At 37.3% G+C, this 144,179-nt stretch overlaps 4 protein-coding genes across 4 annotated transcripts; 2 read left to right on the top strand and 2 right to left on the bottom strand.

Annotated features, from left to right (window-relative positions):
- Positions 1 to 9,887: 9,887 nt before the first annotated feature.
- On the bottom strand, positions 9,888 to 11,486 carry LOC115619935 (serine/threonine-protein phosphatase PP-Y). The gene is made up of 2 exons (XM_030516889.1): positions 11,033 to 11,486; positions 9,888 to 10,449 (listed from the first exon to the last, which is right to left on the bottom strand). The coding sequence occupies exons 1-2, from the start codon at positions 11,416 to 11,418 to the stop codon at positions 9,903 to 9,905; spliced, it is 933 nt and encodes a 310-aa protein (XP_030372749.1). The 5' UTR covers positions 11,419 to 11,486; the 3' UTR covers positions 9,888 to 9,902.
- Positions 11,487 to 52,360: 40,874 nt separating this feature from the next.
- LOC115632412 lies at positions 52,361 to 102,462 on the bottom strand. The gene is made up of 7 exons (XM_030529587.1): positions 102,307 to 102,462; positions 71,466 to 72,097; positions 56,411 to 56,512; positions 55,335 to 55,443; positions 53,618 to 53,794; positions 53,443 to 53,556; positions 52,361 to 52,738 (listed from the first exon to the last, which is right to left on the bottom strand). Exons 1-7 carry the CDS (start codon positions 102,407 to 102,409, stop codon positions 52,599 to 52,601), a joined length of 1,377 nt encoding a protein of 458 aa, XP_030385447.1. The 5' UTR covers positions 102,410 to 102,462; the 3' UTR covers positions 52,361 to 52,598.
- Positions 102,463 to 132,634: 30,172 nt separating this feature from the next.
- Positions 132,635 to 133,591, top strand: LOC115633938. Its single transcript, XM_030531456.1, has 3 exons — positions 132,635 to 132,718; positions 132,777 to 133,124; positions 133,184 to 133,591. The coding sequence occupies exons 1-3, from the start codon at positions 132,671 to 132,673 to the stop codon at positions 133,472 to 133,474; spliced, it is 687 nt and encodes a 228-aa protein (XP_030387316.1). The 5' UTR covers positions 132,635 to 132,670; the 3' UTR covers positions 133,475 to 133,591.
- A 2,645-nt stretch (positions 133,592 to 136,236) lies between these two features.
- On the top strand, positions 136,237 to 138,114 carry LOC115633067 (mucin-5AC). The gene is made up of 3 exons (XM_030530438.1): positions 136,237 to 136,302; positions 136,361 to 136,696; positions 136,778 to 138,114. Exons 1-3 carry the CDS (start codon positions 136,249 to 136,251, stop codon positions 138,047 to 138,049), a joined length of 1,662 nt encoding a protein of 553 aa, XP_030386298.1. The 5' UTR covers positions 136,237 to 136,248; the 3' UTR covers positions 138,050 to 138,114.
- Positions 138,115 to 144,179: the final 6,065 nt, after the last annotated feature.

The following is a 144,179-nucleotide window of genomic DNA, read 5'->3' as shown; positions in this document are numbered from 1 at the left end:
TGCATACGCACTCCTACGTAGGATTACATTCACACGCAAGTATAGTATACGGAGATAATTGAATCGAACGCCGACAGCATCCATTTGGGGGGCAATTAGTCATCATCATGTTGCAAGGCCGTAAACTAATTCATGCTCAGACACCAATCTTCGGCACAGACACATTGTTTGATGTCTGCACTTTGAGAAAAACGAGGAATTCAACATTTAATCGGCCTAAATTATTGTTTGGTTGAAATAATGTCGTTTTTATGTATTTTTAAACCTCTTTTCTTAATATCCGCTGCATAGAGAAGGAAAATACAATTCTCAAATTCGTCCAAAAATTAAATCTTTCTCCAAAATATTCTAATAATATATTTTTCAAAGGAACTACTACTAGCCCTCTAGCTGATTTTGCGAATCAAGAAGACCTTGTACCTTAAAGATTCAATATAGTTATTGCTTTTCTTTTTTAAATTTAATCTTTTGAACAATACATAGATGCATTTGAATGAATATAAATTGCATTGGAACAAATAATAAAAATAAATGGAATAAAAACCACATATTAAGACAATAAAGCAAATAAATTCAAATTATGGACTTAGAACCTTTTATAAACTTATTAGTATCTTTGAGGTACTTACGAGTGAATTTAATATTTGAAATTTAACTTGAAAATTGTGCACGGTTAAGTTTTTGTACAGGTTTTCAATTTCGGCTGACTATAACTGATTGCCAATCCACAGACAACCCAAACATTAGAAAGCGGTTTTATTTTAAAATGCAAGTAAATTCGGTCCGCAATAGTTGGATAGAAATGGCCAAAGTTTGTATTGAAGATAAGTTGCTTTCGATTGTCATTAAATTTGGGGTGCACTGTTCTTGAACATTTTCTTCTATTTTTATCGAACGAGAAGTTTGTGAAATGCATTTCATCCGACTAACTTTCAATAAGGGGTAAATATTCACCTGAATACTTGTATAAACTAAAACATGACGTCTGCCCCTGAGGGCAACATGGGGGAAAAACAAAATCGAACATAAAGAAGTTTGGGCGTATGCTTAGGGGCGTCACAACTTATACACCTTTGCAAGTTTATTGGAATTTTTTCAAATCAATATAATATTGAATAGTATTGAATATTTCCATTCCCAAATAATTTAATAATACTTAAATCTTATAAATATGAATGCAATTGAATGTATTTTCTTTTATATCACTATACCAGCTAGGAGGCCACGTAGCTTTGTCATATAATTAATTCGATTTGATTTCAAATTTCAAGCTTTTGACGCAAAACTCTTTGGTTGTTAGTCGCTTCTTATTTGTAATTATTTATTTATTTTAACATTTGTAACTTAGAATTAATATACAATCACAAAATTTGATACATATAAAAGTACATGTATAGGCAGAGCAACAATTTGTAATTATTTATTCTCTGAGTGTAATTGAAACTCTAAGGTTGCATTCGAAATCCGTTGTGCAAACATTTGCTAGCCCCTGGCCCTTAACCTGTGCGTTAAAATTACAATTAAGCAATTTCCCACCTGTTAATTCATTAAGCGAGTGGCCGCTCACACACTTAGCATATCGCTGTTAGCTAGCTTTGGTTTACTTAACCAGCGGAAAACACCAATGGCGTCAAAGCACAGCCGTAGACGCAGCAATAACAAGCTCAATGCCTAATGACTTAATGAACATAAGCGGCATTGTGAGGTGTCGGTCAAATGACCGACTTCAAATCTCGCATGCACATGGTCTAAACCAGGTGGGCGTTAAGCTGCTCTACGCCTACTAGCACACAAGTGCCAGGGATTTCTCCATATGCGTCCGTTTCGCATTAACTTAATGGCTGGCCAAAGACATGTAGGCAGCAGCAGTTCGGGGCAGTCTTTGGGTGTGCAAACGGCAACTACTAAAAGCACTTTTGTGGCCAACACAGAAACCAAACGCAGCTCAACTTCAGAGTCGCATTGTATAATAGGGCAGAAAGTAATCACAACAACAGCAGTGGCATGAGCTGTGGCAGAACGGGGATCAACAACACGCACAATGGCTTTTAGTGGAAAACACAGAAACCAAAGGGCATAAAAAGTCAATGACAGCGACGGCAATGGCGGTAGTGACTGTGGCAAAGGCCATAAAGAAGAAATATCCAAACTGTGACTGATGCCGATGCTGGGATCAAAATGCTAATGTTGCCTGTTGGCTCGAGTTTGGGTTGGCGTTGAAGGCTGGCGTTGCGTTTCCGTTGATTATGGCCGAGTACAATGAGTTGCAGTTCACGTTGCGTATAATGAATATGTCCTTGAAACACAATATGCCTGAATAAATTACCGTAACATAACAGAAAAGGTGCGTGGCATAAAGCCAACAACTGTTGGCCAACAAGTTGCTCTACTTGCGGGCTGTTGTCTGGTTATGTGGCTTCATACAGGTGCGAGACCGAGGCGAGAGCGTGAACTCGAGTGAGAAAGAAGACCATCAATTGAAGTCCGCAAGGAAAGTTTTGTTGCTACGCCCTGTTGTTCTCTGGCTATGACGTGCAACAATAAAGGCGAACACTCGAATCGGAGATTGTAGACGAATTGAAGGTCAATCACGGAAATTGTAGCAAAGGGGATTTAAGTTCAAGGTCGACCAGTACAGGTTACAGTGGAGCGGGCCAGACTGGGCTGAATTGAAATACTAATCCAATAAAGTTAGGGCGTTACAGAACGGCGCAATGGGAGCGTGCTTTAAGATAATTATTTATATATATAGCTACTCGTTTAATGCAGTTATTTTGATAATAAGCATGAATATGTTTTTTTTCTAAAGAGATAAATAACCTTTAATTAAAGGGCAACACATACAAATGAAAATAAAATTATTACCTTTCTGATAGATAATTTTAAGGAATTATTATATGGTGGAAATTTCGGACTAATGGCTGTTGTTGTATGTTAATTATTTAATTCCTGGTTTTTTCAAAATTATCTTTTTATGAGCAATTAGTATTCTCCAACTACACGATGTAAATTCTTCTTATGAGTTAATTGAATTTATAAAATTGATTTGATTTCTGAATATGCATTTTAAAACTATATACATATGTTGGACTTACTGAATATTCAAAGCGTTCCAGTGGAGCTAAAGCATCTTAAACCAGCGTATTGTGGATGTAACTGTGGCTATACTACTTTTTGTACCCTGAACCCGAAGGGGTTATCAAAAGGAAGCAAGTCGACTCAGGAGCCGTGAGTTTTCCTCTGCCCACTATATTGACTAAATATTGAGATGTTAGCAACTAAACTATTTACTATTTACATACAAGTACTTATATATAACTATATGTAATGCCTTCTGCTCAGCTGTAACTCGATTCTTGAAGCTAGCATTTAATTTTCCGATTTCGAGCAAAACTCGTAATTAATAGTCATTTGTTAGCTGACAATTCCCATAGGGCTGTGAAGCATGCTACTAATTTAAAAGCGTTGTGGCAAGCTGAAAGATTAAGCTTTAATTAAATTGCTCTTTGATAGTCGTGACACAGAAATGCGAATACACCGTAGCGTTTTCCAGGTATGTGCTATCGAGACAGGTAAATGACATCTTCAACAACAACCACAACATCAACGATTACAACACAACTATGGCGGAGAGCCAACGTTAAGTGTCAAATGGTTGGGGAGGGGATACACGCCTCTGTTTTATTGCGTTAACTTTTTTCGTGCTCGCAAAATACTTTGAAAGTTGAAGTTGTCGGAGTTAAGAAGAAGAATTTTAATTGATAAATTGCCACTTGGACCATTATGTCTATCTGTTGATGTTGCCACTGCTTGCTGATGATGTTGATGTTGCTGTTGCTGTTGTTTTTGTGCATTGCGGCCAACGTTGGCTGGCAACAATGGTTTGAATTATTTGCCCAAGTTGCCAGGACGGTGCTGTGAGAACGTGCTTTGAGAAATGTTTGCATCATCAAATAAAATAAAACGCTTGGACTCATTTAAAAAGCAATTAAATATGAAAAACACTTGTACAATTGTCACTGAGTTGGGGCGCCTTCCTTCATTTTGGAATTGTGATTGTTACTTTATGTTTAATTTACAAGTTTTGCCCTTGGCGTCTTGGCGCTGGTTTTTAATAAAACATTTGAGTGCTGCCAAGTCGCTGTGGTTTCCTTTTGAGTGATTATTCAATTAATTAAAATGCCTGGCGAAATGTGAGTGGAGCTGAGGAGTTGCAGCCATATTGAAATTTAAATACACATCACGTGCTATCGGCAATGGCAAAAATTATTAATAATAATAATAAATAAAGAAGGAAACTAAAGGCAAATCCTCCAAGCGATCAACAATATCTGCAATCAGAATGCGTTATGAAGGCTTAATGTTCTGGGTTGAGCATTACCGGCAGTTAACCGAATCATTTCCTAAGCGGTAGTCAGTTTATTAAATGTACCACACAGATATAAAAAAACACACACAAAGGCGATGAACAAAAACAAAGCACAAGACAAAACAAAAAGAAAACAAAAAACAAAAAAAAATGTATATACAACTGACTTGGCAAACACAATAACAAAGTCGATGTATGGGCAAGGGTGAGTAAAAAGAATAAGAAAAAAAATAAAGAAGAGGCTTGGAAAAAATGGCAGAACAAAAAGAAGAGAGTGGAGTAAACGCCAAAATATTCCATTAATTTGATTAGACTTTGTGCGGAAGGATGAGCAGGCAAGCCGAGTTGATTCCTCAGCCGCCTTCGGCAATTTTTGCAAGCGGAGCAAATTAAATGCAAAGCGCTTTTTACTTAACTGCTACAAAGGAACAACGCGCAACAACAACAACAACAACAGAAAAAGGGCAACAAATAAACTGTGCATGTGTTTGCCACACCTTCAGCAACAGCACTTACAACAACAATACTGATGGCCTGGATGAAAAAAGGAAGCGGAAAACAAGGACTAATATAAGGTGCCACAATGAAGTGCCGTTATTAAATATGGGCGGCAACTTTTCGAACATTTCGCCTCGTAAGAATTTAACGCACAAATGCTCAAATTGTCAATAAGAAACTTGGCACGCCCCCAGTCAGCCGTATGGCTAAGCAAACTTATTTACTTTTTATACCTCAGCGTCGTTTCCTCTATCGACACCGACATCGACGCCGCCATCTTCACCATCACCAGCCATCTTTCTCGTCATCAGCGTCGCCAGCTGCACACATTAAACGCTAAGCCAAATGTCCACTCTTCTTCATTAAGCGTCGCGGTGGCACGAGCGCGTAACAATCATTTTTTATGAAGGCATTTTGTGTAGCAGGGGCACGCGAGCGCGAGAGCATCAAAAACCCATTTGGCTGCCATTAACTTGATTGAGTCGAGTCGAGTCGAGTCCTGTCGAGTCCTGTCGAGTCGAGCCGAGTCGACTTCAGTTCAGGCCTTCGTGCAACATTGTTGGCTTTGTTTTCTGGCATTTAACTTTAAGGCCAGGAGCACCAGGACACAACAACACTTAAATGAAAATTGATCATGGGCCTCAGAGCCTGTTAGACGGCGTACATGTATTCGATAGTTATGTGTATGTAAGTGTGTGTGGGCTGTGTGTGTATGTTGTGTGTATCATGTTTACAACTAATAATATTTTTGCCTTCAAGTTAATATGCTTTTACTCTTACTGTTAACTTTTGGCACCAATGCGCCCATTTGTTGTCATTAGCGCGCACATTTGGCTAATTAAAGTTTTACCAAAAATGACGCTACTCCAAGACATTAGCGCCCTTCTAAGTTAAGCACTACCGTCAATGCGTCTGCCTTAACTTTATCGGGGAGTCATTATCAGGAGGGGTCGAGTCATTCGGTCATTTGTCAAAGTGTGTGGCATGCTTTAGATACCTTAGCTGAAGATATCAGATACACTCGAAGGAAAATCATGGTACCATGGATATTTTTGAAATATCAACTAAGCCGCCTTGATTCCAAATTTCTTAGTCAAAAATTTGAATTTCCTTGCATTTCTGTAATTCGAATAGTGCCGTACACAGATTGCTTTTCAAATTGTAGCCAGATGGCCATCATTTATAGTGCTGTTATTATTAAAGCAGTAAGGCGGAGCATAAGGAAACAACAATGTATTACTAATAACTAAATTTTCTTCACTGGAATTTATGAATGAGGCACTAATTATCCTAAGCCTAGGGCCGATTTAATTTCCATAAGCACAATCACAAATAGCTCAATAGATCACTAGCATGCATATGGAAATGTTTTATTTTTCCTATGTAATAAAATACTTTTGAATTCGTATACTCAAAGGTTTAGTCTACATGTTATTTACCAAAAAATTAAAAAAATTTAAGTAAACTTTGCAAACTTAAACCATAAAAGGGTAATTGTGGGAAGAACTTAAGAAGAAGGAAACAAATTTTAAAATTGTATAGTATTTTGTGTAGTAGCAGAAGTAGTAGTAGTATTAGAAGTAGTAATTGTATTTCGTTATTATATTGTGAAGCTAAAAATAAAGCTATATTTGAACTACATTGGATTGGCTTAAACCGTCGGTCGATTATCAACATTTACCCTGAACTAGACAGGTTATTACACATGGCTGCACGGGTATTCCCCAAATACCATATCGTTGGCCGTGAAGTTCGGCTAAGTAACTGATTTTACAGCCTTTCTTAATTATGCAATAAGATCTACCGTACAAATGTTTACGAAATGTATTTAACAAATATTGTTGAAATTAAAAAATCATATTATTACATTGAATCATCATTATTATTATAGTATAGTTAAGTGCTTAGGATTTGTTTTTAGAATCTCAGAGGAGCATATTGGAGACCAAAATAATTTATGAAACACGAAAATGAATTGGTTTTTGGTTTTTGGGACTGTTTGCAGAAAGTATCAGAACTACACAGCACTTTAGATGATATGTATTTACAGTGTATTCTAAGCTGGTTTTACAATGTCTGTACACACGCTAATAGGAATGCCGCTAATTAAATGCATGGGAATTATCGGCTTCTCCTTTTACTTGAAGCAGCAGTACAGTGTGCGCATTGGCAGGTGAAAAGACAAGTATGTTAGCACCTTCTGGTTGCATCTTCCATAACTGAGACTGACCCAGTTTGGCAGTTATGCCACCAGCAGTTTAACAAAGTAAACAGCCAGCAGCATGTTGCATCAGCAATCAGCTTTGTGTTAAAACTTTTAAGGCGCTTATGGGGCCGTGCTGTTGAATTTCTTAAAGATTAGTGCCTTATACTACGACGTCAAAGCTCGTGCGGATCGGCGGCCAGTTTTTAAAGATGTGCTTCGCAATATGCTACACAACTTCTAAGAGTGGATAAGTCTATAACTCAGATGTCAGTAGTATTGCTGGGAAACGTGCAGTTACCAAGCAACTGTGGTGCATTTAAGTCAAGGCAGGCAGCCAGCAGCTTGCATTTTCAGTTTATGGTAAGACATTTTGCAGTGGCATTGTAAATAACACAAAAATAAATAAATGTGATTTGTCATTTTGCAAACACAAAGTAGCAGCAGCAGTAGCAGAAAAGGAAGCAACAAGAGGAATTCTTTGAGCACGAAATAAATTGCAGTCAAATGGCACGTTCTATGCATGCCAAATGCGGTAACAGTAGCAAATAGACACACACACACACAGCATACGAGCAGGAGTATACTCGTATATCCAGCGATATTTGGCCAATGAATACGCTTTGCTAGTGGCTTGTCTGCCGGAACTTGGCTCAGTTGGCCTTAGTTGCAGCAGCAGCAGCAGCAGCCTCGCTACTGCCTCGCCACCGCGTCGCCGTTGCTGCAACATCACACAAGCTCATGTGTATTAAATTATTCGAGCGTGCGGCGCAAGCAACAGACTCAAATACTTTTGTATGCAACACTGCACACAAAATGTGCTGCACTCGCCCTGAAAGTTGACAACTGGCATGAGCATCGGAATGGGTACGGATACGGGTACGGACATGGGCATGGGCTTGAGTACGATTTTATTTAGTTGACTTTTGTACAAATTTCTAGCTGAACTTGAGTAGCGTAACATTCAAATGTGTTGGTTCATCAAACGAGTGTCTACGAAAGTAAATGTTATACCACTTTGCTCTTGCAAGTAGGAGCAGCGCACGGCGTTCTTTTATATATTTGTACATTCTGTATAATAATGTGTGTCTGTAAGTGTTATGTCAGGAAATCAGCAGCAACTCAGAGTTCAAGTCAAACCCAGTCATGTCAAGTTGGGAGCTCTGCAAAATTAATTTGGCTAAAAAGATTTATACACACCTAGACAAATTCAAGAAAACTAATTTCAGTGTACATCGAACTACATACACTCTTTAATTCATTAATACTCACTGAGCAGGCAAACCAATTAATTGTGATAGTCTCCTTACAGATGGTAGCAACTAAAGAGGGGGCCAAAAAAATTAAATTTTGATTAAATTATGCCCGATGCATTTAAAAAATAACTTATACTTATGATCAATGAAAAAACTTCAACAAATCCAACTCAGATCCATTTTAAGGCCAAATAGTGCGTGATAATAATGAACGTGTGCTCGACTTTATATGGCAACATTTTTTGTGGCAGAACTGCCCCCCTTGCCTACGCCCTCGGATGGTAGACTGACCCTTGTTTATCCTTGTCTTCACAAAACGTCAGCAAAGTTTTAACTTGTCTGTACTATCTTTATATTAAGAATAAAATCAATTTATTGTCTCTGAAATAAAGTGAATACTTTGAAGCGCACGGTTCAATAAATTTGTGGTCAAACAATTTGCAAAATGTACTTGAACAATTTTATATTCATCTACAATTTATTGTGCAATCATTTTATGGATTTGGCTGAGGTTTTTCTCTAGCTTAACAGCTTGTCTTACCACTTTTCGTATTTACATTGCTTAGAGACATCTGCTCAAGCAAATATTTTTTATTGGTTTCAAATAAATTGCAATTCCTTTTTCATTTTCAAAACATTTGAAAACTGTTAAATAATGCAATGATGTGATGATTGTCCTATAAATTGCAACCCTATAGTGGTGTCTGTTTAAAAATCCTATTAAGAAGGGTTTGGTTAGTTCGAGTTTCAAGCTTCATAGTAATTTTGACACACTCCTAGCTGTTTTAAGTGAACTTACTGGCAAATCAAAGGAAAGGTCAAAGTACATAAGCTCCAGCATGAAAGTTGTAAATGAAATACCAAAAGATGCGTGCTTTGCTTGTCAGCTTTGATGAGGCATGCCAGAAGCCAGCCAGCCAGCCAGGCAGTCAGTCAGTCAACCTGTCGTGCTTCGTTTGCCTGGATTTGTCTGGCTGCTGGTGCACACACACACACACACACACACACACACACACACACACACACACACACACACACACACACACACACACACACACACACACACACACACACACACACACACACACACACACACACACACACACATATTAATATATACTATGTATATGTGTAAAAATATTATGTGTGTAAGTGTCGGGGTTCCATATGCTCGAAAGGTTGCCCTGCTATTGACCTTTCAACAAGAGTGGTAGAGCAGTCGGTATCAGACCCTGAGTCAGAGTCGGAGTCCCAGTCAGACATAATCGACAGTGTCACGGGCATGCCGAATCGTTTGAAGCCTTAAGCAGCGCTTTGATTTCATGCACTCGCCCTGTCGACTTTTACAGCTGCCTGAGTACGAATGGTGACGGCCAGCACTCAGGCATGCGGTGTATGTACTTATGTGATTGTGCAAGTATGTGTGGAATCCAAGTGTTTTTGACTCACTACTTGTATACTATACAGCCATGGCGTATTATAGTAATATGACAATGCGCCTGGTACTTGGTATTTAATACTTTGGCATTTCTGCACGCGCAAGTTGAATGAAAGAAATGAGTTCAACATTTGAAATTTAGTTTTTATTGTACAGCTCTATAGCTGTTTTTGAACAACTTCCATATATTACTGTCGGTTGCAGAATGGTGAAGGAGCAGGTCAGGTCGTAGCTTATGTTCATTACGGCGGCCGCGTTATTCATTTGTCCACAGTAGTTGGGAGCAGAAAATAATGTTATGAGGTGACGACTGGCAAAGAATTCGTAGCCATCCTCTACTACCTCATGGGCACGAATCATCAAATCGAATTTGTGACGCTTCAGAAAGCTGCGCACAAGAGCCTCGTCGAAGGTGAAACTGACCCCGCGAACATTACGACCCCAGCCAATACCATTGTGATTCAGGTCGGCCCAAAGTAAATCGCACATCAGGCCCTGATCGGGGACATCGGTAGGTCGTTCCAGACACTTGATTTGATCCATGGTATGCAGATTGGGACTGAGGCCGCCATGGCAGCAGAAGATTCGATCGGCCACAACTGCCGCAACAGGAAAGAAGTTGAAGCAATCGGTGAAGCAACGCCATAGCTTCACATTATATCGACGCTTAACCTCATCATAGAACCTGGGCAAGGAGTAAAGGTAGAAAAAAAGGTAAAACAAAGTAAAAATGGGGTACTTTTTATTTTGTTTTCATAAAATTGATTGGCTTAAGTTTAAAATGCTGGTTAATTTTTTACACAATTTATTCGTTTGCCAATCTTTGGAGTCAAATTTGTATAGATAATCAGCAGGTTATAATTGAATTTTATTAATATATAAGCTGGGTGTTTTAAAGAAATATAATAATGTTTCTATAATGACCATTCAAAGACTATTTTTAAATTTAATTAATTCAAACCTAATTTTCCCAAAATGGTCGCGAATATTCTCACTAACTAAATGCTCATTTTAACCTACTCAAAACATATGGAAATTTACCTAAAAGCTGTGTAAGCAAATATACAAGTATACTCTATTTTAAGGCATTTAATATACAATTTGATAAGTAAATGTGTATCTCGCAAATATATTTTTAGCAAAAATTCTCGATTTTACAAAGGTTTGATGAGGTCAATGAACTTTTTTTATTATTTGAAATTGAACAAGGCCGATTTACCAAGAATGCTTAATGGAAACATTGTTGATTAAGCAATAAAGCTACTTACCCGTAGATACGATTAACACTGGCGCATTCATGGTTTCCACGGAGTAGAAAAAAATTCTCCGGATATCGTATTTTGAAGGCCAGCAGCAGGCAAATGGTTTCAAGCGACTGCTGACCACGGTCGACATAGTCACCGAGAAATAAATAATTTGATTTCGGTGGCCAGCCACAGCTCTCGAAAATGCGCAATAAATCTGAGAACTGGCCATGTATGTCGCCGCATACTTTAAGCGGCGCTTCCAGCTCCAACAGCATGGGCTGTCGTATCATTACCTCGCGTGCCTTTAGACACAACGAGCGAAGGATTTGCTCATCAAGTGTGCAATATGCACCGTTGAGTGTAATCAGAGTTTCAATTAATCCATCAATATCGCCTAGAGTCAGCATGGTGTGAATGCAGCGGATTAAAACTTTATTCAAAAAAGACAGAATCCGTTTCAGAATTGTTAAAGGCGTTACAAGAATTTTGTTAATATTTGTAATGAAACATGAATGTGCTATAGAATTTGAATTATGACAGAATATCCATAGAGTAAGTAGTTGGGCCCTTATATATATATACATATATACTTGTAGTTGACGTGTATGTACATATGTATAGTAACTGTATTATTGTTGATAATTTGCAAGGATTTACTTCAGACCATATATTTACTTTAAGCCTTAAAAGGCTTACGCCTAATTGACAATTCATTTATGTGAGTTTGTCCCTTGGTGTTTGCCGGATCCTTTTCGTAGCTGTGTGGCTGTTCTTGTTTGCACAAGTAGACTGACCAAAAGCCATGTGGCAGGCAAACAAAATGCCGCCCAAGGCCATTGGCGTACAAACACACACATACACACACACACACACACACACACATACGTGTATCATATCAAGAGTAAGCAGACAGGCAAGCAGGTCAACATTCCATTTATATTTGTGTGGATGTGTGTGTGTGTGTGTGTGTGTGTGTGCATGTGGCAATCGTCGCAAGTTAAAGCAGAAGCGTTAAAGTGCAAAAGATTTATGAAATTTATTTATGTGCCAGTAAAAATGCCAGCGCCAAGGGGGCATCATCACATCACAATTTTCTTCTCATGGCGCGGACATAAGCGGATTTGGGACAAAACTTTACTCCCACTCCATGGCTACCGACACGCTCAATGGCACCAGCCGAGGCCGGCATACGCTTGACGGACATGGACATGGACATGGGCATGGGCATGGGTATGGGTATGGGTATGGGCATGACCACGACCACCCTCAAGTCATCATTCCCGCCCTCTTTCTGACTGTCCTCATTGTCGTCATCGTTGTCGTTGTAGCCGACATTGTCGCCGTCACTTGTTAGCAATGACAGCATAGAGCATTGAGTCTAAATCCTGTTAAAATTTAGTGAAAAATAAGATAGAATGTTGCCGCTTGTCCGTTTTCCGTTTTCCTTGCTGCAGAAGAGGCAAAAAGGCAAAGTAAATTATTTCTTTTACATTTTCATTCATTCATTCATTCAGTTTCTCAGCAGTTTTTGTTGTTGTTGTTATTATTATTTTTGTGGTTCTCATTGTTGTTGTAATGTTGCTATTTCTCTTCCTGCACTTTCACTGCCTGCACAGGCAATTTTCTCATTCAAAATAAAAAGTAAAAAAAATTGTCGAAAAGATTGGCGTGGCGGGGTGCGGCTGTCTACCACTGTCCATATATATTCCGCTGGTCATAAATTGTCGCCAAAAGCTCCGAAAACAATAAAAATAAATGAACTTGAGTTTGCTTTTGGTTTGTTTTTTGCGTCCAGCGTTGTCGTTAGTGCCCCTTTCGCCAAGAACTAAAGCAATTTTATTATTATTACTTTTTGCGCGCCAACTTTTGTCGGCTATTGTTTATTTGACCCAAGCTATTAATATTTATGGTTGCCAGCAGCATAGGAACGACAGCATAGGAAAAAATACGAACAAAATAAATAAATAAGATGCGAAACGCATGCTAAATGATATAAAATACTTAAGCACTATCTCTATAAAGTCACGTACGCAGCTCAGAAACAACAACAACAACAACAAAGCTGCCCTTAAAACTCGTTGTCGTTCATCAGCAGTAATAGCTCCAGCAACATCATATGTTGCCTACTTTGCGGCGCAGCCAATGTATGTGCGTGCACAGTAAAATCTGTAAAAAAAAAAGGAACTACATACAAATACTAAGTGTTGTGTACTAACCTGGCTAGTTCTGCAAAAAATGTGAGTCAAGGCAACCAGAAGTCGGGTAAACATGCAGCGGACACCAATACAACATACGGACACGGACACGGGCACGGGCACGCATCCGTTAGTCAGAGTCCGGAGTCAGAGTCGGTGGCATGGATACATGGCATTCCTTTCAGTCCGCTAAGTCCCTACACGTGCGTTTCCTTTTTCGCACTCCGTTCTCAATGCTAAGGTACTTGTTGTTGCTATTTATGTGGGTCGAGTTTCTCTGTGTGTGTGTGTGTTTGTTTTGTTGCCCTACATGTGTCCTGCTTTCATTTTTTGTTACCTATAATATTTGATTTTTTTTTCATTGCTGGCAGTAAAAAGCGAAAACTAATACAGATAGTTAGTACTTTGTAGTAGTAGTTTTTTTCGTATTTCACTTTTCATTAATTCCATGATGTGTTCTGTGTACATGTCATAGCTGCTGTATTGGCAAGTGCTTTTACCTGTTACAAATCATAGATTTTAAGCGTATTAGAAAGACAGAATTTGTTATATTTTTATGTTGACTGTTAAGCTGCTACGTTTATGTTGAGTTGCTGCAGATTCGATAAGATCAACAGTTGTGAAACATTGAATTGAAATACTGAACTTAGCTGTAATAAATAATAAGGAGCAAGTAAGTTAAATTTAACGTATCACATTAATTAAATGTTTCTTCAATCAAACGCCATAACATTTTATTATAAAAAGATTTAAAAATAAAAATCAAAACTTGTCATTTAAATTTGTATTGGTTAACAAGTAAAACTATCATGTCATGGCACTTTTTATATTAAAACGCCAAATATTTTACAATCAATTTGATAATTTGTCGACATTGGAAATATTATGTATGTTGAAATTTATTGTCAACTTTGAATATGCAATTTGAATTAATTACGTTCTGAGCATAAATACTGTAAGATTTCAATACAAATTTGTTAATTTAAGTGATGTGCTCATTTAGTATTTGATTTAGGTTAACAAATATTTATAAAAAGATTAATGCGCACTATCACAAACAACAACTGAACTTTCCGTGGCTTTGACGAAAATCTCTTTCACACCGACTCTTAAGGCTCTATTCTTTGTCGATAATCTAAAATGGCATCACTTCTGCCATAGCAAGGTGCCTGTTATCGCCATAATCTGCACGTACTTGTATGATGTGGCTTATATATTTTAAATATGCGTCTATAAATACAAAAAACTGTATAAGAATATGTAGAAAATGTAAGCTGAGACGTGATTAAATACTGTGCTTCCAATGTACAATTTTCTTTCTCAGTTTGAAAAAATCAAAGTATTTTGGCAAAGGCATAAATGACTTCTTTGGTAAATCTAACCAGTTGACAGCTTGACAGTTGAGGTTACAAATACATATCGAAACAGCTTTTGTCGTTAGTCCATGTAATCTTCAATATTATTAACTATAAGCTGAAGTAGCGGCTGACCAAAGTAATTTATTTCAGCCATAGCAGCGGCAGGAGTGTCTTACGAATAGAATCATTCATGCTTTTTAGAGCATGAATCAAATGCAAATGGGCTTATACATACAACAGGCTATGCTTACGTCCAATGTATATAGATGCATAAATCAGTATGAAAATATTATTTGATTTCCGTTTTGCAAAATGGCTTCACAGCAGAAAGAAGGATGGTCCGAAGTCCAAGGCGAGTCGACTAATTGGAGCGTAAAGTAGTGCTTAGAAACAGTTAGAGCAGCAGGCAATGTGTTTTTTGTTTCATAACGCCTCTCTTTCTGAGCTGTAAAGCGGAAGCAAAAATGTTGACAGCTTGTCATGTGGCATGTAAATTATGAGTGGCTTTCGTGAGTTTAGGCATTGACAGCAGCAGTGCAAATAACAATGAGGACTTCCGCATAGGCAGCAGTGAGTTTTTAACTTTAGGGGTTAGCATTTCCATGGTCTGGAGATGCCTGGGGATCCGAGAGCAGCTGCATAGTTGGTTTGCAGATGGCATTTTTGCAATCAACTCGTGCGTACAAAAGAATGCAACAGAAAGATGCGTGTATGTGCATTTCATGCATAAAAGTTAGGCCAAGGCAAACTTCAGACAACATACACATACGAGGGTAGCCCCAGAAGTATTCGACCTAACAAGAAACATTTAAGCCATCCATGAAGATTTTATTGGCTGTGGGAATGATTTTTCTTGCTTTGTTTAAGAAAAAATCTGCACACCATTTTGTGTTTTATATCAAATATTTTTAAACCATTCCACAATTATTTATACAAGTAATTTCAATAGCTTATATTGAGAGTAACAGATTTTGTCACAGATTGAATTTCTCCATTTTCGAAGCAAATCTGGCAAATAGGAAGCTATTCAAATTTGAATTGTCCATTGTTTTGATGAAACAGAACTGTTGTCACGAGTCAAAGCATTGCAATAAAACTTCATCAAACACTTTATTTAATATTATTCAATATTGGTATTAGATGTACGAAACATCATTTCTGGGGTGGTCATACTATTTGACCAACAACTGCGGTGGTTGTAGGCTCTGCCAGAGAAGAATATAGCTTCACTGCTACTTGTCTTTGCATGACTATAATAGGACTAAACTCCTAGTTTAAGTTGTATTTGTATTTAACTATAAGTTTATTTAAAGTATAAATATAACAGTATAATTTTAAAAAATATGAAAGTACTTTCCAATAAATTATTGCTTTATTTTCTTTCCTTTTGACAAACCAAGAGTTTTTTGAAAATGATCGTCTAGAAGAACAATTGACTGCGCATTTCAGAATCATGTTGAACATACTCTCATCAAGTTTTACCAACATTTTCTTTGAATTTAATAAAAAATTGTGTATTTGTGTGAATGAGAGGTCTACAAAAAGATGTTGTTAGATACATTCACTTTTAAAATATTTATCTGTGTCTTAACTAAGTAGAGATTAAAAACTACCCATTTCAGCTATAGATTCCAATAGCAGTAGTAATTTAATGTTAAATGTTCTTTAAAAAAAAAGTGCCAACTCATTTTACTTAAAAGGACGTTTTTTCAGATAGTAAAAAAGCTGATTTTAATTGTCCAAAGAATTAATTTTATTTAAGGTTTGTTGCCTCAATTCGAATTTGTTACGGAGCTCAGCTTTAGTATTTTTTTTGGGGACTTACAAACACTTCAATTCACGCATTATTTGTTCAATCCGAGTTTTGTTAAAATTCGTTACATATAAAGTATTTGATGATTTTTCCTTTATATTTACTAAAGTAATTTTATAAAAACAATAACAATATTACCCTCGCATGTCGACGTACAGACAGAATGACATTCGAAATGAGTTTTTTTTTTGAATCGTTTTCGTATTGCTGTTGTTGCACTTGCCGGGGTACTGTTTAATATTTCCGCCTGCGCGCTTGCTTATTTATTTTGCTTCCGCTTTTGTTGTGAGTTGCCAACTGACGGCATGGGGTGTGCAACATAAAGCGTGAAACGGCAACCAAAGCGTAATGTTAGTCAAAGCATAAACAGTTGCTCAGCGCTATTATCCTTTGGCTGCCACATGTGTCCTGTTGTGTGTGTGTGTGTGTATGTGTGTACATTGCTGTCGTGCAGTTGTTATTTCTGCTTTCTCTTTCTTTAATGCCTTCTCTAATGTTTTTTCACTTGACTTCTTGTGTCTGCTGTTTTCAGTCCCCACAGTTGTTTCTGCTGCACTCTCTTGTCTTGTCGTGTCATGTCTTGTCTTGGCTGGTTAAGTGCCTACACAGGATAATCTGCACAACTCAAGTCAACGTAATTGTAGTCCCCAGTGCTGTGTCTGAGCAGTTGACTGAGCGCTGCCCTAAGTTTGACTTGTACACTCGTTTTGTATATTTTCACTGCACTTTACTTTGCTTGCATTTATCTTTGAAGAATATTTTTTTAGCTCACGCTTTAAGTTATTAGTACAGAGCATAAAATCTACAGCATGCCTTCTGCCGTTGGTAGCCAATTTTGGCGAACATTTTCGTATTTTAAAGCTATTGAGTGCGAGTGACATTTGGGCACAAGTGCCTTCTTTATGATGCTTGATGTGCACACAGCATGTTGCTGTCGCCTTAAATGCGATTGTCTCCATGCTTAGTATTTTTTGTTGATCTATGGTGAGCCATCAGCCAAAAAGATGAGCAACCAAAACATATTTTTTGCTATAGCTCTTGCGGACGAGGCCACATGAAGCACAGTTTATTAAATAAAACTGCACGCTGTGAAATGCAGCCGCTGCAGTGGCAAGTAAGGCCAATAACTTGACTCCTGGGGTGCTATAGACTCTGGTTCTTTTTGTCATTTACTATGTGGATGTAAACAATTATATTCATGCTTGCGCAATGCACTTAATGTTCGCTTTATAAATGTAAGTGTATAATGATTATGTGTATCCTGTATGAGAAGGATAAAAATTAAAAATAAGTATGAAATTGACACAGCCAGTCCGTTTATCTGTCCGTTAGTCAGCCCGTAATATATAATTCTCTACATATTGTTGTTTCAAATTTCATTTCAGATTTTTCAAATTCGGGTAGTTTTAATAAAAGTTATTAGCGAATAAATTTCCCTTCATTTTTTGATTCTGCTTTATAACTCTGCATCGAAAGTTTGTTTGGATATTTCACTGACAGGCTTGCTCGACTTCTTTCTTATTATTATACAATATTAATTATGTATACAAAGTTTAGTTGGACAGTAGCGGAAAAAGGAGGGTTAAATAAAATAAACTCGTGGTGCCTGATAAAGAATATATACACTTTATGGGATCGGAGATGCTTCCTTCTTCTTTGTACTTGCTTTATATGTATACCCTTTTTTGGGTGAAATGTATCAAAATAAAGTTTGAGAACTCCTTCTTGAGGGACAAATTTTAAAAAATACTATATTTTATATTTATACAGTACAATTGAAACAATTGAAACAATTTAAAAGAGCATAATAATCCATCCGTTATATGTCTGATAAGAATCGTCTGCTTGCCTTAATGCCAAGGACGTACGCAGGGGGGGGGGGGGGGGGGGGGGGGCTACAAAAAAATTTGCCATATAAAGTCGACTACACTATTATGATGCACTATTTCGCCTTAAAATGGTACTGAGTTGGATTTGTTGAAGTTTTTCATTGATCATATGCATAAATTATTTTTGAAATGCATCGTGCATTATTTAATCAAAATTTTAATTTGGTAAAAGCTGTCTAGCTGAGCGTGTACTGCGCTTTCATCATACAGGTGTTGAAAATGTTTACAATAAACGTAGATATCGTCAGGTGACCTGTTGGTCAAGTTAAACAGTAGCCCTTAATAGATGCAAGGTGAAAGTGAAATAGCAGCAGCAAACGTCGATAGAAGGAAGAAATTGGCGCCTTTCACTGACGCTATGTTCAAAGCTTTCGTTGGCGCCAGCGGTAATACGTTCGGTCTGTTTTATACCGAACGTCAACCAAGCCGGAATGTAAAGATCAACTATTCGAAGAAAAAAAAACACTTTTTCTTGTGCTGGCAAGGAAGGAAATCCTTGTGCGTTTTGTGAAAGAAAAGTAAAGTACCTATACTAAGTTAAATTAAATACTAATTGTTTTGTTTAAAGCGTTTAAATGGAATAAACCATTATAGCCACTAAAAGATTTGTGGAAGAAAGGTAAAGGTAAGGGTAAGTAATATTATGCAGATTGCGTGTTTTTTTTTGCAACTAGTGTTTCGGCAAGGCAGTCGAATAGGCATTAATTTCATTTGCAGGGGCCTGTATCAGCTGTCTACAACAACAAACCTTCCACTCGATCGGCCGCAGTGCTGAGAGGAAGAAAAAGGGAAACAAAAGAAGAGAGCAACTTACTTCCAAGCTAGCTTTGCCGTCCACTCGACACCAGCCAGATTTCGCTTTCATTTGTAAAAACGGCGACTACAGCGACCTAACGTCGGCGGGGGTCGCGTCCCTTCTTAAATTGGCGCAGAAAACTCTAAAATAAGTCTAGGAACTCGCCCAAAGGTGTAAATCATTTTTTTTGCATATTTTTTTTTGTGTTGTGCCTAGTGGGAAAAAAAAGAAAAAACGAATAAATTCGGGTCATAGTTAAGAGACCTGCAAGCGCGCAAGAAATCGGATGGCGGAGTGACAAGTATTCTTAAGGTTAGGTTTTAATTATTTTTGCTAAAGTGTAAATTTAACCTAATTGGTGGCAAAATTGTATTTAATGTATAATTTTACTTCGTTCTAATTGTCAAGCCGCCTTTACTTTTTGCATCTTTTTCTTTGGTTATTTTTTTCGTTGCCTTATTCCGTAATTCGGAAGGCACACGTTTTTTTTTTTTTTTGAGAGAGCGCGAGAGCGATCATTGTTGCTCTCTCGCGCTTGTGCGCTCCAGTTTTGTTTCCCGCTGTTTTTTGCTCGCTCTTTTTCCAGCATTGCAGCTACGCTCATTTCTAGACGGAAAGCGCTTTCTGCGTGGGATCAGCAGCACAGCCGTAAGTAGACAGCTGATTATTTTTATTTATTATTTTATTGATGAATTTTTCGAGAAGTAGGGCATTGGAAGCGCAATTTAATATTCACTAAAGAAAATAGTATTTACTTCATTTTCTTACGCTATTTGATATGTTTTTCGTAGGGCAATATTTATTTATATTTCAAAAGTTATAGTTGTTAAGTTTTGTAATTGTTCTTATTTTATTCTTCGATTTCTTCATTTTGTAATAGTGTTATGCTACTCATTTTTTTTTTTTTTTTTGGTTTAAATAAATTGCTTATAATTTATTGCTAATTAACGATTTATTTTTAATTTCACACCGAACCCCAATAAATAAATTGTTTATAATGTATTGCTAATTAACGATTTATTTTTAATTTCACACCGAACCCAATGCCTTGTGAGTCTTTGTTTCCAGCGTAATACACCTTTTTTTTGTTGTGTTCGTGGCTTTTAGTAATGACCAAGGTAGGGAGGGCGTAATCAGACTCACCAACATCTGAGTTCTGATCATGTGAGCGCAATATAGTGAAGGTACAAGTCCGTCCGAAGTCAGTTTAAGTGTTTCCCGGTCGGTTTTGTTTTCTCGTCATATGCACGCTTTTTTTAAAATACATAATAAGCAAAGGAACAATCATCATCGACTACCTAGTCTCCATATCATTCTGTAACCGTTACATGACGAATGAAATTGACACAGCCAGGTGCGTCTGTCCGTTTATCTGTCCGTCAGTCTGTCCGTTAATCTGTCCGTTAGTCTGTCCGTAATATATAACTCTCTCTTTTTGTTTCAAATTTCATTTTCTATTTTTGAAAATCGGGCAGTTTTAACAAAAGTTATAGGCGTATCAATTTCACTTCAGTATAACGTCCACAACTGGAGGGTTTGCTTTTATTTATTTATTTTTTTTTTTGATTCTGCTATATAACTCTTCGGCCGAAGTTTGTTTAGATTGTTATTTCACTATCAGGCTTGCCAGACCGTAGCATTTTTTCTGGTTATATATTTATTATGTGTACAAAGTTTAGTTGGACAGTATTAAACAGATTCTGTAGCGGAAAAATAGTAATAAAATAGAATAAACTCGTGGTGCCTGGTAAAGAATATACTCGTATACACTTTATGGGATCGGAGATGCTTCCTTCTGCTTTGTACTTGGTTTATATGCAAATTGCAAACCCTTTCTTGACGGATAAATTTTAAAAAAATACTATATTTTGTATTTATCCAGTTCAATTGAAACAATTAAAAAAAGCATAATAATCCATCCGTTATACGGATGATAAGAATCGTCTGCCATTTAAATGTCTTGTGTAAATTTGTTTTGAACGCCTTCGCTAATGTCAATGCTGTCGACGCCGACATAAAATCGAGAGGCGATGTTTCTATCAATAAATCGGATACGTTTGATGTTACTTGCTTTTCGGTCGATGTAGCTGAGAGTGTTCTGCGTTTTCATCACACAGGTGTGGAAATTGTTTACAATACTTGTACACACAGACATCGTCAGGCCCACAAACACATTTCACATGCATCGTGTCAGTAGACGCGTTGTGGCAGTTTTTCTGTCTGTGCGCTATACTCGTATATATACTTAAATGCAGCACAAGAGGGGAAAATCAAACTTAATGCATTAAAAGAATAAAAAAAAAATTTGGAGCAGATAGGGATCTTTACATTTTAAGTCTTTGTGTAAGTACCAAGATTTTTATACTCTGTACATGAAATGTACAAGAGTATATTAGGTTTGCGCGAGCTGAAAAATGTAACAGGCAGAAGGAAGCGTGGCAGACCCCACAAAGTATATATATTCTTGATCAGCATGACGAGATGAGTCGATCTAGCCCTGTCTGTCTGTCTGTCCGTCCGTCCGTCCGTATAATCACCTAGATCTCAGAGACTATAAGAGATAGAGACACCAAATTTTGCACAAAGATGCCTTATGTATGTACGCTATACGAGTTTGTTTTATTTTTTTAATTTTCCCCCCTATGGGGGTTTTCCCGATTTTCCATTCGTATAATCGCCTATATCTCGGAGACTATAAGACCTAGGAACACCAAATTTTAGTCCAAGATGCCTTGTGTGAATACGCAGAAAATGTATATTTTGGAATTTCCCTCCCTCCTTCCTCTCTTCCGCAATTTTCTCTAACTCTCGTAATTCTTGGAATTTCGAACTAAAATTTTGGAAATACCCCCAGTTAGTTATTATGTGTCCGTATGCCAAGTTTCACTATGATAGACCGATTTAACAAGAAGTTATATCCATTAATATATTTGCTGTTGCAGCGCTGCCCGCGGCTGTTGTTGATGTTGCTGTTTAGTTGACTGCGAAAATGCTTACACAGACACAAATAGACGCGCATAAACATACATACACTCACACATAGTAAACATATGTTCAGAGTATTTCAAAGTCGGGACACCCGACTTTAGCTTTTTTACTTGTTTCGATTACAAACATAATATATGTAAAAACTCAAAATCGCAGATGGCAGACCACACAAAGTACATATATAGTATATTCTTGATCAGCACGACAAGACGAGTCGATATAGAAACAAGGATCTCAGAATGTATAAGAGCTAAAATAACTAAACTTGGTAGCCAGATTCCCCGCTATAAGTTATTTTCAATAGCTCAGTATTTTAATCTTTAAATATCACAATTACAACTAACTGGATGTACTGGATGCTTATATGCCGTCATTATAAATATACTTGTACAAATATGCACTTTGGTTACGCTATTAATATTTCAATCACTTAAATTAAACTTATAGCAAAATACAAATACAACTTAAGCTAAGAGTTTCGTCTTATTATAGTCATGCAAATACATGCAGTTTCTACCACGTGTTTTAAATTTTATATATTTCTTTAATGTATTTATTTTAAAAATTAATATAAAAACAAAATATTTTTTTATTCTTTTTGTTGGAGTTTAAGAGAGTAGTCGACCATAACATTCTTTTTTTTCACGTAAAAAATTGCAGCAGAATATTTTGGTGGATTGTTACAGAAAAAAGATAGATAGATAGGTGCAAACATTATTTCGCCAAACATTAATTTTTCACATTCAACTTTATTATAAAAGGAATTCGGAAGCGATGCAGTAGTGGAAACAATTTATCGGTTTCATTCGATCAACTGAAATTCGCAATCAAATTACAGTCAAAAAAATTCGCTTGTAATAACATTTTGTCCAGAATGAATATGGACGGGTCTATGAGTTGACACCAATCTGAAAAATGAATTGAACAGCTGAACAGCTTAGCATTATTAAAAGATTCCACAAAAGTTGTTAAAGTTGGTGTGTGGAAGTGTAATGGCATTTCCATATCAGGCAATATAAAAGCAATTCACTTATGAGACCAAACGTCTTGCCATGCGATGTCTAATGTGCCTTTGGCTCAACGTACTAGTGACTCGAGCGCACAAGCGAACCAACTATATTACGACAGATATTACAAACACACACATGCGCACACCCTCACTTTTGCGTATCTCTGTACGTATGTATACATGTATGATGTGTAGAAATGAACGCGTGTGTACGTGAGGCGAAGTAAGTAGAGCCACGAGCGAGTGCGTCTCAATTGCATGCGAATTTGCATAAGTTGCCAGCTGTTGTTTGTCTGCCAAAGCGCCCGTCCTTCTACTTGTCCTGGCTCTTTCCAGGCTCCCATGCTCACGATTTTGTGCATCCCAAATGCACTTTGCAATTTAATGAGTGAGTGTTGCAGAAACGTTTAAGTTACAGTTAAGTCTAAGCGCTGATTTAAGGAATGCAAGCATGGGAAGAAGTATAGTATGGGATTCACCTTAAATGTGGAATAAGTGCTCATGTATATGTGTAGGTGGAGTCAAGGAGGAGAATGAAAACAACAGAGAGAATTTAAATGAATGCACATACTAACATATATATCTACATATATACACGCTTAAATATTTGCATGAAGGATGCCAGAGAGAACTTAGTTGCCATGCACATGCACCCGTAACATTCCTGTTTCCACTGAAGCGAATGCTTTTCACTAAAAATCTCAACTGTGCCTAACCTCAAAGGAGGCAATGCAACAGAACAAATACAGCAACAGCAACAACAACAACACAAACAAGTGCCACTAAACAGAATGCAATTTGCTTGTTTGACCCAAATTGTTGTGAGATTTGCTTTTCACTGCTTTTGCGCTCCCCCCAGATTCGCATTTCCGCCATCGCCCCCACCATTTGGTAGATAGTACAACGAAGTTTATCTTTCAGCAATTGTGGCACGCCCACCCGGGGCGGGATAACAATGAAGCGTTACTTTCACTTTCGCTTTTGTTTGGAAGCAGCAATGCAGCAGACGCAGCAAAAGAATAGAAGCAGCTGCATTGCATATTTTCCTTGCACTTAGTTGTCCGCTGTAGTTGCCTGTTGTTGCAGTACCAGTTGGTGGTGTTGTTGTTGCTTTTGCTATAAACATTTTCTTTTATATGCACAGTTTCTATTTGTTGTTTTCGTTGGTTTTGCTTTTTTCATTTATTCTTTTTTTGTTGCACCCTGACACACCCTGAAGCATCCTGCGCGCATTCCTTCCTGTGCCGCAAAGAGCGTTTTCTTGTTCTCCCTGCAACTGCAAGTGAATAACAGCCAACAAACGCAACAGGCAAAAAAAAAACAACAATAACAATTGCACGACCAGCCACAGGTACCCAGAACATTTTGCATTTTCAATTTTTCCATTGCTCTTCTTTTTTACTGCCACTTTCAAGTGAGCAAAGGTGTTAGTCTCGGTTCAACAGATATTTAATTCAATGCAAATAATTTCTCAAAATGCCCGAAACAAAGAAATTCAACTGCAGTGACAAATATGCAACACAGAGAGAAAATCTTCAAATACTCCGGTACTATTTATAGCCTGTACCCAAAGGGTGAAAGGCTATACTAGTTTTGTGCGAATGTTTGTAACACACAGAAGGAGGCGTGGCAGACCCCACAAAGTATATATATTATTGATCAGGATGACAAGACAAGTCGATATAGCCATGTCCGTCCGTCCGTCCGTCTGTCTGTATGAGCGCAACGATGTCAGCAAGTACAATAGCTAGGATAACCAAAGTTGGCATTCCGGTTCCCCTAAGCCCTAGGCAGAACGAGTTTGTGTTTTTTTTCTGATACACCCCGCCACTCCCCCGCAATTCGTGTTTTTCCTAACTCCGGTAATTCTCGGAATTTTGAACTCAAATTTGGCATATACATACAGTTCAAAGTTATTTGTCCGTATGCCAAGTGCCATCATGATAATTAATAATTAATTAATTCAATTTTATTTAGTAATTTAATTTTTAAAAACAATTTTCTTTTTTGTGGAGAGTACAGGCTATTTTACTGTCGGGCCTGCTCGACTGTAGCGTTCTCTCTTGTTTTCATTAAAAATATTAAAAATAAATACCTAAATAGAACAATTTTTTCTCAATTCTTCATTTACTTCATGTACCTTTATCCCTTTTTTAAAAATCAAATCTTTTCTTATTTAATTTACAATTAATTACAAACTCGGATTAGAGATCGTTGAAGAAGATATCGATGGGAGGCGAACTTTTTCATAACATAAAGAGTTTCGCATTTTCCTTTGAAATCTGTTCTTTTACAAGTTTGATGGAAAGAGGAAATACAAAATAACAATTTGAAATATTCAAACATCATGTAAGATCGCAGATTATTTTAAATGGATATATAGAACACAATGAATTATATAATTATTGATTTTTGCGTTTCACAAGAATAAGTAAATGAAATATAGGGTCTCACTGTTGAAATGTTGAGGCATTTATAATTAACCAATTATGGAAGCAAGGTTATTTCGATCAACCGCTGTCCTGTATCTGTTTGTGGCAACCAATTTAATTTGTTTTAATTTGGCGCAATCTCAAAAGTTTGAAAACTCAGAAAAATGCCCCAAGTTGAGGGCGAAACAAAATGATAAATTCCTTTCTTTTGTGTATTTATTAAAAAATTTGCCTAAACATCGACCTCTTGTGTCTGACATGGCCCTTTTAATTTCCTATAGGAATTATCGTGCCAACCAGTGGCCAGTCAGCTAGCGGCTGCTGGTTCTCTCACATGGCTTTCTAATGTCTTAAGTGCTTGGTGGTTAAAACGCCACACTTATTTGCTAAATTATTTAAATTCATTGGTATTTGCGAACACACTCACACACACCTACACACAAACACATATACTTAGAAACAATCTGGCCATGTTGTGCCACTTGCTGCTCAGTGTGTTCATAATTTATTTAAATAAGCCCCTATGACATTTTTAATTCACTGACAATGATGGCAGCCGTGGAGGCAGCTCCATGGGAGGTATCCGCTCCTTCTGTTCACCTGTATATATGTATGTATGTGTGTACTATATATTTCGTGTAGGTATGTAAAGCGCGCTTTTCGTTCACGTCGTTGTGTGTGTGTGTGTGACGGTGTGGGTGGAGGGTGTGTGTTTCACCTGCTGTTGTTTTTAGCCGTTGTGTAGCGCATAATTTGAATATTTTTGACATAAAAACAAGAGCGAAAAACAAAATCAACAAACGACAGGCGACAGACGACAGACAACAAGCAACAACAGTTAGTACGGTGCTGACAATGACAAGAACGAGCCTGTTGGAGAGTGGCGGACAGGAGGGTGAAGAGGGGGAACAAAAAATACGAATACCAACAACAATAAAGCGTAGGCAAAATCTTGTCACCGAAATTTTATGTTATAATTTTTCTCATGGCATTGTGAAATATAATTTTTCTCAATTCTAACATGCTTTGCGTGTTTCTGTTATTGTTGTTCATGTTGTTGCTGTGATGCCTGTTGTCGCGACAATGTCAACGTGCTTCCACTGCCACTTCCGCCACTTCAACTGTTACTCCTACTGCTGTTACTGCTAAGGCTACTGCCAATGCTACTGCTACTGCTGCACATACATTAATGTATTCTCTCGCTCGGTGAAAAATAATATGCCTGATGATGATGGCGCTGACGCTGACGCTGCCTGACTCGCTTGCTGTTGCTCTTTGACGCTGTTGTCGTTGCTGTTGTTGTTGTTGCTATCGTAGGCGTCATATTAGGCGTGCAGGTGGTGACGAGGTAGTTGCCTTTGCCTGCTTTTTAAAATGTATTCACTGTAAAAATTAGCATATTTAATGCGAGCGGCACGTTAGGTTATTAGACCCTGACGTTTGCGCGAGTGCGGGTATATCCCAGCAACAGTGTCGTTGTGTTGCATGCAAATACACACACACACACACACACACACACACATACAAACATACTTTCTCATAGTTGAGGGACCAACGTATATACGAACGTTAAGTAACCATCGCAACATTTTGCATAATGTTTCCTCGCAGCAAAACTTCTCATGGCGTAGCAATGAGGTTGTAAGCTACTTAGTTTTTATTACACTAGGCGCATTGTTTTTTATGCGTTACTCGCTTTACATATACATACATATATACGTGCAGTGTTCCTTGAGACTGCTGTCGACCGTCTAATTTTTCCCAAACAGCATTTATACTCGCTTGCGCTTTAACATTTTCGTGATTTTTCACGCTACTTCAAAGCGCAAATTGCATGAAATGTTTCTGCAACTTTACTATGTTTTCTGTTATACTCTTTCCAAATTGAGTGTCATAACATCAGGGCTAAACAAGAGGGCAGTATATTGGAGCACCATTGTCCCAACATGAAGATATGTATCTAGTACATAGATTTGGAGATTAGCTCTAGATTAAGCTATTAATGTCGCTTCAAGCTTTTCATACATAACCATACATCATTATGTAAATCTAAAAATTTGTTATATTCTCAATTTTTTGTAATATAAATGGTTATATGGCCATTATTTTAGACCAATTTCGTGAAAGAGGCAGAAAGAAAGGTTATTGCAAATAATAGTTAAAATATACAGAATACTCAACTTTATTTGAAGAAAATTGTTAACACCAGGAATCTCTTTTAAAAATAAATTAAACTATCGATTTTAAAAGTTACCTTTTCTAATCAAATTTTAAAGTAAATATTTTTTTGTTATATTTTATAAATTTTGGTAAATTTTGGGAGCTCTGTTTCAAATGATTTTTTAATTATTCCGAGTTCACCTAAATAAATCGTAGGAACGCTTGATTTCAGATCAAAACATAACCCACACCAGATACGCTGTTAATCAGAGCTCACAAAATTTGATCAATATTAGGTGATGCTGTACACAAATGTATGTGGATAGCATATTTTCGTATTGCTTTTGCAATGATACACAGGCTATGTAGTATATTATTTTCATATTTGCTTTCTGCTTTCATCTCATTAACCTCAACTAGTGTAGAATTTAAAGTGTTTCTTTCATAGCATTTTATATCAGGTAGTGTATAGCAATGTCGTTATTTCAAGTATGCGTATGTGGTGGTGATTATTGTTGCGCAACGTTGCTTTTGCTTAGTGCGTGTTGCTGTTGGCCTTCGGAAGTTCATCTTGGCGTGGAAAAAAGGCAAGGGATTAAAATTAAAGCAATACTGTTAGCGAAGCCGCATGGTGCTTGCTTTAATATCAGGACTATTAAATATGAATATACGTGTATATGGATAAGTGCAACATTTATGCACAATACCAGAGGTGCCAAAAAGTAAACAAAAATGTGGTCCCCATCTGGCAGCGGCAGTAACACGTGTACAGTTGACACTTGGCAGTGCAATTTTTAATGCCCCGATAAGGAAAACAAGCAACTGGAAATGGGCAATGCTGGAAATCGATGCCCCAAACTGGGTGGCGGCTTGTTTTTTGTCATGTTGCTGGCCTGTCGCTGCCACGGACGTTGCCACAATGTCGGTGGCATACAAAGAACCACATGCACGTGTGCATTCGCCTGTGCACGTGTAAGAGTTAATACACACACGTACATGTGTATATATGAGTGTACACGTACATACATGCATGTATGTGTGCTCTGTTGTGTTGAGATGTTATCAATCATGGCGTTGGGTCTGCATAGCTGCGGATAGTGCGGTCAGTTGTGGGCACAGAATGTGGGCCAGTCTGCCAGTGCCTGCTGTTGTCGCGTTTGTTCTGCTCATTAACGCTTTAACACACTCAATTTAATTTATTTAAACATTGTGCGAATGTTAATATATTCAAAGTGAAATGTGGTAAAGCGAAATTAATTGTGACGTTTTTCAATCAAATACTTGAAATGTCAAAAAAAACAATTGAAGAAAAAAAACTTGCTTTTATTAATAGTTTTTTGAAGTGCAAAATAAAAATCAAGTTTTCTTTTTTAATGTAATTCATACTTGTACAACAATTGTTTTCACACTCTCTCTGCCTTTCAAAAAAAGTGCAATATAAGGCCATTTGAATCCATTTGTATCCATGCGCTGCAGCCTTTCAACAAAATAAACTTTGCTATAATTATTATATTTTTAACCGATTTCAATAAAATAGATTGGTGGGGGACTAGGAGAAAAACTAAAAAATGTCCAATTGGATTATGAAAGAAAAATAACATGTACATATATGCAATAGGAAAATGATTTTGATATTACTTTAGATTATAGCGAAGCATTTCAAATGAAAATTTTGTAGAAAATTAGGTTACGATTCAAAATTGGTTACCAAAATAAGATAAGATTCACAGACGGATTATATACATTATGCTAACTAACTTTTTGCTTAAAAAGATATCGTAACTGGGGTTGGGTATTTAATTGTTTTGTGCAAGGTGCACAAATACATTTTTGTATAAAATATATTTGCTTATTACAAAAAGCTGAATGGCTAATGGGTTGCGGGGTGTGGGTACAGGCTACTGGTCGTGAGTTGGCGCGACTTTAATGTTTTATTTTTTTGTTTTTAAAAAGTGAATGCGTTAAAGGTCATAGGTGCCACTATTGGCTTAGGATTTTATGACATGGTTTGTAAATAATACACATTAATTATAAAAGTAATGAACGTCTTCCCAACAATAACCATCAAAATATTATTTCCGGCGTTTCCTGAAAATATAATAATTATTACCGTGTAGAAAGAATGAAAACAGCATTGATGCATAGTTATTAAAGAGACGAGAGGGCCCAACCTTCAAACATTCTCTACCCACTCTATATGTGTTTATGTGTTTGAATCTGACTTGAAACTATCTTAAATATACTCTTAGTTGCACATATATATTTGGCATTGGGTACTATGTATATTTTTTGGTACTCAATGTAGTTATTTTTATGTAAGGTAGTTTTAGTTTAACTTACTTTCTATGGATAATTTGTTTATAATTGGGGCAAATCTACAAGTGTTTGTTGGTCGCGGAAAGAAGAAAAATGTTACAGCAGCTGTAAACTTAAAATAATTAAGCTTTTGTAACATTCCGTTGCTTGAAGTTTTATTATTTTTTATATACACATATACACAAGCCTTGAGGTCAAAAATATTGTGCGCACTTCAGAGTATCCGACACAAGTCGGAAACAAGCCGTTGCGGTGTACACATAAAATTTGTGTATATGTTTCTATATAAAAAATAATAAAACTTCAAGCAACGGAATGTTACAAAAGCTTAATTATTTTAAGTTTACAGCTGCTGTTACATTTTTCTTCTTTCCGCGACCAACAAACACTTGTAGATTTGTAAAGTTTTGATGCAAACAAAGAAAAACTCAAACAAAATATAAAATTTACCAGAAAAATGTTTAAAAAAAAAAGGAATGGCAAAGAGATGTACAATGCAGTGCAGGATTTTTGTTTCTTTTTCTTTCGTTTTATGTTTTCGGGTTTTTACGAGCATTTGTATTTGAACAAGTTTTGGGCAACAACATTTTGTCGTGAACAATTTTGCTTTATTTTCAGTTTTTATTTATTTTCTATTTTTCATGTTATTGCAGAATATTTTTTGCGTCTTTCGTGCAGCTGTTGCCGTTGTTAAGGTGCCAAAAACGTTTAGTGACACCCTTTGCTGGTAAGGGCCGCAATTTCACTAGGTTGTAGTGTTGTCTTTGTTGTTGTGGGTTATTCTGGTCTCCACAGATTTCTGCGACATAACCGAAGCGAGTATGGCAGTGTCAGGCTGTCCTGTGTGTTTAAAAATACTTATGTTGCTATTTGAAGTACAAAACAAAAGCTGAGTTGCCACACTTAACAGTGTCTTGCCAAACCCTGGAGTTGTCTTTTGTTGTTCTCGACCCGCAACGCTTGCTAGAAAGTACGTAAGAATGTATAGTATGTAGCGAAAAATGCTGAAATATCTTGTTTATTTTTTGTCAACGCATACATACATCCATACAAACACACGTTGCTTGACTTAATGGTGAAATGTCTGCCCCCTCTCTACCACAATCGTCGCCAGCGCAAACAAAACTTGAGCCAACTTAACAAGTAATGGCAAAATTTCATGTAAGTATTCTTTAAGTTGCATTATTTGCTCAGATGCTGACAACGTTTACATAAAATGCCAAAGCACAGCATCAATTCCTTTTGATATAAATTGTTTCACGTTCGAAGAAAGTTCAATTCAAATATATAGTATGTGAATAAAACTACAAAATAGAGTAATATACATATAACATTTATTCATTAGCACCAAAAATGCGGAACTATAAGGTATTTATTACAAATGAACGAATTTATAAGGAACAGTAATGAATTCATAGCTTTCTTCTTTTGATAGAAGAATGTTGATTTAATTGCGTATTCAAAGGTAAAAATTCAATTTGAAATAAATAATAAATTCTACATATGAAAAGTGTAAATTCTGGATTAAAAACGAAAAACAAACAATGAGAGCATACATTTTTGTTATGAATAAAGTCTCTTTTCATTCACTACTACATGTGGCTGTAACCTTTGTTCCCTTGGCAACACGAGAGTCCATATTTAATTTGAATGCAATAAAAAGCAAAGATATATCAATCTTCGTATTTACAATGAGCGTCTCTGCCTGATACATATTATTTCTTCAAATCAATTTTCGTGCCCTTGCTGGCAGATTTTATTATGAATGTGATAAGAAATATGGCAGTATGTATATATGTACGTGTATACATACTTGCACAAGTTTATGTATTGTAAAAGTTGATTGCAGAACTTGAAAAGTCAGTAAGGCTGTTTGCACAATGCTCAAGGAATTCCCTGTACAAATATCAAATGCCAAGACAGACTACCAAAAATAAATAAAGAAGAAGTTTCAGCCCAAAATGATGGGAGGGCACTTAACAGCTGTAGCGTGTCAATATTGTGGTTAAACGGAAATTTCATTACAATTTAGTGTTTGGTATTGAGAATATGTTAAGTGCATTAAATTGAATCAAAATGCCACAAACAAATCCCCTTTTCTATGTGTCAGCACCGCAAGCATACCATACCAATAGATGTGATAATGGGCCGGGGACATGGAAAGAGGCCCATGTTAGGCGTCATAAGTAATTCAAATCAGAGGGCATTACAAGCATTTAGCAGCAACAGCAAAAGCAACAGTCGGACCTACAGTTGGCCGGCATTACTCATGGACAGAGGGACAGCCAAGCAAACAATTCGTTTTTACATACACACAGACCCATACACGCACACACACACACACACACACACATTTACAAACAATTGTAGACAGTGTTGCACGTTCATGCGTGAATAATGTATGTCCTTTATGGCAACTGGGATTACGGCAATGGTCTAATGAGACAGGCGACAGCTGGCCAGAAGGCCAGATATTTAGTTCGCCTGCCGACATATCAGGTCTGCTAGCTACATATGTACAAATAAATAAAATACCGACGTCTGCTGTTGTTGTTGTGATTGCTTTAATACTAACACACAATCACATACACGTACATACACTGACAGACACGTGTGCGGTGAGCACACCGCAGCAATAATGGCAATTTAACGTACACACAAATAATAATAATGCATATGCATTGCACAAATTTGCCAGAAGGCCAACACAAATAGCAAATATGTATGCATGAAGCCAAAGCTCTAGTAATAACCACGGCAATGACTTGCAAAAACAAATGCGTGCACTCGAAAAAAAAACCCATATTGCTTTTAAAATATATTTGACTTATTTATCTGATAGATATTTTGAAGAAATACTTCAATGTTTTTTTTAAATTGGAAGATAGATTTTAGAACCAGACAGAATTGTGCAGAGAATATTTATTTTGTATTTTAATTATTTGTTTTAAAAAACACAGCTGTCGATGTTGAAAATCAATATAATAATCGAGAACTGAAACTAAATAAATATTTTTGAATGTTGAATGTTTTTTCAAGTTGAAAAATATATCTTAAGCCAGTAAAAATTATGCAGAGATCTGTTATTTTTAATTTTATTTATTGATTATTGATTCATCAACAAGCACAGCTTTCGATGTAGAAAATCGATATAATCGAGAACATAAACTAAGGCAATATTATGGAATGTTGAATGGTTTTTCAAGTTGAAAAATATTTTAAGATATAAAAAATGTTGCTTTGAGTATTTATTTCTTGTTTTATTTATTGATTCTTCAACAAGCACATCTGTCGATGTATTATTTTATTATTTTTCTTCCAATTTTTTAATTAAAATGTATTTCTCCCGCTACCGCTAAGTAACACTCAAGAAAGTTTTGTGAGCTTAAGTAGTATTTTCTCCAGTGTGGGAGCAATGCAAACGACAAGAACGGGCCTGCTATGCCGTGCATGACAAATAACCCAAATGGAAAATCTGTTGATGCCTAAAAACCATCAACATGACAGCGTTACAGAAATGCAAAATCGATGATTTCATAGTGGTACGTTGGGGTATTTAAAAGGGTCGTTTGGATGGCTGAGATTGGTTATGTGCGTGTGCAAGGGGGGGAAGTGTGGAACGAATTGCCTGCGTGACATCAATCGTTGTTCGAGCCGTTTAGTTATTCTACTTACTGAAGTGTCGAGCAATTAGCAATAGCATGTCAGCTCGACACAAGGATTCAAGTAGCCGACATAGCAGACAGACACCAAGATAGACAGACAGGCAGACAGAGAGACATGGACATTTGATTGTGCTGCAATTTGAACAAAATTGCATTTGTATGCGAATACGCTCGCAAGCTTATGCTTTGAATTGAAAACAAATTAAGTTGCTGAGCACTGTGCTATTATTTATGTGTTGCACATACCAAATTGAAATTGCAGTACATGATTATAGAGCTGTACAATGTCTACGAAAATTTAAGCATTCCTGTGTGTCAGCTTGTTCAGTGTGGCGTATGCGTAACATTTTCTAGACAATAAAATGTGTTCATTTATATGTGTGGAATACTCATGCAAGTTTTATGAGACGAATTTTTGATTTTTCAGTTTTTCATTTTCAATCAACTATTCAATTCAAATCAAATATTTAAAAATTTAAGATAATTTTTGATTCGTTCATACATTAGTACGAGCATGTGTATAGATTTATTTTTCTGATTGAAGGCTATGCATTGTCGCAAATGACTGTTCTGTATTTCGAGAAATTCTTTAAAAGGTTAATTGCTGAATGCCATCAACTTTAATTACAATTTGTAATGCAGGCTGAAAGTTTGTTTTTCGGAATTGATTAAATGACTTTGTGTAAATTGTATGTTTGTAACTTGTTAAGAAACTTTGGTCATAATAATGGTAGAAATTTGGCTTTGATCTGTAAAGGATTTCGATGTCAATTATAATTAGAACAACAAAGCTCATACTGTAAACTCTATCTTTAAATTCTTGTTAAACGTTCACATTATAGTGGCATTCTAATGTATTATCTTTTAAGCAGAATCTGTATTTAATCTGGATTGTTGCCATGCCTATATTACAATTTAATTGAAACGCAATAAAATTAAGATCTAACCCTTCCTGGTTATGATTTCATTTTGCCCATATTTATGGTAGACTCTTATATATCTACGCTTTGTTTACATAATTCCAAGCTGTACTTATGGTCTTTCTATGCAAATAGCTGGGAGCCGCATATATACCATGTGTACACAAATAAGCATAATAAAACTGTTTGTTGTCTTGTTCAATTTGGTGGTTGGGCTTTTTTTTCAACCAAATACTGAAGCCATATTGTTGCTGTATTCCGCATACGTATATTTCTGTGTTTGTGCGTACATGTACTTGGCAAACCTCTTACTTTCACATTGTTACCAGACACAAATATGGCGACAGGCTTCGCAAAAACAAGAACAGAAGGATACTGAGTAGCAAAAGAGCGCAAAAGAAAATTCAATGGTGCCTGCTAAAACATTTGCGAAGGCCGCATATTTCACGTTACTTATCTTTATCATTGCCGACTAATTTCACACAGAGAAAGTGAGAGCGGGACTAAAAACACAGCCAAATATATGTACATAGTATGTTCAGCTTCGCATTCATATACATATAAGAGTAGATACGTATGTGAAAATCTGCTGTGTATTTCGGCCAAAGCCTGCTGGCCGGCTCGTGAGAAGGGCTTGCATACAGAATATTTGTTTATTTCTAGTTCATATCTTTTATGTGCGCTACACTTGCGTTATATTTCTTTTTTTTTTTTTTTTTGTCTGCTTGTGCCATTTTGCGTTTTTGTTTATGTTTAGTTTAGCCATTCCATACAATCATATATTTACACAAGCCCGCACACACACATGCATGTACTCATGCACAAATGTATGTGTTCGCTTTGTATGTAGCGTTTTAAGCGTTTTTATTGTCTTTTGCTTAGGGTTAAGTCTTTTTTGTTGTTGCGTTTTTCTCTTGTCATTGCCACGTTTTGTTTATTGTTGGAACTGCCTCTCGCTTTTTTTTGCATTCGGCTTCCTGCCTTGTGGTAAGTGCCTGGTATGTTTTAGCAGCGTTTTGCAAAAACGCCTTTATTTGTTCATACACACATACATGCATATTTAGGTATGTATGTATGGCTGTGTAAATGTGTGTGTATATAGTTCTTAGAATATAAGCGGGGTTGTGTGTACGTGTCTGCACACGCGCCATTGAGTTAATCCTTTTGTTTTATGGCATTTAATTTATTTTTAAAGCTCTTTTTACAAAGTTGTTTATGAGCCACAATACGGCAAAAAATAAAAATCGCATAGCATACTTTTCTGCGTTCACAAAATTTTTCCGTTTTTTGTGCCGTTCTTCAAAAAGAATTCCTAAAACGAAAGCAGGCTGGAGAGGGAATGCAACAGGCCATAATTGGGTATCATTCTTAAGAATTAAACGACAATTGTAACGCACATCTAACCTTCTAAGCGCACATACACATGCAGAAATATATAAAGAATATGGGATATCATACTTCTGTGCGTTCATAAAGAATTTAAATCGTTTTTCTTTTTTTTCAAAACAAAACCTGGACAGGCAATGCAACAGGCCTTAATTGGGTATAGTACTCAAGAATTAAATGACAATAGCGGCGCACACCCAAGCATTTAAGTCCACATATATATACGCAAGCACAGGCCCCATTCATGTAATTGGCTACAGAATTGCAATAATAACAATAACAATTCAATATGCCCGCAACAGATGCTTGCGTTAATGTACGTAAACCTTCAAAAGTAACGACAACAGTAGCAGCAGCTGCTGACCAAACAGCGCCTGCACTGGTAAGCCCGCCTAATTGGCGCCCATTACATCAAAGAGTTTTGCGTTGGGAATTCTAAGCAGAATAAAGCTTGCTATGTCTGTAGAGAGTGTGTACTTTGCCAGACCCCATTTTAATGAGTTTGAATGAATATGAGATCTGTCTGGACTAACATGTCCCACTTGTTGGCCTTCGGCCGCACGCATCGTTTGAGCAACCGAATATTCCTTTATTGCTCCTAGAGGCTACGGTTACGGCAGTGTGTACCAAAATGGATATGTTCAACAAGATTGAATGCTGGATAGAGCTCTACAAGCAATTAAGCCTGCGTACCTCCAAAAACCAACACGTACATGGGAAATGTTAAAGTAAGAGAAGAGCGAATTTAATGTTCAGTTCAGAACTAATAAGGACTTCAGTTGGAAATTGTGGTTGATTATTTCTCTAAGATATGTAGTACATAGTAGAATGTAATTTGCTACGGCATCTTTGTTCAATTCACCATTTTGTATGTATGACTTCTAAGCAGAAACTTGTGTGCCAATGTTTAATCAATTTCATTACGTGTTTGTTAATCGTCTGTGATTACTTTGTTTAATGCTGCATGCATATCGTAATATAAAACATTTGTTTTGTTAACATCATTATTATTTTTACAGTGAAATAACATAATATACATATCATCTCTATATATATAAAACAGTTTGTCCTGACTGACTGACTGACTGACTGACTGACTGACTGACTGACTGACTGACTGATTGGCAATCAACGCACAGCCCAAACGGTAAGAGCTAGGAAGCTGAAATTTGGACACAAGATCCCTCTTATAGTGAAAGTGAGCACTAAGAAGGGGTTTCGGAAAATTCGAACGCCAAAGGGGGGAAAACGGGCTCCAACGTTTGTATGAAAAATCTACAAAAAAAACTGTATACTTGGATTTTCAATATTTTTCCTGCGGCCTGAATAATAATGATTTTCCGGTGGAAAATTCGGTAAACGAAAAGCTATGTGCAATCAACGCACAGCCCAAACGGTTAGAGCTAGGAGGCTGAAAATTGGACACATGTTGTCTTCAGTGGTGTAGGTGAGCACTAAGAAGCGGTTTTGGAAAATTCGAACGCCAAAGGGGGGAAAACGGGCTCCAACGTTTGTATGAAAAATCTACAATTTTCATCCAATTAACTTCAAACTTAGTTTGTATACTCTCAAAAAGAATACAAGAAAAACTGTATACTTGGTTTTTCACCATTTTTCCTGGGGCATGAAAAAGGGGGGGTTTTCCGTGGAAAAATTGAAACACAATCAACACCCCACAGCCCAAACGGTAAAAGCTAGGAAACTGAAATTTGGGCTCAAGTATCCTATCATGGTGTAGATGCGCACTAAGAAGGGATTTTGGAAAATTCGAGCTCCAAAGGGGGGAGAAGTAGCTCCAAAGTTTGTTTGAAAATTCTGCATTTCTGAATCGATCAACTTTAAATTTGGTTTTTATAATCTATAAAAGAATACAAACAAAACTGCATACTCGGTTTTTCGAAATTTGTGTTGGAGCTTGAATTATTGGGGTTTTAATATTTATTCATTTTTTCAAATGAAAAGTTTGTGTTATAAATTTTGTCCGATCGATTTCAAATTTGGGTAATATAATCTACGTAACTAAAATTACAACTTTGCATTTAACGATTTTTAAAATATGCATTTTACAAATGCAGGCAGAACAAACAATACAAAATATCAAACAGTTGGGGACAACTAAGTATACATACACACACACATACATATATACAAGCAGCTGTTCGTGTAGTTGCGTGCAAACGGTTGAAGTAGCCAAAGCAAAATGTGAGACACTAATGTGTGAATGTTCATTTGTACACATGTATGTACATACATACATACATATGTATGTACAAAAGTACATTCGTCTTGCACTGACAGGGCAAGAAATGTTAATTAATTAAAAATTATTAACATTATAACATAAACATTTGTATGTTATTTTTTCTTTGTTTAGTACATTTGGCATAAGGGATTTCAGGACAACGGACTACAAGGGCGTACGCAGGTTGGGCAGGGGGGACATTGCTCCCCTTAGAAAGAATTTCGCATTATGAATTACACCAGCACCATATGTATTACATACGTACATACATATATACATACGTCTGTATGTATAGTATGTACATATGTACATCAATAAGTATGTATGTACGTACATACATTCTTATATACATATATAGGTTTGTATGTATGCAGTGGGCCATCGAACACTGTTGTTTAATTGTAATAAATAGTGTTCTATGTTTTCAAATCATAATTTTTAAAACAACAACAACAAGTTATTGGCTCGCAAAATTCTTTCGTTTTGATAATTTACGGCTGTTAATTGCATACGAAAAATGCCAAAAGTTTACAGTTACCGTACACACACATGCATGTACATACAAAACAACAACAACAACTTTAAGTTGTTGGCTCGCTCTTCTTCTTTCGTTTTGACCATTTAATGTTAATTGCAAAGGCAAAACGCCAAAAGTTTACAGTTACCGTCGCTAAGCAACGACTGCGTAAGCGATAGTAAAGCAGAAACCGAATAACGGAGCTACGCATATTCTGCTTCGCATTGCGGGCAGATGTATGTATGTATGATTTGTTCTTATTGATCTCAATAAATAATTAGATTTTATTATTTAAATATTCTGCTTATTGCATTCAAACTTCGATATTTTATGGTATCGGTGGCTTCAACTATCGAAAGTTTTACTCTAGCAAATTGAGATGAGAATTGTCAGTGCTTTTTGATCGTGGCTCATCGCTGCACGGCATTGACACGAGTGCCGTGTTTCATATTCCGAGTTTGTGCGTGATCGTATTGACTCAATATGACACGAAAAGGCTCAAATGTGAATTTAAAATTAGGATATACCCTTATAATTATTCCCCCTTTTTTGCAAATCGTCTATCTTAAAACGTTGCGTTATCTCTATATATAAAACAGTTTGTCCTGACTAATTGGTGATCAACACACAGCCCAAACGGTAAAAGATGAAATTTCGACTCAAGTATCTTTTCATAGTATCCATCATAGTGTAGGAGCACACTAAGAAAGGCTTTTGGAAAATTCTAGCTCCAACGGGGGGAAAACGAGCTTTAAAAAATATTAGTTATAGTGGTCATGTTCGTTGAAGGAAATAGTTTGGCAAGAACAAAAATGTAACGGACTACTGAACAATTTTTTGTCAAGAACAGAAAATGTTCATTTAAATACCTTAAATGCCTTCCTACTGGTAACTTATAAGGTGAAAACATATGGGTAGGTTATGCACACACAAAATAAATACAATTGGAAACATTATATTGAGCCGGGTTAAGACGGGCAATACCTGCTAGTTTTACATATATACAATTTATTAAACTAGTTTTCTACTACCAATATGGCAGCTTAAGCTAGTTGAAAGTTAGGGAATACAAAAGTTGTCTATAGTAAGCATCTATAGGGCGCACTTACATCTATGTATATACAATATTTACAATGTTTTACATGAAAAATGAAATTATATTTTATGATATATATTATATATTTTATACAAGGGATCTGGTGGGGAGATCCTTTGGATGGCACTTCTTCTCTTCATGGTGCAAGCAGCCATGCCATCTTTCCGGCTTTTGGCATGACCGATCGCTTGACCATTGTTGTGAGCTTGCTGAAGTTGAGTCTTCTGTCCAGAATGACACCAGAATAACTTGTGCGAATTTGTATGACTGAGCGTGGACCCCAACATTGTAATATCTCTGCATGAGGACGGTCTTGTTGCAAATGTGACATTCGCATACTTGCTGGCGTTGATACCAATGTTCCAATTAAGAGCCCAATTCTCGAAACTACTTACATACTGCTGTAAGGCTTCCGAAGCTACATCAAAGTCCCTGCTTCTGGTAAGCCCCGCAGTGTCGTCTGCGTAAGTAGCTATTAGTGCGTCATCCTCGTCTACTCCAATGATCTCTTGCGGTGCAGGCATATCAGCAGTAAATAATGTATACAGGGTAGGGCCGAGAACACTGCCTTGGGGCACCCCTGCACAAATTGAGTGCCTCGTGGATTTCACTCCATCGACAGCAACTCTCAAGCTTCTGTCCCTTAGAAAGCTTTCGATGAGTTGAAACAATTGAGGAGTTAGCATGCCTTTCAATTTGCAGAGGAGTCCATCATGCCACACTCTATCAAAAGCTTGTTTAATATCCATAAACACAGCCACTGAGTACATCTTTTGCTCCATGGCTTCCAGGGCGAAGTTGATCACACGGTGGAGCTGTTCCGGAGTTCCGTGACTTCTTCGAAATCCTAATTGCCAAATGTAGTGAAATACTAAAGCTCAACAAATTTGCGCGTTGAAAGTCAGTCAAAAGAAAAGAAAATATAGAAATTAACAATTGAGTTAGCTGAAAAGCCTGCAACTAAAAGTATGTATTTCAAAAATTTAAACTGCGTTGCGTTCAATAAATTTGAATTGATGCTGCAGTTGTTTTATGTAATTGCCATGGTTATGTTGAAGTAAAATGTTTTTGTGTTTGACATCGGTAAATTGCGTTCCGTTAGTGACTTAATTATATTGTATTGCAACTAATTACATAGAACTCTTGCTTAAAGTTTTGCAATATAGGGTTTCTTTTGTATAGAGTACTAAATAATAATAACTTCTCGAATTTCGCAAATAAACATCGTAATTTGAGGAAAATTCAATTTGTGTTTGTTGTTTTCATGAACATCCATATAAATGCCACTACACTACAACCGGAATTCCAGTAGTTCAATGCACACGTAAATAAAGTAAATGCCGTAATAATATGATTGCCGAGAGTACTGGGTACAGCAATATGCGTACGGATAGGTGTACTTTACTTCGCTGCGCTGCAGAGCATCGAATGATGACATGCGAACGGCGATCGATTTCATTCCATTAACGTGGCATGGCCATAATAAAACCATTGGCAAAACGTTTTCAGCAGGCCGTTCAGCATGTACGTGTCTGTCATTTTGAATTACGTACAAATGTAAAATGTCGTGACGTTGGCGCACGTGGCGTATGAGTAACGTCGTGGAAATTGCTTTGCTTTGCATTTGAATTGTAAGCCGAAACTGGCGTGCTGTAGCATAATTGTGCGTCGTTAAGTTTATTATGAAGTGTGCAGAAGACTGACACATGCACACCCACGCACGCTCACACACACACACACACTCAAACACACACACACATACTCGAGTAAATTTAAATGTGCAAATGGCGCACTTTAAGTCAAGCAATTGGAAACTAAATTGGAATTTTTATGACAAGCATCGCCATGTGCCAAGCCAGGACAGCAACAACGACAAAATGGCTACCCGAGGACATGGGAAGTCTGTCTGATATGTATTGTGTGCCCGCATTTGACCGACAACTAACTGCCAAACATGCCTTCATCATCTTTATCTCTTTATCTGTCTCGCTCTTATCTGTCCGTCTTCCTCTGTGCCGCATAAATACTGGCATAGTTATAATGCGTTGCGTGCGCCAATTTGCAAAATTTCCCTTAGGCCCCGTTTCGCTCTGAGCACAATAAATTAAAGTGACATTGCCAAAAATTTCCACTTGATTTGCTGTGCCGGTCCAGTCAACTGTGCGAAAGTGACAACTAAATCCAAAGAAAAAAAGATATAAAAATTTAATATGACATAAAAAATGATTTGATTATGAATAATTCAAATATTTCAATGCATAATTGAATCAACAAGTACACAATATATAATTTAAAGATGAATGAATGAGTGCAAACATTGACACTTCCACCAGCGCGGAAAACGCAAAGTTTTATATGTTTTTTCGACACTTTTTAGTTTTAGCTCCCAGAGCTTAAATTTGCACATTTGCTGGACTGCATATTATTATGAGCCTTTGATTGTTGACTATGGCGCTTCCATTGGTAGCTTTTATTTGAACAGCTTCACGAATTTCTTTTCAATGAATTTTTGCTTTTTGGTTTGTGCCACTTAAATTCAATAAATAAATGGCGTGCATTTAATACCCGAAGCTCAAGGGATTTGCATACAACCCGCAGCAGCATTGGCGGCGAAACGACAACGACATCGACAACGAAAAGAACAACAACGTATTACCTCTCTGCCATGTTATTTGTATGAGGAAAATGCTACGCTTGCTACAGCGCCCTCAATCTGAATAGGTGCACATATATTCTTTTTTTTTTTAAATATATATATATATATATATATATATATATATATATATATATATATGTAAGATTTATTAGGTTTATAAATCGTTTAATAAAGTATATCGAGTATTTGACAAACAATAAGAATAGTATTATATAATAACATAAGACTTAAAAATATGTTTAGACGCCGACTTTTGCAACTTCTGACCAACTTTAGTGACTGCTGTACAACTTTACTACTGACGACTGAATGCCACGACTGCTGCTTACGACTGTTGAAAAAAAACTATCCCACGACTTCTTCTTAATTACACCTTCGCCTGATCGGGGGTGCCAACTGATGATAATGGCACAAGGATGCCACTTTACACTCGGCCATCCTGCTCATCATCTGTCTCAGATGATTCTCCAGCTTCATCGTCTTCGTCTTGACCCATGTAACGCCACAGTTTCATAGAATCAGTACAAGTTGAAGTCTGATTCGGACCCTGGAACTCTGCAACTTTCTTCACGTCGAACCTTCCATTACGTTTTATTTTGGTAACCTCGTATGGCCCGATATATTTCGGAGCCAGCTTTTTACCATTTACAAACTGTGTTACTTTAATGGCTACTAAGTCTGCTAATTGGTAACCACTATGCTTACGTCGCTTTTTGTCAAAATTCTTCTTGTAGCAACTTTGAGCTTTTTCAATCTGTACTCTGGCATCAGCTCTGATTTGGTTGCGTTCATCCTGCAAGCCTTCCAGTAGCTCGTCCTGAAGAATTTTCACCACTTCCAGATCAGATTCATTACGCATTTTGACGCCGAACATAATTTCAAACGGAGTGTACTTCGTAGATGAGTGGACATGTGTATTAATAGATCGTTGCACCTGTGATGTATATTTATACCATTTTGACGGCTCGGCTGCAGACATTTTTGACAAAACAGACAGAATAACTCGGTTGACTCTCTCTATCTGCCCATTTCCTCTTGGGATCCCTGTAGTAGTCTCGATGTGCTCTATTTTGTGTTCCTCACAAAAATCTTTAAACTGCTTCGATATAAATGCTGCTCCTTTGTCGCTGATAATACGCCGTGGATTCCCAAAGATAGCTACCCACGAGCTGATATGTTTAACAACTTCTTGCGCATCGGTAGACTTTGTTGGATACAACCATGTGTATTTTGAAAACCCGTCAACAGCAGCGAATATGTATTTGTACTTCTTTGCAGTCAGGTCCAATGATCCCAAATGATCTACATGGAGTGTACTCAGCGGCTGATCTTCTTTGTCGATACAATGCAAAAAATCATCTTGTTTACCCAGCTTTCTGTTATGTGTTATACACTCAATGCAATTCGCGATAAATTCCACAACTTTTTTCTCTAAGTGTGCTATAAAATAGTCCTGCTGAATGTGATGCATGGTTTTCTTCACACCCATATGACCAAAGTTATGAGCATTCCTGATAACTTCTTTTTCCATGCATTTCGGTACGGCTAGCAAATCAATACCATCTACTTGTTTATAAATCAGCTGATTTCTGACCTTGTAGTTTGCGTATGGTTTCAGTTTTAAAATTTCTGCAACTGCAACTAAGGTTTCATCTTTGCGTTGGGCCTTTAAAAATTGTGCCTGAACTTCTGTGCTTACGATCATGACTGGGAATCGACTGAGGCTGTCGACATGCTTCATCCTTATACCAGCGCGATGTTCTATGGTATACGTAAAATCTTGCAGATACATTAACCACTGCACTACTTCTCTGGGAATTTCTTTTTTCGTTGATGTCATCTTAAACGCTGCGCAATCAGTAACGAGAACAAATTCAATGCCCATTAAATAATGTCGTAGCTTTTTTGTTGCTAAATATGCTGCTTTCACTTCCAAAAAATAGCTATGCAACTTTTCTTCTTGAGGTGTCGTTTTTTTACTCCAGTACAGAATAGGATGCCACTTGCCATCATGCTGCTGGAGAAGAGTAGCACCAAACCCATCTTTTGACGCATCAACATGTAACTGTGTTGCCGCATTCTGCATAAATATCTTCAATACTGGTTCATTCGTCAAAGCATTCTTTAATTGTTCTATCGCCTGTACATGTAACCCTTCAATTTTGAATTCGGCTTCTTTTCTCAACAATTGTGTCAACGGTCTGGCTAGTAATGCATAATCTTTAACGAACTTTCGAAAATACCCCGTTAGTCCAAGAAAGGCCTGTACTCCCCGTATGTTTTTGGGAAGAGGAAAATTCTTCACAGCTTTTACCTTTTCTTGACCTGGCCAAACACGTCCGTTTTCTACTTCATGACCCAGAAAATTTATTTTCTTCTTTAAGAACTGACACTTGGCCCATTTTATATCAAGCCCATACATTTCTGCCTGCTTCAGTACAATTCGCATATTTTCCAAACATTGACCAGCTGAATCTCCGAAAATAACTATGTCGTCAACATACATCTCCATTATGCCTTTGTTAATCAATGTTTGAAATATGTAATTAACGTATCGTACGAACACTGCTGGGGAGTTGCAAAATCCAAAGGGTGCCCTATTAAATTCATACAACCCTTCCTTGGTAACAAACGCTGTATACTTTCGACTTTGCTCCTCTACCTGCACATGAAAAAAGCCATTTCGCAAATCCATAACAGTAAAATATTTCGCATTTTGCATCTTCTCGAGTACTTCTTCGACAACTGGTACTGGGAACCTATCCTTAAGTACGAGGGTATTCAGCTTACGATAGTCCACACATAATCGGTAGGTCCTATCTTTCTTTTTGGCCAACACCACCTTGCTTGCAACGTTTGACGACGACTCTCTGATAATGCCACAGTGAAGCCATTCATCCACCTGTTTTCGTACAAATTCACGTTCTGTTGTAGACAATCGGCTTGGACTTTCGCGAAAAGCGATGCTTGGAACATTCGGTATGATGGTCATTTTTATTGGGCATTCTACTGCATTGTCCACCGGCTTGTAATTGGCGATCATTTGTTTGACTGGTTCGGCATACTGGGATTCAACATTTAAATCGATCTCGCTTGCTGGACTTACCACGTTAAAAACATTCAACTCAGACTGCTCATCATCAGCTTTTGTTTGCGCCTGTACGAACGTGTAACCATTGGAATTTAGTGTGACAGTAAACTTCTGTAAAAAGTCATAGCCAACAATTATTTCAACTTTTAGACTTGCATCTGGTACAACAAGAAATGTATGATTTGTCACAAAACCATCGACCTCAACTGTTTCTGTAAATTCACCCAACACGACAGTGGCAATATTGCCTAAGCCAAACAGTTTAGTAAAATTCTTTTGCAACTTTTGGTCACCGAAAATGTTTTCATATTTTTGTTTTCGCATAAGTGAAACATCCGCGCCAGTGTCAATCAAACACGATACAACTGCTTTCCCGATTTTTATTTCTTTAACGCGATTTTCCTTTAATACAATGTTAACGCTTTGTTTGCTTGCCACGCACTGCTTCGCTATGTGACCGACACCGTTACACTTAAAACATTTTGTTTCTCGTTTACATTCTGCCCGCTTATGTTCTGTTGAACCGCAATTGTAGCAATGCTGCTGTTGTTGTTGTTTGTCTCCTACTTTATCAACGTTTTCGCGACGTTTGTTATACGAACTGCTCTTTGCCACTAATTCAGTAAGCTCATACCGACTTCGAAGTTCTTTGTACGTGGGCGCACTGTACAACGGAAATTTTAGATCGTCACGCACGTCTAAGCCATCAACTATATAATTTATAACCGACTGATCTTCAACTTGTCCAAGTGATGCTATTTTTCGCATCTGGAGCACATAATCATGAAAATTTTCCGACACACGCTTTTTCCGCTTTTGCAACATTTTATGTACTTCGGCACTGCTCAGCTGTTTATCAAATTCTTCTATTAAGGCTGCACATAACATTTCATAATTTGATACAGTAATAGTTTCCACAAATAATTTGGCCGTGCCAACCATTTTATTTCTTGCATTCACATACTTTTGTTTTTCACTTAATTCGTATGCCTCGGCGTTTTCGTCGAAATTATTTACCCACTGCTTAACTGGTATAGCTATGCCATCGAAATCAGGGACTACTTTTGCAAAGCTTTCCACCGACACACTGTTCTTGTTTGGGTTAGAATCGTTCTTTTCACTCAGCATTTTAATTAAAATTGACAAATCGTGGTTTTGTATACATGTGTGTGTCTCCTCAGAATACATTCTTTTCTCGGTATTTTCAACTGCGCAATTATCATGTAGTTCGACGTTCGCACCTTTTTCTTTTATTCCTGCCGTTGTGCCTTGTTCGCACTTGTATATATTTATCTCTTTTTCGCACGTATGATTTACACTTTGTTCATCATTTACCACTGCTCTGCTTTCCTCTACCATTTCAAACGTTAGATCGAGATCGTCTACACTTTGTGATGTCTTTCCATTTTCCATGCGCGCCACCGGCAACAGATTTTTCTTGCTTGGTGCGCCATTTTTATTTTTTCTGCTTGAGCGTATCATTTTTAAGCACTGCAACTTTTAGATGTATTATTTCAACTGACTGCGTATGAAAATTTATGCGGCTGAGCCCTTATGTAAGAATCATTTTTTATGAATGCTTCACTTAAAAACTTTGAACTGTTCTGAATATTTGTCCGGCTGCTCGACACGGTTGAGCCCCCATGTAAGATTTATTAGGTTTATAAATCGTTTAATAAAGTATATCGAGTATTTGACAAACAATAAGAATAGTATTATATAATAACATAAGACTTAAAAATATGTTTAGACGCCGACTTTTGCAACTTCTGACCAACTTTAGTGACTGCTGTACAACTTTACTACTGACGACTGAATGCCACGACTGCTGCTTACGACTGTTGAAAAAAAACTATCCCACGACTTCTTCTTAATTACACCTTCGCCTGATCGGGGGTGCCAACTGATGATAATGGCACAAGGATGCCACTTTACATATATATATATATATATATATATATATATATATATATGTGGGATGGTTGGTAGAATATAAGCGAATAAACTAAACAACCCTAGACAACAATAAGTATAACGGAGCCATAGAGAAGAGGCAAAACTACAAAACTACGAAGGCGACAATTATGAAGTGATCGACGGCGCAAGCATAGAGTTCGGCGAAATGACGAGAGGCGACAACAACGGCGGCAAGAAGTGCAACACAAAGCTATGACGGGCGGCGTGTGCGAGAGTCTTCGAGAGTTTGTCGAGCAGGACAGACGGTCCAACAACGATTCGAGTAGAGTTCGTCGAGCAGGACAGACGGTCCAAGAACGTTCGAGTAGAGTTCGTCGAGAAGGACAGACGGTCCATGAACGACGCAGAGAGTTCGCCTTGAGTCATAGTGAAGGACAGACGGTCCGCCAACGATGTATAAGACGAGCCAACGATGTTAAATGAAGTTTAATCACTTTTATATTTCAAATACTCCTAAATATTATATTGTAATCCAAATATCAGCTTAACCAATAAACAGAACCCCACATATATATATATATATATATATATATATATATATATATATATATATATATTATTTTGACATTTGCTTGCAAATATTTCAAATCTTGGATCTCTGAAGTTTTAAAAAGAAACATATTTCTTCTTCTGTAGACAATTTTGATTATTAAGTCATTAATGAAAGACCTTATAACTGTTTATTAAAATACATTTTACTGTTACAGCTTTGTAACTAAGGTTCAGGGTACATCAATTGCTTCCATAGAACCAGCTGGTTGAAAAAATGAGAATTCCCCTTCACCAAAAATATTAATAAAGAGAGCTCTTTACGAATGATTCTATATGTCAAGATAATACAACTTTCAGTGCGTGAATAATAAACTGAAAAAAAGGAAATGAAAACAGCTGCAAGGTAGTACTTTCTAAAATGTGGATGTTCATAGATTCTTGGGTTTTTATTGTAGACATGGCTGACCTGTAGACATACTTAGATAGGTATAGAAAATGTGCTTATTCCGCTATCTAAAGCTCATCGCTCTACTCGAAGTTAGGTGTTTAGGTGACAGGATATAGTCTATATCCTATCCTATCCTAAACTGACATTATTTGATCCACTAAATAATCACTTATGACAATTGGTTTCCATTTTGCACAGCACTTTGCCTTCCTATTCAGTTGTGCGCTAACGTACGAGTATGTAAATATGCTCGTATGTGTGCACATGACATCCTTTATGGCACTGTGTATGTATGTATGTTTGTATGTATGTATGCTGTGTGCTTTTTGATAAGTACTTGTGTACATAACAGCAGCAACAAAAATTCTATGTACATATCAGTATAAAACTTTTTCTAGTTTGCTTTACATTCTGTGGCTGATTTGACTGAAATCGCCTTTAGCGTTTTGGCACATGCAAACATGTTGGCACAAGAAGCTTTTCTGCTTTTAATGGCAACAGTTGCGGATGCGGGTGCACTCTGCACATTTTTGGTTTATTTGGCGGTTTTAGTGCAATTATAAGCAAAATAAGAGTTCCTCATACGCACATAAGTACTTACTTCAATTCTTATTTTGGCAGATAAGCCAAAAATGGAGATAGTTAAAGTGGTATTTAATTATGGAATTCATTTATATAAATTGGAGAAACCAGTTTTTGTAAAGATTTTGATGCACCTAGTTGGTATAATTTTCCATACCTCAGGTTTGGTCATTACCTTCTATACAACTAGATTAGTCGAGATAGTTATAAGGATAATAGTTTAATAATAATAAGATTTTGAACATACATAAGAATGTATTCATAAAAGTGAGAAGTGGAAAGTGGCAATAAGAAGAATTGCAATAAATAAAAAGTTGATCGATTATACCTCCTTTGGGGCTCGAATTCATAATTGCATCGCCATTGTGGCAATGCCTCTCTGTGTGTGAGTCAGTGAGCAATACAAAGCTACAAAGCTTACAGCTGCTGGCAGAGCTCCGACAGAGATTGCATGTTTTGCTATAACTTCTTATAAAACCAGGGAAAATCTTAATTTGACTTGTGTGGGGGAAAAAGGAAAAAGAAATTGAAACATACATGTGTTGCGTACAGATACTATATAAGAGATCTGTGTGCAAATTTTGGTGTCTCTTGCTCCTATAGTGTCTGCATCTAGGTGCTTATACGGACGGATGTACAGGCTAAATCGTCGTATCATGCAACGCCCCCCTCTGCCTGTAATATTTTCTACTTTGCACAGTCTGGACATACTATACTCTTGTACCTTTCAGGTGCAGTCTATCAATAGTTTCGATGTTTATACACACATTGTGTAAGGCTTTAAATTTAATTGAGTGTTGGTAAGATTCGGAAAGTTTAACAACCGCAGAAGGCATTGGGACATTTAGAAAATCTAAAGCTGCAGAGCGTTCACAAGTGACTCCATTAAATAAATAGGATATCATTCAATTTAAATGAATTAAATTTAGTTTAATTGAGTTTATTTGCAGAATACTCGGCAGGCTTGAGCAAATTTGCGGTTGCCCATTAGAATTTCCACAATTTGTGCTCAAAATCTGTAGAAAACTTGTATTAGCTTCCAGCACACGTATGTGTATGTATGCATTTGAGAACTTTCTCATACATCTAAAGGAACCACTTTAGAGTGTGGCTTGGACTCTATGTTGATTTAATGTATTTAAAAGCAAAATAAATAAAACGCAAGGAGAGCTGTGAACTGTCTATTGGCTGAATACAAAGCTAAAGTTGTATGGAAAATAATTTGTAGAATTATGCAATTAGAAGATGATAAGAATGGTTTAAATATTTTTCAAGAGGTCACTTTTTCTTCGTCAACTTGAGGCACGCTTTAATGGAGTGCACTATGACGGGTGCATCTTATGCATAACTTGCCACAAGCGTCAACGTGGCCCTCGAAATGCCAGAGGGAACCGTCAACGTCAGGAGCATCCCCTCTCGCCATTGTCGTCATCCTTCGTTCCACGCGCTGTCATCATTCTCAGCACACAATTTAGCTTTTATTAACTGAAGAAAAGGAAGCTGTAGTGGGAGCAAAGAAAATGGCAAGCAGAGAAAAGTGAGCAGCGTCTGGTGGAGAAGTGGTTTTTGTTGTTGTTGCCATGCTGATACTGATAGCCGCCTGTTGACAGCAACTTAGTGCACACAATGAGGCAGTAGCCAGACAAGCCAGCGTCTTACTAATAAGCCATATTGCAATACCGAATAGTCGCATGACACTTCGTTTGCATAAAGGATTGATGGAGTCTGGCGTATTTAGTTCCGTTTCCTTGATATTATATTAAAATGCGAGTAGTGGTATTTTCTTTTTTTTTTTGCATAATTTTATTATGTTTTATTTCTCGTTCATGTTGATTTTGCAAATTTTTATTACATTTAACTACACAGACTTAATTTCTAGAAATGGCTTTTCTTTCAAATTTATCTTTCTTGTGTATTCTGGAATATTCCTCTTCATTTACTACAAGTGTACATATCAATTCTAATTCTTATTTACATTGTTATCTTCCCCAGTTTAGTAAGTATTCGGCATTATTCTAGCAATACTGTGACTTTATGATTATTTCAAAATCTTACTTTGGGAGCTGCCGATTTATTTTTATGTTTTCTTGATTGATTGCAGGATGCCGTTTATGTTGTCAGCTCTTTCAAACAGCTATTGATGACGGTATCTACTTTCAACTTGCCAAATATCTTAGCTTAGACTATTTTGATTTGATTTTCGCGCGCCTGGTTAAACGTTTGATTTCAAAGTTGTTATTGCTTGTTAGCAATGCAGAATGCTCTTTATTTTTTTCCCCGTTTGCACTTTACCCGACCTTTTCAATTATTATTTGAGAATTTTGCCGTAAATGAGTACTAAGCCAACGAATATACTTTCCTTTTCTTTTCTCTTTTTTTTTTTGCATTTATGCAAATAACTTAACTGCTCTCAGTTTTAGATTTTCAGTAATTACTTATAATTAATAGTTGTCTAGTTTTTAATTGTAACAAAAGTTTATTTACAGGATTCATAAAATTAAGTTGATCTCAAAACTAAATTAAATTTATTTAGCAATTATTAAATGGTAGCAATTAAATAGTTCTGTATATACAATTTCCATAGACCAAATCTAAATCAAATAACTGCTTTTATAAAAACTAAGTACTTAATTTAATTGTGTTACAAAAGGAGTAGGACTAGACATACATGTTGTAGACAGCTGTATATAAGATAATTGTAGTTTTAAGATTAGTTTCTGGTTTTTATCTTTCAGTTTTTTTTTTTTTTTTTTTTTTTTTTTTTTGTATAACTTAATACATATCTATGATTAAGTTGACTTAAAATCACTTACATAAAAGCTCTTCATGCTTTTAGTTCAAAAACTTGTTTCCTTTTATACATTTTCAAGTGAATTCTCTGCTCATTGCGACACGTTAATGGTTATGCTGGTTTCTCGTTCCAACCATAAAAGCCGTCGGGATTGTATTAAATACTCAATAGAATATTAAATGAAACGCTTGCAATAGTTACATGCACCTCAATAAAAAGACAAACAACTATAGCTTATGGTTTAAAATTGAAGTTTAACTATTACGGCTTTCCATCAACGGCTTTCCAATAGTGCTCTTTTAAAGCGCCTATTAATTACAATTACACACACATGTATGTATATATTTCATATATATGTATATATATATATATATATATATATATAAATAAAGTTATCGTTTGCTATAGTTATATATGAAGGGCTTAAGTACATACATTTACTGATTTATTCTTACCAATTTCGCCAAACATTTGATGATACTTTCATAGAGAGTTATTGATAGAGCGTAAGTAAGTGATGTGGGTGTTTTTCTTTCTTTTTTTTTTTTTTTGTTTGTTTGTTTGTAGTGCTTGAAGGTATGTATGTATTATGCTAGTTTGATAATGAAAGTTGCGTACGTATGTATGTATGAATCGTTTATGTTATGTATGTACGAGTATGTATCTGTTTGCTTGTACAAGAGAGAAGAGAGTAGGAGTGATTCGTAGAAAAGACTGTTCTTGCTTAACTAATTACAAGTTAGTAACATCTGACAATTCCGTGACAATCTACACAATCTTCATATATATGCTTGTGTGAAATATCCGGTAGCCGATGGCAATGATTACCACAAAAATATGTAGTTGCGACTGCGCCGTTTTGGTTGAACCACCGACGTGTCCATGATACATAGCCGCGGGGTTATCACCTGTGTAGGAAAAGACAATACAAAAGACATTGAGAGTGGGCGAGAGAGAAAGTGTGTACAAATTAATTAAACGAGATAGTTGTGGTCGTCTGGGGATACACATACTATACACAAATAACAGAGTGAAAGCACAAACATGAGCTGGCACAACAAAGCTTAATGAGTGGCTACCATTTTGCACAAATCCTTTCTTCCCCCTAAGTTTGTCAGAAACCATGCGACGCTTATAAGTATTATAAAATATGATGTGTGTGCCTTAGCACTTAGTTTTATATGCCGTTAACATGGCCGGCCAGCCATGCAACGTGGAGGTGTTCACACACATGTGTGTGGGTGCTTAGTTGCTGTTTATGGCCGCTTCCTGCATAGCCTTTAATGGCAGCGCGACGTCGCTTCGTGCTTTTTTGCGGGCGTTTTTAATCCGCATGCTTGTGGTTGCGGTATTTTCATAAATTACTTTTATTGCTTTTTCCTGCTTGATGTACGAAGTGTGAAAGAGCTTTTCACTATACGTGTACTCGTACATACTGGTGTTTGAAGTAAAACAACAACAACAATGAACATTTCCTTTATATTCATTTCGAGCATTTATGCCATTTTGCAATGCTCGCGAATTCTGTAAATTGAATTCCCACTTTCACCCCATTGCACATCAAATTAATAGTAATTGCTGATGCATTTAAAAAAAATGTCCCCTCACTTACCTTTGAAAATGTGAACCAAAACGCTCGCAGGCTGGGTATTGCTGGCCACGCATGTGAAATTTCCCGAGTGCTCGCGACGTGTGCGCAAAATAGTAAGCTCGGATGATTGAAAATCTGTAATGGTTGGCAGCATAAATATTTACTGTGCACACACACAGCCAGCTTACACATTTACCTGGGTCGGTGGACACATTTATGCCCCGATCTATATCATAATTAATCATGCGGTTGTCATGGTACCAAAATATATACTCCGAAGCCTCGGTATTTTGCACAACACGGCATTGTAAGCGCAGCGTGGAGCCCGGCGTTAGATAACGTATTGGTGGTCCTGATATTTCGGCGCGTGCTTCTAACCGAATGGAATGACATTTTGGAAATTGGAAATTTATCGGCCCAATTGGGTGTGTAGCATGTTAAAGAGGTAGAAATGCATTTAAATTTAGTTCAGAGTTGGGCAAACATTAGGTTGTATGCGAATGCATATGACGCGTCAGTTTTATAAATACCGTTTCTTCATAAAATAACTAGATTTTGTTTATTATTTATTTTATTCCCTTAGACTGAAAATACTCAATTTGTAGCTTTAAATTTTTGAAATTTGAACCGAATGAGCCAAAGAAGAAGTTGTCTTAAATGTTCATTTTTAAAATTCACAAGGAACTGACAAAACAGCAATGGCAATCGAATTAATCAAAAGATCCTGATTGGAAATGAAACCAATTAAACCAATCAGTAATCAATGTCATTGTACGAACAAATTTAAGTGAAAAGTAATTTTTCAAAAAAGTTTTGTGGTCTGTTCCATTATCAAGTAAATTTGAAGGGGTTTTGGGAGCAATTTTACAAGTAGTTTGCAAATTAACAATTCAAGCATTAAAGTAAATCAAAACCAAAATGCAAAATACGTATATGAAAATATCTTCATTTGGAAGTCCACGACTACGAGACACGCTGAATACTCTGAAGGCTGTTTCCGCTGGAATATTGGAATACTATACATATATAGCTAAAAATGCACATTACAATTTAAGCATTATTTTATGTAACAAAAATAAATTTGCTAGCCCAAAAGTTTGGAACTTAGTTTCTTCCTAATTTAATCAAAAAGGTAAATTCGATGAGACTGACTTAGTTAAATATGTATGTTTCAGAGTATATCGTAGTCATGTGAAATCGACATAGTGCTGCACATTAGCATGTAAGAATCGTAATTTGACCCTTCTTCTTTTTGCTTCTGAGCTTTGTTTTTGTGAGAGAAAAAAATGGCCATTAGGGCCTACACATTCATGGCAAATTGTTTGTTAAATTTAGAATAATGTGCGTCACTTTGCCACGACCACATGCCTGACTGCCAACGCCGACGATGTTAGAAATTTGCTGAGTCGTTTCCATTGTTATGTGGATGCGAGTGTGTTTGTTTGCTTGTGTGCCTGTTCCCTCTTTTCTAGTCGGCTTTGTCTGACTGGCAGACCAGCGTCCCATACACGATTACACACTGACTTTGTTGCTATCTTTCTGGCATAAAGATGTTTCTAATTTCGGCTCGAGCGCATAAAATGCTTGCCAAAACCCAGAAAAATTGCACGAGTGAGTGGCCGCTCTACTGACATTTTTCCATTTCAAGTTCTCGAGCTGCTCAGATCTCAGACGCACAATTCACATTTCATTTTTTATTCGTATTTAGTGGGTCAGCAGTTTGGAAAATGCATTAAAGCGTAAAATTATAAAGAAGAAAAATCTTTGCACTTAGGCATGAGTAAGTCTGCGCTTTAGTGGAGCAGACTACTTGCTTCCACTTGAATGCAAAAACAATGGGGAGTTTCCAATACTAAGGCGCTGAGTGGATTGCCATTTATCGAGTACATTTGTCGCTTCATCTGCTTACTTACCGACTACACTCAGATGCAGAAATATCGATGTGGGCGGATGTGTGGATACTTGGCATTCGTACACGCCTGCATCACGTAGTTGCACGAATTTTATTTGCAATGTCCAATCCTGTGTGAGATACATATATGCATGAATATATTATGAAATGAACTGTTGCAATATACACACATATAGATATAGAAAATTGTTGGGCTTGAACAGTGGATCACTGCAAATGTATGTTATGTGCAAATATTTTAAAAATCAAATGTAGAGTGCAGATTAAAATTATAATCTAATCCATAATTTAAAATAGAATTAAGTGACATTTGTAATATTTTAATAATAACAAAAGTACCTTATAAGCAATTTTGTTTCAATGGAAAACAAATAGCTGCTATTAATAAAAATGTTAATGTATCCAAAATATAGTTATTGCAAGAATTTGTCTTTCAGTTTTGACACAAATAAAAAAAGCAGAAATAGAAGCTTCGTAAAATATTTTCACCACGAAATCAACAAAAAATATATAAACAAGTATAAATAAATAATATTCTGCGTAAAATAAATTTTTGCACCACTGAACTATATATACAAGTATTGTTGATGCAGTAGCAGTTTTATTATTTTCCTTTTTCCATCTGCATTGCTCTGCATTTGCTTAGACGTGTCAATATTTTGCAATATGCGACACAGCACACACACACACAAGCACACAGACAGAATGACAGATATATGCTCACACGTGCAGGAGTGTATTTTTTTGGATTGGGACAGAAAAATGTTGCCACGTATAGCATATGCGATGCCGTTAGACTCAGTGGTGCATGTCGCATAGTTCAAGGATGTGCGCATTGTTACGCGTGCTTGCATTCGTGCGTGCGTGAGTGCTTCACGATGCGTGGAGTTGTATGAAATTGGTTGGTATAGTGACCTTGCCATTAGCTGACAGGCAGACAGACAGATAAACAGACAGACAGACAGACAGACAAACTGACTGACGAACTGCTCGGAAGTCTACCGACATGGCGTAGCAAGCAATCAGTTTCAAATTGCTTCAATTGCCAATTCTCTCCGTGTCCTTGTGCTTACTCACCTCGGAATGTTTCAAGTGGGTGGCGCTGAAGCGCTCATCGCTGCTGTAGGTGGTCAGACCGACTGTTAACAGATGATAATCCTTTTTGCGTATCCATGATACCTACAAGAAAAGATGGGTAAAAAGGCAGCATGCCATTAGCAAAATATATACAATGAAGCCCTTCGTTTAGTTTAAGGGCTTGTGAAAATGTGAGGCATATGTCCGCTTCAGGGTCGTTCGTGCGTCTTGAACAAATATTTGTCAATCCATCAACAATTTGTTACACACACACACACACATACACACAAAGGCATACCCAAACACACACACAAATCGACGACAACAACACGATGACGATGCAATTTTGAAAAACTCAAAAGGCAAAAAGATACAGCTTAAGGGCAGAAGGAAAAAAATATCAAAAAGCAATTACGTGTAAGCATTGCAATAACAACAATAAATATAATAGCAGATTGATTGATCCAACGCCCAGAGTTCAAATTGGCTGCTTAACAGTAAATAGACAAACAAACATGTTCAAAAGTGGCGAGGGCCCAACACCCAACTCACCCCTCAGCACCCAATTACAGGTTGGAGCCAGTGGGCAGTGGGCGAGGAACACAGCCCCGTGGTTGGTATCCCAAATGGGCGTGCGCGTAGCCATATTGGAGGTTCGTCACCCCCTGTGCGTGTGTGTGTGCGTGTGACTTTTCTTAATCTCAAATGACCATTAATCATTTCGTCATCTACTTTTGATGAGGGCCCATCCCACACCACCGCTCTACACCACTCTGCTTCGATTAGCTTTCATATGCTATATTGCTGACGGTAACAAATCGAAAATGGCCGACAAAAAATGATAGAATGGTATTGGGAATGAGGTAGAGTAGGTTTAGGCAAAAAATGAGCAATGCCTTAGAGTCTGCTGAAGTGACATGCAAGCCTAAGTACGCGGGTGTATCAATCAATTTTCAATTGATAAGGATTTCTATTTATTGGCAAAACGTAGCAAAAGAAAAAAAAGGAAAAAAACATGTAGGCGAAAGTAAATCGAGGCGCCAGCGACTGGAAAACGAGTGTACAACTTTTTAGCGCAAATATTGACACACGCACGTTGGCGCTTCGTGCGCACGAGTGTGCCTTTGACAAAAAATGTTCAAATTAAGTTGAAAGGTAGTAAACGAAATTGAAAAATCAATTGTGCTTAGCTATAAGAAAATTATATTTTCATCAAATGCTTAAGGCGTCAGCTTGTGTGCACACGTAAGACTCAAATTTCAAGATCCTACGAGTACAAACGACTCTAGAATGACAATTTAAAGACGATGCTGTGATTTAAGCACGCTGCTTCAAGTATCTTAAGGAAAATGAATGATTTCATTTAAAAAGGATATTTAATTAAAATATTCTTTGAATGCCTGTCTTATTATGATAATACTTATAATACAGCGAAGAGACATCGGAATGCAAAAAACGGCTACCGTTTTCTCGAGCTGCGAATAATACCTTTACTATTAAGTGTAAAGTTAATTCATACCATGTTTAAAATACTCTTAAGATTGCTGTTGGCTGAGTGTGTGCATTCACATCAAAGGCTCCTATCAAACCCTTTATGCAATAACTATTTTAAAATCAAGTATAATCAACTATTTTTTGAGAAAGAAAATCGAAATAAAGCTGATGTTGTTCTTGATTTTAACACGGTACCAATTGAAAGTTTGATTAAAAAATGACTTCATGATAATATTTTTTAAAAGCTTCATATTCTACTAGCAGGTCTTGTCCGTCTTTGGTGGGCTCAGTATTATTGTTACAATTATAAGTTTATTTACAATATGATATTTCTCATCCGACACTCTCTAAAGTTGCCAAAGGAACTGCCAATAGCACATTGGTACATTCCGAAAGCTAGGGCATATACATACTCTGACCATGCCCGTACTATTTACAATAGTACGATTTAGTAATATTTTTACAATAGTAGTAATATTTTGAAATTAAATTGTGAAATTTTTAATAAATTAAACAAAAACATTGTGGGCGCCCTCCTTTGCGATGCTCATACCAAGTATCTAAGAGCTGGCGAATCGAGAATTAAATCGTCCAATTAAAAAAAAATTAAATAATGATATTGTAGAATTAAATTGTGAAATTTCTGATAAATTAAATTAAAATATTGTGGGATCTCTTCCTCTGCGATTCTCATAGCAAGTACATAAGCGCTTGCAAATCGAGAATAAAATTGTAAAATTTCTGTAAAATTAAGTAATAAATTTGTGAATTTAAATCATGAAATTTCTGATAAATTAAAAAATTTAATAAAAATATTGTGAGCGCCCTCCTCTGCGATTCTCATACCAAGTACCTAAGCACTAGAAAATCAAAAACTAAATTGTGAAATTTCTAAAAAATTAAATAGTAAATTTGTGGCTTTGAATTGTGAAATTTCTGACAAATTAAAACATTGTGGGCGCCCTCCTCTGCGATTCTCATACCAAATACCTAAGCGCTGGCAAATCGTGAATGGAATTGTGAAATCCTGAAAAATAAAATTATGATATTTTGAAATTGAATTGTGAAATCCTGAAACATAAAATTTCTCTGCGCTTCTCATACCAAGTACCTAAGCGCTGGCAAGTAGAGAATTAAATTGTGGATTTTTTAAAAAATTAAATAATAAATTTGTGAAATTTGTGTTGTTTGTTATTTCTTGCTACTGTTATATTATTATTATATTATTATATGCCCCAAATTTGAAATCCATCGGACAAAATTTATAACACAAGCTTTTCAATTGAAAAAAAGTGGTTAAATATTTAAACCCAAAAAACCAAGTATATAGCTTTTTTTGTATTCTTTCTGAGAGTATACAAACTAAGTTCTACGTTAATCGGATGAAAATTTTATATTTTTCATACAAACGTTGGAGCCCGTTTTTTACCCTTTGGAGTTCGAATATTCTAAAACGGTTTCTTAATGATCACTTTCACTGGAAAGGAAAGAAATTTGTGTCCAAATTTCAGCTTCGTAGCTCTTACCGTTTGGGCTGTGCTTTGATTGCCAATGAGTCAGTCAGTACAAACTGTTTTATATATATAGAAATTATTGGGAAAATTTAAATTTGAATTTCTACCATTAACTAAATGATATTATTTAATGGGTGGCGTATACAAATACGATACAAAATTTTTCATTCGCTTATACTCTATGTTCGTTCAACCGGCTGCTCTTTGGCAAATTAAAATATATGTTGAAAGCATATTTCATGCTTTGGCAAAATCTGCACTTGAATGGAGCGACGAATATGCTCTTAAGTCGTTTATTATGGTGTCTGTGCCTGCTGCTGGCAAGCTACATATGAAAATCTATATATCTATTCAATACAATCTGCAACAGTGAAACAAGTAAGTACAGAGGTACAGAAGTGTGAGGCATAAATTGTGCATAAATTTAATGCGATTTTTCCCTTAGCATACTCTCTGCGCCTGTGTCTTGGTGCCAAAAATATTCAAGCTCACACATCCACTGCAAAAAGAGGGCATGAAGAGCCGCCGACTCAGACCACATACATATTGATATGTATATACTGTATATATTTATGAAGCCTAGTGCTTCTACGTGTTGGCAAATAAACCGAGCCGCTAAAAAGGGAGCACAAAATCTTAAGCAGTGAAATATGCGACTGAAAAAAGTATATATACTCGTATTTAGAAATAAATATACAACAAGAGAGAGAGAGACGGAAAAAAATATCAAGATGGAAACATTTTGATGTGCTCGTCGAATATTATATACTCTTAGAGCTATTTTTGAGATAAAAATTCGTTTACAAATGGTTTTTGTAAGTATTTATATATAAGTAACTAAATAAGTAAGAAAGTAATTAGGTAAGTGAGTAAATGAGTGAGTCAGTAAGTGAGTAAGCGAGTAAACGACAAAGTTAGTAAGTAAGTAAGAAAGTAAGTGATTTAGTAAAGAAGTGAATATCTAAGTATGTAAGTAAGTGGGTAAATGAGTAAGTAATTGAGTATGAAAGTATTCAAGTAAGTAAGTAAGTAATTAATTAAAAAGCAAACTAAGTTTGTAATTTACTAGGTTTGTAAATGAATTAATACATTGGGAATTAAGTAAATTACACATAAAATAAATAGTAAGTAAATGTTGACACGATTTCGAACAGAATTCTCTTTTTTAATAGTCAGTCGATTGACAAAAAATGGTTTCCTTAAATGGTGTAGAAATCTTTTTACGGTTATTCTCGTAGTTCAATTTTTATTACTCTTCTTTTGAGTAATAAATTTCTTCTTTTTTTACTCATATTCTTACATTTTTCACGATATTATTTTAATTTTTTTGACCAGACAGAGTTGTTAAGAGTAATTTAATCAATTTCTATAAAGAAATCATTTAATAGTAAAAAAACGTGCTTTACTTTTTATGTGTTGAAAGCATAATATTTTACCTTTTGCCAGGATATAAAAATATGTAAAGATATGGAAGGGAGCCAACAGCCGAAGTAAAGCCATCACAACCCAAACTGCCAGAAACACACTCACACACACACAAGAACACACACATGCATAAGCAAAAAGGAGCGTGAAACGCAAAAACCGAAAAGAAATAAAATGTTGCTGCAATTAATCAAAAGGATGCGAATTCCTTTGGCAAATGTAGGCGACGACGGTATGTGTTTGTATGAATTGCTGCTGCATGTGTATGTGTACATGTAGCGCATAAATCTCTGGGCCTGTCACATGTGTGTGTGGGTGTGTGTGTGTATATATATATATATATATATATATATGTAAGTGCGTATGTATATATGAATGGGTAAGGGTAAGTGGCACTGCCATGACTACCACTGCCATTGGTGGTTACGGTTGTGTTGCAGCTGTGCGCGCGTAGATAATTGTTTACATTTTACCTTTTACTTTTTTTTAAAATATGCATGTATGTGTGAATAAAAAGTTGCCTTAATTTATGGGCAAAAACGCAGTGTTCGACAAACAAAACCAAAATGCAGAAAAACCAAAATGTGGGGCCCAGACCGCTCGCCTGCAGCCACAAATCACTTGTTACCAAATTTATGGCAAATTTATGCTAACTACTTGTCCCTTTTATGCCAACAGCCAGAAGCAACAACAAAACTCACGCCAATCCCAACATGCTCTGCATAGCACCCAAAGGTGGGCAATATCGAATTGTAGCCGCAGACCGAATTGAAATGTATTTATTACTTTCTGATTTGTTTACGACTTTTTTCCCCTGTCTGTGCAGCTTATCGGCCAATCTTTGACAGCTGTGCCGCGCACATGTGTCGCGTTAGAAAGGGGGTGTCGGGAGGCGGAGCGGGAGGGGGAGAGGCTGCGGATGTTTGCGTTAATAATAAGGATTGCGCAAAACTAAATCAATATGCAAGTGCAAGCCATTTGGCATGCGCTTTTCCATTTGAATTTGAAATATGTATTTGAATTGTTGTTGCAAGCAAAACCTGCGGATTTGTGCACATTTTATCCCATTGGAGTGCTATGTGGAGAATGTGTTTGGCATACACGTACAATATATTGTTTTTCTGTTTCTCAACCAATTTCCGATGCCACAATCCACACCCAATCCACAAAAGAATGACAGACCATAAGGAAAATGAAAAAGCGCTGTAAAATTTGGTAAAAAACTTTTTCAATGCAAAAGTTTGAACAAGCGATTTTAATAAAATTCTATTTAAGGTATCTGTATTTTTTTTTTTTGTATGGCTTTTGTCTTCTCTTCACATCCATCTGCACATAAGTGTAGACATACATGTTTATATGTATGTGTCTGCGTGAGTGAACAGCAAAATTGTATTCAAACTGCACGTCTACTTGTATGAATGCTCTACCAATGTATTTGTGTAGGTGAATACTCATGTATGTGTAGAGAGATATTCACATGTATGTATGAGTATGTATGCATTTCCATTTCATTTTTAAGGCACGAACTGTGAATTTAGCTAAAATACTGAAACTTTGAAGCGAAAATCGCTCAATTTACTGTTATGTGTATTTTAGCGTCTACATATGTATGTATGCGTGTGCATCTATGTATATAGTACATATATATGCATTTGGTTATGCCATAGTTGATAACTATTTTTGCATTCTCTTTACCCACAAACACAACTGGGGCGCCTACACTTTCCTGCAACTGCACACGGATCCCTCACTCCCCCACTCCCCCACTCACCATTGTTGCAAGCGACATAAAAATGGGCTACGCAAATAGCAACAGAAACAGCAACAAGGAGCTTTTGCATATTTGGCGGTTTCTGTGTGAATGGCCATCTAAGTGTTTGCACAACTTCTAGTTTGTTTGCAAAATTAGGTCAGTAGCAAACAGTGGTATGCAAGTGTTTGCAAAAACTATAAAAAAAACGAATGGAGATGAAAATGTGAGGTCGGGCAGCAATTGTGCTTGATGATAGCTTGCCATTTTATACTGATTCACAGGCATTGTGTCTTGATGAATACTAAAAAAGACCCATCCATATCGCTCCTTTAATTGCCTTTTATTTTTCTGAAAACAATTGTGAAATGTTCTGAAATTGTTAATAATATATCGATCGATAGTAACAAAAAAATCATATCCAAAAACAAAGTTACTGTATTTTTTTAAGCCACCAAATTTTTTAAATATTATGCCCCGATTAAAAGGGGACTCCCTCATTCGAGGGGCTGCTGGCAACAACATTGCATTGTCGTAAAGAGTTTAATTTAAAAATGAGCTGAAATTATTTATTTATTTAATTTATTAATCAATAAAGTATGCGTAGTCGACATATGATTAATGTTCAAAGATATAAAGCCTCAATAATAATCTAGAAAAAATAGAATAATGTGCGATAACGCCTTCGACCCGTTGGGGAGGTTTAATTTGCATTCACAGACAAATCTGACAAATGCTATAAATATTAACTGACCCAACAAGTAAAAAAAAGATACAAAGCAGTAAGTAAAAAAACCTGAATTCTAAATAAGTAACTTAATGACAAAAAATAGAAGGAAAATCTTCAACCTGGTAGTGTTAAGTTTTTCTCGGGAATTATTGTAAAAAGCAGTTTTTATAGAGCAGAGAGAGAATCGTGTTGAGAGTAATTAAGAAAGATCACATAACCCGAAAACGATTGTGCACAGTTGTGACTCGAGACAAAATGAATGGAAAAAATTCCTTGATGTTCTACAAGGAACTAAAAAATTAAGTCCATCTAAAAGGACAGTCAAAGTCCCTTTGCAGATTCGATGTTGATTGCATAAACAAGAAGCTCGCTGCGATTGAAGTAAATAAGAGTGCTATACATGCAGTTAATGCATAATTAAGCAATTATATTCACGCTTACCACGTGCCACAAATTAGGCTGTTAAATTGAAAACGCACCCGTGATTATTTCTGGCATTGATGGTCGTGAGACCCAAACAATGGGCTTTCAGTATAAGTATTCGCCTCAAAGGCAAAAAGCCGCGAAAAAAGGGCGGAATGGAAAAATTACCGTTGCCTACTTTGCAGCTGTCAGCGTTTTGTCAACGCCCACCAAAACGAATATGATTGTGAATGTGAGTGTATTGTGAAAGGCCTTGCCTTGGTTTCATTTCCATTCAATGTAAACAAAGAGGCACACACTTAGCTGTTGGGATTGCTTGGCATTTTTTGTTGTTGTGTTTTTGGTCTTTTGTTAATTCATTAATGTCCACAATTGATGTAATTAAGAGGGTGGAACGAGAGAGGAAAACGATTGTTCTGCAATTAAAATAATTAAAATGAAGTGCAGTATTAAGTGAAGCTAAAGTAAACGAGCCTATACACGAGCCGCTCACACTCTCGCATTTGGTGTAACGTTAAACTTTTGTTGTTGAAGGCACAAAAGTATTTTCTAGGGCGTTGTTCCATTTCTGGACCCAAAGTTGCGCCTGCTGCTGTGTCACGGCATTGAACTTTCACCTCTGTCGCATGACAATACTTGTAGTATATAAAATGTCAGCATAGCCGAGCAGTTACTCAACTTAGTCAACAGCATCAACAACACCAGCAGCAACAGCTACGATGCTTAATTGTTTAAAGTTGTGTGCCCTTGTCTCTGGCTGTGAGTGTGTATGTGTGTGTGGATAAAAGTTTATAGAAATGATAAAGCTATTTTTCAAGCATGCACACATACACATATACAAGTATATACCCAGAAGCTCTGAAACTTGTAAAATTGTCTTAGGGCATAAAATCTGGGTCAAAAATGTGTGTCCTTTGTGAGCTCAACATTGAAACATTTGTTTTAATAAAACATTGTTACGAGCAAAAGCAGGGATATGACAAAAGACATGCATAGAGTGGCTGTTTGGGTTAAGAAGGCGGACGACAGCGTTTGACTCCTATGCACATCATCAACCCTTTCTTAGGTTGACCTATCCTCTACAGGCTGGCCCAAACGTCTTATTAAGTAACAAACAAACAAACAAGCAAACAGGCAGGCAGGCAGGCAGACGGGCAGGCCGGCCGTCAGAAAAGCATGCTGGCAGGTCGGCAGGTTGGCTAACAAGCGCTCGTCACTTGTTTAATTACGGTTAAGGCTGCCAGACAACAAAGTGATAATGATTTGTATTCATTAAAAAGGTTTATGGCAATTTTCAGCAGAATTAATTCTGCGCATGGGCGTTGCAGACACGCCTGGACGCTAAGTGGCTGCGTTTAATGAAAATGTGTTCCCCTGCTAATGAGCTTGGCCATGAAATTATAAAGCTGGCAGCTCCAGACGCACATTCCATAAACTTTGGCACATTTTAATAAGCCGCTAAAATCAAATATACATTTTGTATACGAGTACTTATACTTGATTCATAAATTTATGCAATTTAAATGCAAATGCTGTATAAACGAAAACAATAATACGTACACACATGAACGCTCTCCTACGCAATGTTTTGGAAGTCATTGTAAAAATAACAACAATGGAGAATGCTGCAGTCGATAAAGCCCGGCAGTGAAATACTATGTACCCAAAACTTTCTGCCGCTGCTGAATTACATAGTTACATAATAAGAGCGAACCCCCTCCTGCAATTTGTCGCGGAAGTACTGGAGTGAAATTATTTCGTTAATAACTTTTCTTAGAACTGACCGAATCCGATGAAATTGGTTGAGAAGTAAATAATTATGCAAAGTTTGGTTTATTTAGCTTTGATATTGTGGGCAATATTGATGAAATGATGTACCCCTCCCACCCGATAAAGAAAATGATAATATATGTATATATTAAGTGCCACATTGTGTACACAACAATATTTTTAAATTTTTAAAAATATGTTTGTCATTTTGACGCGCAAGTCCCTTAAACGGACAGTAATAAAAAATGAGCGAAATAAAATCGAGGCAGCAATAACAATAACAAAGAGCACATTTAAGTCAGTGCGTGGAGAAAAAATTTTATTTTTAAATGAACAATACAAATAATAAAAAAAAAAAACAATAGCAAACGTCTAAAATAACTGTACATGTGTGTATGCTCGTTGTCTCTATACAGAGATAATAATTTATGTGTGCTGGCAAAAAATTTAATTTATTCCTCCGTTGAATGTGAAAAAATAATTTTCATTTGGCAAACAAAACAAGGCGCTCGTATACAAGTAGAAGTATGTAGGTATGCTATATACTACGAATATAGTATGTATGTTAAGTTCGAGTATACATTTGCCTGCAGCAATTTTTAGAAAATTCATTCAAATACAAAATATTATACTATACATATACTTGTAGATAATATACATACTCGCACATACAAATATGGGTTTGTTTTCATACATGTGTATTTGTATATTTGAGGCCATGTCATATGAAAATAGAGATATAGTATGTACGCATGTGTATGCTATTATTATTGCTATCCATGGCCTGAATTATGTGCTTGTTTTTCCCATGCAGCCGCAGCCTAAGAAAAGGCCATACAATTTTACAAACATTAATTTTTTCGCATGACCAATAGTAATTTATATGTTTATCTGATCTTAAACTTTGAAAATTGTACTACATGCAGCCTGGCACACTCGCACATACCTTTAGTAGAGAGTAGGGGGCTGCTTAAATATTTGTTTAACCTTTTTTATCTTAACGATATATCGCTAGCTGGCTGAAGCTTCCAATTGTTAGCCAGGAAAACCCTTCGGCGTTAATTTTCATAAAATACCAATTTTGGCATTTTTATCTCCACTGTTCGTCCCGTCTATGCAGCCTTGGAAAATATTTGAGCTTGTGTGTGTGGGTGACTAGGATGTGCTTTTTTGTTTGTTTTTATTTTTGTTGTTATGAAAGAAAAGAAACCTTTTCTCGTCTATCTTAAATAATTATATTTTGTAATTTGCATAACAAAATTTCGCCAGCAAATTATAAATAAATTACCTGCTATCATTTATACGATCTAAATTCCCGACAGTCGCACACTCAGTATGCGTGTGTGTATTTATATACATATACATGTAGTACTAATATGTACGAGTATGTGTCTGAACAGTTTTTACGGTTTCAACGTTTAAGCTTTTCACATTTTCTTCTACCTCAATTTCTGTATCGTATTGCCTGCTACGAAAGTTTTTGGTATGCTGTGAGCACATTTAATTACTGCTACTTTGCTCTGGGAAAATATCTACGAGTCTAGACATTAAAAACGACAATTTATCTAAAAAGTAATTAAGTGCTCAGGTCACAGATACGTAGACTCGTACACACAGTGGCGGACTTTACGGAAGCCCACAGCTTGGCTCTGTAAGTAGAACGTTTAGTTGCAGCGACTGCTGCTGATTTCGTTCAATTTATTTGCACACACTTAGAGAGATGCTCGTATAAATAGAGAAGGACAGCTTAAAGTCGAGCTGTTGAGTGCCCTGCAGCGCACACGTACTATATACTATTTGCTTATTTCATTTAAAATTGTAAATGACTGCCTGCCTCCGCCCACTTCCTCTCTATACTCATCACTTCCTATTCTCTCTATTTCTCTAATGACATATTTTAATGTCCGCCCGGCATATTCGAGTGTCTAGTTAAATGTGTCGTAATTTTTAATTAAGCAAGTGTGTATGGCTTGGCAGTCAGACGTGTTCATATGGGAATATATCTACTGTACACATGTGTGTGTATGTGCTTGGAGGCGTGCCTAGAGCTGTTGCCATTTTGTGTCTGCATTTGATTTATGTGCTAAAAATTTGTTCAAGTTTGCTTGCAATTTTCTTCTGGTCTTAAACTTTAAGTATTATTGTGTGTTAAACATGACAAATCGAGTGAGAAATTGATTAAAGGTGAGAAATTGTGTTTTAAATGTAAGTCTAATGGAGGTTTTCTTAATCATACTTTATTTTCAAATATGCGTATTGGAAAGAAAATAAATAAAATGAGTTTGAAGAAGAAAATTAACTCCACTTTGTTAATTTATATTCTCGGAAGCAACCTTTTTATTTATTAATTATTATAATTTTAATTATAGAAGTATAGTTATCTTCTTATAATTCTTTTTTGTTTATTTAACAATAAATTATCCATTAAAAGACTGACAAATTGAATTTTTTTATTCCTTTTTCTTTAATGTGTTGAAAACCATTCTATTAAGTGAATAGATTATGCATTATAAGAAAGTAATTAGCAACAACTTTCGTTCTATTGAGGTATTTTATGGCTGGACCGAATTTTAAGCTTATATACTCTTAATCGCCCAATTGGAGTAAGTTAAATAGAAATTATAGCTCAAAAGAGGAAAAAAGAAGTCCGAAAATTTACGACATCAAATTAGAAATAAAATAAAATGCTAGAGCAATAAATGTGTGAAAATATAACAAGAAATGGTGGCAATAATAATGATAACAAGAACAACTAAAGACGGGTGCCCCAACTTGCAATGTGGACTAGTTTTTTCATGGCGATCAAGAATATATTTACTTTGTGGGGTCTTCCACACTTCATAATTAATTTATTACTTGAATTTAATATTGCATTAAATTAGTTTAAATATGTATGTATTTTTTTCATTTTTGTGGGAGTAGGTACAGACTTGAGCCCGCTCAACTCTAGCATTCATTTCTTGTTACAGTTTTGTTGTGTGGAGTTTACTCTGCGCCTTTGCCTTCACATCTTTCAAATTTGCCAACAGGGAGTGTGGTTAAAATTAAAATTGCAGTAAAGAGGTGAAACAAAGGCGCAGACATTTTCCTCTATAGAGGAAGCAATTCATTTATTTAATGTTTCCTGCATTTTATTGTCGTCTGAAATAAATTTACGACAATAGCACCAGCAACGGCAACGGTAACGGCAAAGGCAACAAAAAGCGCGGAAATGTATAATACGAGTATGTACGTACATTTAGTCAACCCTAAAGGCGGGCGAAAGCGAAAAGAAACCCGCAGCCAAAAGAGGTAAGAGTCAAACCTTTGGAAAGCTAAAGACAAAGGCGAAAAAATGCTGTTGACCTGCCCTTCAAGTGTAATGAAAAAGTCGCTATGATTGAATACGACAACAGGATAAGGGGGCTAGGTGGGCTGATAGTCAGGCAAGGGTGGCATTGGGGAGTGGTCCTGTTGGCTAAACTCTGGAGTAAGCATTATTTATTTCTATATGAGAACAATTTACAGTGCTGTACGGAGTGTGCGGCAATACATTTTCATTGAACCCTTATGCAATACCTAACGTTGCCACAGAGTACTTAGCTCAGCGCATAAATTCTAGGAAATATAAATGTTTGCTTTTGTACAAAGGTACATTTTAATGCACATGCAAATGTATGATAATAGCAAGGAAATGGAATGGAATGAAAAAGCATTTCTATTATGTCGCTGGTAGAGGTGTGTACTTCGTATGAAATGTAAACAACAATCGCAAGACCCTGATGCCATGGCCAATTAAAGCAACAATATTATTATGAAATGTGAAAGCTTTATATGTGTTTCGTCGTGGCAAGGCATTGTGCCATATAATATACTCGTATGTGTACTATGCAAGAGAAAACTATTAAACAGAACTTATAAATTTTTAATAAGCGTATTAGTTTATTTGTTTGGAAATATTCCTAATGGGCACGCTAGATATATCTGAGAATCTGACTGCAATTATTTTTTGTTCAATATTAGCATGAACTTGATTGGATGTTTTATAAACATTTTTATGCATAAATACTATTGTAGTATGGCGAGTGAAACAAACGTTCTCCTTTTCTCATTCGTTTAATACTGACTCTATGAGAGATGAGGCTCAACGGAGCTCATCTCGATATTATTTACATTTATCGATATATCTTACAAACTATATTGCAGAGGTACATTTATATTGCATCGCTATAAGTATATACTAACTATATACTACACTATTTTTAAATGTTCTCTTGTAAATGGAACCAAATTATCCTTATCACCAGAAGGTTTTCAAAAATGAAAGGTGAAAAAGGTTTCTTTTCAATTTTTTTTATTAAGTAGCTTGCAGTTTTTCATTTATTGTATTTGTTATTTTTTTTGTAACTAACAATTATAGTTCAAATAGTTGCACTATTTACAGTATGAAATTAAATTAAGTCCTCAACAAATTGTGTCTGGTAAAATAAATATAATAGCAATAGAAAAGGTTTTTCAAAAACATGTATTTGAATCATCCCAAGACTGAGTATTTGGAGTTTCAAAGACACTTGAACTTGAAAAATTGGGGGTAGGGAAAGAAGCGTTGGAACATGAACATGGTGATCAGTAATTAAAGGGGCACTATAAAAAACCCCATTAGAGAATGATGAATTCAAAGGAAACTGAAAAGTTGAGTATCTAGCTCTGCATTTCCAGTGCAACAAATGGCCATAACGAGAAAGAAAAGAATTGTAAGACTGCTGAAAAATAAAGGAAATTATTTTTTATTGAGTCAGTAACTTTCAGAGCCTCTGTCGCAGGCATGTAGGCTGATATTAACATTGTTAATTTCACATTACATAATTGCTAGCATGTGTTATTGCATAACAAGTTACTGTACGACACTGCTGGGCCTTGGCATTTAATTTTACGCCTACACGTGTGTGTAAATTACGGGCTGACTGGTCATGTACTATACTTGTACATATAGCCACAGTTCGGTGGATGTCAGGAGCCAGCATAAACATAAATGAACCATTTCGGTGCTTAACTACTTATTAAGTTGAGCACACTTGGAAGCGCAATTATGAAATCGTCGATTTAAACCCATGCCAATGACGCAGTCATACGCACACTCGTAAGTGCATAATACATACGTGTATAAGTATATAAGTATATGTGTGTGTGTAGTAATGAAATATATGAATTGTGATCATGTCCAGGGCTTGACATGTGCGAGTGTATAAACACTTCAGTTGCCTTCTTGATGCCAAAATCCAGCTAAATGCAAACACATACACACACACAAACAAACAAACATAAACTGGTGGAACGTGACACACGGTGCGGATGAGTAATAGCTCTAGACAAGCGGAAAATTAATATAACTTGGGGCCATGTAATGTCAATGCTTAAGTGTAAGTGTGTGCGGACCCGAACGTATTTGTAGTTGATGTGTGCATTACCTAAAGGTGTAATTTGTTTTCCAGCAGCCAAATGGCAAAGCTATTCTATTTTCCCATGCCTGTCTAGAAAATGAGCGCGTGCGTTCGTGTAGGGACGCCTAATGACAAACGCAGACATGTTGTTGAAAATGGCTAAATATTTCTCGTACAATATTAGTTTTTGGTATATTGCTTTTCGCACATATGTATGTACGCCACTCAGAAAATATACACTCTATGTAAGTGCACTTGATAAGCAAACATTTAATTAATTTCCCTCCATGGCGCAGGACAGCACGTGGCCAACCGTGTGCACTCGAGTTGGCAAGTGAATAAGGACGAAGCGTTCACTTTCCTGGTTTTACGTTTTTTTTTTTAAATATTTATATTATTGTTCAGAAGTTGGATCACAATTGAGCCACACAATGATTAATTGATTTCGAACAAAATGCAATTGATGAAATAATTCAAACAAAACCATTCAGCAGACGTGCTGACCACAACAGAAAGTAGATTTACTTACCACACCCTCGCCAATGTGATGCACGGTGCAGGGCACGTGCGCTGTGGCGCCAATCTGTGTTGTCACCACCGTCGAGTTCTCTGTGCCAAAGTACATGGGCGTGCCGAACACATTATCCGTACCAGCAACCCCGCCACTGCCGCCATCCAGATGATTGTCCGCAGACTCTGGCCTGTGTGCTGGTATGGGATATGGACCGGCGGTGTCTTTGGCTTGAATGCGTGAGTGTGGCTGCTGTTGCTCATGCGGATGCGGATGCTGCTGCTGTTGCTGCTCCTGCTGATGGTGCTGCTGCTGGTGTTGGTGCTGTTGCCGCCTGTCATCGATCAAGTGGTTCGAGTCGAAGCTTGTTATACTGCTACGGCTGCCCGTGCGCGCGTAGGATTCCACCTCGACCTCACCGTCGTCTGCTGTCAAGGCGGCCGCCGAAGCGGCGGCAAAGGAGGCGACCGGCGACATAATTAAATTTTGATTTATATGCCGTTGTAATTTCTCACTTGTGGCATGCTTCCCAACTCCCGCTGTTTGTGCTGACTCTGATGATGCCAGCGAAGACGTTGTTGTTGTTGTCGTCGTCGTTGTTCCTGAAGCTGTAGCCGTTATTGTTGTCGCTGTTGCCACTGCTGGATACCCTGTATGTGAAAAGAAATAATAGAGAGAGAAAGAGAACAGAGTTCAGACATTTTTAAACGTGTTAAGATGTAACGTTTGTCACATAAACAAAAACAGCATGGGGTCCATTAATTTGAATATATATTGTATGCATGTATTGTTCATGCCTTTACGCTACGTATACGTAATATCTTATTATTTTGTCATTTATTGGTTAATGCTGTGTGTCTGCTTGCAAATTGTAATTGACAAATACCTACAAAGGATATATATATATATAAAGTTTATGAGTTAATTCGCAAATTCAAAGAATAACGCAGAGAAAATGGTTTTCTTTGCAAATACTCTAGAAATACCAAAAGGTGTTACTCGCAATAAAAGGTTATAACAGAGCTTTGAAACTAGTCATAATTGAAAATAATAATCAAAAATACTTCCGGACTCGGCAATATGTGTATACCCTGCTCCTGTAGGTTAAAAAGGGTATATAGGAGTTTATATTATTTTTTTTTCTCCCTTTCCCACTAGCTACAGAATTTTGTCAATATAGCCTGTATTTCCAAAGCTACATAAACCAAACCATATTCACATAATGATTATGTAATTCCCTAAATTTGCTGTACATTTCATCCAGTTCGGTAAATTCTAAGAAAGATTATACTCTATTAAATTTCGCTCCAGTACTACGCCCACAAACTGAAGAAAGGGTTTCACTCTTCTACTTATTCTTATTGCTTCTGTCTTCTGTATTTCACTATCGAGATAGCACGACTGTAGCATTCTTTTTTCCAACCATAAATCTGTACAAATCTTACATTAATTTGAAATGGTAACATATATTAATAATCGTTAACTTTAACTTTTGTTATTTTGTCAATTATCCCAGTTGTTGCAAATATTTTAGTCAGTAATGGCAATTATAATACATAAATACATTTTTAGCTCGGTATTCTGCTTTTAAATTGGACCGTGGATATATTATATTTGCTTCACTTCAAAAATATAGCAAAGCGGCTTTAATGTTATTGTTCGGTAAAGGAAACATAAAAACAACACAAAATGAATAGAATTATTTTTCACTCTGTACGCACTGAACATATTTTTACACTGATGCTGTCACAGTCTATTTGTGTGTGTACTTTCTATTGTATCTATATTTGCAGACAAACATATACAAGCATAATATGTAAAGGTTGGCGCGCGAATACAATTTTCATTAATTGGACCACGTTAAGCATTTCGGCTACACGTATTGTACACATTAGCAAGACCAACACATTCGCATACCACAATAAACAATAATTGCACTTTCAGAGAATTTTTGTTGAGGCAAACCGCTAGGGAACTTGAACGAATACGTTTGTCAATTAAAACAAATTGATATTTGATTTCTGGCCACAAAATAGACAGTTTTCCATTGTTGCTTATTGCGAACTGACGCAAGAATTTCACAATTCTCAGCAATTCCTGACCCTAAATCAGTGGCTGCAACAATTAAGTGTTGTCTAACTTAATTGCAACTATTCATCAATATTTCTAATTGAGCGAAATTTGAATAGCTATTGCACATTGAACACTTAAAATGAATAATTGTTAGCAAATATGTATTTTCCTACTTCTAATAAGGACAACTGCTTTCAACTTGCTTGGGAAAACATGGCATTTAATTAACACATGGCCTCCACTTCGGTGAAATATGTTGAGGGCTTGCTATGACCGTAGATAAATAATAGACATAAATTCAATGCCTAACAACTACTTAAGTATGTGAATTGAACACTTGCTTTGGCAGTTGACTGAAAGTAAATTTACCAGATTATTTTACTCTGTACATTATAGTAAATGTACATGAGAATATTAGGTTTGCAGAAGGGGAAAAATGTAACTGGCAGGAGTATGCGTGGCATACCCTACAAAGTATAAATATTCTTAACTAGATTTCAGAGACTATTTGAGAGAGAGACACCAAATTTTTTACACAAATGCCCAATGTATGTACGCAGTACTAGTTTTATATTTTTTTGATACACCCTATAGACGATTTTCGGAAACGCCGTTTCTTATAATCTATGTACATATTATTATATTATATATATTATACAAGTATATATAGTGTATATACACGCAGAAAATGTGTATTTCGGAAGGCTTAGAATAGTCTTAGTCTTTTTTGATAAATATTTAAAAACTTAAATTGCATTAAATAACTCTCTTTAATTTCACTTATTAACAATGATTTTACATTTTTTTACACTCAGAAACTTATCCATGATGTTTTAATTAGATTGATTAAAAATACTTTATTTAATTATTAAAGTATGCGCATTTTTTTGTAAAGTGATTTTTGTTAGTTTGAACAAGAATCGGATTTAAAAACGGCATCAAATGTCTGCGGTGTTTCAAAGAAACATTTTATATAATTGTAATAATATAATTTGGTTACAACGAAAAGCGCATGCAAAAATGGGAGGAGTGGATACCTAGGCTTTATTTTATTTCACGTAGGTACATATAACACTTGTATTTATGAATGCTGGCTTGTTTGTTCTTGATTCCCTGATATTTCGAATGGTAACCATATGGCAAATAGTAGCATATTAGAACTAAGAATTAGCAAACGGGCTTGATAGACGGACTGATAGACGGACTGAAATTTCAGGACAGCTGAGCAACTTCATTAAAACTAGTGTATTGCAAAAATAGGTATGCTATAGTCAGCATATAAATGTAATGTAAAATAATATGAAATGAAATAACTTGGTTGCTTGTAATTACTCTTTTGTTGTAGGTTTCATATTTGAGTTGTTCTAGCAGGTATGGCTTTACCAATTATCGTCAAAGGCATTGTACTAAATACGTAAAGTAATTTGCCAATATAGCAATTGCAATATTTATACTCTGTACATGAAATGTACAAGAGTATATTAGGTTTGCGGGAGCTGAAAAATGTAACAGGCAGAAGGAGGCGTGGCAAACCCCACAAAGTATATATATTCTTGATCAGCGTGACAAGACGAGTCGATCTAGCCCTGTCTGTCTGTCTGTCCGTCTGTCCGTCCGTATGAACACCTGGATCTCAGAGACTATAAGAGATAGAGACACCAAATTTTGCACAAAGATGCGTTATGTGTGTATTCTATACGAGTTTGTTTCATTTTTTTGATTTTCCCCCCCCCACTTCCCCCCTATGGGGGGTTTTCCCGATTTTCCATTCGTATAATCGCCTATATCTCGGAGACCATAAGACCTAGGAACACCAAATTTTAGCCCAAGGTGCCTTGTATGAATACGCAGAAAATGTATATTTTGGAATTTCCCTCCCTCCCCCCTCTCCCCCGCAAATGCGATTTTCTCTAACTCCCGTAATTCTTGGAATTTCGAACTAAAATTTTGCAAATACCCCCAGTTAGTAATTATGTGTCCGTATGCCAAGTTTCACTCTGATAGACCGATTTACCAAGAAGTTATAGCCATAAATATATTTTCTGCTGCAGCGCTGCTCAAGCGCTGCCCGCGGCTGTTGATGATGTTGCTGTTTAGTTGACTGCGAAAATGCTTACACAGACACGAATTGATGCGCATAGTCATACATACACTCACACAGACGCAATTGCTATGTAAATGTGCAATTATACACCCTTTACGTGAGTTCGAATACCGAGAGAGGTAAAATCGATCCAATTTTTTTTTTCTTTTTTTTTTTATTTTCTATAATTATTGTAAACATATGTACAGAGTATTTCAAAGTCGGGACACCCGACTTTAGCTGTTTTACTTGTTTATATTGTACCCGATTTTAAAAACATAAAGACCTTTTTTTAGTTGAGTAGAAAAGTTCTACTGCTTTCCAACGCACTGCCCAAGAGCTTGAAATAGAAATTACAAATTTGATTTCAGCAAGGAATGAAACTGACTGACGTTTTACAAATTGAGACTTCGACGTTCTTGACACAATTGCCAGTTGTCGTCCAAGGACTAGTTTGTATAAGAATGTGTATGGTGTGGAGTGTAGTAATGCTAGTATGCAGCCGCAAAAGTTTGTTGGAATGCAGTCTGAAAATTGCTCCCATACGCATAGCCGTGGCAGTCGGAAACCATTTCACATTTGTGGCTCTGTATTGTTGTGGCTGAATTTGAGGGTCTGCAGAGGATCGCTGGGGCCACTCTCACATGGAATTCAGGGTCGCGTTATGTGAATGGAGCAAAACATAAAATTGTACGTACGCGTACATTCAGATAACAGGAAGGCAGCCTACAAGAGTTCTACAACAGACATCGTATTGCAAACAATAGAGCATGGGCAGTAGCCTTAAACATTTGGCAACGTGCAAGACATTTACACGCAAGACTTGTCGCAAAACGCAACGTGGCGTATTCGTCACGTTCGCACGTGACTGCTTACAGCTCGGCGCTTGAAATGAATGGTCAGAGCTCGTCAACTGCATTCAGACCACGAAGCTCTTGCTGCTGTTGTTGTTTTTGTTGCACTTGCATCGCATTGCTACGAGTTGTGGCAATCGACCCGCGGTTGCTGTAGTCGGGGGTGTTGTTGTAGCGAATTCGGTGGCATTGGCAGCCGTTTGTGCGACTTTGTAATTGAATTTTTGTTGTTAGTTGGTGCTGCCGCCGTCATTGCTGCCACTGCGGTTGTTGCGTATTTCGGGCTCTGGTTTTTACAAGCGTTGCGCATTTTATGCCAACGCCATCGCGGCTAAATGTGCGCACATTGTCAACCAAAAAGCCAAACACTAAAGGTTCGAAAGTCAAACTCGGCGTACATTACGCCACAAACATTTTGCAGCAAGCAGCAATGTGAAACATTTGAACTTTTCCTATGACTATACGTTCTATATAAGGGGTTATATCCGTTGGGTGCTGGGATTGGGGTTGCGTTTGTGAATGCATGATTATATGTGCACGTTGGCAAAACATTCGCAATTTGCAATTTGTGCTTTTTGCCAATGCTAAAGTTTATGTATAGTATAGTATGCTCTGACGTAAGCCGCCTCGACAGTCTCGGATTGCTGTGTGTGTATTTGTGTTTGTGTGTGTGTGTGTGTGTGTGTGTACGCGCGACATTTTAATCAAAAGTTGTGTGGTCCCCCTGCTGCTGGCATCGTTTGTTTATATATTGCTAGCACAAACAAACACACATCTACACACATGCCTCTACATATATCAATGAATTCTCATGAGTCTGCTGTTTCTATTTCTGCTGTTTATTTATTGTAGCGTAGCATAATTAAGTGTCCTGTCTGTCCAATAGATAGGCAAGTTTTTTGTATTATACAGTTTGCAATTAGAGCTTAAAAGTAAAGTACATTTTAATCTGTGATGGAAAACAAATACTTCACACATATTAATATGTATATTCAAATGTTTTGTAGACCCAGTAATTGAACACTTGCAAAAAAATCCCTTTGAAATTGTACGACCTTTGCTGCAATTGAAAACCATTGCCTTATTTATCTTCTGAAGAATTACAATTAGAACTTTAGAGAGTATTAGGTAAATATTTAACTTTGAAATAAGAGTCTTTATACATTTTTTTTTTGAGCTATTTGGTTGTTTGCTTTTATGTGGAATTTTAAAGTTTCAGTTGTGAAATGCTTGATATCAATAGGCGATTTAATTTTAAATGCACATACTTGTAACATAAAGAAAACATCCATTATTGGTGCCAATTCTACAAGTATTCAGTAGCCATTGCGTTGCCTTCGATTTTTTAGAACGATAAGTATAGAGTTTTGCTCCAAACTCATTCTTGATCCCAACTGCCATGCGTTTTATAAAATATTTCTACGCTTACTGAATAATTAGGATTTTTATGTGAATAGCAACTAATTTGAAACCTCAGTAGGTCAATCAATAATGATGTTAGCAATTATTTTGATAAAACAGAACTTCACATCGAACTATTGTTCATACTTAACATTTTTCAATTAAAATCTAATGCTGTAAATTGCATTCAAAAAGCAAATGTCATTACCATAATTAAGCAGAAACAATACATAGTTATTTGTATTTGTATTTATATTAATTTAATTTCGTTTCATATTTCACAAGTAGCATTACGTGCATTGCTCTAATTAAAATTCCAAATATGGCATTCTCATTTCCGTTTCCTGGCCATATGTGCGGCTCCCTGGGCCCCTTTTCACATGTGCGTGTGGGTGTCTATTCTCATACATTTATTCAGCTAGCTGCAACATTTATAAATGTGCTATTGTTGACATGGTCGCATTTGCAACTGCAACAATTTACGCCAGTTGTCAAGCAAATTTGCGGTGGCAATTATTTAAAGCGCACACAGCAATTGACTGATATTTGTAAAACTTTCCGACTTGACGCATTACTACGCGTACTACGCTTAGAAACAAAATAATTAAATGCTGAAAATGTTGCAATGCGAGTGTGTATTGTTCCTGCTTGGTCATAAAACTAGATTGAATAGTTTTAATTACATTTTGGGGTGGAACATTTTCCATTAAAAATGTATAGTCAATTACAAAGCAACAAAGCCAATATTATGAATTAAATAAAAGCCTATTCATTTGCTTTTTGTTTTCTTCTTTTAATCACAAATGCTTACAAGAAGGTATAATTTCACAGCCTACGAACATTATTTTCAGTACTGTTGTAGTTTAGTTCGCCATCATAGTCAATCAAGGCACAAATTTATAGCAATTACTTACTTGGATGGCAGTAGATGAAATAATTCGAAGCAACTTTGTTCACTCAATTACAAAGCGTGTTATATGAATGGAAATGAAAATGTATGCACTATAAATCAATGTAAAAGGAAAACATTTTATTTGTAAAATATGCAAAGTATGTATTTCAAATATGTGCACACCTTTGGTGTTATTATTAAACATATTTTCGAGGGATTCTTTACAACAATACGTGCAAAAGAATTTTGGCTTAAATTAATTAAATAATTTCAGAGTTTCAAAGGGCAACATTTACATAAAATTCATGGTACAGTTTTTCGGCTTCATTTTAATGAAAATTCGATTCAATGCTTTAAGCTGCGCTAGAAATGTTGAGTAAAACTATTCTTTAGTAAGCAACTTAGTTATTTTAAATTCCACAATATAAAAAGACAAAATCATTTATGTATCTATCTATTTAGAGAAAATAAGTCAAAAAGATGGACTCGAAGGAACAATTTGTTTATTCTAATTAATAGACAATGTGAAGAAATTATAAAAAAGAAAATATATTCTTATAAAATTCTTATAAAAATATTCTTAATACCAGAAATTGAATAACTGCGTTATTGAAGCCTTTTAAAAAATGTTATGAAATTTGTTTGTTGCCTCAAGTTTCGATTATCATATCCGAATTAAAGTCTACCCTCCCACTTCATTATAAAAACTTTTTTACGCTTGTTGCTGTATTCGTCTGTCTTTAATTATTTTGGCCTTTGTTGAATGTATTTTGGTTGCCTAGTGTTTGCGTTTGACACTTGGCAGTAATTTTGTGTAAATGCTTCAATTGGCCTTTGGCGTTGGCCACTTTATGGCGCCCCATTGCCATCTGAGTCAACATGAAAAACTTTTGCAGTCATTTAATTGAAACATGAAAATGCCTGGGCGCGTCTCACTCGCACCGCTAGCCGAATGGAAGTCTAGTAATACACGTTAATGGAACGCCTGGCAAGTCTATGTGCAAATATGTTCTAACAGTGCAAAATGGCGTCGCTTTAATGTGAGACAGAAACGTGGGAGAACGGCCACGTTTAGTTCGGGACCACATTTAACTTTGTGACTGTCATAATTTTTATTATAACATTAACGACAACAACAACATAAGGATGGTCGGCAGCAATAATAGCAGCAACAATAGAAGACGAACAGAAGTGTAAAATCAGATAAGTGTGGCCTACTGCGCATTCGCGACTATTTTCCATTTATTTTCCAATAAAGCAGAGCAAGTGGCGGGGCATAAAGTGCGGCCGTACGGCTGGCATCATTAATGTTTGAATTCCACTCCCATCTGGCATTGCCATTGGCATTCTGGCCACGAGCGGTGGCGTCAGTGTCCACACTCACATTTGCGTCAACATTCGCATCGCATCACATCGCATCGCATTGTATCGTATTGCCAAATGCCAGTTTCACTTACAAGAGCACTAACTGCGCACGCGGGCGCTCATAAAAAGGCATTAAGACAAAAGTAAAGTGCCTATTTAAGTTGAGTCATAAAATTGGCTTTCTATCTCGTAATAGCAGGACGTTCTGAGCTCACTCCCGTTCCAAAGTGTGAGCCAAGGAGCTGGCTAAAGCATAAGGAGAGCACGCTAATAGTAGTCAGGACAAAGAAAATGCCCAACCCCATAGACAATCCAGCAGCAAACATTGTAATTTTATTTATTTAATTTCGTTGCGTGCCTGAGAGTTCAAATACAGTTTGAACCTTCCATATTGTCGTTTCCAGTTTGTGCACAATATAGCATTGGATTGCAAAGGAGAGACTGCAAGCCCAAATTAAAGAAGAGTATTTTAACCAAATATAAGTTCGCTTAAAACTTATTTTGATATGCAATTTTAATGATAAGTTCATTATAGTTAAATTATCAATAAAAACTTGTTTACATGATTTTTGATTAATGAACAACGTATGCGAATATTGCAAGGCACCCAAGTTAAACACCAGGATTATGCTGAGCAAGGGGAAACTCTAATTGCTGGCATACAATTCAAAAACATCTATTGATTGACGATTTGACGATTATCTTATTTTACTTAGGTTTATGCTTTTGAACCAAAATTGAAGCAACGCTAACACGACTGTTCTGGTCTGTCGTCTTAGGCGCTGAGCTTTAGCGAGCCACAAATCAACATATCGATAGATTAAGCAACCCTGTGGTGCTTTATGTATTAAACGCACTTATCGTCAAGATAGGATATAATAATCCTCAATTATCCTTTTAGGTCAGTCTGCAAATAACTATAGTTGAATAAACACCTTTGCTAGTCTTAGTTCTGGCTCTTAGCTATCAATACTCCTAGTCCATTCACAAGATTCTGAACTATAAATACACCACTAAATAATTTATCATATCCAAGTAAATTGATGATGTAAAGTAAAATTATAAGGCAAATATGAATCCTATTTGTTCTCATCACAAGCTGAACCAGCTTATTAATTTAATTTATGTATTTCTTTGTTACCCAAAAGAAGGCTCTTCGTCTCGTAATATTTGAAATAAATATAAGTATAAGAAATAAATATAAAAAGTAACAAAATATGTATGTATACATAAATGCTGAAAAGTAACATGTCTAACTTGCTTTATTTGAACATAGTATGTAGGTACGAGTATATTCTAATGTAATTTCTGTAACTGCGCACAAATTCATTTTTTTCGGGGCTTGCTGTCATGAGTTTCAATTTTTTCTCTTGGGCACTTTATCACTACATCATATGGGGGCTTCAACACTTTTTTGTGTGTGCGCATATATTTTTCTAAATATAAACTACATAAATATCTGTTTGGTTGCATGAATATATAAAAAATGTGCCGATAAATGACGGCTTGATGGCAGCATTGTTAAGAGGCCCGAACGCCCTCACGCCCCAGCTCAAATGACGCACATTTTGCAGCGAAAAAAATGAGAACAAAATACATTTATATGACATGGCAAGCAGCAAGCATTACAAGTTTAATAAATTATGCGCACAAAATAAATAAGGTACAAATATGCTCGACGGGTTTTATCTGTAACGCCGTTGAGCAGATACAAAAAAAATCGGCGCTTCTTTGTGTGGAAGAAATGTGTGTAGGTTTAGTATGAATGTACGTGTAGGTGTATGTGTGTCAAATCAAACGGAAATAAAAGCCAAAGCAAAAAAAGGAGGAAACAAATGTAAAAGAGCACAAGCTAAGTGCGCCATGCCGGCAAGCGTCTGACTTCATATCTCGACTGCTTGGCTTGCGCGTCGTCTGGAAAATGTAGGCAGCATTGTGCCTAATGAAGATTTATACTTTCAATAGCAACACACTCTCACATACCCTATACCTATACCCATACCCATATACGTGTACACTTCACACATCAGTGGAACTGGCAGACTGTGTGCAATGCGTCAGATTTGCTAAATTGCTAGCACGTGCGAATTAGAATACACGTAACACAGCCAAAGCCGTTCCTCTAACCAAACCCATAGTCATAGTCATACTCTCAGTCATAGTCGCAGTCGCAGTCACAGTCACAGTCACAGCTATAGCCATAGCGTAGTCATAGACATAGCTAAGGCATGCTTGAGTAAGCACTTTGAATAGTAAGGGGGCCGTCGGGGCCAGAGAGCAAATGCCAATGGCTTCAATAAATGTTTATTATCTTGGCCGGCGTTCTGGGCCCACGGCTATGGCCAACAAACTGCAGAGGGCCTCCAAAACCAAAGCCAAAGCCAAAGTGATAGCCAAAGTGAAAGCCAAAGTCAAAGCATTGCAAAACTAACCGAGCAGAGAAAAAAAGCGGCGAGCACAGCCAAGTACATAAAATTAAATTGTCAACTTCCGTAATGCGGCGCATAAACACACAAACACACACATACACCCACACTCACATCTATTCTGGGGACATTTGTATGTATTTGTGTGTGTGTGTGTGTGTGTGTAGAAACACATTGGCTGTCCGCTCTTGACTAAGCATCAAAGTGAAAATATTATTAAAAGTAAAATAAAGCAAAAACAGAATGCGGCCAGTAGAAATAACAAATCCTACAACACAAACAACAACAACAATAACGACAACAACAGCAACAACAGTAACAACTATAGCAATGTCGAAGGCAACGATAACCGCAATGGGAACTTTTTGGCAGTCCACTTAATTCAACGGCCCCAGACGCTTGACATTTTATACAAAGCAGTTGAATCTACTGCCGGAGGCGAAAGTACTGTGGGCCCTTTGACCGCAACGCTTTACAAAAACCAAAATTACGATTTCTATGCACAGTTTATACAAGTAGAAAAATTCGATACTGAAGCACTACTTCAGTTCACATATTCAAACGTGATTGATAGCCCATTTCTAAACAATATTTATTTAATTTCAGCAATTTATAGTAGTTCGAAATGAAAAATGAAGATAAAGAAATATGAATAAGTCGCATTCGTATATACTTGTAAATATACAGCCTTATTTCTTTCAATTACGGAAAGGGCTTAAGGTGCTCGCAGATGCACAAATACGAATCATTTCAAAAGCGCTAACTCGCTCAAAAGGTTTCACGAATTTAACAGAATGACGATGCTTTCAACATCTTGGTTCAGGTTTGCTTTGAACCACATATTTTATTCAATTTTATACAATGGCTGAGCAAAGATTAAATCACTTTGTGCAAATTTCTTAGTATTATTGATACTTGTTTATTAAAGTGGATTTGGTATTATGGTTATGTTTGAAGCACATAATAAATTACACGAAACTACTGTCTAAAGTGGCGAAAACTGCTGGACCTCTTGGCTTTAGGGCTTTTAAGGACGACTTATTTTCTCGACTGATTGCTGAACCAATTCATGAATCATGTATATCATCCGCTATCGCTTATTATAAAAGAAATATATTAAAAAACTATATTACTGCAAATATTTAGTAAGCGATCAATAGTATTTTTAGAAAGTAAGTTAAATAATAATAATTTTACTTGCACGTTATGAGCTGCTTATAAATTATTTTTAAAATAACACCGATGAGTGGGCCCCACTGTACGACGATATTGATGGCGATGACGATGGCAATGGCAATGAGGAGGATGTCCGACTGAAATAAACTGCTATGCCGGATGTGGCAAATTTTGCGGCGCGCTGAGCGCTTTTCCCAAACGCTTTCTGTGCGCACAATCAAAACCGGTTTTCCTTTTGCCGTTTTTCATACTTACTGGTATATACCTTGCCAGCCATACTCGTAGAACCATCCAGCAAGCCAGCCGTTCTTGGTCCCAAAAGCAAGCGCGCATCAAGTTTAATGTCGTTGACGTCTTCTATTTAACTTCAATTTATTTGTGGACCAACAGCAAAAACAGCAGCAATACTTAAAAAAAGTAAACGCACGGCATTGATCGATTCGCATTTGAGATGTGTGGTAGTTGGTATGTAGGAGGAACCCGAATCTCAACTTCCAAGCTTCGACAGCAGCTGTATAAGCGTGGATGCTGACACCGAGATTGGGCAATCGGAGTGACGCCCAAAAGTTGACAGCGTCTGCCTTTTATGTCCTCCCCATTTCTTCGCTTTTCGTTTGCTTTACATTTGATTCGCATGTGCTGTTTTTTTTTTCTATCTTCCTTTCTTTTTTTGGTAACTGTCACATTTGTATTAGGCTCGGCCCTTATCCATTTTACGCTGTTGACGTTTCTCGCTAAGCTCAAATAGAAATGGGCTCTAAGTCGGCTGCCCCAAAATGGCTGCCAACTGTCGCCATCATAAAAGAATGTCCGCAATGACGTTTTGAATATAAAGTGTTTAGTTGATACGCATTTTAGCAAGCATTCCTCTTTTTGTATTTTTAACGAGCAGAAACTCATTCCATTGGGATAATGAAGTTGCGGCTTTTGTGTGTATTTTGTCAAAATTGCTGGCAGTTTTGTGGCTTTTGTTGTCAGGTCCAGCATTAAACAAAAAGAGATTCGGACTCACTTATCTGGCTCAATTAAAAAGCAAATCACAATCAGATTGATTCCTGTATTAGCACATTGTATACACTTCTCCATAAATACATACTTCACACTATTGGTCAGATGTGTTGATGCGGTTTTTTATTATACATGTACATTTATTTGTAGACACCACTCGAATGAATATCCAGAGAATTGGCGAGACTCTGCACTGAATATATAATAAAGCTATAATTGTTTGGCTATGCGATGCTTGCCAGCCAAATCCCAATGGTATTGCACTTGCTTTGTTGTAGTTGTTGTTGTTGCTATTGTGCAACTAAATTGAATTTGTGTTGCTTGGCAAGCAACAAGCGAGCATTGTGTCTGCACACAATTTGTACATTTGTGTGGGTTGTTTTGGCTATAAGCTAACCCCGATTGGCTGCTTGTTGAACTGAATAGAAAATGCGGTACAACCGGACAAGCCAAAGTATTAGTTTCCATGCCAATCTGAGTCTGTGTGTGAGTGGGTGTGTGTGTGTTTGTGAGTGTGGGGGAGTTGCCGTCAAGAGCAGCTCATTTGCTTGCGTGCGCATGTTTACGATGCACGTAAATATTTACATTTTCATGGACAAATAAGTTGTTTTCAAGTACTTTTCCATGGCATTTTACAATAGCAATTATGTTGTTGTTTCCACATATGATTAGAATGTATCTTACAAAAACGTATGCAATTTTATGGAAATAAAACCACAATAGTTAAATAAGTATGTGAGGCTTACTTACTACTTCAGAAAACAAGTATACGAGCCTTGTGTCCAGACTAAAATGAGAAACACCTAAGCAATATTTGAATTGGACAGAACTAGCCGATGCTCATAATTCAAATAGCTTTGCTAGGAGTTTCTAGATCTTGAGTAAAAGTATAAAGTAAGGTATCACTGGCATTCCTTCAAAAGCAGTGTAGCTTCTCTTAATTTGTTTTCCTTCTTCTTATAATCGTGTTTTGAAAGTTTGAAATAAATTTTGGCTACAATTGCACATAATTTAGTTAAAGATGAATATTATTTTTTTTATTTAATAGAAAACACACTGAATAATTATTTATGTAGAATTTCTAGCAAATTGAAATATTATTCAAGTCCGCAACTTGTAAGCATAATATGAATGCACGAATTTCTCTCTATCCTATTCTATTCTATTCTATTATGTATATTCTATTCGAAAATAGTCATATAAGAATTGGAAAAGAATAGTATATGTGTAAAGTGACCTCATTGGCTATATGAGTATTTCATGCACCTAAGAATATAGAATTCCTTGCCACAACATTAAAGCTTGAAGTTCTAAACTTTGAAATTTTTCGACCGAACTGCAAAGCTATGTACCTGAATAAAATGGTATTATACGTCATTGCTGCCACTTGTGCGTTGCATAAAACTAAACAAAAACAACAACTATAACAAACTCGGTGGTGGAAACACGAGCAGAACGCAAAGTAGCCAAATGCTCCAGCAGCTGCAGATGCCAACAATGTAAATTTGAGGCATTCAACACAACGTGGCGCCATGTGAGGCAACGCCACAAAACATTACACATGCACCCACACAGCCACACACGCACACTCACTCGCACAAACACACACACATATGTAAGTGTGTGCACGATGGCGTATACGTAATATAAGTTGTTGGCTGTAAATTTAACTTTTTGCCACTCCCCCTATGAAAGTTTCCGTTGCCACACAAAACTGAAACTCGTCACTTGACTTAGTGTGTGTGTGTGTGATGTGTGTGTGTGTGTGATGTGTGTGTGTGTGTGTGAAGTCTTTATTATGGGAACAAATTGACTTTAATTCTGCGGCAGCATTGGCCATTAATGCCAAAACAAATAGTGAACAAGTGCATGCACCTTCCGTGACTTCCTCCCATTAAGTCCAGTTGTGAACCCTACTGATTACAGCCTAATAAAAAATGTTTCGGCTTCACATCACGTGCACGATGACGAGCCAAATAAGCAGGTACAACAACAAACAAAACAAATGATATAAAAACTAAAAGAAAAAGGAAAGGCGCACTGCAGTTGTGGCTGTTCGTGTCAAGGCAACATTTCTCCTGTTTGCCCCGAACAGAATTTGGTTGCAGACAACTTAATTACACTGCAACGCTCAAGTGGGCAGTTTTACATTGAATTTGCTGGTTGTGGTGCTCAAATCAATTTGGGGAATTTTGAAAAGTTTGCATGCTCATTAAAAGTTTATGCTCAACCCATAATGATGGTCAAACTCGGCGGTTTCTCATTTCCCGAGATTCTCATCGATTTCTCGTGCTCCACACGATTCTCTTTGGCATTTTTGCACTGCTCTCTTTTTGAAGCTCGTGTCAACTCGTTGCCAGATTGATGCGTTGAAGCAAATGAAAACCCATTACCTTATGCTGCAGGTGATGCCAAGTAGGATTGAATAAGATATATAGTATATTAATACATCTTTTGTAAGTACACAAAAATATTGATTTCAATATCAATATTTATTTATATATAGAATGGCATTCAAAATGCTGATAATTAGGCTTGCTATAAAGATAATATTAATTACAGTATAGAACTTGTGGCATGAAAAGCTATTACGAGTAATTGTCAGCATCGATTTAATACTATTTGTCAGCTCGCGAATTGTCTGGCAGTTCTTAATTGTCGCTTAATTAGTTCATTCTGTTCAAGTTAACTTAAATATCCCTTTTTGAATAATAACATGGGGCTTGACATGGGTTTGAGGTCGCATGAAGAATGATAAAAAGAAAGTCATCCAACTTATAATGGAACAATAGAAATATAAGAAATATAGCAAGAAAGTCATCCAACTTATAATGGAACAATAGAAATATAAGAATAAATTATACCATGATAATTCAATAAGCAACAGCTTTATTGCTTACTTTATATTGACATTTTGAGCAGATTGCAGATTTGCAGATTATTGGAAAAAAGTTTATACAAATTTAATAAAACTCTGTTTAACTTTTCAACAATTTTTGCTTAATAGTTATATTTGTTATTTATGAAAAAGTAAAGTTGATTAAAGCCTAAGCGCTTTTGAGTGATAAACAGACGGACGCTGAAAAAGACAGTCGGACAATCGTGTGAAAAATTAAACAACATTTCCTAACGTATCACAACTTTCTTCAGCTCGTTGACCATTTGGGCAAAAACATATTTATTACAACAACCCGCAAACTTAACAGAAACGCAAACTTGCGGGTTAACTCAGTTAAGCAACAAAGTTTTCCACTTTCGAGTTTTGAACGGCAACGCCCCCCACTTCGCACCGCCGGCCCTAACAACAGAACTTGACAAACCAAGCGAAAGTGGCCGCAACTTGCCAGGACTTGAATACAAAGCATAAAAAAATACATGTATATACAACGAAATATATGTAAATATAAGTATTTGGGGGGAGGCTTGGAAGAGAAAATTAATTCTACTTAAGACTTGCGTCTTTGAAATTCTATTTGCGTAGCTGCGGCAATGCATGGCTCAGGCACAGATGACAGGCGACCAAGGATAGCGGCCATGTTTCGCAAAAAATGTATAACGGCACAAACGATTTTCTTATGCTGCCTTTTGGCGTTTTTCGTGGCATGCCGCCTAGTCGCATATGTGTGTGTGTCTCTCTGTGTGTGTGTGTGTGAATTTGTTCAAATCTCTGCGTGCAAAGCAGGGAATATTTAACCTATGCGGCAGACTCATGTTCCAAACAAAAAAGAATATGCTCTTTCCTACAGCAAAGTCAAGATAATGTTAGGCATGAATGAAGAGCAAATGAGAGCTTGTAACTGTTAATGTTAGGATCTACCTTTATATTAGTGTGTTTATGAAAGTTCAAAAGCATGAAATAATTTCGGCATCAGCCCAAAACCTTCAATTGGGGTTAGACACGCAATTATAATTAAGTGCTTGGATTTGTAGAGACTACTTGACTTTTTAGCGTTGCGTTGTTCAGTCAGGCTTTTAGTTTAATATCTGGATGAAGTTTTATATAAAAATACTTTGATTTATAAAAGGAAAACAACACAAGCGCAAACTGTGGGAACTTTAGTCATTCTTCCACTTTCGACAGCCAATTTCGTGTTCAGGCGCAGCACTTAATTTAGAACATTTGTATTTCTTAAATCGAAATTTGCCTCTATTGACAAATATATATGCTTGAGTTCCACTTAATTCATTGTTTAATTGATTTGGTAAATATTAAATTAAAAATTTCTAGGGGTGTTGTTTAGGTGACTATCAAAGCAATGTAATGAAAAATATAAATCAATTAGTTCCTTAAATAAATTAAGAATAGCAGAAGTAAATGTTCATTTAATTCCCCAATGAATCTGGTATTCCCGTCTAATTTCTTATCGACTAATAGCAAATAATTCGTCTATGTAAAAAAGAAACGCATCTGCAGCAAATACTGTGAAAACTCATGTTAGAAGAGCAACTCTCTACAATTAACTTTATCAAAAGAATTACAACGGGCCAGGTCTGTCTGATTGTCTTTTCACTCTCAGCTCTTCTCTGGACTTCAAAGCTAAATATTTTGGTGTTTTTATGCACGTTTCCACTATTTCAAAAATTAATTTATTATGGCAATTCACATTTGGCAACACTTTGCAGATAACAAAGGAAAGGACAACTTTTTACTCACTGAAAACAAACAGTGTGAGCGAGCGGCGAAAACATGAACGTACTTGATTTCTCAAATTGGAGCTAGCGTGAAATCTGCTCCCCATATAAACAAAAGGGTCTGTGTGTTTGTGTGCGTGCGTCTACGGGCACCTCCCCTTTGGCATTTTTATGCAAGCAAGATTCGCGCCGAATACTTTCTTATACTACAAGTACATAGAAGTCTTTCCAATGACAAAGATTTTTTGGTTGTCGTTATAGTCTTTGCTGTCATCAGCTCTCATACTTGTTCTCATCTTGTTGTCCTTTGCTCATTTTTGCTGCTTGGCAAGTTTTTTTTTTCTAGTCGCATCCAACCCTCGGCCGACCCCTTGTCTTCTAGCTCTTTCTACAGTTACAGCTACAGCTTTTGTTGACAGTATCATTAGGCAGCACAGCACACAGCACACTGCTCCTGTTACTGCTTTCTCTTTTGTTGATGTTGTTGTTGCTGTTGTTATTGCTCCCTTCTTCCCTTGCTGCGTGTTTACTGCTGCTTTTACATATTTTGTACTGTGTACCCCCACTTGCCACTCTTCCTGCTGGCATGGCTGGCTTCGCTATGTTAACCGTTATCATTTGTCCTTGGCTCGCTTTTCGGTCTTTGTGTCTGAGCTCAAATCGCGTAAATTGTGCCCCAAAGATTAAAGCCAACAATAACAACAACTGCTACAGCTACAGCTACTGCTACTGTTACTGTTACTGCTTCTTCTGCTGGTTCGTTAGTAGATTTCTTAATTTTTTTTGCTTAGCTAGCAAGAAGAACATTTTATCAGCGCACAGCTCGCACTCACCAATGTTATTTATAATCTTTACTTCACATTTTTTTGCGTAAAAATTTGTTGGGAAATTGTAGCTGAAACTTTCCCTACTGTCGCATAATTAATGAGCACTCTCGTATTTAAGGGCGCCTTGTTGGACATGTTCAATAATTACGAGCTCGGCCGAGGTGCTGAAGTTTTCATAATTATGTAACCACGTAGCACGTGGCAATCATAATTTCCCAAAGGATCATAGAAAATAATTTGATTAAATAACATAAAAATCATTCTTTAATAATGTTTTAATTGTATTTATAATGGATATGTTAGTTTGTCTAACAAAAATTAAACATATCGCAATGTTATTATATTTAAAATGTTGCAGAATTTCAATCGTTACCATACAAATGCTTTTCATTTCTTCTTCATTTTTTTTTTGCTTATCATTTGTAAATCAATATCGATTTGCGGTATCACAAAACCTAACATGTCTTTATTAATAAATCGCTTAGGGATAAAGAGTACTTGTATCATACAGGTATTAAGTAAACATTCGTCATTTTATTTTATATTATTTCATTTATCATACTATCATCAGTTATCATATGTACATACTATATTTTAAGTCCTTCTGTCTAACCAACAAATATCGCTTTTTGGCGTTGCTTGTGTTTTACAGTACTGGAGAGTACTTAATTAATGTCTAAGAGATAATGATTTATTTCAGCTATTTCATCTCCTCTCGTCCTCATCTTTAATTGTCCTTTGTATTTTTGTTTGTCAGATGTCCCCATCAGTCATTAGTTTAAAGGGTTCAAATATATTTAACGCTAGTCCTAATAATTTTTTTGAAAAATAAGCATATCTTTATTATAACCTGTACCCATCGGGTAAAAAGTGATACTAGTAATAAGCAGAAGAAGACTATGCATACTTCACAAAGTATGTATATATATTCTTGATCAGCATGACCAACCTATATCGCCAAATCTGTCTTTTCGTCTGTCGGCATGAACGCAAGAATCTCATAAAGTATATAATAAGAGCTAGAATAAGAAAATTCGTATTTCAAGATTTGCTTTAATATGAATTTTCCATTAAATCAAATGAAATCATGTATTTTTTGTATATTTTCTTATTTTTCCATATACGCAAGGATCTCGGAGAGTATATAATTAGAGTAAGAAAAAATATTAGAATTAGAATGAGAAGATTTTCAATATGAATTTTCGATTAAATCATGTGAAATCGTGTCTTTTCCGTATCAGATATATCCAATCCTTTTCACCCAAAGCAGCGTGCAGTTTTTCTTCGCAACTAGCTTCTGCTTGCCAAACCATGTGGCTATAAAAGGACATGCGCTCAGCCTTAATTGTCGACCCGCTTACGCACTCATGCACTTGCCAATATTTTCGTCGGCAATTTTCATAAATTAGCTTGTCGCACTGCTCATGGTCGTCGCCTCCACAAACTGTCACAAACTACGACTGCTTCGGCTCTAAGCCAAGTTGTTACGCAAGATCTGGTAGCGGCGTAAAGCAGCAGTAAACGGCACCACCATGGCCACCCCATGGCCCACAACTGCTGTCGAGCTCGAAATTGTGGCTTTTTAGTCACAACTTATTGCGTGTGTGTGAGTGTGTGCTTGAGTTTGTTTGAATGTTTGGAGAGGCCGCGTAGTTGTCACTGTTGCCGCTGAATTTACAGCGTTTTAAACTTTAATTTATTTAGGGGGCAACTGCAGTGACAAGAGCAAGAGTTCAAGGGATGGCAGCAAAATGGCGAAAGTGTAAATTATCAGCGGTAATTATGTAAGGCTCGAGCATGCGTGGGATGGCTTTGATGGCTGTTTGTCCCATTTTGTCTATGTTGTGTGCGTGCTATAAATTTCTAATTTAATGCCACACACCGAACAAGGCACAAGCCGCAGTTACAAGCCGACCAAATGTTGCGTGTTTGCCGCAAAAGCCTACAATACGGGTTAACAGCAGTAGTCAAATTTTTGGCAAAACAAACACTTTAAATTAAATTGAGCGCAACATATAATTATGCCACAAAACGGCGTAAAAATAGTACTTCCCGAATACGGTTAGGCAATTGCCGGAACAATGTCCTTGAAACGAAAGCAAACCGCCACGCCATCCTTCCTGTCCAGCGGCTTGGCAGGCAAGGACCCAACGGTAAAATTAATTACCGCACCACGTCGGTGCCCAAAATGCCTTGACGCGAATATTACCGCGCTACGCTAATGCCTCAAAAGTCATGTCTAAGCTCGGTTGTGTGTGTGTGTGTATGGGCGTGTGTGTGGGTGTGAGCGCTTCAAACTAAAAGTTTCTAATTACGAGCATGAAACCAGGGCCGCTCTGTTTTTTATTCACTTAACGTGAACGTTTTTTTTTTTTGTTGAGCCCCGGTGTTGGAGTTTTTAATAAAATGGTCAGGGGATGGTTGCCTTGTTTTGTATGCCACCGTATGTAGTATGTGGGGATGTGGAACAAGCCGCGCTAATACAGCTGCCAAAATGGAAGCCATGTAAATTGTAATTACACTTAAAACCATAATCCTGCTTTATGCGTAAAGCGCGCTCTGCAAATGGGGCGCACCGATGGGCGTTTATAGTCATGCGCCCACCGAGGAGAAAAAAGCGGATGAAAGGTCTTTAAAGCTTAGACAGATGGTATGTATGTATGTATGTAAGCATGTATTTATGTGTGCGTTGGCGAGGGTGCAGGGATGGGTGTGTTGGTGTAGCAGCAATAACAAAAAGGATCTTTCCAACTGGCAACTGAATAAAAAATTCGATGAAAGCATCATACTTTTGAGTGAATTCTTTCTGGATTACCAACTTGTGCTTGAGTTTTTTCTATCAACTATTATCCTTTTTTTTAAATACAGGTGAGTCAAGCAACAGTTCTGCTTACAATTTAATTTTTACGATTATAATTGAAGCAGTCCCCAATCGTACAATATTAAATGTTTCGTTTAAAAATACAATTATTTACTAAAGGAAGTAAATATTGAATTCTTTGTTAATTATCAATTTTCACAATATGCTCTGTTATTTTTATTTTGATTATCAATCGCTGATTCGTGGAATAACCGGGAGAAAGCTTTTTGTTTTGTCTGTGTTTTTTCCAAATATTTTTATTGTGTAAATAATTGAATTTAAATCAATATTCTTGTTATTAAAGAGCTCCTGTTTCCCGTTTCGTGTTAAAAATAACATATGCGAGTACACGTTGTCAACAAAATTGTGAACGTATTTTGATTGCTTTTAATAGATTTTGGTGTTTTATGAAAGTATAACAAAATACTGAATATTTATAATGAAGCAAACAAAGCTTCAGGGAAATGTGAATGATAAGTTTTTAACTGCAATTGTATTTGTGGTGTTATACAAATACAATCGTTTGATAAGGGTGGAAGAAACATCTACATGTATTTATTTATAGATTCTGTGAAATTAAAAAGCATTACAAATGAAATTGCAATGGCTTTTATATTTTTGTTTCGGAATGTGTTCATAACAGACCGATACCACAGCTACTTCCTTTATATAAATATGTGTACAACAATAAACTCAACTAAAACACGCCAACGAAACTTTTCTTTCACATTTACATTGGCCACAAGTTGCAGAAAAAAGTTTCCACTTCTGCGAACTTTTAAGTTCATGACTTTGTATGTGTTTTTGCTAGTACATGTGTGTGCGTGTGCGTGTATGTGTGTGAATGCGTGTAAGGTAACTTTCAAGCCATATTATACTCGTACAAAGAGCTCAGAAGACTGTTCTGGATTGCAGCGAATAAATGAAACAATTCATTCGTATTGCAGAAACATGCGTAGGTAAGAACTTGTGGCATGTTTGGCATGCAGACCATGTCTGAAATTGTTTCGCATAACGTGTTGTCTTTCAAGTTCTGCACATGTACAAGCATGTTTCCAATTTCGAGCAGTACAAGAATTTAATACCTTGTCTTGATGACCGCGGCCGTTTTGCTCAAAATTCAGACACACACACATATACACTGATCAAAAAAAAAGAGGTGTTGAACGCACTTAACTCTGTGACTAATCTTTCAAAGCCCAACAGAACCTAAAACAATACAAAAAATGACAAATATATACTAAAATAATCCTCATTATTTGCAAAATTAAATAAGTGTGTGATTACAACTTCCTCTTTTAAATTTTAATAATAAATATTGTGTATCCAAACAAGCCAATAGGGATGGAGCTTCTAAGAACAACATTTTTCGATATTAAATTACGAACCTAAAACAAGATTCTTGTACCTGATAGAGGAACTTCCAAGCCCACTTTACTTTTTTCAAAATCAAAAATCATTTTAGATGAGTACAAAATCTTTGATTTTTTTCTCTTGGTGTACACATATACCAAGAAAAACGCAGAACTGACGCCATTTTACTTTACATTTCGGCGTCAATGTGCTCGTTTGGTATTTAAAGTGCAGACTGTTTGCTCCAGTTGCTGCAAAGCACAATTACTTAGACAGACGTAGGGATAAGCGAACAGAAGGGAAGACAAACAGATCCAAAATAAACCAAAAAGATAAATGCGTGTGTGTGTGTGTGAGTATATTTTTGGCAGAACTTGGAAATTCAGCAGAAAAGCCGTAAGTAAGAGCAAGAACTCGCGCAACATAAAACTTTTTGCTCAAAATTCTTGCAATTGCTTTTGAAAAGTTTCAATTTTTGCATGAATCTTGTCCTGTAGTTGCGTTTTTGTCCCGACGTCGCCAGCTGTCGCGCAAGCACAAAAAGCTAAGCAAATTTTTCACAGCTCTCCGAGAAGCGAGAGTGAAACTTTCATAATGAAATTGTGTCAGCAAAATTTTGATTCCAGTTGTCGCGCATTTAACTTCAAAGTGAAACACAGCAACTGAAGTGACATAAGACAAAATTAAATCAAGCGTACCCCTCGAGCCAAGGCAAGCGTAATTGCGTAAACAAATAAGTTTTGAAAAGCAGTCAAGCGCATTAATAATTACACAAACAACACCACCAATCATGCCACCAACTCCGCCACGCACCTCGACAAAGTGTGAAAGGGTTGGCAAACTTTGATAGGTTAGTGGTAAAGGGCGCTCACAGAAAAAAAAAAAACAAAAACAAAAAAAATGTAAATGCAAACGCGGTCACTTCTCAAAGTTCTTAAGAGGACACCAGTCGAGCCAGCTCGTTAGCGTTTCCCAAAACTGTGCGTGCTTGTGTGTGTGAAGATTTCTGAAGTCTGAAGATGTTTTAACAACGTCATCATCATGAGCATTATGCAGCGATAACGATGATGCTCCGCCTTGCCGGCGAGAGTTTCGACTAAAGTTTGACCCGCACATATACACACAGCCACAGAAACACACACACACACACGCACACACTTGAACATGCCTAGTGAAAAAAAGGTAAATCAGAAATCCATTTGCTTGCGAGCCAACCAGCCGCTTGTCCATGCTGTTTAAGGACTAGTGATGGCCGTAAGTGTCTTTTCATCCCTGCGTGACACACTGTGAGTTCTTAAAAGTCCTATAAGGGTTCGGAATTTACTGAAGACCCTTAAAAACGAGAAAAAGTTTGAAATAGTGAGAAGTGACCAATGATGCGATCATGTGTAGAAGATAAGTCGTGATACTAATTCTGCAAAAGCAACAGATTCAGGAAATGAAAGCATCCGTTTTAGTTAAAAGTAAAAAGCATAGTTGTTTATTTTAGTGCTTATTTTAATGTGTATTGAACCAGGGCTTTTACAGTTGATAATGAAATTGTGTAAATATTAGGAATATGAAAAGAATTAAACGGATATCCTCAAACCAAAACAAGAGGTTTTCTTCACTTCAACATTTTCATAATTCCGCTATTAAATATGCAAAAAATTTGGGAAATCAACATAAAATAACACACTATATAATTTATATTAAAAAGACATTATCAGCAACACTATTGAAATATATTTGGTCCAGTTCTAACAATGGCACGTTCAGTAGCTATACCCATATTCCGAAAAATTAGTTAGTTACCTTAGATTTACTAAAAAACAAAAACAACTTCAAAACAAAAATATTCTAAAACTAATTAAAATGCACTAAAGAGTAAACAAAATAATTAGGTATTATTCTTAAATAATGTATGTACAAATATTGTTTGTTTTTTATTCGGTTTCAGCTAAGGTAGGCTGTAATTAAATACATTTCTTGATTCAACGGTGTATGTTTAAACTATTCAGTAGGCCTAACTTTATGACATCATAATGAACTGAAATTCTGTGATAAATATGGAGAATCGGCACTCTTCAATACCATATACTCGTGCATAGATTAACTGCTAATCATGAATCTTCAATTGTTATAAAAAGCCAAATTGTAGGTTTCATCAAATATTTGATATGATTGAACAAGAAGAATACGAAAATGAGTTTAAAAATGATAATACTACAAAAATTCATTCATGAATCACAATAACAACGAATTAATTGTGTCTTTTTTTGGGTTTGAGTATAAAAAGTGACTTCCGCACTCACATCCCTACTGTGCCCCCTTAATAAGCAGTAGGTTGAAATGTTTGTCAGTTGCTCTTGGCCTCTTTAATAGACGAGCATGAGAAACAGAAAACTCGGGTGAAAAGTACCAAATGAGAAATGCATATTACGCACAGCAAGCAGATAACTATCTGCCCACACGCTACACACACCCTCACACACACACACACACATAGTCGTACCTACATGCATGATTAAGGTGCTGCAGATTGCAGGAAGATTGCCAAAAAGGTGTTGCTGCTTCTGAATTATGTAAAGTTTACGTGCTCTCAGGTACCAGTAAGTTGCTGCAAAGTGCAACGCCTGTTTGTGTGTGTGTGTGTGTGTGTGTGTGTGTGTGTGTGGTGAGTATGTGTGTGAGTATGTGCCCATTAGTTTTTGCGCTGATTATTATGGTTGCCACGACGCCCACGTGACGTTGCATTCGTAACAGGTGAGCTTTATGGCTCTGTTATTCCCACATGCCGAGCCAACTCATGCCTCGTTTGTATGTGTGTGTGTGCGTGTGTGTGTGTGTGTTCTTGTGTGTGTCTGCATATGTGGGGATGCGTTTGTATGCGTATTAAATTATGCGCTGTAAGCTGCCCGCATGCAAGCCTTGACCCGCTCAACTTGCAAAGTTTTTCGATGCTGCCATCACCATTACCCGTGTCCTTGCCATTGCCATGGCATGCTTACTTCACGCTGATATATCAGCCGTCTTGGGTGTTATTTAAAATTATTACGTTTGAAATGAAGAAATATTGACGCAAGAACTCCTTCTGTCTTTGCCGAACGAATTTCATTTATTTTATGTGCCATTAACGCAATGAATTCTGTTTTCTGTTTGCGCGTGCTTTTCATATCATTATTCCAATATTTTTAAAACCAAGAAACGGAAAACGTGATACTACTAATTAGTACGATTAATCCTTGATTCCATTCGTATCTTTAATATATACTAATATACGTTATATAGAAGCATACAGTTCTTCCTCCTACTTGTACTTATTTTATACATATGTACATTTGTTAAAAGACATTTAAATTATTAAATAATTATGTGAAAATGATAATTGCTAAAGTTGCTGATTGCCTGAAACTTGAAATATAATAGCAAAGCAAAAAAGGGAATTTTAAATAAAATAGTGCACTTCATCGGCTTATCGCTGCACCGCTCCATGAATTTGATTGTTTGGTCAGCTTTTTAAATAATTGTTAAGCAAATGTTGTCATTGCCATAAACTACTTTTCGTGGATTGTATTTTCGTTTTGCGGGAGTAAAAGTTAAAAGTTCATTTCATTCTAATTAAAAAGTTGCACTTCTAATTAAAAATATAATTATACATTGGTACAACCGTACTACCCGAAGGGGAAAATTGTACATTACGTTTGAAAATAGTATGTAACATGCAGAAGGACTACCCCATAAAGCATTTTCTATACTCTTCACCAACACAATTTGTTAAGCCTTAAAAAATAAACTTTAAACGTTGAATTCATAATATTTGAACTAGTTTGCGTGAACTAGGTGTACTTAGATTATTGTTACTTAAGACCTACATTATTTATTGTGTTCTAAATTTACTTCCTCTTTCGTTATTTCCCCTTTAATTATATGTATTACATATTTCCTCTTCTGATTTTCTTCTGAACGGGACTAAATTTACTAATGTTTGTTTTCTCCGGTATCGCACTAATTGATATCAGATGCTTACAATGTGTGCCTATGGTAGTTCTTGAGTTACTCGCTTACGGCGACCCTTTTTTATTGCACTCACATATGGGTGCATTAATATTTTGTGGCTTGTTTGCCAATGTTTATAGGAGTGTATTTTCTAATCGCCTGCCCAATGGTTTTCTCTTTTTGAAAAGGGAACTGTATAGATTTATTGTGTATTTTACATTTTCTTAGATATCAATACCATATTTATATTTAACATAATCAGATAAATCGATGTAGATGAGTCTGTCCGTCAGTCCGTCTGTCTGGATGAATGCCTAGATTTTGAAAACAGCTGAGCTCACATTGACTAAAATTTGAATATAGACCCGGGTTAAGTTTATTATTTGTTAAAACTCTCCCATACGTAGAAAGTTTTATCTGGTACTGGGTATTATTCTCTCCTTTTGATGATTTGCCTTAATGAAATGCTGCAATGTAAGGTTTTCCTTTTTCCAATTTCCGAATAATCAATCAATCTTCTTGCTATTTACATTTATTTTATTCAGTCCTATGAAAATTTGTTGAACGTGCTTTTGCTTTTTCTTTGTCTCTTGTCGGCTATCTTTTTTCAGTTCTCACTGATTACTCTTTAACTCGCAGTTTATTTGTAAATTTGTTTAGTATTGAATATATTAAAAAATAAATATTTAACTTGCCCAATAATTTGAATACTTTCCGACGGTTAAACTTACCCGTCGGCCATTGAAATTACAGAAATATTTAAATTACGTTTAAAGCGGATCGAAAACTACGCCCATCATTAGCACCGCTGGCACACATGCTAATTTTCTCTAATTACATTGGACTGAGGTGGTTACTATCGGTTCAAACAAATGTGTGTATTTTCCAATTCGTAGAGCTCGCCCCCGGAGGCAGGTGGCCAACATTGCTCATACGCCATGCTGTGTGACGAAGGACCAGAGGCGATTTACCTGCTGGACTTTTGATTTATTCAGTCACGCGTTTGACTAAATGTTGTGCTCCAGCCGACAACTATTTGCATGGCTGGTTACACAATCACAGCGCATTCAACGTGTTCATTTAGTGGGCTCTCATTGCCGCAGTGAATGCGTCAATTGAGCTGCTTACTCATGCCACATTAAGTGCCAATTGAGCCACTCGATTAATACGCCGCTGGCGGATCAGGTGTTGGGCACTATAGGGACGATGAACATATTGCATGTTGCCGTTTGATTCAACTGATAGATGAGGATGTGGGAATTGTATCGATTGAAATTATGCTTTCACCTTTCGTTAGTTCTTGTTGGTTTTTCACTTCAGCGCTGTGCGATTTCTCGCACAGTTTGCACATTTGCTGCAATTTGACGTTTGAATAGTCAGCCAATTACCCAGTCGCATAAAGGAATCGATGTTTTCATATTTGATTTCGTCGCGACCACATGGCTGCATGCAATTGTCATGCTCTGCTTACTGCTGCCAATAAGTCGAGCAAGTGGCACATGGTACGTGGCAGAGTTCAGCGAAAAATCTGTTCAGTCGACTCTATGCATCATGCAAAAATTACATATAGTAATACCTAGAGTACATCGTGGTTACGTATTTGCTTTACTTTTTCTATATATACCATATATTTGTAGTTCACTAGACTATCTCCCCAATGCAATCATATTTGCGACTCTGTGCTTGTGCGCTCAATGCCAGTTTATTCAACCTTCAAAGAAGAACCATATATACGAGTATATTTGCTTATCGTCGTTACATATGCTCCAAATATTATATATATCAAATGTCAAATGGCAGTAAGCATTCATGTACATCCCATATGCCGTGGATGGTGGGTGGTGGGTTTGCAATCTGTTGCATTTTTGCTTTGTCAACTTGTCCATTTGTAAATATTTCATTTTGCCAGAGCACAATATGCCAGACATCAGCAGCTGTGCAGCATTGGCAGAGATTGGAGGAATTCCAACAGCTTTGGCAGTGAGAAAAAAGACAAGGCACAGTAAAATGTGGGAGCTGGCTTTTAAGTACTAGTACTGGGAAAAAATATGAATCTTAATTTAATAACATAACCATTTTGTATACCATTATTGGAAGCTAATGAATGTTTAAAATGTTTAAAAAGCAGAGAACAATAGGAAGTGAGATGGATAAAAAGCTCAACATCTTAAAAAGGAGAAAAACTCACTCCAATAAACATCACGAATTATCGATAAGATCAGTTGTCTGCTTTGGCAGTTACAGGACTTTAGTCATTTGGGAACATGAAATATTAATATAAGCATATTATTATGCTATGAATTCTTCAATATTTACACCAAACTGAAGCCTAATAAGTTTGAAATGGGTCAAATTATTGGCCAAGATTTTTAGCTATGATTATATTTTACATTTTCCTCGAATAAGATCTAATAGGTCTTATAAAGCGAACCAGTTCTAAAATAATTGATTGAGTAAAAAAAAATGTTTATTCACATGTAGATGCAGAACCCAAATCAATTTCTTATTTTTGAAACAAAAGAAATGGTGCCAACGTAAATGTATTTCAAATATTTTCAATGATGCATTTCAGGTGACAATATTTGTGTTCGTACTTATCAGGCGGCCCTCGTATTTGAATTTTGGAGCAAGGAAAGCAGGCCAAAAAGCAGATGGTATGTACTATACATGATGCTGATATACTTATATGTATTATATAGCCGACGCCAACAATAACTTATTGCAACAGTGCACTGACTATGCGTGTATGTGCGTGTGTGTGTTTTAAGTGTGTGCGCGCTAAAAATGTGCAGCCCTTGCTGTTTTTGTGCCCCAAGCACAATGCCAGAGGGAACACACACGCGCATCTGCAAAAAGCCATCAAATGCGTGAGTGAGTGTGCCCGTTTTTATTTTGTTTTTATTTTCGGGGACAACAACTAGACTGTCTGTCTCTGTTTTGCTCCATACTGGTTGGCTGGTGTGTTGCTCTTATTTGTTTCAATGAATTTGCGCCACACCGCAGACGAGAAAAGCATTGGCCCAGAGCTGCGACAATATAGCTACCAAAAGCGGGCAATATCTGCCATTGTTGATTGCCTGACAAATTGCCAGCAGCAGCCCACTTTGAGAATACACATGTCTATCCGTATCTATGCATAGTATTTCCGTCTGTCGGCCTGTATTTCTGTGCAACACTTAAGTGTTGTTGTGTCAAACATTGACAAGTGGCATACACGATGTCTGCGCTGTGCCCGTCGTCGAGGGTTCTTTCCATGTGTTGACAGCTCAGCACACAAAATTACGGTGTTGATTTGAATTTTATTGTTTATTTTGGGGTTGCAGGTCAGTGTTTTGGCCAGCCACTTCCTTATCTTTGATAATCGAACGTCGATAAATCACGCTTCTTGAACTCAAATTTAGTGGCCATCATAGATGCCGAAAAGATTTCGCGTAAATATTTTCCATTTATAATTTCACAAAAGCCACTCTCAGAAGTTATTTTACTTTACGTTCAAAGACAAAATTATAATTTTTGTATTGAAATATATCCAGCTTAACTTAAATACATACATATTCAACAAATTCAATACATATTCAACACTTCAGTAGAAAATTCAATTAATGTGTTCAACTGGAATCGAGTGTTCATTAATTCGAAAAAACATGTCTGGGCAGCACAGACGGTAGGTAATTGTAGATGTTATATATACATAAATATATTTGTATTTTTATTACGGATTGAGCTGCAAATTAATATACGCATACTTTCTCAAACATCATTTGAATGCAATGAATTTCCAGCAATAAATTATTTTGCAATTGTCATGAATATGAAATGTACATTGCTTACATTTTTCCGCCTGCCAATTTGCATTTGCTGACAAATGGTATTTATTCAATTTAAATCAAGATACATATGCATGTTCGTGGAGGTAGATAAATATTCTTACCGCAAGTCGCCAAGTATGATACAAATATGAGTGCCCACGTTTTCTGCACGTTGCCAAGGACACGCCCGTGCTTGATGTTCAAAATTCCACTTGATGTCGGCATGTTGTTGTTATGCTTCTTGTCGCGCAGACGAGCGTTGAATAAATGCCTAATTTATTTCTTTGGAATTCACGAATTGATATAATTTCCTGTCAATTTAAATCAATTTTTTGACATGTTTCCATCGTGTTTTCTTTGCCAATTTAATTAAACTGCTTAGAGGTTTTTATACGACATTACACTTTATGAAAAACACATTTTAATTTTTTTTTGTTAATTAATCTTTATATATTAAAAATAGCACACAAATAATTGCAACAGTATTTGTGGTTCACTAATTTTTATTTGTTTATTTATTTACGAAGCTTTTGCTTATGCCACACTATTCGCGTGCTTTAAGATTCAATTAAATTGTTGAATGGTTTATCAAAGTGTTGCTTTTTATTTAACCCTTTTTCTGCACCCACACTTACACAAAATATATAAACGGGCAACTGTCACATTGTACGAGTTTAACTGCAACTTGGCGGCACTTTTGGGTGCACGCTCGGCAGCTCACGAGGCCACATTGGCTGCCTTGCTGGTTTATATTTGGGCGACTTGCTGCACTATTTCATTTGACATGACCGCTGTGCCACACGTGCCGCACGTGGCTGCCACATGGCGCGCATATTGAATGTGTTCGTTACTTTGTCGGTTCTGTGTTGGCTCACAATTTAATTTGTTTACGATTGGCACTTTCATATTTTATGTGAATGCAAATGCGGCGGCAAGGAAAGTGATTTCCTGGTCTGGCATTCCAGATAATTAAAGGGTTAGTGTTGCACGAATTAGCATTTCTCAAGTCGCGGACGTGATGCCGCACAATTGTTGCTAAAAATAAAATACTTTTCCACTTCACGTTGCGCATACGCCGCGTTGTCCTGCGCCTCGTACTTCAACTCAAATTCACTTTCAACTCAAACTCTTTGCGGCACAAGTGGCCACTTGAGTTCAGTTACCCGGCCATGGGCTGTAACTGTATGCAATGCCTATTCAGTTTCTTTTTCTACACAGGCGCGACAACAAAACCGAGAACACACCCGTACCCGCTGTGGTCAGAAATTAACTGACTGTGTGGCGTCAAAGGATGTGGCGACCAAGCGACCGTAATACCGATTAACAACGTCGACGACGACGACGGCAACGACGACTGCGACTGAGACTGAGACGAGGGCAGCAGCAGCTGCGGCCATAAGGCGCGTCACTTCTGCTCACTCACACACACACACACGCACACACAAGCTACGCGGCTTTGCTCGCTGCTCCAGTTGTAGTTGTAGTTGTAGCTGTTCCTGTTGTTGTTGCCACTGGCATTACCAAACTTCGGCGCTTTTGTGCACACTCGGACACGGATTGTCTGTGTCTGTTTACTTAACGCTATCGCACGCGACTGCGACGGCGAGGACACGAGCGTCATAAGCAAGCTAGCCAGCCAGCCAGTGAAGCAGGCAGCAGGCCGCAGGAGCAAACAGCAAGAAGCATTCACAACATATCGGAGCGTGCGTCTCAATTTCTGCAAAGGCAGCAGAGACAGAGTAAATACTCGTGTAGTGGCCGCTCCTGCCGGCTGCTCTTTCAACTTTTATAGCAAACCTCTGGCCCGAGTTGGTCCATAGGGAAAAGGGTTAGCAAACATGTGATAGCAGTAAAGCGTCAATTGAATTGATACGAAGCTGTAACAAACATACTAATTGAAAATTCGACAAAATTGTTTACAACGAATTTATTTGATTAACATTTTTCGCAAGGCATTCTCCGATAATAAGTGTTAGTTTTTGTTGCTTTTATAAATTAAGATTTACATTTCAACTCACATTTCTGATCATACATATCATACACATACATATCTTCTACATATCTCAATAACATTCTTATAAGCTATCCTTATTTAAATTTCAGCGTTAACTCTTTATACAGATTTGGTATTATTAAAAAAATAATGAGAAAGTTAAACAATCGATAATCAGAAACCGCAGTCATTAAAAAAATAGTTCTGTAACTGAAGAAGTTTTAAGCAAATTCCGATATTTATTTATTAGTTAACATTTTATCGAGCTAACAAGTTTCTTTACATATTTATCTGCTCGGCAATACAAAAAGTACTTCTGTACTTGGAAAAGCATTGGTATATTTTATTTTTCTAATAAATTCCAAATAAATTTTCAAAATTTTAAAAAGTTTTTGTAATATTGTCGAATTTGTTTTGATTACTGTGTCGTGCTGTTTGTTACTTGTTTGGCAGCAATAATAGAAACAGCTGTTAAAATTTATAGCGAAACATTTGAAATGTTCCTTCTCTCTTTCTCACTGTGCTTGACGGATTCTGCGCAATGCGCGTGCCATAAATTGGCCCGTCGTTCGCTCTCGCTCTCTATGTTACCTCTCAGTTTTCTCTTCTAGCAAGTCAACGTCAACGCCGACGTCGAAGTTGTTTGCAGCGCCTGCAATGAACCCTTGAGCCGCTTAAATTTGGGTTATTGTGCTAAAATTAGTTAAAAGATACGTTTAGTTATTTGCTCTCTAAATTGTATATTTCTTACCTTTGCTGTTAAAACATTGTAGCAATAAATAATTTGTAGCATACTTCTCGGCTGGGTAACAAAAAGCCAAAATAATGTGTTGGATACGACATAGCTTGGTATCTCTTGTATTTTAAGGCATCGCACTGCTTTCAAAGTCACAATTTTTGTGCCAACTTTCTGCGTGGTGGGTATGTGGGAGTGTGTCTGATGCTCTCACTATCTCCCGTGACGCCAACGTCAACACGAGCCTTATTCTTCTTGACTTCGCCGGCCGCGTCGGCCTCACAATCTTGCTAAGTGGCATCAAACATACACATACACACACATACAAACACTTGTCGGCCAATGAGGCCTAGCCCGTAATCTGAGCTTTAGCTATGATTTCACGTGAAGAGCAAGCACGCGTGCCCCTCTCGAGTTCGCCATGACGGCAAATACTTGTATGCTTAAATCATATTGGCAGTTATTTCATTAACACATAAATGAATAAGACTAACTGTCTGAGTCATATGGCATATGGTATAAAAATTGCAGATAATTTATGTGGTTTTTCGTTTAAAGCCACAGCTAAGCGTTCCTACTTACATTTGGCCAAAGTTTATTTATTCTTTTCTGGCGGCATATCAAAATAAATTGCAAACAATTTCCAAGTGCGAACCCAAAACATGCACACAAGTGAAATACAAACACATAAAAAAGACGAACTTGGCAACTCTTACTTTTGTTCATTGTGTATAGTATGTGTGCATATGTGTGTTTCTGTCTGTATGGATACTTTCATTATCTAAGAACATGAAAATCACAGACAATCAGTTAGCGGAGCATAGGAAATAAACTCGTCAAGCGAGAGCTCCAAGAGCCATTGGATGAAATCGTGTGGAGTGTGCGAGTATAAGGAAGTAGGACCAAAACTTTGTCTGCTGACGTCGCTGCTTCCGTCGTTTTACGAGTTTGCAGTCAATGGTGCGTCATTATTTTCATTTATTGGCGCAATCAGTCAACGTTTTATTTCCGGAATGTAATTAGGTAAGCTGCCAAACACACAAACCAACACACTACAACGAGCGACATGCATGTGGTGTGCCAACATGAAATTGTGCCGGAAATACGCAGACAGTGCTCCTAATGCAGGGGGCATGGAGACTGCAGACAGTATCAGACAAAAGAGAGTGAGGGAGATCGGAGATGGAAGGGAACGAACAAACGCACGCATAAACATACTGTATACGCCAAAACAAACAGCCTTGGGCCACACACATTGACACAGCCCCCACATATGTTTGGCATTGCTGCAAAGTATTTTTTACGAGCGAATGCTAATGCCTGTTATGACATACATATAAAGCTATCCACCTAAGCACATACGCGCGCACACACACACACACACATACTGACACAGCACGCACAGACTCATAAACGCAGACAGGCACTTGCATGGCGTTGGCGAAGTGTGCACTTGTCTGAACTCAAGCATGTTTATTTGTCTGCCAGTTAGCTTGCTAATGCGTATTTGTGTATATGTGTATGATGGTGTGTCTATGTTGAGATATACACGTATGTGTATATGTGTGTTTCGAAGATTTGTGTTGCTTGTTGGGCTGGTACATGGCCAAGGCATTGCTTTCCGATTTTCGGCTTATATGCATTTGAGGTTTTACTGTCCAATAGTCTACAAAGCGCTCGCTTTCGCTTTCATACACATTTAATTGCTTATGCCAGAACAATGATTTGGCCCATTTCCGAGGATAAGAATAGGCTATGAAAATCAATAGCGAATTTTATAGCTTTTCCTTGGTCCTTTCACTTTACACTGGCAAAGTAAATTTGGCATAAAATAGCATTTAATAAAGTTATGGAGCTTAAATAAATAGCAAGTTATATCTATAAGATTAGAATTATATTTATGAAGTATTTTAGGAACTGAACTCAACACATTATTTCGCCGTGAATGGAATAATAATAAATTGCAAAATTATGGTAAGATAGTAATTATTTATAAAAATGATGAATCGATTAATAAATCAACTAGTTCTAAATTTTAAATATAATCAAAAATTAAAATACAGTCTGAGCGTCTTGTACCAGCACTTGTGAGTACGGGTATCTATTGAAAACCTTTAATTTGCAAATTGCGAGCTCGTGATATAGCCCAAAAAAATTACCTACCGCACCAACACGAAAGTTAAATAACACAAAATACGAGTTCGCAGTTCGAGTTCGATAGCAGTATAAAATGAATTGGAAATGATGTCTGGCAAGTCCTTGATGTTTATTGCAGCCAACAAGTACTGAACAAAAATATACTTAGCTAGAAAAACATTGGTCCAAAATAGGAGTGAAAAGCGTAATAAAGCGCGACGAGAGCAGCGACAAGTGGTGGAGGGATAACGAGGTAAAAGCAACAATCCCAATATATCGAAATTCGAATTTTGTTGAGTCAGTCAAATATTCTACTTACCTTTCGTATGAAATTTCTGAAAAACAAGCGAAGATGAATTGGTGCGAGAGCCCGACGTTGTTGGCAGCATTCATTCCTAGTGCTCTCGTCTACCTTTCACAATGCCTGATAGTCAGTCAAACAGCTAGTCATCCATTCAGCCAGCCGTCGAGTGAACTGAAGCATTGTAAATAGAATTTGAGCGCAGTAAATTTTCAATCGACTCACTAATAAAGGCAATAAATATGTGATTCCTTTCGTTGCGTTCTATAACGATTCAGTGCCCAAGACGTTTGATGCACACAGCTGAAGCATTATGTTTCAGCAATTTCTGTTATGTTTTATAATTTGTTCAGCGTCGGTAGTGTTACAAGTGTCCTTGGAAGTAAATAAGTTTTTAGACTAAGAACTGAAATAAAATAGGTAAGTACACTTATCTTAAAATTGGAAATTTATCTTAAATTATATAGGCTATATTTAATACATAAATCTCCGGTTGATTCTCTTTAATGAAGCACTTATATATTAAGAAGGATTATTGTGCTATGAAAAATAGTTCAATTGGGTAAAAATCAAACTTACTACAAGTATACAGGTAGTATTTTCCAGAAGTGGTTGTATTAGTATTTAGTGTAGCCTCTAACAAATAATGGATGCATGCACGATGCCTTAATTGTACATAAAATATAGCTTAATTCATAATATTTATTATTTAAAGTGTTTTCAAGATACAAGTTAATAACTCATTATGAATAGCAAACACTGATTACTGAGGTAATTTATATTAATTTCAGTTGATCTCTAATCATCTCAGCTGAACTTTGACTATCTTATAACTTGTCTTGAGTTTGAAATAACCACTAGTTTATACAGTTTTGATCAATACGTGTGTTACAATTAATGTCTGCCTGTTACTGAGCCTCCTTCAAGAATATTCCACTTTTTTATGTTTCCTTCGCTAAGCTCCATGGACGTTTAATATTCCTCCTTAGTGCTGTATGTTTGTCTGTCAGCCTTGTTTGCAATTGTTTTGCAGTTACGCTGCCACCATGTTTGTGTGTGTGTGTGTGTGTGTTTCAGTATACTTTTCAGTTCTTTTTCATATACATACAATGAAGGTTTCTTTTTCATTTGACTCGAGCAGCAAGCTGACAGCGAAAATTTCATTTCGTTTCATTGCATTTCACGTTAAATTCAATTTAACGTGTTGGTATTTTTCACTTCTGCCCACTCCTTGCTGCTCTTTTGCCTTCGAAAACTTTTGCCTTTTTCGCACTATTTTCTAGTAAGCATTTCCCACAACGACGCTTTTCACTTTCTCCTTTATTGCTGTTGCTGTCCCATTGCCGCAGTACCAGTAGCAGTCGCAGTAAATAAAAGCAGTCACCAAAGCAGAAATGAAGAAATTCTCCAAACATTTTGCAGCAAAATGGAAATGTGTCACCCAATGATGCCATCGCCATCGCAAATGCCATCACCACCTCAGTCCCCTCTTCTGACCATTTTCCCGGTTCACGTTCGGTGCTAAACGTACGTAAATGAGCTACAGTCAAGTGAATTGTATGGCTTCAGCTTCAAATTGCTGACGTTGACGAACTGATAATAGTTTGACTTTATATTGCCAACATTTTGCTAAACAAAAAGAAAAATCTGTGTATTTTTTTCTTGTAATGAGTTTGTCTGTATATTTGTGTGTATTTGTGTGTGTGTGTGTGTGTGCGTATAGTGTAGTATAGTGTTGTATAGTGTATTGTAAAGAAAAGCGTTCAAAATATGCAAGCTCATTTTCATTTTTCAGCCGTTGTCAGTTGTGTCAGTTTTGTCGACAAGAGGGCCCAAAGAATTTGGGAACGGCGCCACTTAAGTGAATTGAATATGGAAATTGATTTTTATTGTAATTCTTTTCGATTATTTATATTGAAAAGCAGACGTTCTATTTGGCAGAGCCCACAGCTACAAGTACACACACTTGACTTGAAACCAAAACGCAAAAAAAAATAAGAAAATGTTGTAAGACAAAGCTGGTACAACAACACGCCACTTGCCATCGATTTCTGTAAGCAGTTTCCTTTTTGGTAAAAGTATTTTGTAAAACTTTTTCCTTGCCGCTGATTACAATATGCGTTAAGATGAAAGTTCAATCAATTGAGGGCAGCGGAGCACAGGCCTAGAAAGAAACTTATTGCCTGTAACTTAATTCAACAATGTTGAAAATATGGTCAGAGCAAGCCACAAAGTATGGTGCTAATGGAATTTTAAGTCGTAACATCCACAAATTAATATGGCTTATCCATCACGGACCGTGCATAATTACAAATGTAAATGGCTTGGCATTGTCTCGAGCTCAAACTCGAGCCATCAACATGACGTACTTATGAGCAACAACACAATACGGACTATACACATACATGTTTATTGAATATGACGCTGCTTTTGTTTGCACCGCTTTTCGATAGCAGCATACATTGTTCGTTTGTTTGCGAGTGCTGGTTCACGTTAAACATATTACCCTGATTGTTTTTCATAAAAAGGACGCCACTCAGAGCAGAAGCTGTAGCAGCCAACATGGAAGTCGTTAATTATTTTTGCACAATATCTCCGTCAGCGACGAAATGGTGTGACAATGACAGTGCAAGCTGCACTGGGCTTCTGCTGTCCTGTTTCTGCCGGACAATTATAGGACATAATGCTGAGATTTAATATAAAAATCTCGCAACTGTCGTCAATGAAGTAATTTAGTGGCATGTCATTGATAGGGAGGCGTTAAATTGCTGTCATCGTGTGTTTCAGGCACAGTTCTTTCAAGAATCTCTACAAGTGTGTCCCAAAAGATTCCTTTTCGTACTATACTGGTACACGTACGAGTATATGCTTTTGTGCCCCTGAGCCTGCCATTTCTCCCATCACAATGCCACAATTTACGATTTAATCCGTGCTTAAAGACGCATCCACAGCCTCCACACGCATACACAATGCCTGTCAGGTGAGGCTGGCGAAGCATTATTTAATATTATTACAATATCGTACCACGGATCTGCATTGGCCATCGCCATCGCCATGGCCATTGCCATGTTGGAGGAGCCAACAATCGCCAACGCCTCGTTGGTGGCCACAGCCGCAGCTGTCGTTGTTTTTGCCACTTTGGCAATTGGCTTTTGTTTGCCGATTGCATTAAAATGAAAACGCTCCACTACTCTCTGCACAGTTGAAACTTTTAAATTAAAAGTCTAAGCTAGCTTATGGCTCAGTTTATATCCGCTTAAGCCGCTTCATTACGACAAAGGGCCATCATATTGTTCCTTGTCAGTTTTCATGTGCTTAGTTTTAGTTCGTTGCGTGTAAAGTCTTTCAGTTTCATTTTACAACAAAATGGGGTAAAAGCAATTAGTTTGTCAATCGATGGAGAAAGTTTTCTCCTCTTGCATTCTTTTTAGTATTAGCAAGGTATGTTAGGCTTCTTTCTTTTAGGTATTGGTTGTCTGAAGTTTTGGTACAGTTTTTCTGAAACCATGCATATGAATGGCATGTCGAAATGCAACACATATTTATACTCTGTACCCAAAAGGGTGAAAGGGTATACTTGTTTTGTGCGAATGTATGTAACACACAGAGGGAAGCGTGGCAGACACCACAAAGTAAATTATTGATCAGCATGACAAGACGATGTCTGCTTGTCTGTCTGTCCGTCCGTCCGTCCGTATGAACATCTGGATCTCAGAGACTACAAGTATAAAAGCTAGAGACACCAAGTTTTGCACAAAGATGCGTTCTGTGTATACGCTGAGCAAGTTGGTTTTACTTTTTATACTCAGTACATGAAATGTACAGAAGTATATTAAGTTTGCGGGAGCTGAAAAATGTAACAAGCAAAAGGAGGCGTGGCAGACCCCACAACGTATATATATTCTTGATCAGCATGACGAGACGAGTCGATCTAGCCCTGTCTGTCTGTCTGTCCGTCCGTATGAACACCTGGATCTCAGAGACTACAAGAGATAGAGACACCAAATGTTGCACAAAGATGCCTTATGTGTGTATTCTATACGAGTTTGTTTTATTTTTATGATTTTCCCCCCCACTTCCACCCTATAGGGGTTTACCCGATTTTCCATTCGTATAATCGCCTATATATCGGAGACTATAAGACCTAGGAACACCAAATTTTAGTCCCAGATGCCTTATGTGAATACGCAGAAAATGTATATTTTGGAATTTCCCTCCCTCCCCCCTCTTCCATGCAAATCGTAACTCCCGTAATTGGAATTTCGAACTAAAATTTTGGAAATACCCCCCGTTGGTTATTTGTTGATGCTGGTGCTTTGGTGGACGGAACTGCACACATGTTTACACAGACAGGATGCGCATAGGCATACATACACTCACACAGACGCAATTGCTATGTAAATGTGCAATTATAAACCCTTTACGTGAGTTCGAATACCGAGAGAAGTAAAATCGATCAAATTTTTTATTTTTATTTTCTTAATTTTTTATATTTTCTATAATTATTGTAAACATATGTACAGAGTATTTAAAAGTCGGGACATCCGACTTATATGTGTGCCTGTGAAAAGCCGTAACAACAACAGCAGGCACTGCTTGATCACACACACATATATGGCTATAACTTCGTGTTAAATCGGCCTATCAATTAGACACTTGGCATACTTGGCATATTATGAGTCCCATAATCACTAACTGAAGATATTTTCCGAATTCCGAATTTCTATCAATTCGTCGTATAACGTATTGACGGAATGACGTATTGACGGAATGACGTATTGACGAAATAACGTATTGACGGAATGACGTATTGACGGAATGACGTACTGACGGAATGACGTATTGACGGAATGACGTATTGACGGATTGACGTATTGACGGAATGACGTATTGACGGATTGACGGAATGACGTATTGACGGAATGACGTATTGACGTATTGAATGACGGATTGACGTATTGACGGAATGACGTATTGACGGAATGACGTATTGACGGAATGACGTATTGACGGAATGACGTATTGACGGAATGACGTATTGACGGATTGACGTATTGACGGAATGACGTATTGACGGAATGACGTATTGACGGAATGACGTATTGACGGAATGACGTATTGACGGATTGACGGAATGACGTATTGACGGAATGACGTATTGACGGAATGACGTATTGATGGAATGACGTATTGACGGAATGACGGATTGACGGAATGACGTATTGACGGAATGACGTATTGACGGAATGACGTATTGACGGAATGACGGAATGACGTATTGACGGAATGACGTATTGACGGAATGACGTATTGACGTATTGACGGATTGACGTATTGACGGAATGACGTATTGACGGAATGACGTATTGACGGAATGACGTATTGACGGAATGACGATGACGTATTGACGGATGACGTATTGACGGAATGACGTATTGACGGAATGACGTATTGACGGAATGACGTATTGACGGAATGACGTATTGACGGAATGACGTATTGACGGAATGACGTATTGACGGAATGACGTATTGACGGAATGACGTATTGACGGAATGACGTATTGACGGAATGACGGAATGACGTATTGACGGAATGACGTATTGACGGAATGACGGATTGACGGAATGACGTATTGATGGAAGGACGTATTGACGGAATGACGGATTGACGTATTGACGGAATGACGTATTGACGGAATGACGTATTGACGGAATGACGTATTGATGGAATGACGTATTGACGGAATGACGTATTGACGGAATGACGTATTGACGGAATGACGTATTGACGGAATGACGTATTGACGGATTGACGTATTGACGGAATGACGTATTGACGGAATGACGTATTGACGGGAATGACGTATTGACGGAATGACGTATTGACGGAATGACGTATTGACGGAATGACGGATTGACGGAATGACGTATTGACGGAATGACGTATTGACGGAATGACGTATTGATGGAATGACGTATTGACGGATGACGTATTGCGGATGACGGATTGACGGAATTGAACGGATTGACGGAATGACGTTTGAACGGAATGACGTATGTGAACGGAATTGACGTAGTGACGGAATGACGTATTGACGGAAGGAACGTATTGACGGAATGACGTATTGACGGAATGAACGTATTGGACGGAATGACGGAATTGGACGGAATGACGTATTGACGGATTGACGTAAGTGACGGAATGAACGTAGGGATGGAAGACGTAATTGACGGAATGACGTATTGACGGAATGACGTATTGACGGAATGAAACGTATTGACGGAATGACGTTATTGATGGAATTGGACGTATTGACGGAATGACGTATTGATGGAAGGACGTATTGACGTGAAAAAAAAAAAAAAGTAATTGAAAAAACGGAATGAACTAGTGATCGGAATGACGTATTGACGGAATGAACGTATTGACGGGGGGGGGAATGACGGATTGACGGAATGACGTATTGATGGAATGACGTATGGACGGAATGACGTATTACGGAATGACGTTATTGACGGAATGACTGTATGACGGAATGACGTATTGACCGGAATGACGTATTGACCGAATGAACGTAATTGACGAATGACGTATTGACGGAATGACGTATTGATGGAATGACGTAGTGGAACGGAATGACGTATTGACGGAATGACGTATTGACGGAATGACGTATTGACGGAATGACGTATTGACGGAATGACGTATTGACGGAATGACGTATTGACGGAATGACGTATTGACGGAATGACGTATTGATGGAATGACGTATTGACGGAATGACGTATTGACGGAATGACGTATTGACGGAATGACGTATTGACGGAATGACGTATTGATGGAATGACGTATTGATGGAATGACGGATTGACGGAATGACGTATTGACGGATTGACGGAATGACGTATTGACGGAATGACGTATTGATGGAATGACGTATTGACGGAATGACGTATTGACGGAATGACGTATTGACGGAATGACGTATTGACGGAATGACGTATTGACGGAATGACGTATTGACGGAATGACGTATTGACGGAATGACGTATTGACGGAATGACGTATTGACGGAATGACGTATTGACGGATTGACGTATTGACGGAATGACGTATTGACGGAATGACGTATTGACGGAATGACGTATTGACGGAATGACGGATTGACGGAATGACGTATCGACGGAATGACGTATTGACGGATTGACGGAATGACGTATTGATGGAATGACGTATTGACGGAATGACGTATTGACGGAATGACGTATTGACGGATTGACGGAATGACGTATTGACGGAATGACGTATTGACGGAATGACGTATTGATGGAATGACGTATTGACGGAATGACGGATTGACGTATTGACGGAATGACGTATTGACGGAATGACGTATTGACGGAATGACGGAATGACGTATTGACGGAATGACGTATTGACGGAATGACGTATTGACGTATTGACGGATTGACGTATTGACGGAATGACGTATTGACGGAATGACGTATTGACGGAATGACGTATTGACGGAATGACGTATTGACGGAATGACGTATTGACGGAATGACGTATTGACGGAATGACGTATTGACGTATTGACGTATTGACGGAATGACGTATTGACGTATTGACGTATTGACGGTTAACGTATGGACGTATTGACGGAATGACGTATTGACGGAATGACGGTATTGACGGAATGACGTATTGACGGATTGACGGAATGACGTATTGACGGAATGACGTATTGACGGAATGACGTATTGATGGAATGACGTATTGACGGAATGACGGATTGACGTATTGACGGAATGACGTATTGACGGAATGACGTATTGACGGAATGACGTATTGACGGAATGACGGAATGACGTATTGACGGAATGACGTATTGACGGAATGACGTATTGACGTATTGACGGATTGACGTATTGACGGAATGACGTATTGACGGAATGACGTATTGACGGAATGACGTATTGACGGAATGACGGATTGACGTATTGACGGAATGACGGATTGACGGAATGACGTATTGACGGATTGACGTATTGACGGAATGACGTATTGACGGAATGACGTATTGACGGAATGACGTATTGACGGATTGACGGAATGACGTATTGACGGAATGACGGATTGACGGAATGACGTATTGACGGAATGACGTATTGACGGATTGACGGAATGACGTATTGACGGAATGACGTATTGACGGAATGACGTATTGACGGAATGACGTATTGATGGAATGACGTATTGACGGAATGACGTATTGACGTATTGAATGACGGATTGACGTATTGACGGAATGACGTATTGACGGAATGACGTATTGACGGAATGACGTATTGATGGAATGACGTATTGACGGATTGACGTATTGACGGAATGACGTATTGACGGAATGACGTATTGACGGAATGACGTATTGACGGAATGACGTATTGACGGATTGACGGAATGACGTATTGACGGAATGACGTTTTGACGGAATGACGGATTGACGTATTGACGGAATGACGTATTGACGGAATGACGTATTGACGGATTGACGGAATGACATATTGACGGAATGACGTATTGACGGAATGACGTATTGACGGAATGACGTATTGACGGATTGACGGAATGACGTATTGACGGATTGACGGAATGACGTATTGACGGAATGACGGAATGACGTATTGATGGAATGACGTATTGACGGAATGACGTATTGACGGAATGACGTATTGATAGAATGACGTATTGACGGAATGACGTATTGACGAAATGACGTATTGACGGAATGACGTATTGACGGAATGACGTATTGACGGAATGACGTATTGACGGATTGACAGAATGACGTATTGATGGAATGACGTATTGACGGAATGACGTATTGATGGAATGACGTATTGACGGAATGACGGAATGACGTATTGACGGAATGACGTATTGACGGAATGACGTATTGATGGAATGACGTATTGACGGAATGACGTATTGACGGAATGACGTATTGACGGAATGACGGAATGACGTATTGACGGAATGACGTATTGACGGAATGACGTATTGACGGAATGAAGTATTGACGGAATGACGTATTGACGGAATGACGTATTGACGGAATGAAGTATTGACGGAATGACGTATTGACGGAATGACGTATTGACGGAATGACGTATTGACGGAATGACGTATGACGGAATGACGTATTGACGGAATGACGTATTGACGGAATGACGTATTGGATGACGGAATGACGTTATTGACGGAATGACGTATTGACGGAATTGACGTATTGACGGAAGACGTATTGACGGAAATGACGTATTGACGGGAATGACGTATTGACGGAATGACGTATTGACGGAATGACGTATTGACGGAAATGACGTATTGACGGAATGACGTATTGACGGATGACGTATTGACGGAATGACGTAATTGACGGATTGACGTATTGACGGAATGACGTATTGACGGAATGACGTATTGACGGAATGACGTATTGACGGAATGACGTATTGACGGAATGACGTATTGACGGAATGACGTATTGACGGAATGACGTATTGACGGAATGACGTATTGACGGAATGACGTATTGACGGAAGGACGTATTGACGGAATGACGTATTGACGGAATGACGTATTGACGGAATGACGTATTGATGGAATGACGGTATGACGGAATACGTATTGACGGAATGACGTATTGACGGAATTGACGGAATGACGTATTGACGGAATGACGTATTGACGGAATGACGTATTGAGGAATGCCGTATTGACGGAATGACGTATTGACGGAAATGACGGAATGACGTATTGACGGAATGACGTATTGACGATTGACGTATTGACGGAATGACGTATTGACGGAATGACGGAATGACGTATTGACGGAATGACGTATTGACGGAATGACGTATTGACGGATTGACGTATTGACGGAATGACGTATTGCACGGAATGAACGGATTGACGGAATGACGTATTGACGGAATGACGTATTGACGGAATGACGTATTGACGGAATGACGTATTGACGGAATGACGGAATGACGTATTGACGGAATGACGTATTGACGGAATGACGATTGACGGATTGACGTATTGACGGAATGACGTATTGACGGAATGACGGATTGAGGGAATGACGTATTGACGGAATGACGTATTGACGGAATGACGTATGACGGATGACGGATGTATTGACGGAATGACGTGATGACGGAATTGACGATTGAATGACGTATTGACGGAATGGTATTGACGGAATTGACGGTATTGACGTGACGGGATTGATGACGTTTTGAATGACGTATGACGGAATGACGTATTGACGTATTGACGGAATGACGTATTGACGGAATGACGTATTGACGGAATGACGTATTGATGGAATGACGTATTGACGGAATGACGTATTGACGGAATGACGTATTGACGGAATGACGTATTGACGGAATGACGTATTGACGGAATGACGTATTGACGGAATGACGTATTGACGGAATGACGTATTGACGGAATGACGTATTGACGGAATGGCGTATTGACGGAATGACGTATTGACGGAATGACGGATTGACGTATTGACGGAATGACGGATTGACGGAATGACGTATTGACGGAATGACGTATTGACGGAATGACGGATTGACGTATTGATGGAATGACGTATTGACGGATTGACGGAATGACGTATTGACGGAATGACGTATTGACGTATTGACGGAATGACGTATTGATGGAATGACGTATTGACGGAATGACGTATTGACGTATTGACGGAATGACGTATTGACGGAATGACGTATTGACGGAATGACGTATTGACGGATTGACGTATTGACGGATTGACGTATTGACGGAATGACGTATTGACGGAATGACGTATTGACGGAATGACGTATTGACGGAATGACGTATTGATGGAATGACGTATTGATGGAATGACGTATTGACGGAATGACGTATTGACGGAATGACATATTGACGGAATGACGTATTGACGGAATGACGTATTGACGGAATGACGTATTGACGGAATGACGTATTGACGGATTGACGGAATGACATATTGACGGAATGACGTATTGGAACGTATTGACGGAATGACGTATTGACGGAATGACGTATTGACGGAATGACGTATTGACGGATTGACGGAATGACGTATTGACGGAATGACGGATTGACGGAATGACGTATTGATGGAATGACGTATTGACGGAATGACGTATTGACGGAATGACGTATTGACGGAATGACGTATTGACGTATTGACGGAATGACGTATTGACGGAATGACGTATTGACGGAATGACGTATTGACGGAATGACGTATTGATGGAATGACGTATTGACGGAATGACGGATTGACGTATTGACGGAATGACGTATTGACGGAATGACGTATTGACGGAATGACGTATTGACGAAATGACGTATTGACGGAATGACGTATTGATGGAATGACGTATTGACGGATTGACGTATTGACGGATTGACGTATTGACGGAATGACGTATTGACGGAATGACGTATTGACGGAATGACGTATTGACGGAAATGACGTATTGACGGAATGACGTATTGATGGAATGACGTATTGACGTAATGACGGAATGACGTATTGACGGAATGACGTATTGACGGAATGACGTATTGACGGAATGACGTATTGACGGAATGACGTATTGACGGAATGACGTATTGATAGAATGACGTATTGACGGAATGACGTATTGACGGAATGACGGATTGACGTATTGACGGAATGACGTATTGACGGAATGACGTATTGACGGAATGACGTATTGACGGAATGACGTATTGACGGAATGACGGAATGACGTATTGACGGAATGACGTATTGACGGATTGACGTATTGACGGAATGACGTATTGACGGAATGACGGATTGACGGAATGACGGATTGACGGAATGACGTATTGACGGAATGACGTATTGACGGAATGACGTATTGACGGATTGACGTATTGACGGAATGACGTATTGACGGAATGACGTATTGACGGAATGACGTATTGACGGAATGACGTATTGACGGAATGACGTATTGACGGAATGACGTATTGACGGAATGACGTATTGACGGAATGACGTATTGACGGAATGAACGTATTGACGGAATGACGTATTGACGGAATGACGTATTGATGGAATGACGTATTGATGGAATGACGTATTGACGGATTGACGTATTGACGGAATGACGTATTGACGGAATGACGTATTGACGGAATGACGTTTTGACGGAATGACGGATTGACGTATTGACGGAATGACGTATTGACGGAATGACGTATTGACGGAATGACGGATTGACGGAATGACATATTGACGGAATGACGTATTGACGGAATGACGTATTGACGGAATGACGTATTGACGGATTGACGGAATGACGTATTGACGGATTGACGGAATGACGTATTGACGGAATGACGGATTGACGGAATGACGTATTGATGGAATGACGTATTGACGGAATGACGTATTGACGGAATGACGTATTGATAGAATGACGTATTGACGGAATGACGTATTGACGGAATGACGTATTGACGAAATGACGTATTGACGGAATGACGTATTGACGGAATGACGTATTGACGGAATGACGTATTGACGGATTGACAGAATGACGTATTGATGGAATGACGTATTGATGGAATGACGTATTGACGGAATGACGGAATGACGTATTGACGGAATGACGTATTGACGGAATGACGTATTGACGGAATGACGTATTGATGGAATGACGTATTGACGGAATGACGTATTGACGGAATGACGTATTGACGGAATGACGGAATGACGTATTGACGGAATGACGTATTGACGGAATGACGTATTGACGGAATGAAGTATTGACGGAATGACGTATTGACGGAATGACGTATTGACGGAATGAAGTATTGACGGAATGACGTATTGACGGAATGACGTATTGATGGAATGACGTATTGATGGAATGACGTATTGACGGAATGACGGAATGACGTATTGACGGAATGACTTATTGATGTAATGACGTATTGACGGAATGACGTATTGACGGAATGACGTATTGACGGAATGACGTATTGACGGATTGACGGAATGACGTATTGACGGAATGACGTATTGACGTATTGACGTATTGACGGAATGACGGATTGACGGAATGACGTATTGACGGAATGACGTATTGACGGAATGACGTATTGACGGAATGACGGATTGACGGAATGACGTATTGACGGAATGACGTATTGACGGAATGACGTATTGACGGAATGACGTATTGACGGAATGACGTATTGATGGAATGACGTATTGACGGAATGACGTATTGACGGAATGACGTATTGATGGAATGACGTATTGACGGAATGACGTATTGACGGAATGACGGAATGACGGAATGGACGTATTGACGGAATGACGTATTGACGGAATGACGTATTGACGGAATTGACGTATTGACGGAATGACGGATTGACGAATGACGTATTGACGTGACGAATGACGTATTGACGGAATGACGTATTGACGGAATGACGTATTGACGTAATGACGTATTGACGGAGAGTATTGACGGAATGACGTTTGACGGAATGACGTATTGACGGAATGACGTATTGACGGATGACGTATTGACGGAATGACGTACGTAATGACGTATTGACGGAATGAACGTATTGACGGAATGACGTATTGACGGAATGACGTATTGGACGGAATGACGTATTGACGGAATGACGTATTGACGGAATGACGTATTGATCGGAATGACGTATTGACGGAATGACGTATTGACGGAATGACGTATGACGTATTGACGTATTGACGGAATGACGTATTGACGGAATGACGTATTGACGGAATGACGTATTGACGGAATGACGTATTGACGGAATGACGTATTGACGAATGACGTATTGACGGAATGACGTATTGACGGAATGACGGAATGACGTATGACGGAATGACGTATGACGGAATGACGTATTGACGATGGAATGACGTATTGACGGAATGACGGTATTGACGGAAATGACGTATTGACGGAATGAACGTATGACGGAATGACGTATTGACGGAATGACGTATTGACGGAATGACGTATTGACGGAATTGACGTATTGACGGAATGACGTATTGACGGAATGACGGTATTGACGGCATGACGGATTACGGAATGACGTATTGACGGAAATGACGTATGACGTATTGACGGAATGACGTATTGACGGAATGACGTATGACGGAATGACGTATGACCGTATGACGTAATTGACGGAATGACGTATTGACGGAATGACGTATTGACGGAATGAGTATTGACGGAATGACGTATTGACGGAATGAACGTAATTGACGTATTGACGGAATGACGTATTGACGGAATGACGTATTGACGGAATGACGTATTGACGGAATGACGTATTGACGGAATGACGTATTGACGGAGTGACGTATTGACGGAATGACATATTGACGGAATGACGTATTGACGGAATGACGTATTGACGGAATGACGTATTGACGGAATGACGTATTGACGGAATGACGTATTGACGGAATGACGTATTGACGGAATGACGTATTGACGGATTGACGGAATGACGTATTGACGGAATGACGGATTGACGGAATGACGTATTGACGGAATGACGTATTGACGGAATGACGTATTGATGGAATGACGTATTGATGGAATGACGTATTGACGGAATGACGTATTGACGGAATGACGTATTGACGGAATGACGTATTGACGGAATGACGGATTGACGGAATGACGTATTGACGGAATGACGTATTGACGGATTGACGGAATGACGTATTGATGGAATGACGTATTGACGGAATGACGGAATGACGTATTGACGGAATGACGTATTGACGGAATGACGTATTGCCGGAATGACGTATTGACGGAATGACACATTGACGGAATGACGTATTGACGACTTGCCGGAATGACGTATTGGGGTAGACATTTCAAGGTGCCTTCCATTTCTTTTAATTTCTAATGTTAGAGAGATAGGCGAGATAATTTGCTGACAGGGCTATTTACGAAGCGCTTGTCCAGGTGCTGGTAGAAAAAGTAAAAAATACTTTCCTTTATACGTATTTAAAACGGAATATTTTCTATTACGTATGTACATACATATAAATTGTTAATGCTTTTATTGATTTCTTTATTATTTAAGTTTATAATTTGTAAATTATTCATGCAAATTCATCAAATCAATAATACACGCTGATGTTCAGCATATTTCTCAAATCAGTTCTAACAATTCAATTCATACGTAAACAGACAAATAACTGCCTCAATTTAAGAAATGACATGACACGTGTTCTTTGACTCTGTCATTAATTTGACAACTGTCTGTATTAGTTCTAAGCTGACAAAACATATTACTTTTTTGTGTCATTTAAAATAGGTAGAATTTAATATTTAACCCAAAATATGTCAAAATCAGACAAGTGGCTGAGATGGAACTTCAATGGGATTGCAAAAAGGATGATGGGCCATTTAATATGCAGCAAGGAACCTTAAGGCGATTCGAGCAAAAAGGTTAAATTGGAAACAGGGTTCTACTCGTATGCTGAATGTCAACGGTGAACTATGAGTGGATGTAATGGAACTGTGTTCCGCTAACTATCGTTTTAAGCGAGGAAATATTTCTTCTATTACAAACAACAAATATTTCCACTTAAATTAAGCCTTTATGTATATATTTCTGTCAAAGAGTCCCTGGAAGCAGGGAAAGCAGGCAGAACAAACAATACAAAATATCAAACAGTTGGGGACAATTAAGTATACATACACAAACACACACACACACACACATGCAAGCAGTTGTTCGTGTAGTTGCGTGCAAACGATTGAAATAGCCAAAGCAAAATGCGAGATACTAATGTGTGAATGTCCATACATATGTGCACATCTATGTATGTACATATGTATCTACATATGTATGTATGTACATTCGTCTTGCACTGACAGAGCAAGAAATGTTAATTAATTGAAAATTATATAATATAACATTTTTAAAAGTAATTTTTTCTTTGTTTAGTGCATTTGGCATTAGTGTTTTCATTAATAACTTTATGCAGCAACAACAAATATCAAATAGTTGGGGACATCACATACACACACTCACACACAACAAGCAACAGTTCGTGTCTATGTGTGCGGTTCTCTACGTACGGTTGAAAAAGTAAATATGTATGTATTTATGTATGCCTGTGTATGAATATAGCATGTATGTACATTCGTATTAATGTATACATTGGGCAATCGAACACAGTTGTTTGATTGTAAAAAAATAATGCTCTAAAAACACAACAACAACTGCAAGTCATTAGCTCGCTCTTCTTCTTTCGTTTTGACCATTTAATGTTAATTGCAAAGGCAAAACGCCAAAATGTTACAGTTACCGTCGCTAGGCAACGACTGCGTAAGCGATAGTAAAGCAGAAACCGAATAACGGAGCTACGCATATTCTGCTTCGCATTGCGGGCAGATGTACAAGTATGTACATATGTATATGATTTGTTCTTATCGATCTCAATAAATAATTAGATTTTATTATTTAAATATTCTGCTTATTGCATTCAAGCTTCGATATTTTGATGGTATCGATGCCTTCAACTATCGAAAGTTTTACTCTAGTAAATTGAGATGAGAATTGTCAGTGCTTTTTGATCGTGGCTCATCGCTGCACGGCATTGACACGAGTTCCGTGTGTCATATTCCGAGTTTGTGCGTGACCGTATTGACTCAATATGGCAAGAAAAGACTCAAATGTGAATTTAAAATTAGGATATACCCTTATAATTATTCCCCTTTTTTGCACATAGTCTATCTTAAAACGTTGCGTTATCTCTATATATAAAACAGTTTGTCCTGACTAATTGGTGATCAACGCACAGCCCAAACGGTAAAAGATGAAATTTGGACTCAAGTATCCTTTCATAGTATCCATCATAGTGTAGGAGCACACTAAGAAAGGCTTTTGGAAAATTCTAGCTCCAAAGGGGGGAAAACGAGCTTTAAAAAATATTAGTTATAGTGGTCATGTTCGTTGAACGAAATAGTTTGGCAAGAACAAAAATGTAACGGACTACTGAACAATTTTTTGTCAAGAACAGAAAATGTTCATTTAAATACCTTAAATGCCTTCCTACTGGTAACCTTTAAGGTGAAAACATATGGGTAGGTTATGCACACTCAAAATAAATACAATTGGAAACATTATATTGAGCCGGGTTAAGACGGGCAATACCTGCTAGTATTAAATAAATAAGTTTGTTGAGAGTATGTTTTTTAATAGCACGCTAGGTTCAAATAGTATAGAGATATGCTGATTGAATGCAAATAATTGTTTTGTGTAAAATATAAGTATATGCAAGTAGACCAATTCTTGAATTGCAAATATTTGCCTCTAGTGGAGATTCTAACACTTTTATGTGGATTCGCAAAACTTTCGGCGCACATCTGAGTCGCAGAAACAGGAGCAACAGTTGCAACCAAAACAAAAAAAAACAATGCTCACCACCGCTGGCCTCTGAATCAATAACAGCTATATCGAATTATAATTATGATGATGCGGGGCTTTTGCGTTTGTTTGACCGGAGCTTAACCGCTGGAAATGAACATTGGACAATTGTGCGTAACTAGCAACATGTCCAGCATGCGTCGACAAAATGCGAAGGCTAATTTGTTTCCATTACACTGCGCGCCTTTTTGGGCACACACCCTGCGTAAGAGGGAGCAGGTGCATGAGCCTATGCACCTACACATTCATACATACGAGTGCATATGCAGATGGTACAAGCAACGCAGGTAACGCAGCCGCAAACGCAGGCAACAGAGCAGCAATGCCTGCTTCCGCTTCGTCGCTTTCGTGTTGTTAGCGGCTGGCGGAACCGGATACGGATGCGTTCAGCATGTGCGCGCACACAAACACACACATGCACCTCGCACACGAAATAGCGGTGAGACTGCAACTGACTCGTCAAGTCTGCTGCTGGCATGTATGGATGTGTGGGTTGTGTGTTGGTTTAGGTGCAAAATGCATCGTGTGGGTAATGCCATTTAATTGGGGTTGCTTTTAGTTGCATTTAATAAATACTATTAACGACAATAATCTAGTCATTATCTATGGCTATAGGCAGTTATGGTTTCGCTCCAATTAAACAAAGTGACTGATGTGCGTCGGTTTGTTAACATCATATTATATATGTACGCCGTTCATATTATAACTAGTATAACTATATATTTATTTAGTTAGTTATTGATCGACAAACAGAGCTGTCGATGTGAGGAAAAAAAACAAAACAATACAAAACTAAAGAAAAAAAAAACCTATAGAAATAACAAAAATGTCTAATAACGAATCCGACTCGGTTTATTTGCCAAATGGCCAGCTATGTAAAGTGAAGTAATATTGTGATAATTCAACATAATAATACTGGCTCCGAATATCAAAATTTATACTTTTAATCATAAACAACAAATATATAAACAAATCCTACCTTATATAAATTATGTTTCATTTTAAATTTATTTACTTTACTTACTTTGCTTAAAAATATTGTGCATTTAAAGGTGAGGTAAAGATATCTTAATTAAACAAAATGGAGAAATATAAAAAGATAAACAACAATAATGCCAGTGTAGAGCGGGAAAAATTTTACAAAATTATAAACATGAAATGTTTTAGAAATAAAGTAATACATCCACTAGAACAGTTTTAGAAAAAATTATAAGCTTATTTGATTCTATATTCTAATTATAAGTAAGATTATAAGTACAATCGTGTAAACAATACTTTTTTTTTTAATATTTCGATAAATTAAATACGAAATAGAATTTGTACTTTCAGGAGTAATTTATCTGAAATAAAACTTATTATTTAAAATTAGAATAAGAACAAAATCCAGGTGGCTTTGCCTAAGAGCCGTTGGTTTTAAATGCTAACTTAATATCGACTACTTAGATTATTGATAAGAGTAATTGCATATTAATTTAATTAAGTTAAAAAAGTTGATTCTTCAATTTTTAATAAACCATTTCAGACTAAAATGAATTTTAGCTCTTAATCAATGCATTTAACATAATTTATTAAATGTACTTATTTTTCTGATAAAAAAGGCATTCTTGAACAAATTGCAGGTTCAGGACTTTAACTTAAGTTAAACTTTGCTGTATTGAATATAATTTCACCTTTAATGGACCATTTAACAAACTTATTAATGCAGCCGTTAAGTGTTTAAACGAGAATGGCTTGACGATGTTAGCAATGGAAACTCCCATAGTATCGTTTAAACTACATATAAATCTACGACACACAAAGGAAATGTGCGCTATTCCCCGACGTGCAATGAAAGCGTTAATAAATTTCACAAACTCAACTACGTTCGCATAAAAAGGCGCGCTTTCAAATGCAAATCTTATTTTGTCCTTGCCTTCGTTGTGGGCCGCTCGATTAAGGTAAGGCTGCCCCCGGACCTTTCGGGTCGTATTGAAAAATGTAAATCACATTTACATTTTCAATCTGATTAAATCTCAATGAGCGAAATTCAAATGTTGCTTTGCTTTCACATGCAGTCAACCACAAATGCTTTGACAGAATCAAGGCCAACCATCATGTCGCCTACTAGTGAATATCGTAAAAACTTGTTAATATGTACCTTTGTATTCAAAGGACTTTTAGACGGCACGGGGCGGAGTGTGGTTTTGTTGGCGAACTACATACGTAAATATTTATTTTACACGAAGTGTAAAGTTTCAGGCCGCACGAAGGTGTTTACTCGAATTAACATACAACAATATGATGTTTTATGACCATTTGCATGTACATATGTTTGTTTGTAAGAATCAGTGCTGCGCACACTCACCGATTCCATAGTCGAATCATTTGTGTTAACTGTGATTTCCCCGCAAATTTTAATCTTAAATGGAAATTGAAAGGGAGACTCTAATATGTGCCACCATTAATCATTGTGGATCATCAAACTTGGAGAGACACAGCAAATAAACTCAAGTCGATAAATATTGGGAGCTTTGACAAATTTAAATGAAACGATTGAATTAAGAAGAGTGAAAGCCAATGAATAGTATATACAATATTTGGGGAAGCTATATGCGCCATTCAATTCCAATTATATATTGAAGGAAAAATAGCAACGGAAAGCATTAAACCTCATTTGAATTTAGTCAAATGTATTTGAGTTCATTTTTGGAATAAATACATAAATATATGGAATAAATTCTTTGTTTAGGTTTGTCAACTAAAGATGATAATGTTATTATATTTTGATAACTATTTTTTTGCTACGATTTGTAGCTTAAATATATTCCTAAAATTCCCTACTGCTGGCCCTGGAGGACAATTATTACAAAAGTTTAATAAAAGGTTAACTGCTTTAATCAAATTTCTAAGTTCCTTACTTACTAAGTACTACTTTCCTTACTTTAGACTTATTCAAAAGAATATATTCAGTTATTATTATTATTTATTATTTATATTTGAGTAAGCTTGCAAATGCAATATATTAATAAAGTTGTGATTAAAATCATTTAGTTGGCTAGCTGGCGAACAAATTGCAGATCGTGTTCACATGATTTTTCGATCGAAATGGCTAAAAAATCAACACATTATTTCACATCACTGGTGTAATAGCAATAGTAACGGCTTTGGATGTTTTGTTATATGTTAAACATTTACCATGTTTTTTTAATGTGAAATTTTTGTGCAGTAACATTTGTGCATATTTTTACAGCAAGCAAAGAATTACAAATATTTAAAAATAAAATGGCCTGAAGTAAGGTTTCCACGCCAACGCAGCGTATAAATTTGAATAAAAAACTCATTATGAATTTCAATTTAGTTAGCCGCAGTCGGTGCAAAGCTACAAAGCCAGCCAACGAAGTACAGTGGCAGGGACGGTCAAAACTGGTTAAATTCGTACACCCAAACATATGTTTGTGCACATTTTGCACAGACATCTGAACAAAATGCAGCTGTGTGCAAATGGTAGAATAATTTCCATTTACATAAATACTATATGTACTTACGAGCATACAATTTTTTTCTCACGATGTGAATCAATAAAAGTAGGCTCTCAACAACTTATGATGTTGTAAATAGGGTTTCCTGGATATTGGGAGAGTCTACTTACCAAGTTTGGTGAGTATGGGCTCAACCGTCTCCGCAATTCATCCAGATAGGCGGACATGGCTATATCGATTCGTCTCGTCGTTCTGCTTAAGAAGATTGGAGATGCCTCCTTCTGATTGTTGCATACTTTGCAAAAACCTCGTATACCCTTTTTACCTTACAGGGTATACAAAAATAAAGACTCGATGCTGCAGTAACAATTGCAGAAACTAAATTCGGATGCCCCGACTTTGAAATACTCTGCACCAATGTCTATACGTGTCTGTGTGTGAGCACGATCGCAGTATCTTGATAAAACTTGGCATATGATGACATAATTACTAAGTTGAGGTTTTGTTAATTTGTTAAATAACTTGAGAATTATTTATTTAATAATTTTAAGAATTACAGAAGTTATGAGCAATCACTAATAGCGAGGGAGTGTGAAAGTTATGCTGACCAAGAATATATACAAGTATCATGCTAACTGTACTATATAGCATGTTTTAACACAGTGCTGGAAATCACACGCCTAGTTATTCTGGGAAACGACATCTTTGTAGAAACTTGTATGTTTCAGTATGAGAAAATATTAAACCAAAAAGAAAGGTTATAAGCGCATGTTGCGTAGGAATGGAAGAAGTCTACATCAAAGTTTGGTTAATGTACTATAGGTTTACTTGATGCTGTTGCTAATCGAAATCAGTTCGTCTGTTCTATTATGAATGAATTATAAGGAATATTGCTATATAATATTGATGTACAAATGTGGGTCCGTGTATATGAACGCAAAGATCTCAGAAAGTAGTTAGCTTAGTTTTAAAAATGTAATTACTTTGTGTAGTGAATTTAATTGCATATTGGAAGATTCCAGTCCGATAAATATTAGATTAACTAACTAAGTTGGGCGCATGAATCACCAATTCCAAACAAAAATGTTTACGAATTGAAGGTAGAGTGCTCTGTACTCGTATGTACTATGTACAAGTATGTACGAACGTGTAAAAACGTTTGCAGCTATGCAGAAATATATGTGCTCGGATATGGGTAGGTATTTTGAATTTCTTTAATTTATTTTTAATAGCACTTAAGCCTTTGGATATTGTGGCCATTGTTCGCATAAAATATTTTCACACTACATCAAATGCCGGAGGTATTTGCAGGCATTCCTGCTTGAATTATTTATTTGTTTTTTACAGCTACTCTCAAAATTAAAACGTCCATTGTGCGTTACGGTCTAGACCGCCAGTTTATTTCCAAACAAAGCCAACAACACTGGGGTGGTGAGGGTTGAAATGTAAAAATGAGGAAATGGTGACAAAAACTCCACTCCACACCACACCATGCCACACCTCATGCAACAATGTACAGTATGAACGGGATGAAATGCCATTTTGAAAGATAATAAAAAGCGAAAGAAACGAAAGGCAATGCTTAAAACAAAGATAACGTGACACATGATAAAGAGCTTTTCATGCATAAATCATTGTTCATTTCAGAAGTGTGCAGAGGAAATGCTTAACAGCGGCTTAAAAAGCAAAAACAACAGCAGTCAGCAACCAACAGCCAACATTACAAAACGCGTGTAAATGGCACTCTTGAAGCTTATTACATGGCCCACTTGAGAAAATGAGCGGACAGGCAAAAAAGCAAACGCGGCTCAGATATGTCCAATGATAATGGGAGTCATAAATAGAGCCTCCTGCAGCAAATCAGCATTCACGCCAACAAACAAACGTACACACATACTTACACATGACACATGTCATGCAGCAGTAGCAGCAGCAGCAGCAGCAGAAACAACAGCAACACAAAAGTTGTTGCCACATTCAAAGTTGCCAGCTTAGGAAAAGAACAAAAATCTGTTTGTGGTTGCCCCGCAATGGTGAGGCTGGCGAGGTTTGATTTTCACCTTTTGCCACAGCCGACATTTAAATTAACAGTTGGCGCTTGTTAAGTTTGCACGTGATTTCAGCAAAGTACAAGTATACGTGTACATCCCACCCACCTGGAGCTTGGAGTGTTTTTAAGTGCCGCTGCTAGCTTAGCGCTTGGTGTTGACTCTGAGGCTGGCATTGGCATTCGGTCTCAAGTAGCATACGCGAGCCCTCCAACATAACCAACCACTCAAGTGTCGAGTGGGGCGCACATGCGCTTGCCAGCCAGAGACGCCTCCCCACACACCATCTCACACATACCCACAATCAGGGGCTACAAATTTCATCTTGTCTGCCTCTTGGTGGCTCGTTTCTGCATTAGGGGAGGCCCATTGTTGGCAGCGTAGCCATTAGTGGTGCCAAAAGTTGGTTGCACCACCAGCGCCACCCCTGCACTTTGTACTCGTACTTTTGATTAATCGTTTGAGTTATGCGGCCCCCAAATAATTTTTCTTTGGCTGCCTCGACTTTTTTGTCTCTAGAGAAGCCAGCGATGCGACTTGTACAATGTTTTACCTTATAAATCTCGTTTGGTGTGTCGCATGATATATGAGACTCACACACACACACACACACACACACACACACACACACACACACACACACACACACACACAATCATAACATCTACATCTATAGGTGGGTGCGCACGCACAGCAACAAAATGCCGGCGGTGAAAATCTCGGCAAACGCATAGCTCAGTAAATTTACATACACACATACATACATACCACATACATACATATATACATACCTGTGTACGTATATACATATACATACATACTCACTCTGTCTGAGCCCATAATGCATGTTTTGATAAATTTGTCGCTGCCATTGTTGGCAACAGTAAATTTTGCCACTTTTCAGAATTGTTTTGCCAGCTTGGCTGGGACGCTCAACCGATGTGGATTCTCATTTTTGTATGAAAAATGAATCGAAAGTTAAAATTTGTTTGGCAATTGGCTGAAATGTGTCTAAGCAATGGCGGATTATAGAGGTCGTTCGTACTCCAAAAGTAAAACAATGAAAATGTATTAGGGAAACTAATAAAACGTTAAATTCTTTGTGCATTTTTTTCTTGTCAGGCAACTACAAACAAAGAAAAAACATACGAATATAACTAAAGAACTGCATAATGTTTGGATAATTTGTTTTCTTTTTATTAGATGATATATTTCTGACAGCTATTTTGAAAACTTGGGCTTAGTCGTTTTGTGTTTTTTTTTTATTTTATAGTTAACTAGCGGAATTATACATCCACCAAAAATCATGATCTCTACTAGAAATCTGTAAATCTTTCGTTTCCTCGAGATATATGTATGTATATAGTAGCAAAGTTTACATTTCGAGTGTAGGGTATAAATATTACTTTACCCCAATGAATCTATTTTTTATTGCTCACGAGACTTCACCTCAAACATCCGACAATTTTCATGCATTAATAAATGTATTCTGTTAAAGGCGATGACAAAGCGAATTGAGGTAGTGTGTCAGCACTTATTGCTTCAACTTCACACTGATAAGCGAGTTCATGGGAATATATAAAAATGTTAACGATAAGTGGGTTTTCAGCATTGATTTGATTTGATTAATTCCAAGAACTCACTTACATTTATTGGCGATTTTATCAGCGAATAGAAGCTTTAAGTGTTGTTTTGAAAATTCAATTCTAGATCATTTACCTGAAGTAAATGAAAATATGCATTGCCACTCGCCAATTATTGCTAAACTGCCAGCACTCTGAAATATGTTCGCAAAAAATGTTGTGTTAGTCATACTGAGTCAGAAACCAGTCCCTTAAAATAGCTTCTGCTATCGTTTTAGATAAAACACCACCCAGACTTGCTGACACCTCACTATATGGCGCCATGAGGTAGGTGATTGATAAAAAAAAGTCGTGCGAATTCGCATGAACATGAACAATAATTGGATTTTCGATATTGTCTGTCTGTGTTATTTTAGAGTTTTTAAGCCTCAAGGCCGTACAACTATGCATTAAATCTGCACAAATATTAATTACTACACATTTCACTTGTGCTCTTGTATATCCATATCTTATCACTTTTTCTCTATTACTCTGACTAATTGCCTGTTTAACCAAGTGATTGTAAAAAGGTATATAAACACTGATGCTTGGAGCACAAATGAGTAAATCACTCGAAGTTCTTAAAAAACGTAGATTTATAATATGGTGCTCATAACAAAAGTCTTTTTGCTGGCTGTCGGCATCCTGGGCGTAAGATCTCGTAATACTGATATAGGTTCTGTTCCTGCTAACTTCGTTCAATGTTTAGGTGTACGCAGTTCCCCAATTTGCTGGGAACGATGCCGTAGATCAGAGCTTTTTTCGCATGATCGTGGCTCGAATGGGCTCGCCGTTGATCGAGTCCCGGGCTCTGTCTCCTGCTGAGAAAACCTGTGGCGATATTTATAATAATGCCACCAACAAAATCTACATCGACTTGACAAACGACACCACCAAATGTGTGGATGAGGCCAATCGTACCAACACCGACAACGACAAGACAAGCAATGCTACTGTAACCACAATTCGCAATCAGTCGCTGACTCTGGAGCAGAACCTGCAAAGGTGCAAGAATATCACAGACAATAAACTGTATCTCAACTGCACCATTTCTCATGTAGGTCTTTCATATAAATCTTATGAAGTGTCTCTCTTGATTCACTCTTAATCCCACAGTTCGACAGCAGCCTGCAGCTGTTGGATAGCTCCAACACATTGGCCCTCCTTGTGAGTTCTCAATTCGAAACCAATGCCACCGTTGTTCAGGCCCAGCGCTCCAACTGCATTAGCGCCGCTGTTAGCAAGGCCAAGGTGAAGTTAATTGAAACGGCTAACGATTACAACACTTGCTTGGCCAAGGCACAGTTGCAGCGTCAAGTGCCACAGGAAAAGCACCAGGAAAAGGAAAAGCCAGAGGAGCACCCAAAGCCACTGCATAATGAGAGCGAGCCAGCTAAGAAGCCTTAAAAGGAGTCACATGATGATCACAAAGTTGAGCCATAGTTGGCCTTAAAATATTATATGGGCTTTGAAAAGCCATATTTAATTCGCAAATACAAATAGCTTTCTCAACAGAGCATAGTATCCACTTGTTTCTTCTATACCTATGTGCATTTGATATCAAAGAGGAAAGGAATGATCTCCTACATCTATGCTTAAATACTCATGAATAGGATTCCGCAATTTTTATCCCAAACTTTGTTTGCTAAAGTACTTGAACAGAACTGTTCACAATTCTCTCCACAAAAAGAGAATCCATGAATAACACCCTACCCTAAGCCGATTACGATTCAATTTCTATTTTTGCCTATCATGGACACCTGGGATCCCATTCTTAGTTTGTTATGATACTCTTACTAAAGTTACTTACTACACTTACTAAAAACCTTGTAGACTTTCTATGAACTTTTTACTATTGTTCTTGCTATCATCAACTAAAAGTTATCTGTCTCTATATAGTAGTATGTATTATATTATTATTTATTTGTTAATTCTCAATTTTCGGTCTTAATCGTGCTAGCATCTCTGCCTACATCTTTCTGTGTATCGGGGCATTATCCCTTAGATATTGTAGATTTTTATGACTGTTGATAACGGCATTCTCAGCTATTAAATCAAATCTATTAAGTGTCAACTAATGTTCTTTATTCAATTGTTAACGGTCCATTCAAATGAAAATATACATATTTCTAGGAAAAAGTAAATCCCAAACTGTTATCAAGCTGTCGTGAGATAGCAGCTCATTCTAGTGAATAGTTGTTTTATTTTAACTTCCGCAATATAGACATTGCTCATGCCAATTTCTTATCTACATCACTGCTAAATATAAGCGATTCATTTTGATATACATGTACCTGTTATTGTTAAAAAATTTTAAATTAAAATATAATTTACGTTACCGTGCCAAGCAATCTTCATTAAAGCAGTAATCAAAATCACAGAAATTAGAATCGAAAATATATGAAGGTTCCGACGTTCCTGCGAAATACAGGGCAGTCGCAATTGTTTCTAGCCTGGCCATGAAGACAACATTCGATATTAAACAAACTTTGGTATTGTGATAAAACATTTTTAAATGTGTTTCCGCTAAATATTCTGCCATATCGATATTTTTGTTATTTATTAATAACCGATTAACTCATTAGATATCAGTGCTTTTGTTAAAATTGTCGCTCAAATGAGACGCACAACTATAAGGTCTGGGCAGTTGAATTTTACTGTCGATATAAAAGGTATATAAAGATAAGAGACGCCCGAGATGCCCAAAAAATTTAACCACCGACGAAAATATCGCCAAAACATCACCAAAAAGTGTCAAAAGACGACGTTTTATTAAATGAGGAGGCTATACATTTGCAAACAAATATTTGAAAGAGTGGGACGGCGTATATTTATTGAAGTGGTTGAATAGGTGGGAAAACTAAACAAGAAAGTAAAGCTAAAGTCGAGCATTCTCAACTCTTAAATACCCTGTACCACCCACAAAAAACAAAAGTATTAAAAAAATTTAAATAAATAAATTAAATTATAAATATTCCATACATGCATACATACATTTACATCAGAATCGTGTCTAGTCGTGTCAAAGCAGCAACAAAAACAGCTGCGGACAGAGCTTGGGCCTGGTTATATGGCTATAACTTTCTTTCTAATCAACATATCATAATTAAACTTGGGATACGGGTATATAATCACTAACCAAATTTTAGTTAAAAATTCCCAGAATTACGGGAGTTATAGAAAATCGCGAATAGCGGGGAAGTGGGTGGGGAGGGGGGCGGTGAATCGGAAAAAATGAACAAACTTGCCCTTTCTCGGGCGTAGGAGAATCTGAATACCAAGTTTGGTTATTCTAGCTCTTATACTTTCTGAGATCCTTGCGTTCATACAGACAGACGGTCAGACCGACATGGCTATATCGACTCGGCTTGTTATCCTGATCAAGAATATACTTGTATATACTTTGTGGGGTCTGCCACGCATCCTTCTGTGTGTTACATGTACACTCGCACAAAACTAATATACCCTTTTACCCTTTGGGTACAGGGTATAAAAATGTTGAAAACAGTTGTCAGGCGAGAAATATTACGGACTACCCTCGTATACATCGATTGCAATAAAACCAAATGCAAATTTTCTTTTTTTTTCTAAAATTTCGCAATCGAGTTAAAGATCAAAACCAAAACACTATAGATCTTCCCTCTTATATTTTCAAATAAACCCATTATCCAGCTTGCCTGGACGATGTCGATGGAGATCTGTTTTAACAGCACTTTGTAAGCTTTTTTTCTAAGGAAGTGATCGGGAGCTTTGAGAAACATGTTTACATACTTGTAATGTACGCTAAGCACCCACGAGCTTATCATCATATTTTTGATTACTGGAAACACCGTTTAATACGTCAGACAATCAGTTTTTGCGTTAGGGCTTTTCCAACTAGTCGTTTACAATGTAGATGTTACTCATGCCATATCTATGGCACTTTGCGAGGTATATCTACTTGAAATAAAAAACAAAAGCTTTATTTGCATACTTCCACAGAAATTTTTATCATCAATCAGCGTACTTAAGCCTTATCATGGGGCTCAAACTTAGTAAACTAATTTCATTTTTCTGATAAGCGAGTAGCTTTTATTGATAATTAAAAATAATAAAAAACATTTTAAAAAACACCACATGCAAGCAATTATTTAAGCAGACACCAAACAACAAAGAGCTCATAACCGAAACGACCCACAACCATGAAGGGTCTCTTGAAACTTCTAATAGTGGGCTTGCTGTCCTTCAGCACTTCTGTGAGTAATCTAGCAATACAGCAATAAAATATCACTAATGGTACAATATATTTATTAGCAATATGCATCTGCCGATCCAGTATTTTCAAATAGCAATAGCAAAGTTCCTATTTCATCCAACTTGTTATTTGATGCCATTACTAAAAATCTGAACTTATCCGATTTCGAAAATGAGTTAGCCAATGAAGCTGATTGCTTGGCCACATATAGTGTGAACAGTGTCGAAATATTGATTGATGCCGGTTCGAAGTTGCGTCAGTGTGACCAGGTCGATCAAGCTCAGTCCTTCCAAAGCTCTGATATACAAGAAGTAAAGAATACCTTTCAGCAAAGGTTCACAAAATGTTCACGGACAAGATCTCACCAAAAGAAACATAGCTGTTACGTTGACTTGGTAAGTTAAAAATGCAAGAACTTTTACAAATGACAACATTTTGATTTGATTTCCCTTAAAATCTGTGTCGTTCCACATTAGGTAATGCATTTGCTCGAGTCAACACCGGGACAACACAACTTGAACAGGCGTTGTATATCACATGAATTGGAAAAAGCATTCTCAAAGTTACATAAGGCTGCAGACCGATTTAAGAAATGCATTTCGGTAGATGAACCAAAGTGGAATCGCACAACATCTGCTCCCCAGTGGAATCGCACAACATCTGCGCCTCAGTGGAATCGCACAACCTCTGCTCCTCACTGGAATCGCACAACATCTGCTCCTCAGTGGAATCGCACAACATCTGCTCCTCACTGGAATCGCACAACATCTGCTCCTCAGTGGAATGTAACTACTGATATACCGTGGTGGAATCGCACAACGTCTGCTCCTCAATGGAATGTAACTACCGACGTTCCATGGTGGAATCGCACAACGTCTGCTCCTCAGTGGAATGTAACTACTGATATACCGTGGTGGAATCACACAACATCTGCTCCTCAGTGGAATGTAACTAGTGATATACCGTGGTGGAATCGCACAACGTCTGCTCCTCAATGGAATGTCACTACCGACGTTCCATGGTGGAATCGCACAACATCTGCTCCTCAGTGGAATGTAACTACCGACGTTCCATGGTGGAATCGCACAACATCTGCTCCTCAGTGGAATGTCACTACCGACGTTCCATGGTGGAATCGCACAACGTCTGCTCCTCAATGGAATGTCACTACCGACGTTCCATGGTGGAATCGCACAACATCTGCTCCTCAGTGGAATGTAACTACCGACGTTCCATGGTGGAATCGCACAACATCTGCTCCTCAGTGGAATGTCACTAACGACGTTCCATGGTGGAATCGCACAACATCTGCTCCTCAGTGGAATGCAACTACTGATATTCCGTCTTGGAATAGCACGACACTGGGTCCTCAATGGAACGTTACTACCGATGTACCATCTTGGAATAGAACGACACTTGGCCCTCAATGGAACGTAACTACTGATATACCGTCTTGGAATAGCACGACACTGGGTCCTCAATGGAACGTTACTACCGATGTACCATCTTGGAATAGAACGACACTTGGCCCTCAATGGAACGTTACTACCGATATACCTTCTGGGAATAGAACGACACTTGGTCCTCAATGGAACGTCACAACAGACATACCGTCATGGAATCTTACTACTATAATTCCGGAACTCAATACGACAGAAGCTTTATCCACTACTGAAGACAATGCTACCACCGTGAGTGAAAATTGGTTTGACAAATTTTTGGATGATCTTAAAAACATGTTCAACTAAACTTTCAACCACAATCTTAAGCAACAGGCAGCAAAAGCAATAAAAAAAATGTTATCAGCATTAAATATTAATTTGATAATTTTTTGACCAATCAATGTTTCTACGTACTATATAGATAAGGTTTTATTTTCAGAGGAGCACCAATTGCAAAAAAGAAGCCGAGCGGCATTAGAAAATGAACGCTGCAAATTAGTCAAATGGCCCTGAGGGTTCGGTAACGCCCAGTATCAGACTTAACGGAAACCTGATTAAGATTTATGAGGCGGCTGCGGGGCACGTGTCACAGACGGTTGGAGAAAATGATGGATTTCAGGAAAGCGTCAGCAAAATATTGCACAAAGCTTGTCAATAGGAGACGCAAAAACATGCCGTATCCGTGTACATGGGGTGGAGACGGGCAGCAAGGCGAGACATAAGCACAATAATTAGTTACAGACGGTGTGGGTAAATAATGAGCACATGTCAGGATGCTGTCGAAGCTCCATTTGAGCAGAAACAAAATGCGGTTAATTTAGCAGAGCATGCTCGTCCGTTTGGGAGAGTAGTAAGTGCGAACCAATGAAATAATCATAAATTAAATAAACGTTTGCTGCTAAAGTATTAGTCACAAGGGTCGGGCATGACTTCAACTATGCTGAAAGTTGAATAATTGCGCATGGGGTTATTCAACGCAGCTCAAAATTTGCATAACTGTGGGCTTTACAAGCTGCAGGCTGCGCTCAACCATGAATACGTGTTGGTGCGGATGAGTATGTGGTGGCAATGGTCGTTCATACAAAGGGAGTCTGACCTAAACAATGGGAGTTTGCGCAAAACTTTTAACCTCAGCACCAGTAGATAAATCAACGCGGATCATCACCTTCAGCATTCGTGTCAGCACAGCCACACAGCCATTGTGCGAATGTGTACCTCCAATGTTTGTATGTAATGGTGTGGCTACAGGTGCGGGTGCGGGTGCGGGTGTGGGTGTGGTTATGGGTGGGGATATTGGTCGAGGATAGGGTGCAGCACATTGGCTTGCTGGCTGTGACCTGTGGTGTTGAAGTTGGCATTGTTGGTGTCGCTCCGTTTAAACAATGCTTGCCTGACCAGCGCAGTCTTGTTGGCAATAAATTGCATGCCAGCATGTGAGGATGTGTGTGACCATGTGTGTGTGTGTGTGTGTGTATGTCTGCTTGTGTAAATATTTTCAGTGTTAATTCAACTTGGATGTGCGGGTCCATGATTCTTTGCAAGCATGTAAATCAATGCAAGCACCGAGCTATGCGAAATGCCAAACTTGTTCTGATTTTTCCTCGAAAATCGACAGCTTCAGTAACTTCATGAAAATTTCCAGAGCAACTTTCGGATGAAACTCTTAATGAAAATGTACAAAATTAAGTGGTCAATTAACATTGATTGCCACATTACTGAGAAACATAACAAAAATACTAAAGGTCGTGTGAAGAAGCATTGCCACAGCGAACTAAGCAACACACACAGTAAATCCCTAATGGCTTACAAAACGAATGCAAAAAAGAGGGCACAACAATTTCAGAATCAAAGTTTGGCATATAAAGCATAATACTAAACTTTAATGACACGAGTATGTCTGACGAGCCAGAGACCCAGCAGATCAAAAATAAGGAGCCTTTTCAGCTGCGAATTACAATTTTTGTTATGAAAGGACGACGGCAATGCAAAGCGCACAAACTGGAATTAGTAAGACATTAAAGAGGAGCGACCCAAATACCGGTGAAAAAAAATTATGCTTAAAAGTGAACATCGTTTCAACCAGGTTGCATGATATACTCGCAGTTGTTGTTGTTGCTGGTGTTTTGGCGAATGCTGGCAGTGAACGCGGCAGTCGCCGACAGACTGACGTTTGGGTAACTAATAGGCCCTATTTGCATGTTAATTGCTCTTCACTAAGTCAACAGCGACAGCGGCAATGGTTACGACGGCAAGAACGAGGGTAAACGACAGCATAAAAGTATTATAATAAGAGTAGCGCAATTTCAGCGCAACAGCCACAACAGCCATAGCAACAACAATAACAAAAACAACAACGAGAACGACAACAACAACAACAATCGGGGCAATGGCAGCAAGAATAATGAGCCGGAACAGCGAAAAGACAAAAAGTGCAAAATGCGGAGCAGCAGCAGAAGAAGAAGAATAGGATGGCAGCAAAAAGACAAACGCACGTTTCACATTAATTCATCAGAGGCGCGCTGAAAAGTAGGCAACACTCGTTTAATGAACACATTAAATTTATGCTACAGTTTATGCCTAAAATGGCAGCTGCCAAACGATGCAAAAATGGCGTGTCATTGCCATAGCCATTTATCGCATATACATATGTACCTACTCGTATACATACAGCCGAAGCATTTAGCGCATGCAACAAATAAATTGCTCTGACTTTTCCTATTTTTTTTTAGCCGAGAATTTGCAAAAGTTGCATAATCAAATAATTTTTATTTTATTTTGTTCGCTTTGTTTTCCGTGGCATATTTTAGCTACAAGGCCGCTTTTGCACATTTATTTCATGCATTTTCGTTTATTAATGAATGCAGCCAGATATGTGTTGGAAAAATCACAGCCGCCAAATATTTATCTACTGGGAAAAATAATAAAATCAATCAAACTTTGTATAATTAAAATTTGCATTTGGGTTTTTTGTGCTTTAGTTTTCTCTGCCCACTGCACATGTATATTCATACGTTGTTAGAATGACTTTACCAAAATATGGCAATTGAAGCCAGCACATAAACATATTTATTTACCATATATTTAAAACATTCTATCAAAAGGTATATTTTATGTACTATATACATATATAATAAATAAATTTATATTGCTAACAATATAAAAAAATATATATAAATAAATATAATGCATATTTGATTTTCTACATAACATAACACAACAATATACACTATTTTTTAATATTTTTCAGATGTGATGGAAAATATAATGGTAAGCATTAGATAACTCGATTCAATAATTAACATTTTTTTCATTCCATTTTCCTGAAACACTCTCAAATATAAATATTTTGCCTTCCACTCAACTACTTAAGCAAACCAACTGGGGTAAAATATTTATAAATATATATGTATATATTATCAATTCTAATGTTTCTGTTAAATCGATCAAACTACAAGTGCAGCATTTGCATAGCTAAGGAAACACTTTAATAGGCACAATTAGCAATCCGTAAAATCAAAACAAATAAACATGGTCGTAAAATAACAGGGAAAAGTCATCAAATTAATGCTGGCAAATCGACACGCTATGCCATGAATTATATAAATCATGGCTGCGTGCTTGTGTATTATTTGCTGACAGTTATGCAAATGCGTTCGTTGCTGTGAAAATGTAGTTGGCACATGAAATGAACAGATTTGTTGGCAGGTACGAAAACATAACAATGCAGCACATCGTACCGAAAGCCCTCAATATTAAGTACACACAATAATTTTCAATTCAATTTCCCCACGACAAGGCCTGAAGGCTAACAAATAAGACGCAACACGCACGTATAAAACTTGATTAAAACGCAATGAAAATAATATTGACGAAATAAAAACCAAACCTACAAGCGCAAATCTTGGGGCAGCATTGCATTTATATATTTCAGCACATCATAAATAAACCATTAATTCACAATAAAGGCAACGGAAAACCCTTGCAAGACAAACGATTTTCTTTTTTTTTTTTCGGCGCGGCGCCTAAGGATTTGTGCGCGAAATCAACTTGCCACGTGTCGAGCTCACATGGCACTTTTATGTATCTTATATAAATTTAAAAGAAAAAAAGGCCACGCCATAAAAATCGTAATTTGTTTTGTAAATGTTACGACAACAAGAGCACTGTAAAGGTTTACAAGAATAGCAGTTGAGAATGCGGAACAAATGCACAGCCTCATATAAACACAATATCTACCCACACATATGTATACACAAGGAGGTGTGAAATTAATACGATAAGACAGCTTTCACTTTTTGCACATAGCACACAAATATTGAATTGCTTTAAATAGTCGCATCGTTTACTAGACGCTTTCATCTTCCGGCTGCCTCTTGCTGTTGTCGTTACTGTTGCTTCTATTTAGAAAAAACAAACCACTGCAGGCTATGCCCATAAATCCGCAAGCGCCCATTATCGCCAAGCAGTTTATGAGCTCACATAGAAATACACATACACATACACACACATAGACACACTCCCATCTACACTTATAAGTCCCTTTCTTTTGCAGTAAAGCATAAAAGCCGCTTTTACCACAAGCTCATAAATTTCTAACCTAATACACCGTCACAGTTCGAAGTTCGCCGCTCGAAGGCCGGCATAATAGCCCCAGTAGTTAGCAGTAGTCAACATTTGCGGAATCACCTCAGATGCCAGCACCGCATTCTATTTACCCGCAAATGCGCGACTCCATTAAATTGTCAATTGGAAAAATGGAAAAATGGAAAAACTCGTCCTGTGCCACGCGAATGCTCCGTCGACTTAAATGCAAAATAATTCCAAGCAAAGCTTATTGAGCAAAAAGAGTGCGGCATCGGCCTCGTCTACGGCTGCGTAATTTAACTTTACAATTGCTTAATTTACTGCAATTTAGCTCTGTTCGCTGGACGCAAATGGCATGGTGATTGAAATAAATCGAAATTTAATGCTGAAAAATTGAAAAAGAAACGGATCGCGCGGGCCATTTCATGACAGGATATTGAATTATATTGAAAAGCTCGGCGGTGGCAGTAAACGAAATTGTGGATGCGACTAGAACAACAGTATCATTATTTTCAATTTAAACATCACATGTTTTGTTCACTATTTTATCAGAATGTAGTACCAATCAAATAGATAAATCATTTTCAGATAGGACTGCTGACATTGTGACTGCGCATAATTATAATACGAAGCATTCAATCATATAAAGACTACCTCTGTACACATAAATTAGCGTATTATAATACTTTTCGGCTGGTTTTGCAAAACACGCACATGCACATGTATATAGTACTTGTATATAGTACATTTGTACAACACATACAGTATAGAAAACGCTTTTAGATGGTGCTTGTGGTCGGTGGCATTTAAACGCAATACCAATGTGCTTTTGGTTTCTGTTGCAAGGTGGGTGCAGTGTTTGTCTATGTGTGGTCGACTGGCTTTGTTTTGTTGCGGCTTCATATGAAATATTCACTGAACAGTCCACCCGAACACCAACTATTTGGACACAAATTCATCAGAAAACATAACGAGAATTTAATGCATAGAATGCGCGGCCAAATGGTATAACTCCACATATTCATAACAATGAACACGGCAAAATGTTCATTGCTTTACCTTAATCTTAATCTTTATGTAAATGTGTAATATTAAATTCATTTTTCTTGGCTATTCCTGCAAGTAAAAATATAAGTAAAATTTGTTATTAAAATCGATGTTAAGGTGAAACTATTTTCAAGCATTTAATGGTCATATTACCGGCTAGCTCTACATATTTAATTTTTTTTTTTTTGCCGCAAAAGTATGTATTTAAAAATTTAAATTTTTGAAATACTTTCCCATTTATATATATTGCATTTAAAGTGGATTAAAAATACTAAACCGTCCGCCCACTCTAGCCTGGTAGGTCTCTCCAATAGTTAGAAGCTGAAACCACAGCAAAGCTTCAGAGCACTAATAATTCAAAAATTCTCTTTTCATACCAATTACATCTTTTAGTCATAAACAAGATGAAGAATGCGAGGATGCTTTTGCAATATTCAGAAGAATTTTAAATTACTTTATATGATATAAATTTGCATTGTCAAGCGACCGCTTATAGGAGCCTCTGCAAATACCAAATAGTGGGGGCTGTATTTATTATATTTTTTACTTGTCTATGCGATTGAATATTAACGAATAAAAGTGTGTGTAAAACCATGATGACTCTGTGCCTAATACTTCATTTATGAAATGAAAAGTCGTTTAGTTCTATTAAGTAGCAAAAAAAAGAAGTATTGTTTTTAATTAGTGAAAATGCATTTCATTTTAAAGCCATTGGTCAATATATGTTACTCGCAAAAAGTATGCAAAAATAAAAGAAACTTTTAGTGTCTTAGTTACATACTATACATTACATATGTATTACATA

The sequence above is a fragment of the Scaptodrosophila lebanonensis genome, unplaced genomic scaffold, assembly GCF_003285725.1.
Source record: "Scaptodrosophila lebanonensis strain 11010-0011.00,11010-0021.00 unplaced genomic scaffold, SlebRS2 tig00000001-arrow-pilon, whole genome shotgun sequence".
Taxonomy (NCBI): domain Eukaryota; kingdom Metazoa; phylum Arthropoda; class Insecta; order Diptera; family Drosophilidae; genus Scaptodrosophila; species Scaptodrosophila lebanonensis.
Note: the sequence above shows the minus strand (reverse complement) of the source record. Positions and strands in the feature narration are given on the sequence as shown.

What these genes read in the sequence shown, in the direction of transcription:
- LOC115633938 (XM_030531456.1), top strand. Translation starts at nt 132,671, where the DNA reads ATGGTGCTCATAACAAAAGTCTTTTTGCTGGCTGTCGGCATCCTGGGC. An exon ending in TGGCTGTCGGCATCCTGGGC is followed by an intron (nt 132,719 to 132,776) that starts GTAAGATCTCGT and finishes TTCAATGTTTAG; the next exon opens with GTGTACGCAGTTCCCCAATT. An exon ending in TCAACTGCACCATTTCTCAT is followed by an intron (nt 133,125 to 133,183) that starts GTAGGTCTTTCA and finishes TTAATCCCACAG; the next exon opens with TTCGACAGCAGCCTGCAGCT.
- LOC115619935 (XM_030516889.1), bottom strand. Translation starts at nt 11,418, where the DNA reads ATGCTGACTCTAGGCGATATTGATGGATTAATTGAAACTCTGATTACA. An exon ending in AGTGTTAATCGTATCTACGG is followed by an intron (nt 10,450 to 11,032) that starts GTAAGTAGCTTT and finishes CTCCTTGCCCAG; the next exon opens with GTTCTATGATGAGGTTAAGC.
- LOC115633067 (XM_030530438.1), top strand. Translation starts at nt 136,249, where the DNA reads ATGAAGGGTCTCTTGAAACTTCTAATAGTGGGCTTGCTGTCCTTCAGC. An exon ending in TGCTGTCCTTCAGCACTTCT is followed by an intron (nt 136,303 to 136,360) that starts GTGAGTAATCTA and finishes TATATTTATTAG; the next exon opens with CAATATGCATCTGCCGATCC. An exon ending in ATAGCTGTTACGTTGACTTG is followed by an intron (nt 136,697 to 136,777) that starts GTAAGTTAAAAA and finishes GTTCCACATTAG; the next exon opens with GTAATGCATTTGCTCGAGTC.
- LOC115632412 (XM_030529587.1), bottom strand. Translation starts at nt 102,409, where the DNA reads ATGCCGACATCAAGTGGAATTTTGAACATCAAGCACGGGCGTGTCCTT. An exon ending in TCTGCATCTGAGTGTAGTCG is followed by an intron (nt 53,795 to 55,334) that starts GTAAGTAAGCAG and finishes CCATTCGGTTAG; the next exon opens with AAGCACGCGCCGAAATATCA. An exon ending in AAATGTGTCCACCGACCCAG is followed by an intron (nt 53,557 to 53,617) that starts GTAAATGTGTAA and finishes CAACCATTACAG; the next exon opens with ATTTTCAATCATCCGAGCTT.